Source organism: Coregonus clupeaformis, chromosome 27, assembly GCF_020615455.1.
Source record: "Coregonus clupeaformis isolate EN_2021a chromosome 27, ASM2061545v1, whole genome shotgun sequence".
Taxonomy (NCBI): Eukaryota; Metazoa; Chordata; class Actinopteri; order Salmoniformes; family Salmonidae; genus Coregonus; species Coregonus clupeaformis.
In genome coordinates this window covers 3,699,143-3,843,321 of record NC_059218.1, presented here as the reverse complement: position 1 = coordinate 3,843,321, position 144,179 = coordinate 3,699,143, and the positions used below count along the sequence as shown (strand labels likewise).

The 144,179-nt window shown below is 42.3% G+C and overlaps 1 protein-coding gene, 2 long non-coding RNA genes and 1 pseudogene across 4 annotated transcripts; 2 read left to right on the top strand and 2 right to left on the bottom strand.

The window, feature by feature from the left end:
* Positions 1-66,895: 66,895 nt before the first annotated feature.
* On the bottom strand, positions 66,896-73,516 carry LOC121541409. 2 transcript variants are annotated; one of them, XR_005995751.2, is made up of 3 exons: positions 73,207-73,516; positions 67,729-67,963; positions 66,896-67,423 (listed from the first exon to the last, which is right to left on the bottom strand). It is a non-coding gene; the product is annotated as an uncharacterized LOC121541409 (long non-coding RNA). The 2 variants fall into 2 exon arrangements; XR_005995752.2 differs by lacking the exon at positions 73,207-73,516 and adding an exon at positions 71,208-71,248.
* Positions 73,517-85,360: 11,844 nt separating this feature from the next.
* On the top strand, positions 85,361-86,596 carry LOC121541098 (immediate early response gene 5-like protein). Its single transcript, XM_041850081.1, has one exon. It carries the CDS (start codon positions 85,505-85,507, stop codon positions 86,429-86,431), a length of 927 nt encoding a protein of 308 aa, XP_041706015.1. The 5' UTR covers positions 85,361-85,504; the 3' UTR covers positions 86,432-86,596.
* Positions 86,597-96,804: 10,208 nt separating this feature from the next.
* Positions 96,805-121,108, bottom strand: LOC121541408. Its single transcript, XR_005995750.1, has 4 exons — positions 121,005-121,108; positions 118,437-118,561; positions 104,938-105,045; positions 96,805-97,677 (listed from the first exon to the last, which is right to left on the bottom strand). It is a non-coding gene; the product is annotated as an uncharacterized LOC121541408 (long non-coding RNA).
* Positions 121,109-121,247: 139 nt separating this feature from the next.
* On the top strand, positions 121,248-131,636 carry LOC121542169 (annotated as a pseudogene).
* The last annotated feature ends 12,543 nt before the right edge of the window (positions 131,637-144,179 follow it).

Below are 144,179 nucleotides of genomic sequence, written 5' to 3'. Positions count from 1 at the left end.
GAGATGGTTGTCCTTCAGGCAGGTTCTCCAATCTCCACAGAGGAACTCTGGAGCTCTTTCAGAGTGACCATCAGGTTCTTGGTCACCTCCCTGACCAAGGTCCTTCTCACCCGATTGCTCAGTTTGGCCTGGCGGCCAGCTCTAGGAAGAGTCTTGATGGTTCCAAACTTCTTCCATTTAAGATTGTTGGAGGCCACTGTGTTCTTGGGGACCTTCAATGCTGCATACATTTTTTGGTACCATTCCCCAGATCTGTGCCTCGACACAATCCTGCCTAGGATCTCTACGGACAATTCCTTCGACCTCATGGCTTGGTTTTTGCTCAGACATGCACTGTCAACTGTGGGACCTTAAATAGACAGGTGTGTGCCTTTCCAAATCATGTCCATTCAATTGAATTTAACACAGGTGGACTCAAATCAAGTTGTAGAAACATCTCAAGGATGATCAATGGAAACAGGATGCACCTGAGCTCAATTTCAAGTCTCATAGCAAAGAGTCTGAATACTTATATAAGGTATTTCTGTTTTTTTATTTTTAATAAATTTGCCAAAATGTATAAAAACCTGTTTTCGCTTTGTCATTATCGGTATTGTGTGTAGATTGAGAGGAAATAAATACATGTAATCCATTTAAAGAATAAGGCTGTAACGTGTTGGATTCTAGCTTGAAATACTTGCTATACTAGAAGTTAATGATTACATGTATAAGGAATGTATATGGTGGGGTCAATGGAGGGTGGATAAGAACTAGGGGTGTGGAAGTTACTGAGTGAGGATAAAGGCAATCACTTGGTTGCGGTCACTGATAAGGTTGGATAGCCGTGGATTAGGGAGGAGTGAGGAATTTGGGCCGAGGTCAGGTCTGATGGAGTGAGAAGGAACAGTTTTATCACACACATCCTTTAACTACCTGCCTAGCAACAGAGATGTATTGGCTGTCTAGATGTGCAAGGAGTTGACACCGCCTAATAGGAGGGTATAAATAATTGTGCTGGTGGAAACATGTCTTTGTCTTTTCAGCTGTTTGACACATTGGGTGAATAAACTTGGTTTGAGCTTTACTTGTTATCCTGAGTTTTACTCTGTTCTTTTAGAACCTAACAGTTGGCGTTGGCGGCAGGATTCACCACAATTTACAGTCAAACTAGAGAGTCCAAATCAGTGAAACAGGAGCCTGCACCAAAAACAAGGTAGGCACAGTTCCTATACCTGTTATCACTCATTCTGACATCTTGGGGAGATGAGAGTCATATGCTGAACCAATTATAGGATATGGACCTGGAAAGCCTGAGCTTATTCAGTAGTCCCATTGTATTGGGACCGGTTGTAGATTTATCGTATATGGTAAGGCCCGGAAGGTAAGCCTGAGCAGGGTAGTCCCTCCGGAGGGTAAGTCCTAGGGGTTAAATCCCGAGTTGGTTGGATCCTGCAAGTACCATAAAGTATAGGGTAAGTCCCTGAATGTAAGCCCGAGCAGGCTGGTACCTGCAGAGGGTAAGTCCTAGGGGGTAAATCCAGAGTGGGGTTGGTTCCCTACTAAACCGTAAAGTGGGGGTGAAAACCCAGCCACATTGGCCGTGAGGACGTAGAGTGTGTGTATGGATAAATTGTCATGCTTGTGTACTGTATGGTAGGTTGTAGAGAAGTAGTCCATGGAGAAGGACAAAAGGAGGTATTGTGGATGCTGATGGAAGTTTTCCTATAAGTTCTGGAGGTGAGCCACATTCATGGTTAGAAAAGCAAAAAGATATTTGAACGTTGTTTGAACATGATTCATGTGTATTAGCAGTTGCAATAAGGAGATAGATTTGTTTATGCCCTATTGGGGCGGGGAACCGTGACATATTATGTGGGAAATAGGAAGACAACTAATTTTGTAATGTGTGTTGTCAACAACAGTGATATTTGAGGCGTAACACTGGTATAAGACATTAGGTCTCCCGTATTCTCCAGTAGTAAATTGGTTCTAAGACAAGGTATCAGGTACCGTGTGTCACGTCTATTCCTGCTCCCCCTCTCTGGTGCTCGACATCGCCGGTCTACTAACCACCAGTCCTGGCAACCCACCTTTATGCATACCTGGCAACCATCAATACGCACACCTGCGTCTCATCAGTCACACCTGGACTTCATTACTCCCTTGATTACTTACCCTTTATATAGCACTCCTTTGTTATCAGTTATCAGGTAGTATTGTTTGTGGTTTCCATGTCAGATGCTTTTCTTGTTTTGTATCGTTCCATGTTCTTTGTTATTAAACTCACTAACTGCATCTGCTTCCTGACTCCCTGCGTCTACGTTTCACCGTGACCAAATAATAGGCACAAATACCATAACTACTCTCCGGGGAAGAGGCTATCACTACCTCGGAAAACTGATAATGGAGGACGTGTATTAGAGCCGTGAATGAGGAAATCTAAACACCCTAGACACCGTCGAGAGAGGCGAAGAAATAGCCACCATTGAGATGGCATCCATGGTTTCTGAAACTCCCGTAAAAGGGGGAATAGAAGAGGAAAACTATAGCAAAGCCATGGATGCGCTAAAAGAAGCGCACAAGCATTCTACCAATTCGGCTCGAATATGGGAAAGGTTTAGCAAACTGGATACAATTGGTCAGCATTTCCCTGCTGACGGAAAATTCCAATCTAATAAAGAATTCAGAGATGGTATTGTGAGTTGGCACAATGACATAAAATAAAAATAAAAAGCTCAATACATCAGCGTTTTGATGTCAGCGTTCTATCAACAGAAAAGCAAAACCGCTAAAACCAAAATGTGTAGATGTACTCAGCATCAAAAAGACTGGGTATGTGAGTATATTGATAGAATGTGTATGTCTGCTTGATGGCAGGTTTGAAACCTGTTACCAAAACGGCTATTGCGGGGGTACCTGACCAACATTTTCATTGGGATGAAATAGTGCAGGAGGCTTTGAGAGTGGAATCTAATTCCGCTCACTTTGCAGCAGTGCGTGTGGTTAATACGGTCACTAACAGTGGTTTTAACGGCCAAAGTAAGACGAAGAAACAGGGAGCAGAGCATATGAGCGGAGTGGAGCGGCGAGAATCTCAGCTCCTCGCTCACGGAGCTGTTCACCCCTCCGCTCCCCCCGCTCAAAGCCACATCAGGCCAGACCGCTCATTATCGCTCAGCGCTCAACGCAGTTTGCATCGCGCTCCACTCAAATCGCCCCCCGCTCACTCCAAAAAAGGAACAAAATCTGCATGTATTTCACTTTTAGCTTAAACCACAGCCTTACTTTATCTCCCCGGATTATCCATTCTGTCTTGAAACGGGGATCTAACACTGACGCTAAAATGAGATGTTAATCAGTATAGTATATTCCATAGCGAATTGACACGCTGTTTGCCAATGTTTGTGCAAAAGCAGCGATGCACATTGGAAGTGCAGCGTGAGTGTAATCGGTGAGCAGGGATTTGATTTCTGTGACAGCAGGGAGGATCATCCCCAGGTTCCCCAGCTCCTTCTGCATTTTGTCTGTGAGATCTGCTAGTGGTGTCAGCACACTGACAAGGTGCGTCAGCTGCCGTACTTGATTCAGGGTGATGTTAGCAACATTAGACTTGAGTTTGTTTTGCCATAACGGGTCTTTTTTGGAACAACCGGATGAACGACTGAATCATCCGCAGCTGGCTGCTCCATCGAATGGCGCAGGCATTTGTGGGGCGGACACCTAATTGGTCGGTTTCCTCTGTGCTCTTGCGTACACTTTTCACCAGGTGCCCGACTTTCACTAACAGCCTATTAATGTTGTCGTGCTCGTTAAAGGCGTTTTTGATCGCCAGCTGAAGCATGTGAATGGGGCATCTCAGATGTAAATTTGACAAAGTAAAGTACTGATTTATCATAGTTTCTTGGGGGGGTGTAGCCCGGTTGAGCTGCGCTGGCGAAGTGTTGCATCCCTTCGCGTTCTGCTTTACTCAGCGGTTCATAGTCCATGAAAATCATTTTAAAAAATGCTACATCCAGCTCTCTTTTTCTCTCCCTTGTTATGGTTGGGCCTTTGCGTGCAGTGAATAAACTTTTGAATTCCTCAACCCTTTTCTCTTGTTGCTGCTGCTGCTCTCTCGCTCTATAAAAATACAAATTCATGGACGACACAAATTAAATTAAACAGATGGATTCTGGGTCAGGCTTGAGCATGCTTCAGACTCGTGGTGTGAGCGAGCGAAATTGAGCGGGACATAGGGGCGACGCTCTGTCCTTTTTAAAAATGCCGCTCTGCGCTCTGTTCAAAATCCGTCCGCTCACGCTCCACGCTCGCTCCCGCTCCACTCCGCTCATATGCTCTGACAGGGAGGGAAAATAATTTTGGGTTGCACAAATGTAAGTTCTCCAGATACATTTTTTACTGAGAAACCCAAAGTAAACCGGTAAACAGAATGTTTGAAATGTTTGAAATGTCTTTAAATAAGTAGACTGAGGTACTAGGAAAGAAAAGGGAAAGAACATACTTACTTAATGGTGTTGAATGACCTCTGACCTCTGTTCTAACTTTCTGGTGAGGCCTGATCACCCTCGCTAGAAAGGCTAGAGACATTGGGTGAGATTTAAGCATAATATGTAAATGCTGGTAAATATGAAGAAGTGTATTGCTGTTGTTTTGGTTGTTTTGTTTTTGTCTTTGCTTCAATATAAATATCACCAGATTGGGTCTGCTGGATGGTTGGGATCTCTCCCTAAGGGTTAGCCCTCTAACTCCCTGACCCTGTAACTCTGCAGTGAGGTTGCCAGGGTGATAAGGGAGTATAAGCCAATTTGCTAAATGAGCAGTAGTAGTGGTGAAGGATAATATAGTAACAGCATGGAATTGGACTACAGCGCAAATGAAGGGTATTCTGAAGTATGCATCATGCGCAGTGTTAGTGGTAGCAGGGGATACCTTGTTAGCATTGCTGGGATATCACCTTCTGAGGGCATTGATGTTGAAACGTATATACATTGCTGATTTGCCTGAAGATGAGGTAAAGTTGATTAAAGCCACCGCATGTGTATATCGGGTGGCCATGGAGGAAGAAGGAAATGGGGTGCGAAGCGAAGATGATATGGCGTGGGAACACCTTTTGTAACCTGTGGCCTAACAGGGGAAGACTGGGTGAAAGCATGAGGAGGTTTTTTAGGGCCTTCATTTTTGTGGACCCCAGCAGAACAGTATCCTGAAGGTATAGAGTCAGGCTAAGAGTGGGAATCGTCATGTTATCGAACTTAGATCTTTCTTTCCATATATAATTATGCATAATTATCCATTATTAATACTTGTTATGTTTTGTGTTTTCTTTTGCTTTTCAAGTCGTGTGCTCTCTCTTAGGAACCCGAAGGAGGAAAAAAGAGAAAGTCAAAAGCTCCAGCTGAAATGTTATCATCAGTTCTACAGTAGGTAATAAGAGTGTGCATAGTGTGATTATAGATCAGAGGCCATAAGTCTCAGAGGTGTAAACATACAAATCAACTGAGAATGTTAATCATGTTTTATTTTCAGTTAATTTATAAGTAATTTAAAAGTTTATATAATGTTGAAAAGTATGAAGTTACTATTCAAAAAGGAGGGACTGTTGGATTCTAGTTTGAAATACTTGCTATACTAGAAGTAAATGATTAGCTGTGGGGCGGGAGGTAGCTTAATGGTTAAGAGCGTTGTACCAGTAACCGAAAGGTCGCTGGTTCTAATCCCCGAGCCAACTAGGTGAAAAATCTGTCGATGTGCCCTTGAGCAAGGCACTTAACCCTAATTGCTCCTGTAAGTCGCTCTGGATAAGATCGTCTGCTAAATGACATATTTATTTATTTAGATGTATAAGGAATGTACCATTGAAGTCGGAAGTTTACATACACTCATTTTTCAACCACTCCACAAATTTCTTGTTAACAAACTATAGTTTTGGCAAGTCGGTTAGGACATCTACTTTGTGCATGGCACAAGTAATTTTTCCAACAATTGTTTACCGACAGATTATTTCACTTATAATTCACTGTATTACAATACCAGTGGGTCAGAAGTTTACATACACTAAGTTGACTGTGCCATTAAACAGCTTGGATAATTCCAGAAAATGATGTCATGGCTCCACAAGTTCATCCTTGGGAGCAATTTCCAAACACCTGAAAGCACCACGTTCATCTGTACAAACAATAGTACGCAAGTATATAAACACCATGGGACCACTCAGCCGTCATACCACTCAGGAAGAGACGCGTTCTGTCTCCTAGAGATATTGGCCAGTCTGAGATATGGCTTTTTCTTTGCAACTCTGCCTAGAAGGTCAGCATCCCGGAGTCGCCTCTTCACTGTTGACGTTGAGACTGGTGTTTTGTGGGTACTATTTATTGAAGCTGCCAGTTGAGGACCTGTGAGGCACCTGTTTCTCAAACTAGACACTCTAATGTATTTGTCCTCTTGCTCAGTTGTGCACCGGGGCCTCCCACTCCTCTTTCTATTCGGGTTAGAGCCAGTTTGCGCTGTTCTGTGATGGGAGTAGTACACAGTGTTGTACGAGATCTTCAGTTTCTTGGCAATTTTCTCTGCTACCGCATGGCATGCGGTGCCGATGCACCAAGTCTGGAACCAACAGGACCCTGAACAGCTTTCACCCCCAAGCCACAAGACTGCTAAATAGTTAGTTAAATAGTTAGTCCTGGTAGCTATTTGCAAAGAAAACGTCATATCTCAGACTGGCCAATAAAAATAAAAGATTAAGATGGGCTGTCTGAGATATGGCTTTTTCTTTGCAACTCTGCCTAGAAGGTCAGCATCCCGGAGTCGCCTCTTCACTGTTGACATTGAGACTGGTGTTTTGCGGGTACTATTTAATGAAGCTGCCAGTTGAGGACCTGTGAGGCGTCTGTTTCTTTTTTTGCTGAGTTTATATGGGCAAGTCCCTTGACGGGTACCAGGAATCATGGGAGGACAACCTGAAGGTAATTCTCTTTGCACACAACAGCAGCGTCCAGGCCTCCAGAGTACTCACCCTTATCGCCTGCTGTACGGACGAGAGCTGCAGCTGTTTGCTGAGGTAAACAATGCAATTGTATATAAAATTATTGCATATACTGTAGTATTCAACATTTGCGATTGACTTTGTGTTACACAAACACAACAATATAATGAGCCATATCGTGCGGTGCTGGGCCCAGTCAGGTCTTTGACACATTCACCCACTCCCCCGCTGAAAGATCAGCCACAAAATGTTGGCATCATTGTAACAGGTAGTTTCATAAAGTCCAGCAATGCAATTAAATACATTGAACATTACACAGGACTGTGAATAGTGTAGTTTGTCCCTGAGCTGGCGGACAAATGGTTCTTGATCCCTGCCTGCTGGAGGTACTGCATGTTGGTTCCAACCTTAAAAGTAACAAAGAAAGTAAGCTGGTCTGTTAGGAAATGTCGTTGTCACACCATCTGGATAAGTTCATTTCTGTGCTGCGCCAGAAATACTCTAAATGGAGAGATGGGAAACTGCATTCGATTTGTTTTGTTATACTCCTCTTTCATTTACAAATATCATGACGTGAGTATGAGACTTGGCTGTATCTAGGGCGATTTTCATTTAGCTGAGCCTGTTAGGTAGCTAAATTTCGTTAGCTAGCTATGCAGCAATTGCTGTGAAGTCACCGAAATTATATGAAATAACGATTGACGTAGCTATGTAATCTAACTCAACACTTAACTACTAAAAATGAATTTAAATTACAATAAATAAAGGTTCATTTACTTGTTTTTCACTGTCCAGTGGCACCAGAAGTGGGCATTTGATCTGTGCGCTTACTGCAGTACAAAAACACTGCTAACCAAACAACGGTGAAGGGAATGCACATTGAATTAAAGGGCAACTACACTCAAAAATCAACGTTTCTTAAATTTTTCCCAGACCTCGAAAGTCGTCCCCTGATATGATATAAGCATTGTTGTCAACATAGAAAATCCAATTTTGTTGTTTTTCTATTAAAAATGTTTGAAATAACTGGAGAAAAACCACCAAAGAAAATGTTGCCAGCTTGGTGGCCCCAAAAACGCTAGAGGGTGGCCCCTGCTCTCCCCTTTAACTGCCACCCTTTATAAAGCACAGGTTTATGTTATATTTGACATAGTGGGTTATGTCACATTTGACATTGGTGGTTATGTCACACATTTATTAACCCTTTACAGAGCATGACATACGGTTATAGATGATTTGTGAAACATTTTTGCAGTGTTTCTGAAGGTTTTCTGAAGGCCTTATTAAGCCTTTATAAGCTGCACGTTATTTAAAACGGGACCGAATTATTTTACACAGTCATTATTGCTCATCTTTATCAAAGGTGTCAATAATTTCGAATCCCACTGTATATGTCAACCTCACACACATGCACACGCACACACATGTGCACGAACGCGCACACACACACACACACAACACACACACACGTAAATCACTCAAAGTATGATTTTCACCGTTTCAGATGATAGCTAGAGTACTCTCACACACGTGCTATCTGCTCTTGCGCACACACACACACACACACACACACACACACACACATACACGCACTCACACACACGTCTGTCTCTACCTCGGTCAGTGTATCTGCATGGGTAAATTTCAGCTCCAAAGCTGATGAAAAATTTACAAAATTACATATTGATTTCCATACAGTATATGGACAAGGTAAGACAGCAATCCATGCTCAGTTATTTTTTATTATTATTAATTTTTTTTTGGGGGGTTTGCTGTATTACCTTGTCCATAGACTGGAAATGGAAATCAATATGTAATTTAGTAATTTGGATTAACTATCCCTTTAAAATAACTATCCAGTGAAAATCTAACTTTTAAAAGTTCATATTCTGTTAAGTCATACCCAAACAAAATTGTTGACTCATCTTATACTCATATTTGTGGCCAAAGCGTAAATTGGAGAAAATACACTTACACCACCCCTTCAAACAGACTCTTTAAAAAATGCTTGCTATTTCCTCATAGAGGATGATGTCATCCTCCTGAGGAGGATGAGCTGGCCAATCAGTGGTCTACTCGCATTCATATTTTTTATGACCGGTATACGCCCCCACACCATTCTGTTGTTGGGGTACGCCCACACCATTCCAACACAGAAAGTATGATACTTAATTAAACAATTTTGGAAGGAAAACTATTTCACTAACATTGTAATTAATTCTAAGTCACATTTCATAGTAATCTGGAAACACTGGACAGTTACTTTAAGGGTCTGCTTGTGTATTCTGTTCCTTTAATGGCTCTGACTCCTCTAGATTTCCCACCAGAAGTAAAGAGCTTTAGAAACAAGCACCATTCCATCTGTGCTCACATCCTCCCCTCCATTCAGGCTTCTTTTTCCTAAGCCTCCTTTTTTATCGGGATGGTTCTGAGAGAGAGAGAGTGGGTGATGCTGAGGAGGAGGTGTTTGTGTGTGTGTATACTTGTATATTCCCCCCTACTCTCTGTGACTGTGTTTAATGGACAGTTAAACAAGAGTCATAAATCAGCCACTGGAGGCACTAAAGCTGCAGCTTCTTCAGTGGGAATACACAGCTGACACCTCACACACACTCACGCACACACACACAAACACATGCACGCCTGCTCGCACATACATACACACTCATCACACGTTGACACACACTCTCAAGGGATCAGTCTCCAACCACCGACAGACACACTTCCCAGTTAGCACATTTTTTTCCTTGGAAGTAGTGGGAACTAATGTTTTTGGTTTCACATTGGTTGTGGGAACGAAGCCATACATTTGCTGACCGGTAAGAAGGAACGTTTTTTAAACGTTCTGAGAACAGAAGTGAACATTTCACCTGTTCTGGGAACTTTTATTTTTAGGTTGCAGGGATGTTCTGATAACATTTTACTCTGGTTCCTTGAAAGTTTTCCTGGGAGGTTTAATTAACCTTTTCACGCGTGAGTTCCAAAAATCTCTAAAGGTCACCCCAGAGTCAGTTGTTTTATGCACGTGATGTCAGAATGCACTCACTGTTCCAAAATGTGATTGTTACGCAACAGGACAGTTAACACGCGCTACCTGCTAACTATCTATAGGCTATGTTTTAACTTGTCAATTTCAAATTATTTTCAAACAAATTGTATTTTCTAACAACAATTTGAATAAAGGTGTGTTCCGCCTCCTCATTAATTCACGTAGAAGTAGCCCATTTCACTGTTGCGGACAATGTATGTTTGAGGCTTTAATGAGCCAGACAAACTTCTCTCTTCGAGAAGAGCCCAAGCACTTCTCCAGTGTTTCCGTAGATCAAGTATGCAGACATTTGCGCAGTCTTGCACGAACTGGCACATTTTCTGGCTGGAGCTCGCATTGCCTTCATTGTTGTTTTCCTTACAAATAATAACTGAGGACATGTGTGCGTTCCTATCAAAGTAAGTGCCTTATTTTCAGTATATCGTGTTGTCGTTTCCACTGTAGCATAGAGTATGTATGTAGGAGCATAATGTATTTACAGTTTTATTTACATGTTTTCAAGTACTGGTGACAAATAATGCATTCCAATTATTGCATAGATTGTAATGGACACCTATGATGTGTGTAAAATACTTTTTTGAAAGTTGTACTGATTTTGATGAGCTAAAGCTAAGCTATTTACCAGCTATGTGTGGCGCCATGTTTGTTGACATTATACAATGCATTCTGGGTGCCACTTAAATGTCTGTCAGACCAAAGATGTTATAATGAGGTGAAGCAATGGTTCACTCATCTTTCGAGTAAACTTCCGGAAGTGGATGAAGGGAAGTGTATGATCGTAGACTACACACTCCCTTCAACATGCATCCTGCAAACAGACCAAACTCATCTTGTCTGCTCTTCTTATCTTTGGTTGACACGAAAAACAAACATGGTGGCGTGCACAAACTACCCATCGTCGGATTACTTCAGATTTTTAGAAAGTGTTTTACTCAATTATTTAGATCAATGGTGAGCTCACCAGTGATGTGATGAATTGTAAATAATAATTGCTATTAGCTAATTCATATTGTGGTTTCTGTCAGCCGAGAGTTAGCTAAATATGGCCGCTTGTGTTATGTCAATCTATAAACATTGTCCTATAGGGAACATGGTACAGTTGCTCTTTAGAACTGTAGTACAGCCACATTCAAATCTGGTAACAGTTTGGAAACAATCTACAATGAAAGGTTGTCAGAAGACAATCTGCACAGATAAAGAAAGAGCGAGAGACGCGAGATCAAGGTAAAGACAAAAAAAATCTGAAATAGAGTGAAAAATACAGGAAGAGAGACAGTGAGATGTGATTTGACAGAAACAGAGAGAGTGGGAAAAGGAAAGGGGGAGAGAGAGAAAGTTGGGATCACAGAAACAAATATAGATGGGGTGACAAAGAGAGAGTGAGAGAGAGGGAAAAAGACTGAGAGAGAGAAGTGGAGTGGGAGAGATTGACAGACAAAGTAAAAGGCAGAGAGAAGAAGAGAGGGAGAGAAAAAAGTGAGAGGGAGGGGAGCTGCCAGTGCAGAAGATAACAACAAAACGCACTTAGCACCACAAACCCATGTGAGTCTCCTCCATACCAGGTGTAACCCTGGAGCAAGAGTTCAAAGTTCAAACTAACACCCCTGGAATTGGCCAAAGGTAACTAGACCCTATCACTCTAAACTTCTGTAAGTAGGAAAGGACTCTTTTGTATTTTTTTTACTTGCAGAAGTACATAAGTAGGTAGCAGACCACCTAGGTAAACAGTTCGCCTTATGACTTCAGCGGTTTTGTTTTAATGGAGCTCAATACAAACTTTTCATGTATACAGTGGGGAGAACAAGTATTTGATACACTGCCGATTTTGCAGGTTTTCCTACTTACAAAGCATGTAGAGGTCTGTAATTTTTATCATAGGTACACTTCAACTGTGAGAGACGGAATCTAAAACAAAAATACAGAAAATCACATTGTATGATTTTTAAGTAATTAATTTGCATTTTATTGCATGACATAAGTATTTGATACATCAGAAAAGCAGAACTTAATATTTGGTACATAAACCTTTGTTTGCAATTACAGAGATCATACGTTTCCTGTAGGTCTTGACCAGGTTTGCACACACTGCAGCAGGGATTTTAGCCCACTCCTCCATACAGACCTTCTACAGATCCTTCAGGTTTCGGGGCTGTCGCTGGGCAATACGGACTTTCAGCTCCCTCCAAAGATTTTCTATTGGGTTCAGGTCTGGAGACTGGCTAGGCCACTCCAGGACCTTGAGATGCTTCTTACGGAGCCACTCCTTAGTTGCCCTGGCTGTGTGTTTCGGGTCGTTGTCATGCTGGAAGACCCAGCCATGACCCATCTTCAATGCTCTTACTGACGGAAGGAGGTTGTTGGCCAAGATCTCGCGATACATGGCCCCATCCATCCTCCCCTCAATACGGTGCAGTCGTCCTGTCCCATTTGCAGTAAAGCATTCCCAAAGAATGATGTTTCCACCTCCATACTTCATGGTTGGGATGGTGTTCTTGGGGTTGTACTCATCCTTCTTCTTCCTCCAAACACGGCGAGTGGAGTTTAGACCAAAAAGCTCTATTTTTGTCTCATCAGACCATATGACCTTCTCCAATTCCTCCTCTGGATCATCCAGATGGTCATTGGCAAACTTCAGATGGGCCTGGACATGCGCTGGCTTGAGCAGGGGGACCTTGCGTGCGCTGCAGGATTTTAATCCATGACGGCGTAGTGTGATACTAATGGTTTTCTTTGAGACTGTGGTCCCAGCTCTCTTCAGGTCATTGACCAGGTCCTGCCTTGTAGTTCTTGGCTGACCCCTCACCTTCCTCATTATCATTGATGCCCCACGAGGTGAGATCTTGCATGGAGCCCCAGACCGAGGGTGATTGACCGTCATCTTGAACTTCTTCCATTTTCTAATAATTGCGCCAACAGTTGTTGCCTTCTCACCAAGCTGCTTGCCTATTGTCCTGTAGCCCATCCCAGCCTTGTGCAGGTCTACAATTTTATCTCTGATGTCTTTACACAGCTCTCTGGTCTTGGCCATTGTGGAGAGGTTGGAGTCTGTTTGATTGAGTGTGTGGACAGGTGTCTTTTATACAGGTAAGGAGTTCAAACAGGTGCAGTTAATACATTACATTACATTACATTTTAGTCATTTAGCAGACGCTCTTATCCAGAGCGACTTACAGGAGCAATTAGGGTTAAGTGCCTTGCTCAAGGGCACATTTACGTCATTTAGCAGATGCTCTTATCCAGAGCGACTCACAAATTGGTGCATTCACCCTATAGCCAGTGGGATAACCACTTTACAAATTTTTTTTTGGGGGGTAGAAGGATTACTTTATCCTATCCCAGGTATTCCTTAAAGAGGTGGGGTTTCAAATGTCTCCGGAAGGTGGTGAGTGACTCCGCTGTCCTGGCGTCGTGAGGGAGCTTGTTCCACCATTGGGGTGCCAGAGCAGCGAACAGTTTTGACTGGGCTGAGCGGGAACTATGCTTCCGCAGAGGAAGGGAGCCAGCAGGCCAGAGGTGGATGAACGCAATGCCCTCGTTTGGGTGTAGGGACTGATCAGAGCCCGAAGGTACAGAGGTGCCGTTCCCCTCACTGCTCCATAGGCAAGCACCATGGTCTTGTAACGGATGCGAGCTTCAACTGGAAGCCAGTGGAGTGTGCGGAGGAGGGGGGTGACGTGAGAGAACTTGGGAAGGTTGAACACCAGACGGGCTACGGCATTCTGGATGAGTTGTAGGGGTTTAATGGCACAGGCAGGGAGGCCAGCCAACAGCGAGTTGCAGTAATCCAGACGGGAGATGACAAGTGCCTGGATTAGGACCTGTGCCGCTTCCTGTGTAAGGCTGGGTCGTACTCTCCGAATGTTGTAGAGCATGAACCTGCAGGAGCGGGTCACCGCCTTGATGTTAGCGGAGAACGACAGGGTGTTGTCCAGGGTCACGCCAAGGCTCTTCGCACTCTGGGAGGAGGACACATAGGGTAGGGCAGTGTGAGTAGGACCAGCAGTGTCATTAGACTTAAGAAACGAGGATCGGATGTCGTCAACCTTCTTTTCAAAGTGGTTAACGAAGTCATCCACAGAGAGAGAGGAGGGGGGGGAGGATTCAGGAGGGAGGAAAAAGTGGCAAAGAGCTTCCTAGGGTTAGAGGCAGATGCTTGGAATTTAGAGTGGTAGAAAGTGGCCTTAGCAGCAGAAACAGATGAAGAAAATGTAGAGAGGAGGGAGTGAAAAGATGCCAGGTCGGCAGGGAGTTTAGTTTTCTTCCATTTCCGCTCCGCTGCCCGGAGCTCTGTTCTGTGAGCTCAGGTAATGAGTGGAGAATAAGAGGGCTTCTTAAAGAAAAACTAACAGGTCTGTGAGAGCCGGAATTCTTACTGGTTGGTAGGTGATCAAATACTTATGTCATGCAATAAAATGCAAATTAATTACTTAAAAATCATACAATGTGATTTTCTGGATTTTTGTTTTAGATTCCGTCTCTCACAGTTAAAGTGTACCTATGATAAAAAATTGCAGACCTCTACATGCTCTGTAAGTAGGAAAAGCTGCAAAATCGGCAGTGTATCAAATACTTGTTCTCCCCACTGTATGTGCGCACACGCACACACAAATCTGCAACATATGTGGTTCTAAGTATTTAGTATTTATTAGGATCCCCAATTAGTTGCTGCCGAGACAGCGGCTACTCATCCTGGGGTCCAAACAGGAAACAACACAACAAATAAAATACATAATATACATAAATATACATACAGTGAGGGAAAAAAGTATTTGATCCCCTGCTGATTTTGTACGTTTGCCCACTGACAAATAAATGACCAGTCTATCATTTGAATGGTAGGTTTATTTGAACAGTGAGAGACAGCATAACAACAACAAAATCCAGAAAAACGCATGTCAAAAATATTATAAATGTATTTGCATTTTAAAGAGGGAAATAAGTATTTGATCTCCTCTCAATCAGAAAGATTTCTCCCAAGTGTCTTTTATACAGGTAACAAGCTGAGATTAGGAGCACACTCTTAAAGGGAGTGCTCCTAATCTCAGCTTGTTACCTGTATAAAATACACCTGTCCACAGAAGCAATCAATCAGATTCCAAACTCTCCACCATGGCCAAGACCAAAAAGCTCTAAAAGGATGTCAGGGACAAGATTGTAGACCTACATAAGGCTGAAATGGGCTACAAGACCATCGCCAAGCAGCTTGGTGAGAAGGTGACAACAGTTGGTGCGATTATTCACAAATGGAAGAAACACAAAATAACTGTCAATCTCCCTCGGCCTGGGGCTCCATGCAAGATCTCACCTCGTGGAGTTGCAATGATCATGAGAACGGTGAGGAATCAGCCCAGAACTACACGGGAGGATCTTGTCAATGATGTCAAGGCAGCTGGGACCATAGTCACCAAGAAAATAATTGGCAACACACTGTGCCGTGAAGGACTGAAATCCTGCAGCACCCGCAAGGTCCCCCTGCTCAAGAAAGCACATATACAGGGCCGTCTGAAATTTGCCAATGAACATCTGAATGATTCAGAGGAGAACTGGGTGAAAGTGTTGTGGTCAGATGAGACCAAAATCGAGCTCTTTGGCATCAACTCAACTCGCCCTGTTTGGAGGAGGAGGAATAATGCCTATGACCCCAAGAACACCATCCCCACCGTCAAACATGGATGTGGAAACATTATGCTTTGGGGGTGTTTTTCTGCTAAGGGGACAGGACAACTTCACCGCATCAAAGGGACGATGGACGGGGCCATGTACCGTCAAATCTTGGGTGAGAACCTCCTTCCCTCAGCCAGGGCATTGAAAATGGGTCGTGGATGGGTATTCCAGCATGACAATGACCCAAAACACACGGCCAAGGCAACAAAGGAGTGGCTCAAGAAGTAGCACATTAAGGTCCTGGAGTGGCCTAGCCAGTCTCCAGACCTTAATCCCATAGAAAATCTGTGGAGGGAGCTGAAGGTTTGAGTTGCCAAACATCAGCCTCGAAACCTTAATGACTTGGAGAAGATCTGCAAAGAGGAGTGGGACAAAATCCCTCCTGAGATGTGTGCAAACATGGTGGCCAACTACAAGAAACGTCTGACCTCTGTGATTGCCAACAAGGGTTTTGCCACCAAGTACTAAGTCATGTTTTTCAGAGCGGTCAAATACTTATTTCCCTCATTAAAATGCAAATCAATTTATAACATTTTTGACATGCGTTTTTCTGGATCTTTTGTTGTTGTTGTTCTGTCTCTCACTATTCAAATAAACCTACCATTAAAATTGTAGACTGATCATGTCTTTGTCAGTGGGCAAACATACAAAATCAGCAGGGGATCAAATACTTTTTTCCCTCATAGCACCACATTTACATTACAATTCAGACATTCAGCAGACTCTCCCATACAGAGCGACCCACAGCTAGTGCATTCATCTTAAGATAGCCAGGCGAGACAACCACATATCACAGTCATATCCCAACCACGTATCACACACATAATACAATACAAAATGCATAAAAATGTCTGTGTCTCTTCACAATCCCCGTCTGATGCAGTCAGTCTCTCCTCAACTTTGAGCCAGGAGGGATTGACATGCATGTCATTGACATTCGCCTTCTGTGTACATCTAAGTGCAATACGTGCTGCTCTGTTTTGGACCAACTGCAATTTGCCTATGTAGAATTGATCAGCAACGCACCAAATAACTAACCTTTTGTACTGAAGGGGAACCCAATTCAAACTGTCCACATGTAAGTAATTCCACCTGTGACTGGTATCTTGATTACCCCACTGCTAATTCTTTAGCGCAAACTTTCCAATCAATACACACTCTGCTGGTAATAACATTAACTGCTGAGGTAAATTTAGAGCCCCATACTAATTACTGCTGATCAGTATGTTTTTAGCTTAGCGGTGGCTAGCGTAGCCTAGCTTAGCCTGCACGCTAGGGTCATATTGGGTCAACATGGAAACACGCTAACACTCTAGCACTCAGAAAACAACATTGAGTTCTGATGGGAGTTTCTGGTTTCTCCCTGAATTAGAAAAATAACAAGGATACCACGAGGGAGAGCAGGGCGCTCAAACACGCAACACACCTTTAACACACTGAATAACTAACATTCCTTTTCAAGGGGGTCAGTGCAATTGTTCCAGAGGACAATGACACCAGAGTCCTTAGGTGAGAACGTGGAGAACTTTCTGTCTTTTGACGCACATGGAGCTAGGATGAGGAGAGGAGGGATTAGTGAGTGATTTCATCAATCACAGGAAGTACACCTGCCCTGGAAATAACCAAACTCCCAGTTACTTGAACTGAGTGACATTTGGGTCATTTAAAGCCAGTTTCTCGGACACAGGATAAGCCTAGTCCTGGTCTAAAAAGCATGTTCAATGGAGATTCAATGGAAATTCAATGGAAAGCCGTTAGTGTACTTCCTGGTCTCTGTAACGACGTTATCTCTGTATAATTTTTCTTTATGTCATGCTGGGTCGAGGAACTGAACAGTGTGTGTGACTATTCTATTCCCATGCGTCCTATATTCCCATTGGCTTGTCGCTCTTCGTCCTGCCTCTGCTTGCATTTGGACTGTGTTTCATCACCATTTTTAATTGCAGAAGTAAGCCACCTTACAAAATGTTTAGGGGTAAGTTTATAATCAGGCTAGAATCAGGCTTAATGTTAGGATGACCGTTAAGGTCAGGGATAGGCATTGCAATTGCATTCTGGGATATGTAGTTTGTTGGCCTGCTTTGCTGCTCATTAAAGGATGACACAGGGTCAGTGAACAAGATGATGTCGTTTAGTTACTGTATGTCAGAGACCCCTGTCAAGAGGGCGGCTGATCTGTCACCTTAACACTGTCCCTCTAGTAACCTGAGTATGGGAGAACCATTTCCCCTACAGGTGGTTACAAAGACAGACAGGTAAACCATTATAAGCAGACAGACAAACTGGAAAACAGGCAAGAATACTGACAGACAGACATACAGACAGACAGACAGACAAACAGACAAATAGGGCAAGCAGACAGACAGTTCTGAAGCAGACAGACGAACAGACAGGCAGTCAGGCAGTTTTTTGACTCAATGTTTTTTCCCAAAATAAATATTTCTTATCCTCTGTTTTCCGCTAAATCTTCTTCCACATTCGAGTTCTAGGGTGGGCTAGAGAGGAGGAGAAGCAGTCGTCTTTGCTGAAACAAAGCAGTTTAAAGTTGGCCCTTTTTTTCTCTGTTTTTTCCCCCGCCACTGTCCCCCCTGGTGGGAAGGGTAAACCCCCTGTGTCGAACTTCAAAGGGAGCCCTGAACTCCCCCTGCATTCATCTCAGGCTAACAGCTTAACCGCAGAGTTCAAACAGCTAGAGCACCCACGCCCAGCCCCAGCTAGAGGAGCTAACACACACACAGTTCATAGGCACGCGCAGGCAGAGTTTGTGTGGAGACATGCAGACACACACACACACACACAAACACACTGATACAGTACACACATATTATCATGCTCTCTCCCACACAAACTTAAACACCAACAGCAACAATGATAAGTCAGAACCTGAAACAAGCCTACAAAGCTGAATCAGACACACACACACACACACACACACATGCACACACACACGCTATCCTTAGTCAGCTGTGATATTTACAGTAACATTTCTCATAACATATTTGTTAGTAGACTAGCCCTAGGTGATAGCGCTCACTTCGAAAATACTGTAAACTGTATGCGACCTACTGAAAAAGAGAAAATTACACATCTCAAGTCGAGATTCTAATATCCTGTCCCTACTCTAAGCATGATACAATAGGCACACCTCCACAACATGTTGAATTTTTGCAAACTGCTAGAATAGCTGCTCTTCGTCTTCTTCTTCTTCTTCTTCTTCTTCTTCTCGTTCTTCTTCTTCTTCTTCTTCTTTGTTTTCAACCACTCTCCTTTTTACTCTCACTCAGTTACTCACTCACTCCAGAAGAGGAGGAGGCGGAGGAGGAAATGAATGTGTTCACCAGGACTGATGAATGGGGGAAGAAGGGTCTAGAAACAGATTAACACCGTGGTTGGATCAATAGACATGTGTTTGAACAAACAAGAGCGATGGCCCGACTGGACAAGGGCTCAGTTGTAAAAGGCATGCTAAGGTTCCATGTTGGGATTCCCTACTGTCCTGTGTGTGCATGCGCGTATGTGTGCCTGCGTGCGTGTGAACATAAGCATTATGCTGCATCCGCCATAACACCTGCTAAATTGTGTACGCGACCAATAATATTAGATTTGATTTGATCCGTCATTTCTGTCTGTCTGTAATGTAAGTAGGGGGCTGACTTAGGATATTGACGCGTTTCCTACGTACACCTTTCCTACGCGCTTCTCAGTAGTTGGTATTCAGACTTACCTTATGCAGGTGCGTAACGGGCTTTGCAGGCATGGTTCCCTTGCGTGCGCTGAATACATTTAATTCAGCGGTTCCCAAACTAGGCGTCAGGACCCCATGTGGGGTCGCCTGATATGAAAATGGGGTCGCGGGAGAATTTCTAAAATCCTGGTAAAAAATTATAATAATGAAATATAGATATATCGTCTTGGTCTCTCAAAATCATTATAATGTGGCTAACCTTAAAAATCAGAATGAAAATTATTCAAATCTAAAAGTAAAGATTCAACCATAGAGTGCCCTTAGATCGTGGGAAAAGGCTGTGCTTGACTGTTGCACTTGAATCATTCCCACAGGGAATGGCCAAGCCCGCTTTGCTATGAAACCACACACTCTTGCAGAGACTTTGATATTACCGGCCGCAATTGTTTTGGTGAAAACAATGTGTTGGGAGGCAGAGGCACAGAAACTCACATCAATAGCCTACCTTTGTCAGATAACTCTGTGAAACTAAGAATTGATGCTATAGCTAGTAATCAAGAGGAAACTCTGACTGAACGACTCAAAAACTCCCCACCTTATGCTCTCCAAATTGACGTGAGGGCCGGGATGCATTTACTTTTGTTTGCTACATGTCGGGGGATTCTATTCACAAGGACATAATGTTCCGTCTCACGATTCCCGAGCATGAAACGGCACAGGGGGTGTTCAGTGTGCTGCGTGGCTATATTAACGAAAAACTGATTCGATAGGATCGAATGGTGGGCTTTTGCACAGATGGGGCTCCATCTATCACAGGACGGCGGGCAGGCCTCTGCACTCTAGTTATGAATGAGTCTCCCTCTGCCATATGGACGCATTGTGTACACCTACTGAGCTATAATGGAAACACAGAGAGCAACTGGGTGGCAAAAGAGCTGAGCGCAGAACTCTGAGATATGCAGCAGGTAACTTTGATTGTAAACTATAACGCACATGCCTGTTGGCAAAACTATGTAGAGATATGGGATCAGAGAATTACAATATTCTATTTCACATCGAGGCTTTGTTGGTTATCGAGTGTTGGAAAGATTTTTCGAATTGAGACAGGAACTGTTGTCATTCACAATGGATGTAAAAAAAAAACATACTTTTTTGTTGACTTTCTGTGTAATGAAAATAAAATGTGTATCCTTGCCTATGTAACAGCCATATTTGGGAAACTGAACGAACTGACGCAAGTATGCAGGGGAAATACAAAATAAATCTACAGATGAGTGACCGAATCAGCTAAATCTGTTTCATTGTGATTCTGGCTCAGTTGACATGCAGGTAAGTGAAATTGAACAGCTGATCGAGCTGTCATGTGACTGAATGCTGCAGACAACGCATTCACGGGTCACTACGGAGGAGTTTTGGTTCCTGACTCAAAGGGAATACTGTGCCGTCTCCCTCTGAGCATTAAAACTCATGTTACACTGATTCAGTGCTCTCGTCTGCATTAAAAACAAAGAGATCCAGGTTGGATGTGGCAGGAGAGATGAGGTGCGCTCTTTCGACCACGCCACCTGACTTTGAGAAGCTCCGACGCGACATGCATCAAGCACACCCATCTCATTAGTGGTGATAAGAGAAATTATGTCAGACTAATTTGCAATTGACTCTCATAGCCCCACGTTAAAAGTATATGATGGTGAGTTGAGAATACAATCAGAAATACTGTTAGAATGTTTTGCAATTGACTGCAATAGCCCCAATTTCAAAAGTAACATGGTTGGGGTCGCGATAATTTTCAGATATCAAAATGGGGTCGTTGACCAAAAAAGTTTGGGAACCCCTGATTTAATCCAACTGCTGAAAGCCCTCCCACTTGCTGGCCAACATATTTTCTCGTTGGGTTTTCATTCAATAGGGTTTTCAGTACATTTGTGACGTGGTCTGTCATAATCAGTCGGAAGACGCTATGGCAAATTTGCATATAAATTGTGTTTTTGTCAAAATGTAGATTTTTCGCTGTTTGGGGGTTTCATCTGGTTTTAACAAAACTATGTCTTTGCTTTCATAATCTGTATGTCTTATTGTCAAATTCAGAGTATAAATATAGTTTTGAATCTTATACACGTAGGATAAAACATAGCAACGGAGCACTTTCACATCGGTTCAGTCTATGCTAGCTTGTAAGACATCAGGTTTTCGCTACACTATCAAAACCTTCCCCTATTCCGAAATCATGAATGAATAACAACCTAGCTAGCTATATACACTACAAAAGTATGTGGACACCCCTTCAAATGTGTGGATTCGGCTATTTCAGCCACACCCGTTTCTGACAGGTGCATAAAATCGAGCACACAGCCATGCAATCTCCATAGACAAATATTGGCAGTAGAATGGCCTTACTGAAGAGCTCAGTGACTTTCAACGTTGCACCGTCATAGGATGCCAACTTTCCAACAAGTCAGTTCGTAAAATTTCTGCCCTGCTAGAGCTGCCCCGGTCAACTGTATTGTTATTGTGAAGTGGAAATGTCTAGTTACAACAATGGCTCAGCCGTGAAGTGGTAGGCCACACAAGCTCACAGAACGGGACCGCCGAGTGCTGAAGCACATAGCGCGTAAAAAGAATCTGTCCTCGGTTGCAACACTCACTACTGAGTTCCAAACTGCCTCTGGAAGCAACATCAGCACAAGAACTGTTTGTCAGCAGCCGCACACAAGCCTAAGGTCACCATGCGCAATGCCAAGCGTCGGCTGGAGTGGTGTAAAGCTTGCGCAATTGGACTGGAGCAGTAGAAACGCGTTCTCTGGAGAACGCTACCTGCCCCAATGCATAGTGCCAATTGTAAAGTTTGGTGGAGGAGGAATAATGGTCTGGGGCTGTTTTTCGTGGGTCAGGCTCCTTAGTTCCAGTGAAGGGAATTCTTAACGCTACAGCATACAATGACATTCTAGATGATTCTGTGTTTCCAACTTTGTGGCAATAGTTTAGGGAAGGCCCTTTCCGCATGACAATGCCCCCGTGCACAAAGCAAGGTCCATACAGAAATATGGATTGTCAAGATCGGTGTGGAAGAACTTGACTCAACCTCATCGAACACCTTTGGGATGAATTGGAACGCCGACTGTGAGCCAGGCCTAATCGCCCAACATCAGTGCCCGACCTCACTAATACTCTTGTGGCTGAATGGAAGCAAGTCCCCGCAGCAATGTTCCAACATCTAGTGGAAAGCCTTCCCAGAAGAGTGGAGGCTGTTATAGCAGCAAAGGGAGGACCAACTCCATATTAATGCCCATGATTTTTGAATGAGATACTTTTGGTCTTGTAGTGTATTTTGAATTCCTGGGAGAGAGAAATCGCTCGATTGTTAAATAGTAATACTGTGCAGGGAGCTGGTTCAGCTGATCAGTGGTGTCAACTTATTGCCGACTACTTTTTGACACCTGAGCTGGAGAGCGTCTCCATCAGCGACTCCACAGACAGCACAGAAACTGACTCAGCGAGCTCAATGAAGTCGAGGCCAAGCCCCTTGAGGAGGCAACCGAGGAAGACCACCCGTTAATGGTGGACCCTAGCCACCGTGCTTCTACATCTGCATTGCTTGCTGTTTGGGGTTTTAGGCTGGGTTTCTGTAATAGCGCTTTGTTACATATGCTGATGTAAAAAGAGCATTATGAATATATTTGATTGATTGATTGATTGATCCGTCAATTATGGTGCTTTCGTTGGTCGAGGGGGAATATGTCAGTAATGCTGTGAAAGTAATTGAAAAGGCTCATGAGTTCAGGTGCACTTGCAAGTCCAATGAAGGGAAGCTCTGCTATATGCTTTTACCCCCGAGGAGATGGTCAAGAGACGTAATCAGATGAATGAACTCATTAAAGGTAAGTGCTTGCCATTCAACTATTAGTCAAGTTTAGTTGGCTTTGAGTGAGTAATGAGTATGTATGTGTGCGTGTGTCTGTCTCTCTATCAGTGTCTGTGTTTGTGTGTGTGTTATGAGGCACAAGTAGACTGACTAGCTAGCTAGAGTAATGTTATTAAAGCCAAGTGTGTGTGTGTTCACACATGCATTTCAATGAGTGCAGGTTATATGTAGATTGTGTGTTATTGAAAGTGTGTTGATATTACAGTGGCTTTCGAAAGTATTCACCCCCTTGGCATTTTTCCTATTTTGTTGCCTTACAACCTGGAATTAAAATGGATTTGTTCATTTGATTTACACAACATGCCTACCACTTTGAAGATACAAAATATTTTTTATTGTGAAACAATACTTTGTAAAGCCACCTTTTGCAGCAATTACAGATGCAAGTCTCTTGGGGTATGTCTCTATAAGCTTGGCACATCTAGCCACTGGGATTTTTGCCCATTCTTCAAGGCAAAACTGCTCCAGCTCCTTCAAGTTGGATGGGTTCCACTAGTGTACATCAATCTTTAAGTCATACCACAGATTCTCAATTAGATTGAGGTGTAGGTTTCGACTAGGCCATTCCAAGACATTTAAATGTTTCCCCTTAAACCACTCTAGTGTTTCTTTAGCATTATGCTCAGGGTCATTGTCCTCCTGAACCTCTGTCCCATTCTCAAATCTCTAGAAGACTGAAACTGGATTTCCTCAAGAATTTCCCTGTATTTAGCGCCATCCATCATTCCTTCAATTCTGACCAGTTTCCCAGTCCCTGCAGATGAAATACATCCCCACAGCATGATGCTGCCACCACCATGCTTCACTGTGGGTATGGTGTTCACGGGGTGATGAGAAGTGTTGGGTTTGCGCCAGACATACCGTTTTCCTTGATGGCCAAAAAGCTCAATTTTAGTCTCATCTGACCAGAGTACCTTCTTCCATATGTTTGGGGAGTCTCCCACATGCCTTTTGGCGAACACACGTGTTCTTTAAGCAATGGCTTTTTTCTGGCTCTTCAGTAAAGCCCAGCTCTGTGGAGTGTACGGCTTAAAGTGGTCCTATTGACAGATACTCCAATCTCCGCTGTGGAGCTTTGCAGCTCCTTCGGGGTTATCTTTGGTCTCTTTGTTGCCTCTCTGATTAATGCCCTCCTTGCCTGGTCCGTGAGTTTTGGTGGGCGGCCCTCTCTTGGCAGGTTTGTTGTGGTGCCATATTCTTTCCATTTTTTAATAATGGATTTAATGGTGCTCCATGGAATGTTCAAAGTTTCTGATATTTTTTATAACCCAACCCTGATCTGAACTTCTCCACAACTTTGTCCCTGACCTGTTTGGAGAGCTCCTTGGTCTTCATGGTGCCGCTTGCTTGGTGGTGCCCCTTGCTTAGTGGTGTTGCAGACTCTGGGGCCTTTCAGAACAGGTGTGTATATATACTGAGAACATTTGACAGATCATGTGACACTTAGATTGCACACAGGTGGACTTTATTTACCTAATTATGTGACTTCTGAAGGTAATTGGTTGCACCAGATCTTATTTAGGGGCTTCATAGCAAAGGGGGTGAATACATATGCACGCACTACTTTTCCGTTGTTTATTTGTTCGATTTTTTTTTAACAAGTATTTTTTTTTCATTTCGCTTCACCAATTTTGACTATTTTGTGTATGTCCATTACATGAAATCCAAATAAAAATCAATTTCAATTACAGGTTGTAATGCAACAAAATAGGAAAAACGCCAAGGGGGATGAATACTTTTGCAAGGCACTGTACTTGAAAATGTATTGGCAAAAATAGATTATGACGATAGCCGAATGTTAAAGAATTAAATATTTGTATTTGTCTTATTTATTTTATGGAAAACATTGGCAAGATCGCTGGTTCCATAAACCTGTCCAAGGAAATGGTCAGCTCCAAAAGGAGCAAACAAAAAGAAAGGAAACACCAGAAGACATCATATTTTCTTTGATAGCCAGCAAATCTGCAGAGAAAGGTTACTATACATGGGCGGATTGACAGAAGGGCCGGACCATCTTTTATTGTGGTGGGCTATATATATATTTACAGTATATATACATCAATATATATATATATATATATATATATATATATATATATATATATATATATATATATATATATATATATATATATATATATATATATACACACTGCCGGTCGAAAGTTTTAGAACACCTACTTATTCAAGGGTTTTTCTTTATTTTTACTATTTTCTACATTGTAGAATAATAGTGAAGACATCAAAACTATGAAATAACACATATGGAATCATGTAGTAACCAAAAAAGTGTTTAACAAATCAAAATATATTTTATATTTGAGATTCTTCACCCTTTGCCTTGATGACAGCTTTGCACACTCTTGGCATTCTCTCAACCAGCTTCACCTGGAATGCTTTTCCAACAGTCTTGAAGGAGTTCCCACATATGCTGAGCACTTGTTGGCTGCTTTTTCTTCACTCTGCGGTCCGACTCATCCCAAACCATCTCAATTTGGTTGAGGTCGGGGGATTGTGGAGGCCAGGTCATCTGATGCAACACTCCATCACTCTCCTTGGTCAAATAGCCCTTACACTGCCTGGAGGCAACTTATTTTGTACATAATGTTGCTGCTACCAACTCTTATGACCGAAAAGAGCTTCTGGACATCAGAACAGCAATTACTCACCTTGAACTGGACAAATCATTTTTCTTTAATGAGTCGGACGAGAGGGATTTGCTCCAGACACCCGACAGGGCCCTCATCCCCGTCATTCGCAGTAGAAAGAAAAGGAGATATCATGCAAGGAGATCGGGATGCCTGGTAAGGAGCCGGCGACGAGTGGTTAATCTGCCTATGCCATCGATACTATTGGCCAATTTACAATCGCTTGATAATAAAGTGGACGAACTACAGGCACGTATATCCTACCAACGGGACATAAAAAACTGTAATATCTTATGTTTCACTGAGTCGTGGCTGAACAAAGATATGAATAACATACAGCTGGCGGGTTATACACTGTATCGGCAGAATAGAACAGCAGCCTCTGGTAAGACAAGGGGTGGCGGTCTATGTATATTTCTAAACAACAGCTGGTGCACGATATCTAAAGAAATCTTGAGGTTTTGCTCGCCTGAGGTAGAGTATATCATGATAAGCTGTAGACCACAATATCTACAGTATTTCGACAGTTTTCATCTATATTCTTCGTAGCTGTCTACTTACCACCACAAACCGATGCTGGCACTAAGACCGCACTCAATGAACTGTATAAGCAAACAGGAAAACGTTCATCCAGAGGCAGCGCTCCTAGTTGCCGGGGACTTTAATGCAGGGAAACTTAAATCCGTTTTACCTAATTTCTACCAGCTTGTTAAATGTGCAACCAGAGGGGAAAAAAAACTCTAGACCACCTTTACTCCACACACAGACACATGTACAAAGCTCTCCCTCACCCTCCATTTGGCAAATCTGACCATAATTATATCCTCCTGATTCCTGCTTACAAGCAAAAACTAAAGCAGGAAGCACCAGTGACTCGGTCAATAAAAAAGTGGTCAGATGAAGCAGATGGCATTGAGGAGTACACCACATCAGTCACTGGCTTCATCAATAGTGCATTGATGACGTCGTCCCCACAGTGACTGTACGTACAGTACATACCCCAACCAGAAGCCATGGATTACATGCAACATCCGCACAGAGCTAAAGGGTAGAGCTGTCGCTTTAAAGGAGCGGGACTCTAACCCGGAAGCTTATAAGAAATCCCGCTATGCCCTCCAAAGAACCATCAAACAGGCAAAGCGTCAATACAGGACTAAGTTCGAATACAGGACTAAATCGAATCGTACTTCACAGGCTTCGACGCTCGTCGGATGTGGCAGGGCTTGCAAACTATTACAGACTACAACGGGAAGCACAGCCGCAAGCTGCCCAGTGACACGAGCCTACCAGACGAGCTAAATAACTTCTATGCTCGCTTCGAGGCAAGTAACACTGCAACATGCATGAGCGCATCAGCTGTTCCGGACGACTGTGTGATCACACTCTCTGTAGACGATGTGAGTAAGACCTTTAAACAGGTCAACATTCACAAGGCCGTAGACGTGTCCTCCGAGCATGCGCTGACCATCTGGCAAGTGTCTTTACTTTACCTCTACCTGTCTGAGTCTGTAATGCTAACATGTTTCAAGCAGACCACCATAGTCCCTGTGCCCAAGAACAAGGTAACCTGCCTAAATGACAACCGACCCGTAGCACTCACGTCTGTAGCCATGAAGTGCTTTGAAAGGCTGGTCATGGCTCACATCAACATCATTATCCCAGAAACCCTAGACCCACTCCAATTTGCATACCGCCCCAACAGATCCACAGATGATGCCATCTCAATTGCGCTCACACTGCCCTTTCACACCAGGACAAAAGGAACACCTATGTGAGAATGCTATTCATTGACTACAGCTCAGCGTTCAACACCATAGTGCCCTCCAAGTTCATCACTAAGCTATGGACCCTGGAACTAAACACCTCCCTCTGCAACTGTATCCTGGACTTCCTGACGGGCCGCCCCCAGGTGGTATGGGTAGGTAACAACACATTCGCCACGCTGATCCTCAACACAGGGGCCCCTCAGGGGTGCGTGCTCAGTCCCCACCTGTACTCCCTGTTCACTCATGAATGCATGGCCAGTTACGACTCCAACACCATCATTAAGTTTGCCGATGACACAACAGTGGTAGACCTGATCACCGACAACGACGAGACAGCCTATAGGGAGGAGGCCAGGACAACAACCTCTCCCTCAATGTGATCAAGACAAAGGAGAAGATTGTGGACTACAGGAAAAAGAAGAGGACCGAGCACGCCCTCATTCTCATCGACTTGGCTTTGAAATCTTTGAAATTGTTGCATGTTGCGTTTTTATTTTTGTTCAATATATATTCATGCAACAACTTGTTCAACTACAAATGTTAGCCTATTTATTGAGACTACCAGACCAATATGGACGTTGTAGAAGTCATAAGGGCATGAAATCAGCAGAAGGCAAGGCAGGTTGATGTGCTCAGTGTAGATTTATTGATGATCCAATGGTGATCCAATGGTGAAAGCGCCATATCATACAAAATGTACAAGTAGATTAACCAAATATAAACTGGCAAAGGCCAAAATAAATAGCCTCTGTATCAGGCATAACCTGTCCTATCTGAACAGACACAGGTAGAGGGCAAGACTACAAGCCTCCCCTTGAGAAACAACATCGAATCTGTCTAACACGAGCTCAAACAGGTAGCCTGCATATAAGCACTTGGTCCCTCCCAGAACCATACAATTACCCAGATGGTAATTACAACCAATAAACTGGTTCTACATTGGGCGGATTTGATTATGCTGAGCCACAGGACATTACGTCCTCCGGCGAAAGCGGGGAGGGAGGAGCGCCCTCCTTAAATTGAACAGTAATCTGGCCGGGATTTCCTTGTCCCATTGCGCTCTAGCGACTCCTTGTGGCGGGCCGGGCGCCTGCAAGCTGACTTCGGTCGCAAGTTGGACGGTGTTTCCTACGACATATTGGTGCGGCTGGCATCCGGATTAAACGAGCAGTGTGTCAAGAAGCAGTGCGGCTTGGCAGGGTCGTGTTTTGGAGGATACATGGCTCTCGACCTTCGCCTCTCCCGAGTCCGTAGGGGAATTTTTCTTTTTTGTTGTTGTTTTTTTATAGATTTTGATTGGGAAGGCAGATAAATCTCAAAAGCAATCACTTTTGCATGTGAAAAAAAAAACAGAATCCTACTCATTACTCCACATGCTCCTACATCACTTTGTTTTGAGCAGACTTCACCATGGGCTTTGAACTGGGTACCTGGCTCATGTCAGTGCAAAACACGCCTACACAGGCAAGATTAATCGAACCCCGTCACTGTAAAAGGCAATTTCCACATCCATTGTTACATTCGTCTTAATCATACTTAATGATTATTAATGATATTTCATCACCATTCTAATTCAACGTAGTGTGGCACGCAGGACACATAGCCTATTTCTATGTGCACTGAGTCGCTTGCACTCCTATTATGCACAACCAGAATGATAGAGACATAGCACATAGACACACGGAACTCCGACATAACCCAGGAAATATGAACAAAGGAAACCATACATTGAATTAAATAAACAGAACCTCTTGAGTATTGCGAACGTTTATGTGCACAATAAACATGCGCCCACTCAGAGGGTAAGAAATGGTAGGCTAAATGAAAATGCGCATTTAAACGTGTGAAAGCAACACCAAACATTTCAACAAGAGAAAGAAGGGCTCTCCACTGGTGGGAGTTTGGAGAGCGCAAGTGGAGAGACGCGCCTCTGTTTTTTTGTTTTTTTTTCGCCCACCAAGCAAGGAGTTTTGTATGGAGGTCAATGAGAGAGTGTCGAATTTGGTCAACAAAAACATTTATGACTGATTTGATACGTGAAGTTTATTTGATTGAATAGAACAGGGGTTCTTAAACTTTTTCAGCTCGAGACCCAAATGAGAAATTGACCATCCTCCTGTGACCCAAATCATCCTCCAACGACCCAAAATAAGAAGAAATAGTGGGTGATTATAGATGTATTCTCATAACTCACAACCCACCTCTCACATGCCCAGGCCCACTTTGGGTCCCGACCCATAGTTTAAGAAACCCTGGAATAGAAGTTTCGTAATGCTGAAGATGTTACGACGTTAAATGTAATGCTGAAGATGTAGGACACGTGACATCCCGGCAACGTTGAGAAAAAACACTTTATTTCGGAGTTGTCTCGAGATGGCTATGCATATTCATGGCATGCGGTAAATAGCATAGCATTACTCTCCATTGAATACAGGCGGTTGCCGTCAACATCCCCCATTGAATATTCAAAACAGGATTACAATAATGAGATGTACCAATCCAAAGAAAGGATAGGCGGGAGCTAGACAGCCCGCCATGCCGCTTTGTGGACAATTGTTAGGGTGGAGAGACATGTATCTTGTCAGTATATTCAGAATCTTTGCTCTCCGTCAGTCACTCAGTCAGAACAGAAGATCATAGATAATAAAAAAATGGAAAGGTGGTGCTGACAAAGTTAGCGACCAAAAAAGGGCTCTTGAGACCGACACTGCTAAATGTCTGAAATTAACCAACTTATTTACTAAAAGTTCTGGTTCTGCTGGTCCGAGTGCTGTGTCTGGGACTTCCTATGTGCTTGCACACATTTTTTTTAATGGGTGTAATAGTAAAGACAATAGGTGTGAGTTTCAAGTTTGGAAAAGCTTACAATTTATCCTACCAATTCTACCGACCGGTTATGATTTTCATATGCGCATTTTCGTGGAAGAGTTTAAATAATAACGTTTTAGTTTCAAAATCATTGTCACGTGGTTAATCATAAAAATCTGAATTAAAATCATAAAAATCTAATAGTTAAAATTCAACTAATGCGAGAGCACCAGCCTCTGCCATACGGACACATTGATACGCTGTGATCCATTGGCAACTAAAGAAATGAGCGCATGGAATTCAGCGATAGCCTATAGGCCAATGCAGCAGTAGGCTTATAACTTCCATCGTATCTAAGTAAAATACATAGGCCTAAAGCAGACAAATAAAAACAATAGAATATATCCTGATAAAAATTAAGGTTCTCTCAATCGCATTAATCTCACTACTCCGCCTGTCTGCCTCCCTTTCTATCTGTCTTGATTTGAGCTATCACTAGTGAAATCAAATCAAATCAAATGTTATTGGCCACATGCGCCGAATACAACAAGTGCAGACATTACAGTGAAATGCTTACTTACAGCCCTTAACCAACAGTGCATTTATTTTTAATAAAACAAGTAAAATAAAACAACAACAAAAAAGTGTTGAGAAAAAAAAGAGCAGAAGTAAAATAAAATAACAGTAGGGAGGCTATATATACAGGGGGGGTACCGGTGCAGAGTCAATGTGCGGGGGCACCGGCTAGTTGAGGTAGTTGAAGTAATATGTACATGTGGGTAGAGTTAAAGTGACTATGCATCAATAATTAACAGAGTAGCAGCAGCGTAAAAAGATGGGGTGGGGGGTGGGGGTGGGGGGGGCAGTGCAAATAGTCTGGGTAGCCATGATTAGCTGTTCAGGAGTCTTATGGCTTGGGGGTTGAAGCTGTTGAGAAGTCTTTTGGACCTAGACTTGGCACTCCGGTACCGCTTGCCATGCGGTAGCAGAGAGAACAGTCTATGACTAGGGTGGCTGGAGTCCTTGACAATTTTGAGGGCCTTCCTCTGACACCGCCTGGTATAGAGGTCCTGGATGGCAGGAAGCTTGGCCCCAGTGATGTACTGGGCCGTACACACTACCCTCTGTAGTGCCTTGCGGTCGGAGGCCAAGCAGTTACCATACCAGGCGGTGATGCAACCAGTCAGGATGCTCTCGATGGTGCAGCTGTAGAATTTTTTGAGGATCTGAGGACCCATGCCAAATCTTTTCAGTCTCCTGAGGGGGAATAGGCTTTGTCATGCCCTCTTCATGACTGACTTGGTGTGTTTGGACCATGATAGTTCGTTGGTGATGTGGACACCAAGGAACTTGAATCTCTCAACCTGTTCCACTACAGCCCCGTCGATGAGAATGGGGGCGTTCTCAGTCCCTTTTTTTTCCTGTAGTCCACAATCATCTCCTTTGTCTTGGTCACGTTGAGGGAGAGGTTGTTATCTCTGACCTCCTCCCTATAGGCTGTCTCATCGTTGTCGGTGATCAGGCCTACCACTGTTGTGTCGTCGGCAAACTTAATGATGGTGTTGGAGTCGTGCCTGGCCATGCAGTCATGGGTGAACAGGGAGTACAGGAGGGGACTGAGCACGCACCCCTGAGGGGCCCCTGTGTTGAGGATCAGTGTGGCAGATGTGTTGTTACCTACCCTTACCACCTGGGGGCGGCCCGTCAGGAAGTCCAGGATCCAGTTGCAGAGGGAGGTGTTTAGTCCCAGGATTCTTAGCTTAGTGATGAGCTTTGAGGGCACTATGGTGTTGAATGCTGAGCTGTAGTCAATGAATAGCATTCTCATGTAGGTGTTCCTCTTGTCCAGGTGGGAAAGGGCAGTGTGGAGCGCAATAGAGATTGCATCATCTGTGGATCTGTTGGGGGGGTATGCAAATTGGAGTGGGTCTAGGGTTTCTGGGATAATGATGTTGATGTGAGCCATGACCAGCCTTTCAAAGCACTTCATGGCTACAGACGTCAGTGCTACGGGTCGGTAGTCATTTAGGCAGGTTATCTTAGTGTCCTTGGGCACGGGGACTATGGTGGTCTGCTTGAAACATGTTGGTATTACAGACTCAGTCAGGGACATGTTGAAAATGTCAGGGAAGACACTTGCCAGTTGGTCAGTACATGCTCGGAGTACACGTCCTGGTAATCCGTCTGGCCCTGTGGCATTGTGAATGTTGACCTGCTTACATTTACATTTACATTTTAGTCATTTAGCAGACGCTCTTAACCAGAGCGACTTACAGGAGCAATTAGGGTTAAGTGCCTTGCTCAAGGGCACATTAACGTCATTTAGCAGACGCTCTTAGCCAGAGCGACTCACAAATTGGTGCGTTCACCCTATAGCCAGTGGGATAACCACTTTACAATTTGGGGGGGGTTAAATACTTTAGCCTATCCCAGGTATTCCTTAAAGAGGTGGGGTTTCAAATGTCTCCGGAAGGTGGTGAGTGACTCCGCTGTCCTGGCGTCGTGAGGGAGCTTGTTCCACCATTGGGGTGCCAGAGCAGCGAACAGTTTTGACTGGGCTGAGCGGGAGCTGTGCTTCCGCAGAGGAAGGGGAGCCAGCAGGCCAGAGGTGGATGAACGCAATGTCCTCGTTTGGGTGTAGGGACTGATCAGAGCCTGAAGGTACAGGGGTGCCGTTCCCCTCACTGCTCCAAAGGCAAGCACCATGGTCTTGTAGCGGATGCGAGCTTCAATTGGAAGCCAGTGGAGTGTGCGGAGGAGGGGGTGACGTGAGAGAACTTGGGAAGGTTGAACACCAGACGGGCTGCGGCATTCTGGATGAGTTGTAGGGGTTTAATGGCACAGGCAGGGAGCCCAGCCAACAGCGAGTTGCAGTAGTCCAGACGGGGAGATGACAAGTGCCTGGACCAGGACCTGCGCCGCTTCCTGTGTAAGGCAGGGTCGCACTCTCCGAATGTTGTAGAGCATGAACCTGCAGGAGGCGGGTCACCGCCTTGATGTTGGCGGAGAACGACAGGGTGTTGTCCAGGGTCACGCCTAGGCTCTTCGCACTCTGGGAGGAGGACACAGCGGAGTTGTCTACCGTGATGGCGAGATCATGGAACGGGCAGTCCTTCCCGGGAGGAAGAGCAGCTCCGTCTTGCCAGGGTTCAGCTTGAGGTGGTGATCCGTCATCCATACTGATATGTCTGCCAGACATGCAGAGATGCGATTCGCCACCTGGTTATCAGAAGGGGGAAAAGGAGAAGATTAGTTGTGTATCGTCAGCGTAGCAATGATAGGAAAGGCCATGTGAGGATATGACAGAGCCAAGTGACTTGGTGTATAGGGAGAAAAGGAGAGGGCCCAAAACCGATCCCTGGGGGACACCAGTGGTGAGAGCACGTGGTGCGGGAGACAGCTTCCCGCCACGCCACTTGGTAGGAGCGACCGGTCAGGTAGGACGCAATCCAGGAGTGAGCCGCGCCGGAGATGCCCATTTCGGAGAGGGTGGAGAGGAGGATCTGATGGTTCACAGTATCAAAGGCAGCAGACAGGTCTAGAAGGACAAGAGCAGAGGAGAGAGAGTTAGCTTTAGCAGTGCGGAGAGTCTCTGTGACACAGAGAAGAGCAGTCTCAGTTGAATGACCAGTCCTGAAACCTGATTGGTTTGGATCAAGAAGGTCATTCTGAGAGAGATAGCAAGAGAGTTGGCTAAAGACGGCACGCTCAATAGTTTTGGAAAGAAAAGAAAGAAGGGATACTGGTCTGTAGTTGTTGACATCAGTGGGGTCGAGTGTTGGTTTTTTGAGAAGGGGAGTAACTCTCGCTCTCTTGAAGACGGAAGGGACATGGCCAGCGGTCAAGGATGAGTTGATCAGCGAGGTGAGGTAGGGGAGAAGGTCACCGGAGATGGTCTGGAGAAGGGAGGAGGGGATGGGGTCAAGCGGGCAGGTTGTTGGGCGGCCTGCAGTCACAAGTCGCAGGATCTTATCTGGAGAGAGAGGGGAGAAAGAAGTCAAAGCATAGGGTAGGGCAGTGTGAGCAGGACCAGCAGTGTCATTAGACTTAACAAACAAGGATCGGATGTCGTCAACCTTCTTTTCAAAGTGGTTGACGAAGTCATCCACAGAGAGAGAGGAGGGGGGAGGGAGGGATTCAGGAGGGAGGAAAATGTGGCAAAGAGCTTCCTAGGGTTAGAGGCAGATGCTTGGAATTTAGAGTGGTAGAAGGTGGCCTTAGCAGCAGAAACAGATGAAGAAAATGTAGAGAGGAGGGAGTGAAAAGATGCCAGGTCGGCAGGGAATTTAGTTTTCTTCCATTTCGCTCCGCTGCCCGGAGCTCTGTTCTGTGAGCTCGCAATGAGTCATCAAGCCACGGAGCTGGAGGGGAGGACCGAGCCGGCCGGGAGGATAGGGGACACAGAGAGTCAAAGGATGCAGAAAGGGGAGGAGAGGAGGGTTGAGGAGGCAGAATCAGGAGATTGGAGGGAGAAGGATTGAGCAGAGGGAAGAGATGATAGGATGGAAGAGGAGAGAGTAGTGGGAGAGAGAGAGCGAAGGTTGCGGCGGGAGCGCATTACCATCTGTGTAGGGGCAGAGTGAGTAGTGTGGGAGGAGAGTGAGAGAGAAAAGGAAACAAAGTAGTGGTCGGAGACTTGGAGGGGGAGTTGCAGTGAGATTAGTAGAGGAGCAGCATCTAGTGAAGATGAGGTCAAGCGTGATTGCCTGCCTTGTGAGTAGGGGGGGACGGTGAGAGGGTGAGGTCAAAAGAGGAGAGGAGTGGAAAGAAGGAGGCAGAGAGAAATGAGTCAAATGTGGACATAGGGAGGTTGAAATCCCCCAAAACTGTGAGGGGTGAGCCATCCTCAGGGAAGGAACTTATCAAGGCGTCAAGCTCATTGATGAACTCTCCAAGGGAACCTGGAGGGCAATAGATGACAAGGATATTAAGCTTAAATGGGCTAGTGACTGTGACAGCATGGAATTCAAATGAGGAGATAGACAGATGGGTTAGGGGAAAAATTGAGAATGTCCACTTGGGAGAGATGAGGATTCCTGTACCACCACCCCTCTGACCAGATGCTCTCGGGGTATGCGAGAACACATGGTCAGACGAGGAGAGAGCAGTAGGAGTAGCGGTGTTTTCAGTGGTGATCCATGTTTCCGTCAGCGCCAGGAAGTCGAGGGACTGGAGGTTGGCATAGGCTGGGATGAAGTCAGCTTTGTTGGCAGCAGAACGGCAGTTCCAGAGGCTGCCTGCGACCTGGAACTCCACGTGGGTGGTGCGTGCAGGGACCACCAGATTGGAGAGGCAGCAGCCACGCGGTGTGGTGCGTTTGTGTAGCCTGTGCAGAGAGGAGAGAACAGGGATAGGCAGAGGCATAGTTGACAGGCTGTAGCAAATGGCTACAAAAATGCAGAGGAGATCGGAATGAAATGGGCTAAGCATCTGGGAGTGGAGAGAGCAGGGCCTCCCTCACCAAAACTTCTACCTCGGAAACTAAAATTGTTTCACTGAACCACCCGAAGAAAAAAACTCTCCCAACTTCCGCCTTTGGAAATCAGAATTGTTGTGAACCACAGCGGTTCAATGTTTAAAGGAGTAGACTCAACCCACTTTGTTCAGCTAGCCAACTATGACTCCATAGCCAACTAGCAGACTAGCATCCAATAACAATAACACACCGTAAGCTTAAAAGTCTTACTGACATCGACTACGGAGAGCGTGATCACATAGTCATCCAGAACAGCTGGTGCTCTCATGCATGCTTCAGTGTTGCTTGTCTCGAAGCGTGCATAGAAGTGGTTTAGCTCGTCTGGAAGTCTTGTGTCACTGGGCAGCTCGCGGCTGTGCTTCCCTTTGTAGCCTGTAATAGTTTTCAAGCCCTGCCACATCCCATGAGTGTCAGAGCCGGTGTAGTACGATTCAATCTTAGTCCTGTATTGACTCTTTGCCTGTTTGATGGTTCGTCGGAGGGCATAGCAGGATTTCTTATAAGCGTCCGGGTTAGAGTCCCGCTCCTTGAAAGCGGCAGCTCTACCCTTTAGCTCAGTGCGGATGTTTCCTGTGATCCATGGCTTCTGGTTGGGGTATGTACGTACATACGGTCACTGTGGGGACGACATCATCGATGCACTTATTGATGAAGCCAGTGACTGATGTGGTGTACTCCTCAATGCTATCTGATGAATCCCGGGAACATGTTCCAGTCTGTGCTAGCAAAACAGTCCTGTAGCTTAGCATCTGCGTCATCTGACCACTTTTTTATTAACCGAGTCACTGGTTCTTCCTGCTTTAGTTTTTGCTTATAAGCAGGAATCAGGAGGATAGAGTTATAGTCAGATTTGCCAAATGGAGGGCGAGGGAGAGCTTTGTATGCGTCTCTGTGTGTGGAGTAAAGGTGGTCTAGAGTTTTTTTTTCCTCTGGTTGCACATTTAACATGCTGGTAGAAATTAGGTAGAATGGATTTAACTTTCCCTGCATTAAAGTCCCCGACCACTAGGAGCGCTGCCTCTGGATGAGCGTTTTCCTGTTGACGTATGGCCTTATACAGCTCATTCAGTGCAATCTTAATGCCAGCATTGGTTTGTGGTGGTAAATAGACAGCTATGAAAAATATAGATGAAAACTCTCTTGGTAAATAGTGTGGTCTACAGCTTATCATAAGATACTCTACCTCAGACGAGCAAAACCTTGAGACATCCTTAGTATTTGATTTTGTGCACCAGCTGTTGTTTACAAATATACACAGACCGCCACCCCTTGTCTTACCGGAGTCAGCCGTTCTATCCTGCCGATGTAGCGTATAGCCCGCTAGCTGTATGTTGTCCATGTCGTCGTTCAGCCACGACTCGGTGAAACATAAGATATTACAGTTTTTAATGTCCCGTTGGTAGAATAACCGTAATCTTAGGTCATCCCATTTATTCTCAAATGATTGAAGATTGGCTAATAGGATTGATGGGAGGGGCAGTTTACTCGCTCGCCGTCGGATCCTTACAAGGCACCCCGACCTACGTCCACGATATCTCTGTCTTTTCCACATGCGAATGACGGGGATTTGGGCCTTGTCGGGTGTCTGTAGGATATCCTTCGCGGCCGCCTCGTTGAAGAAAAAATCTTCGTCCAATACGAGGTGAGTAATCGCTGTCCTGATATCCAGAAGCTCTTTTTGGTTATAAGAGACAATGGCAGAAACATTATGTACAAAATAAATTACAAATAACGCGGAAAAACACACCTAATAGTACAATTGGTTAGAGGGCTGTAAAACGGCAGCCATCTTCTCCGGCGCCACTATAAAACATGGCAGCCCATGCTCTTTCATGTGTGCGCCCTCAACATGATCAGGACAAAGAAAACAGACACATGCTCATTGCTCACATGGAGCACGCCAAACAAAAGACAATGAAAAAATTGTAGCAGGTTTTGAACTCTGCAAACAACGTTTTCACTCAGAGAATGAGAACGATAAATTACTGTAATTAATACATGCATTAACAAAATGTATGTAACCAAATGAATAATGGTACATTTACTAGGCCTAGGATATATGCACCCGCCTTTGCGCACCACTACTGATGACTGGTCATTGGTCAACAGTCAAGACATGCAACTTTTAGCTTCTGAAGCACAGATTAGATGTTTTTGAGACAAGAATTTGGTGCAATGCCGTAGGCCTATGTTAGTGACCAGATCAAATAGGCAAAGGTATAACTATAAAATACAAATGCTACACTATATATAGCCTATTATATATTATTATTTTCTCACCCATCTACACACAATACCTCATAATGACAAAGTGAAAACATGTTTTTAGACAATTTTCCAAATGTATTGAAAATGAAATACAGAAATATCTCATTTAAATAAGTATTTACCCCCCTTTGCTATGACACTCCAAATTGAGCTCAGGTGCATCCAATTTCCTTTGATCCTCCTTGAGATATCACTACAACTTGATTGGAGTCCACCTGTGGCCAATTCCAATTGTCTGGACGTGATTTAGAAAAAAACACACCTCTCTATATAAGGTCCCACAGATGACAGTGCATGTCAGAGCATAGACTATACCATGGAACTGTCCGTAGACCTCAGAGATAGAATTGTGATGAGACATATATCTGGGCAAGGTTATAAAACAAAGTTTCCAAGACCATAGTGGTCTCCATCATTGGGAAATTGAAAACATATGGAACTACCCAGACTCTGCCTAGAGCTGGTTGTCCGACAAAACTGAGCAACCGGGCAAGAAGGACCTTGGTCAAGGAGGTGACCAAGAACCAAATGACCACTAAGACAGAACTACAGAGTTTATTGGCTGAGATGGGAGAACCTGCCAGAAAGACAACAGTCTCAACAGCACTTCACCAATCTGGGCTTTATGGGAGAGTGGACAGACGGAAGCCACTCTTGAGAAAAAGTCACATCACAGCACACCTGGAGTTTGCAAAAAGGCACGTGAAAGACTGAGAGCATAAGGTATAAGATTATGTAGTCTGACAAGACAAAAATTTAACTCTTTGGCTTGAATGCACAGCTCATCACCCGTCTAACACCATCCCTACTGTGAAGCATGATGGTGGCAGCATCATACTATGGGGGCGCTTTGAATGGAGCCAAATACAGGCAAATCCTTGATGAGAACCTGCTCCAGAGAGCAAACGACCTTAGACTGGGGACGAAGATTTACATTCCAACAGGACAATGAACCCAAGCATACAGCCAAAGCAACGCTGGGATGGCTTCAGAACAAGAATGTGAAAGTACTTGAGTGGCCCAGCCAAAGCCTAGACTTACATCCTATTGAAAATCTGTGGAAATACTTAATTTCTTCAGTGATTTATGCTGTTCATTTATTCAGTAATTGTCTTTGTCTAATATGTGTTTAATCATTCACAACTAGGATGTTGCTGGGCCCAGTACAGGCAGTGTGGTCCCCTCATCTTCTGGTCCCAGTGATGCTAGGCGTAGCACAGACAGCTCAGCTGCTGCAACAGGGTCAAGTGGAGTGGAGGTAGGAAGACAACACAAAGAGAGAGACACACACTGACACACACACGGTCACTACTGCTGCTACTATTTACTTTATTGCACATCCCAGCATATTCTGTAGTATTCCTTGTATATTAATATTATATTCTGCATATTCCTATTGTGTATATATTCCTATTACCCTTCCTACTTATTTTTTAATATTTTTATATTACTGTAATTTTATACATATATATATATATGTGTATTGCACTGTTGAAAGCCTGTGAGTAAGCATTTCGCTGCAACGTTTGCACCCTGTATTCTGGGCATGTAACCAATAAACTTTGATTTGATGATAGCCAGATACTAATTTGCTAAATAAGTAGTTAGGCTTTTATAAGGTATTAAAAACCAATGGTAACCTATTAGGCATTAATTAAATATTTGTTCTTCTTTATCTAATAAATGTGTTTATTAATTTACAACTAGGACGTTGCTGGGTACAGTCCAGGCAGTGTGGTCCCCTGGTCTTCTGGTACCAGTGTTGTGAGAAAGGATGCTAGGCTTAGCAAAGAAACAGAGAGAGAGAGAGACACACAGATGTACTGCCAGTTTCTTAATATATAATAGTAATTAACACTAGGGTAGGGAGGAACACATGACATATGACACAATAATCCTAATTATGTCTACATAGAGACACACTTAAAAACTGCAAATTAGTTCATAATGTGTGTTCCTTATAATAATCTAATAAGTGTTTTATTCATTCACAACTAAGATGATGCTAGGCCTAGCACAAACAGTGAATCAGATAATGATGACGCCCATCATCAAGTTGAGAAAAGAGAGCAAGCAAGAGAGGCAAATGCCGCAGAAAAGTCAACAGAGGAGAACAAGGAGAATCTAAAGCGCAAACATCAACTCGACAGGTTCACCTTTACAGAAGCCTATAGCTTGGGTTTCCAAATTTCGTCCACACAAATTATGAGGGCACACAATAAAAAATCTGAATAAAAGCATCGCTATTTACAGCCTACTTCACTGTGGAAAAGGGGCCGCAATACATGTCACGCTGATATGATTTTCAGTTTGCTTCCATATGACTGGTTTCACATTCTTCTCCGGGGATCATAAGGAAAAATGATCTAAAACAATTGCTATGTGTATTTACAATCCCCTTCTCAAAAACGGATTACTCATTTACCTAGCTCTTATTAATAGCTCTTATCAATTTATAAACTACAGTGCATGGAGAATGCTGCTATTTATTTAGGAAAAAAAAGAAAGTAGATACTCAACCTTATTCATGGTTTCCTCACACGTAAATGTGGTGGAATTATGAGGGAATTAAGTCAAGTGTCACGATCGTCGAAAGAATTGGACCAATGCGCAGCGTGGAATGCGAACATACTTTATTAAATATTCACCACACGAACAAAACGATACGTGAAGTCCTTGGTAACAAAACACAAACCATACACGGAACAAGATCCCACAATACACTGTGCCAAACAGGCTGCCTAAGTATGGTTCCCAATCAGAGACAACAAGCAACAGCTGATTCTCGTTGCCTCTGATTGAGAACCACCCCGGCCAACATAGATACACATGAACTAGATCCTAACATAGAAACACAAACACATAGAATCTACACACCCTGGCTCATCATATAAGAGTCCCAGAGCCAGGGCGTGACATCAAGGTCAGAATACGGTGTATCTGTAGACACAACTTTGCCACACCTTAATTTCTTAGAACTCCACCCCGAACGAATAGCAGGTGAATAGCATGTATTCTCATGCTTAAGTTCAAGGTCAGAATACGCATAGAGAAGAAAGTGCATTCCATTTATGCGTGCTTAACTCGAGTCTGAATTGGCCCCAAAGTCTTTAAAGATGTGTAGTGCAGCACTCACTGAAACGTGTCATCACAACACTCTTAAAACATGTTCTTTGTTTTGGTCTTGGTATCCAAAATTAGACATGAAAGGATGTCTTCTACATGTGGCATACATACACGACACACACACTGGCACAGAAACCTAGATGATCCAACTCACCAGCGGGCATAGTCACACACTAACTACACTAATGCAACAAGCACACAACAGGCATGAACACATGTGCACACACATAAAACCTAGACAATACAACTCACCAGTTGCCACAGACAGACCCCCACCCACCACCCCAAAAAAATAATAGTAATGAAATTGTTTTATTACATTTAGGAACTCAGTTCGGATTTCAACATACTCTTGAAAGTTGTAATAGTAGAATGCACAAGGTGCAATTTCGAAATTGGGTAGTGCATCATCAGTTTTCCTCTTGTCATGTCAGTCATTTCATACCTTAGAGAGCTATTTATAACTTGTCAGAAATGTCCAGATCAACTAGTCTGTTACAGGAGGGGGTCGCAGTTCCAGAGCGACCCACTAGGTGTCATCCTCCGACAACTTTAGGCACCTCCTTACTCACAGTCTGGACTAATCATCATCCTATTGGTGTCACCTGTGTCTACCTGTTCACCTGTGTATTTATGCCCTCACGTCTCTGTGTTCCCTTGCTCAGCTTTCTCTGCTAATTTTTATAGGCGATTTATTCACAATTTTAGCTTCCTAGCCGCTCCCCTGACAGCCCTCACACAGACGAGCGTGCGCACCTTTGCCTGGACCCCGGATGTGGGGAACGCATTCGATGCGCTTAAGCGCCGCTTTACATCGGCCCCGGTCCTAGGGCATCCTGTTCCTTCCCTACCATTCTTTGTGGAGGTGGATGCTTCAGACGTTGCGGTGGGAGCAATCCTGTCCCAGCGGTTCCTCACGGACGGTAAGACTCACCCCTGCGTGTTTTTCTCCCGTCGGCTGTCCCCGGCGGAGCGGAATTACGACGTGGGGAACCATGAGCGCTAGTGGTCAAGCTCGCCCTGGAGGAGTGGAGGCATTGGCTAGAGGGACCGCACATCCATTCGTCGTATGGACTGACCATAAGAACTTAGCCTACATTTGGGGGCCAAGTGGCTGAACTCGCGCCAGGCCAGGTGGGCGTTGATCTTCACCAGGTTCGGGTTCACGATCTCATAGCGTCCGGGGTCGAAGAACACCAAGCCTGACGCGCTCTCCCGGCAGTTCGACCCCGTGGACCTGGTGGAGAGGGATGACCCCATTGTCCCCAACACCCTGATTGCTGCCCCAGTTTTGTGGGAAATCAATAGGCTGGTCAGAGCAGCGCTACGGCGGGTGCCCGATCCAGGCGGAGGTCCATCGGGAAGGATGTACGTACCCAAGGTGGCGCGCTCACGACTGCTTCAGTGGGCGCACGAGTCCGACCTCACCAGCCATCAGGGAGGCGCCAGGATGTTGGAGTTTCTGCATAGGAGGTTTTGGTGGCCATCAGCTGAGGGGGATACGCGCGCCTTCGTGGCCACTTGCCCGGTGTGAGAGCGCACGAAGAGCTCACGTCAGCCCGCGGCAGGGCTGCTCCGACCCCTGCCTATCCCCAAGCTCCCCCTGTCCCACATCTCGCTGGATTTCATTTTCCGCCCTACCCCACTCTGATGGATACACAGTCATCCTGGTCGTTGTGGACCGGTTTTCGAAGGCTGCCCACTTCATTCCCCTTCTCAAACTCCCGTCGGCTTGGGAGACAGCTAAGTTGGTGGTGCAGCACGTTTTCCGGGTCCACAGCCTTCCCCAAGATGTGGTGTCGGATTGGGGCCCTCTGTTCGTCTCCAGGTTCTGGAAAGCGTTCGCCACCTGCCTCGGCGCCTCTCTCAACTTGTCTACCAGCTTCCATCCCCAGTCGAACGGGCAGACGGAGCATGTCAACTAGGATCTGGAGGGAGTGCTGAGGTGCTACGCCTCCAGCAACCCAGCTACGTGGAGTCAGCAACTGGCGTGGGCGGAGTACGCCCACAACACCCTTCTCTGCTCGTCCACCGGCCTGTACCCCTTCCAGTTCCAATACGGGTACCAACCCTCCCTATTCCCCGAGCAAGAGGAGGAGGCGACGGACCCGTTGGTCCAGGCCCACATCAGTCGCTGTCGCCGCACCTTGAGGCAGGTACGGGCGGCGCTTAAGCGGGCCTCGGTCAGGTGGGTGGGCAGGATGTTCCCCAATGCTGGAAGTGGGGCCTGAGTGAAGATGTTTGGGAACCCCTGCTATAGACAATACAACTCACCAGCAGGCACAAACTGTACATGCACAGACTCAAACTAAAGACTATGGGCTGGTTTCCCTGACACAGATTAAGCCTACTTTCTCTCAGTGACTGCCTGGGTTTTCTGCCAACATCGGAGGGGCCACGTGTGTTCGATTAAGGCTGGCTCTAAGCATTTGTTTATGGATGACTATTTCGCTTGCGCTCTGTCTCAGGAATTCAGGGTGTCCCAGATTTCCCCAAACATGCTCTGGGAATTCTGTGACCTGGTTCTAAAAATGTGCAAGTTAGAAGATCTATCTTTCTTGTTAGTCGGGATAACCGCATTACTTGAGATTTGAGGTGAGGGATGAGAAAGAAAATGAAGAGGTGGAAGAGACTTTTCAACTTGCCTGCATCAAATGGATCCATGAGGCCAATGAAATCATGTGCTTGATGCGTTAAAATTCTTAAGAGAAAGAAATCTACCAAAACTACAAAACTATAGATGTAATGTGAGGCTAGATTATGTAATGAAAAATATCCCTGACTAGCGCTGAACAAAAGCCATAGAGAGGACCCCAGCTTGGTGAGAGAGCAGAAAGGCCCACAGGGTCAGGGCCCCCTGTTACAAATCCAATCCAGGATTCAGTTCTCCTCTGTGGGAGAGGTCGCTAGACGGGGTTGGGGTCTACTTGGTTTCTGTGGCCCTCCACAACCCTTTCAAGCTATGGGAAACACTGATCTGTCTCACTCCTCAAGCTACATCCAGCTCCTCTGGAACAAAGTTGTGAGTCACACCCATGTGCATAGACTGGTTCTACAGGATAGAGGCAACACAATGAGAACAGTCTCTCTATCCCTCGCTCTTCCTCTCTGTCTCTTTTTCACTCCCCCCTCCCACTGTCCCAACTCTCAGTCTTACAGTTCCTGTTTAATATAAAGGAGATATGGGGAAGCATTTGTTATTTTATTAGGATCCCCATTAGATGTTGCAAAAGCAGCAGCTACTCTTCCTAGGGTCCACACAGAACATAAAACAGGACATCATACAGAACAAAAATAGACAAGAACAGCTCAAGGACAGAACTACATACATTTAAAATAAGAGTATAGAAGTAAAAAAAAAAAAAAGTCCTGTACTGGCAAAACACTAAGAAAATAGAGACCTATACTATAGGCCTACATTCAGTCACATCTATCAATTTCATTGGAACTACAAGAACCTACGCTACACAGCAAGGGCTTTTGGGGTTCTCAAGCAGAAGGGTGATTTCTTAGGGAGGGTACAAGGAGAGGTGCTTGTTGAGAAAGAGTGTTCTCAATCTCCTGGGTCTCTCTTTCCCGCTTCTCTGCGTAGACTTCAGGGGCCACACAACTACAAGCAGACTCTTTCAATGCAGACTTGGTGACTATGAAGGGGTAGAGATTTGACACGCTGAGTGTATCTAGAGAATTGTGCAGTGTAGATCATCATACAGAAATGTGGCATATCTAGTCAAACAGACTTCTCAACATTAAAAGCGCTCGCATACTAGGTTCAGTTTGCTCCTAGCAGAACTCGGCTAAGGGAAGCGAACGTCTGTGCCTCGCATACTCCCTTAAAAGCGAGAAAATATTACTGTTTGTCACTCTTGAGACACTGTAGCAACAACATAGTCAGTATACAGCTCCTCAAAATAGTCCAAATTAATGTAAGATAAATCAAGAAATCTGTAATTAATTTAGACGTTTTTGCTGAGGAAGTCTTAATCGCACCATTTTACATCTAACTAAGATGTTTGGTGTAGGATTTCTCAAGTGGAAAAAGTTGCATGAAAACTAGTCATCTCTCATTGAATGATAACAAACACTTAATTGAAGAATCCCGTCCAAAATTCCCACTCCTACTAAGAGTAGTACTGTTGACCAATCACCGAAATAGGGGCTTAGACTTCGGCTACCAACTTCGACTTGCCTCAAGAAAAAAAATTGTGTGCACGAACAGCCCGCCAAAAAACCTGCCGAACACCAAAACAAACAATACGGTAAAAAAATTTCCCACCCCAAGAGGCTGAAATGCTGTAGCACCGTCTCACTCCATGTGTGAATTAATTGTCACGTGTGCATACCATGATCATCTAACGTAATTATCCAATTAGTCCAAAATAAAATCCCAACCATGTGGATTGACTTCAAATGAAATGTTTGCCGACAATTATTCTTATCAGCAGCCTATGCTTTAGCTTAATGCACCAAATTATTAGCCTAGTTAGTTCTTCATATTTTGTAGGAGATCTGGGTGAAGACGTTCAAGTTGTTCTGGCTGATACAGTGTATTTACAGGCAGTGAACTATTCAACAGTCAGAATATCAGGTAACATTTCCTTTTAAGTGGTCCTTGTTACAGTGTAATTACATGTGTAATTACACTGTAACAAATATTGTATTTAACTAACAACTCATAGTTACAGTGTAATAGCAACATGTAACTGGTACTAATTGCAGTCTGTAATTACAGAAGTGTAACAACAAATTATTGTTACCATGCTTGTTACAAATGGGCAGGTTTCCACTAAATTCACCAACTTATTGTTTCGCTTCTTCTCAGCTGCATCCAATTAATTAACAACTATGACGAACGTTGGGATCCCTTGTGGGTGCGCCGGGTGTCTGAGAGATTATAGCCTATGCTCAATAGGCTCTAATTACTTACCTATGAATGTGCATTGTTCAAAATATATCTCCAGGCAACAAAAATCGGAAGAATGTCAGCCAAGTTCCATCTCACTCCAATTATCTCCCACTATCGGCCACTAAGCTTCCAGTCCCCACCATATTTGGCGGGTAGAGGAAACTCCAATTGGATGCTTCACATTTATACTTCCGGTGAAACATCTAGGCCATTGTTCTATCTGTACTAACACTAATAAGTTAGCTAATGTTTAGCTACATTGAAAAAGGAACTAACGTTACGCATAGTGTGTGTTGACACACCTAGCTAGCTAGCTAGTTAGCTAGCTAACGTTAACATGCTGGGTGTGCTCCGTTTGCATTCTTTCAATGGGGGACTTTTATTATGAAGACGAACCGTAAATTCCACTGTTGTGGTTAATCGTTATTGTGGTAGCTTCACACATAGGTGAGCCCAGCTAGCTAGCTACTGTAGTTAGCTAGCAAATAGCGACCATAGCATAGCTATTTGCCAACTTTAGGTTAGGTAACTTTGTTTCTTTCGCGGCAATCTCTCATGTCTGGATTTTGCACACTGACCTTGTTCTCGACCCTGTTCTCTGCACTGTCACATGAAGTCAGGGTCAACACAAGGGGACACGTTGCAGGTCATCGTTATTTTGAGAATGTTGCGCAGATGAGAAGGCATTATGCCTTAATTCCTTGACATGATGCCTTTTAATTCCTGGGATAAATAAATAATTGCACCAATGCATCCCATCCAAAAGTGAAAATGTTCTTCAACAGTAAAACACTTGCAAGATTACATGATGAATAAGAGTTTGTCTTTTGACCATTTAAGTGCATCTATAAACCATTTTTCAACCAAACTTACAATTTGGCAAGCACCAATGACTATTTCACAATTTTAACCATAACTGTTTCTTAATATGTCTAAAACATTTAAATTGATGGTTAAAGCAATTTACCCATTGTCAAATACACCGTTAAATAATTAAACAATTTAAACAATTTTTATGTGAACCGTTAGTGAACCCGTTTTTGCCATTGCGCTCACAAGGTTCCGTTAATTTGAAGCCTCCAGAGCTCTTTTTTGCAGAGCTGTGTCAAAGGGGTGATCAGTTCTCAGTTGGCTAACACATATAATGTGGTTTGTGCAGGCTGAAAATGGTGTGTTGGGATGCTATTGGCAGTGGTGTAAACTGAAGTACCAGTACTTAAAGATACTTGAAGATGCACTCCAGGATCTTAATCACAACAAATTCGTAACATATATAGTATGAATTGGATTTCTAACATATCATACGAATTGCACAACAACAACAAAAATATTAGTGATTTTTTTTGCAGGACTTAACATATCAAATGAAATGGATGATGTAACACACAATTTGATGACCTAGTACACAAAAAATGGGGAGAACTTTTGGCTCATGATCAGCACTTTCAAAGCTACTGGCTGAAATTATACAAAAGTTTGAGAGTGATCTTTAAGTGCATCTTCAAATAAAACATTTTTGGGGTATCTGTACTTTACTTTCCTATTTATATTTGGGACAACATTTACTTTAACTCCACTACAGTTCTATAGAAAATAACGTACTTTTAACATTTTCCCTGACACCCAAAAGTACTCATTACATTTCAAATGCTTAGCAGGACAGGAAAATGGTCCAATACACACACTTATGAAGAGAACATCCCTGATCGTCCCTACTGCCTCTGATCTGGCGGACTCAATAAACACAAATGCTTTATTTGTAAATTATGTCTGAGTGTTATCCTGGCTATCCATACATTTAGACAATTGTGTACAGTATAAGGAATGTGAAATTATTTATTCTTTTACTTTTGATACTTAAGTAAATTTCAAACCAAATACTTTTAGACTTACTCAAGGAGTATTTTACTGGGTGACATTCACTTTTACTTCAGTCATTTTCTATTAAGGTATGTGTCACGCTCGTCGGGAACAGAGGACCAATGCGCAGCGTTATTTGCGAACATATTTATTAAATAATGATCACACGAACAAAACAACAAAACGATAACGTGACGTCCCTGGTTACATACACAAACCAACACGGAACAAGAAACCACACCAAATGAATGCCTAACGGCTACCTAAGTATGGCTCCCAATCAGAGACAACGAGCTACAGCCGTCTCTGATTGGGAGCCACCCTGGCCAACATAGATATACAAAACCTAGAAATTAACACCCTGGCTCAACATACGAGAGTCCCCAGAGCCAGGGCGTGACAGTATGTTTACTTTTACTCAAGTGTGACAATTGGGTACTTTTTCCACCACTGGCTATCGGTACACTATAATTACATTTACATTAAATTTACATCATACAAGTAAGTACGCTTCAAGATACACTTCATTTTAACTTGCTAAATCCTGTCTAACACCTAGTAATTACCTTGTACTTATGCATATATTACATGGACTCTGGTATACTAGTGTGTTTATTTTTCCACTTGGATCGCACTTACAGTGTAATTACACTGTAATAAGGACCACTTAAAAGGAAGTGTTATCGAATATCATTCCGAGTACCTGAACTTTTAAACACGCTTTGTGGAGACGGAGAAGCATATGTCTCCAAATACTGCGGTCTTAACAGAGTTGGAGGGTTGTTTGGGTTGGGTTGTTATTTCTATAGGGAATGAAAACAGGCTAGCCATTTATGTTCTGAAAATAGTCTACATTTTCTCATTTACATTTTCTGATATAAAAATGCTTATCATACCCATATGTTAAGAACAGACAACGAATACGTTGTGAAATATTTTTGTTAATTGATGTTGTCTTGTTGTGTAAGGATGAGACTGTTTGTTATATGCTCCACAACCTTCTAAGGTGGAAGAATTCCTCGGAGACAGGATAATGTGTTAATTTCTTTCAGATGGCTGTCTATCCTGTATTTCCGTTTATAATCGAATGCTAAATTGCAGGTTTTGCAGAATATACTGTTGTCTGCAAAGAGCATCCCAGCGGCGTATTGGTGTAGCACATGGGGATGTGTGAAACTCACTCCTCAGTGTCCCGCTTGCGTCGCCTCATTAGCTAGCTTTTGAGGTGGCGCATCGGCTAAGACGCTTGAGGAGGGCGGACATGTGTGTTTGTGAGGCAGAAGTCCCGAGTTTGCGCCAGGTATGGGCTGAATTGGGAGGAAGTGGTACTCGCTAAGCAAGCAGCGTGACGTCCTTTACATTGGCATGCTCTTTTTTGGTAAATTAGTCTAGCCAGTTACCAAAACTTGTAGTAATCATGGCCGAATACCAACCGGGAATGCAGGGCATGTGCCCAGGGGCACTGACCTCCAGGGGGCCCCCATTGATTTTGTTAGTCACTCTCACTCAGATCATTAACATCGCATAAGTCATGGCAAAATGCATAGAATTGCAGGAAATTAGCTTTAAAACTGTAAGAATGTCTCTCTGTTCCATGACAAAATGAGTAGAATTGCATGACATTTGTTGTAAAATTGCTAAATTGTCCCTCCGCTCCATGGCACAATGCATAGAACTGCAGAAAACTTGCTTTAAAAGTGCAACATTTTCTTTACGCCCCTTGACAAAATGTGTTGAATTGCAGGAAATGTACATTAAGCTAGAAACATGTTTTTTTGCATGGGCTGCGTCTCAATCAACCGCATCCACCTATGTCGGCATTCCGCATCTACGGTGGAAGATGGCTGATCGTTGTTTGTCAGACCATGAGACAACCCCAAAATCTGTCTTCTCACAAAGACGTCTGTAGAGTTCCGAACGGTTTGGACTACTAACTAATATGACCGCACTTGGGAAAAGGGGAGACTCTCACGAACACGATGGTATTCTCCGTTTTGCTTTTCGACCCCCAGAAGCGTCATTGGTCTCGTCTGAAAGATAACCCATGCAAATGAATGGAAGTATGTAGGTAGCTTTGTGCCAACAAAAATAAAGGCTTAAATATGTGTCCAAAAAAACGTAAATGTTTCCTGAGCTTTCTTATATCTCCTATTTATAGGACAGACACTTCAAAACCTTATTACATATGATTAATTTTTGTATTTTTTTGCCATTTATGAATGTGTTATTCAATGTGTTTCTATGGGCTAATGGGCTATAGTAGGAAAGGCCAAATTCAATATTCTATCACATTTTTTTTTTATATAATTAAAGGGGTCCTAAAATTCTAAATCAAATAGCTAAATGATCCATGGTATGACCATCTTAAAACAATTCCATATGTTAGCTTAGTAGATAATATATGTACAAACTATTTTGACTGGGAACTATGTGACAGGCTATATGTCACACCCTGTCACATCATGTCAGGTCTTACCAGCGTGCTTTCCCATCTTCCTGTTTTCTCAAGTTTCTGTTTCCTAGTTTCCCCGGTTCTGACCATTTTGCCTGCCCTGACCCCGAGCCTGCTTGCCGTTCTGTACCTTACTGACTGCCCTGGATTACGGACCTCTGCCTGCCCTTGGCCTGTCTTTTGCCTGCCCCCTCTTTGGTCAAATAACATCTGTGATTCTAGCTGTCTGCATCTGGGTCTTATTCTGTATGTCGCGTGTCACTACTTCACAGGAGCGCCATTTGAACATAACATTTTTTTTAAATCAAAATGCGTTTTTGGCCAGAAATGGCTTCTGGAACATGTGAACTTTCGTGTGCCTTAATAACAAACTTGTATCCCATCTGTAAATACTAATACAATTGTTAAATTACGAGCCTAGTTGGTTTAGCAATGGAAAAAGACAGCAACCTTCCCGCTAGCCATGATTGGCTTAGATAATGAGTTGGCTGGACATGCCGAGAGATGAGTTCGGATTGGTCTGCCATGTAGCATGCTTCTGTCTATAATATGAGCTGGTCAGTATTTGTAGGTAATCCTTTCTAACGCTGCTTTTTTGAAAGATTTCACGTAGTAGAAGTGTTGCTCTTCACTTTCTGGAGGACCGAGTTTTGAAATCAGTGGAATTAGAGTATGATAACTAAGGAGATGGAGAAAATTCTGCAACAACTGACGATAGACGTAGCTGGTAAATTCGCTCTGGCTATTTACTCCAATTTCAGAGCACTCTCGTCTGAGTGTGCCAGAGCGCAGAATAACTGACAAATTTACGAATGCTCAACACCCGTTGAATATGGCCGGTGTCAGTAAACGTTGCCAAAAAATGGTAATTCAATTGTTGCCTGCAGCACAGTTGCAGTCACCAACGCTCTGGATAATATAAAAACAGCCTATCCAGCTCTGCTAGGGAAAGTAAAATGGTCAGAGTGAGCTGTTCTCTCATTTGTGTCTGGAAGTAGCTAGTGAGCTAGCCAACGTTACCCAGTTAGCTTGGGTGCTTGACTGCTGTTGTTAGGTCAGAACGCTCAGATCAAGCCTACTCCTCGGCCAGAGCGTCCAGTGTGCGCTCTGAATGCTCCGAGAGCGAAACACTCTGAATTTACGAACGGACAATCTGACAAAGCTCTTAGTTTACGAATGCCCAAAGCACACTCTGGCACTCCAGATTAAATGTATGAACACACCCGTAGTATAAGCCAGCCTTTAGTCTTGACATTTTTGGTTGTTTAGTACATAGCCTCACATGTGAATCCTTAAAGAGATGGGTGGGGCTAAAACTTAAGAGGGTGTGAACGATGCTGAATGGGTGTAGACAAAGAAGAGCTCTCCAGTAGGTACCAAAACATTCAAGGGCCATTTTCTCAAAACTGAGGTTACAAGTTTATCAACTTTCAAAGCAGAATTACTTTCCCATTGTTCCTCAACTGTAGTGTATTATATACAATTTTCTCGCTCTGAGTCTCTACTTTTATCCAATGTAAAAAACACAATTTCAAATTTTGCTACATAAGACTGAATCGAGCCAGTCGGTCACATATAGTGACTTCAACACACACACACACACACACACACACACACACACACACACACACACACACACACACACACACACACACACACACACACACACACACACACACACACACAGGAGCTCTAAACCAACTGTAATGTCAGTCTCTGTTGGTTGAAAGCAGTACTATTTCCCGTTGTGTACTGTATGTGTGTTTATTTTATCTGGAATGGAGTGTTTCTTATTGGACAAGCCCAGTTAGTCCCTCCCTGTTTTGACTTGGTGCCTAAAGCATTAAACTGCCGATAGACTGCCGATAGGTACTTATCACAGTAGGAGGCCGTTCCTTCTCTTGCTAGAACAAAATACGTACCTGTTGTGTACCGACCTGGTACCGACGAACCTGCTGTTTTTACTTGTAGAATCGCAATGCTCGGCAGTGGCCGACAACTTGACTTTGAGCCAATCAGAGAGCACGAACAGAAGTGACAAGAAAAAGGAAAAGAAGATGGCCCTTTTCATCTGAATTGTTCTAACTAAAACAATAAAGCTAGCTAAGGAGTTTTGTGCTTGAAGATGATTTTTTTTTGGTTAGGTTTGATAATGCACACTAGCTAACGTTAGCTTGCTAACTGAGCAAGGCAGTTACACACACTTCATATGAAACAAATGGGTAAATGCAGCACAATGTACACAACACTAAATGGTTTACCTAGCTAGCTATCTGGCCACTGTAGCTAGTAACATTATAATCAAATATGATATGATGATATGATATGCCATTTTGCAGAAGCTTTTATCCAAAGCGACTTACAGTCATGCGTGCATACATTTTTTGTGTATGGGTGGTCCTGGGGATTGAACCCACTACCTTGGCGTTACAAGCGCCATGCTCTACCAGCTGAGCTACAGAGGACCGGATAAGTTTCCATGAAGCAGCTGTCTGTAGCTGGCTGCTGAGAATCAATGCATTGTCTTTACCTAGCTAGCACAACAGCTAGCTAGCTAGGTAGCTAATCATGCTAACCATTTAGCTAATGTTAGCCAGCTAACTAACAATGGGCTGTATGCGAATATGGAGAGTCATCTTGGCAGCTAGTTATCTAGCTGTGGCCATCTGGCTAGTATCAACATGGGCTTTCTACAACAATAGCAACATTAGCGCATTTAGCTAGCTAGCTAACATTGACAAGCTAACATTGACCATAAAGAAACACACACAGACACGCATTGCCAAACAATGCTACTGCCAACTTCTGGTTCAGAGTATTTTAACAAGGCTGAGTGGTTAACGACTTCAAGGTCTTTGCTGTGTGAAAGCAAATGAGATTTACTGCGGACACTGTTCAGAGGTGGCAAATGTTTAACAATCCTACCAGTGTGTCTGAGCTCTAATGAACATGATCCAGGTGTCTTTTCATTTTATATAAGAGCAAGTGTCACTTCAACAACTGTGAAATGACTGTGATATTAAGACAGATTAGTTTGTATGGAACAATGGAAATTCCTTTACATATTTTCAACAACAAATGCACTGGATGCCTGTGTCAGTAAGATGTCATAACTTAGTGTGTGTATGGACATTTATGAAATCATTGGTATGGACAAATATGCTGTCACTGTGTGGTCATAAAATGAGTGTTGCTTTCAGGAACTGTGGTTTCACATGTGTGAACACGTTCTGCTCTTTGAGTAGGGAGTGGGAGGAGGGAGTGAGGCACATGACTAGAGTCAACACACACTGTAACACCCTGATCACTCTCTTTTGACAAACATATCAAAAATATTTCCATCTTCATAACATTGCAAAAATCAGAAACTTGTTGTCCAAAAATTATGCAGAAAAGCTAATCTATGCTTTTGTCACTTCAAGATTAGACTACTGCAATGCACAACTCTCCAGCTACCTGGATATGGCACTAAATAAACTGGGATAAATAAATAATTGCACCAATGCATCCCATCCAAAAGTGAAAATGTTCTTCAACAGTAAAACCCTTGCAAGATTACATGATGAATAAGAGTTTGTCTTTTGACCATTTAAGTACATCTATAAACCATTATTCAACCAAGCTTACAATTTGGCAAGCACAAATGACTATTTCACCATTTTAACCATAACTGTTTATTAATATGTCTAAAACATTTAAATTGATGGTTAAAGCAATTTACCCATAGTCAAATACACCGTTAAATAATTTAACAATTTAAACAATTTTTATGTGAACCGTTAGTGAACCCGTTTTTGCCATTGCGCTCATAAGGTTCTGTTAATTTGAAGCCTCCAGAGCTCTTTTTTGCAGAGCTGTGTCAATGGGGTGATCAGTTCTCAGTTGGCTAACACATATACTGTAATGTGGTTTGTGCAGGCTGAAAATGGTGTGTTGGGATGCTATTGGCAGTGGTGTAAACTGAAGTACCAGTACTTAAAGATACTTGAAGATGCACTCCAGGATCTTAATCACAACAAATTCGTAACATATAGTATGAATTGGATTCCTAATATAAACAAAAATATTTCCATCTTCATAACATTGCAAAAATCAGAAACTTTTTGTCCAAATATTATGCAGAAAAGCTAATCTATGCTTTTGTCACTTCAAGATTAGACTACTGCAATGCACAACTCTCCAGCTACCCGGATAAGGCACTAAATAAACTTAATCTAGTGCTAAATACGGCTAGAATCTTGACTAGAACCAAAAAGATTACTCCAGTGCCAGCCTCTACACTGGCTTCCTGTTAAGGATAGGGCTGATTTGAGTGTTTTACAGACAACCTACAAAGCATTACATGGACTTGCTCATACCTATCTCTCCGATTTGGTCCTGCCCTACATACTGCCCTACATACTGACATTTGGCAGTACGCCCAGAACCTTGTTTTGAGAACGAAATTATATCTCAGTTTCAAGGTCTCAGCTAGGAGAGAAGAAGCCTCGTGAGGTATTGGTCTGTCACATGATGAATTAAATATGAATAATGAATAAGCTAAATCATGCCTATGTAACGTGTCTGTAAACAGTATTTAAGAGATCTAACGGGACTGCCCCAATAGAGCTCCTGGCAGCCGTGTACTATGGTGCATCAAGTTTGTTGGAACCTCTCCAGCAGGTTGATAATAAACAATGATTCATTTAAGATTGACTTTAAGAAGACTCATCTCTTCAGTAGGTCCTATGATTGAGTGTAGTCTGGCCAAGGGGTGCGAAAGTGAACGGCAAAGCACTGGAGTGACAAAACACACTTGCTGTCTCTGCCTGGCCGGCTCCCCTCTCTCCACTGGGCTGGGATTCTCTGTCACTGACCCTATTACGGGGGGCTGAGTCACTGGCTTGCTCGCGCTCTCCCATGCCCTAGGAGGGGTGCATCACATCGTGCCAGGCTTTTTTCGCTATACTCTACTTGAGTGGGTTGAGTCACTGATGTAATCTTGATGTCCAGTTTTGCACCCCCTCGGGCTCTTGCAGTGGGGGAGCTCTTCATGGGCTATACTCGGCCTTGTCTCAGGGTAGTAAGTTAGTGGTCTGTTAGTATCCCTTTGGTGGTGTGGGGTCTGTGCTTTGGCAAAGTGAGTGGGGTTATATTCTGCCTGATTGGTCCTGTCCGGGGGCAACTTTGGACAGGGCCACAGTGTCACCTGACCACCCCCCCCCCCGTCTCAGTCTCCTGTATCTATGCTGCAATAGTCTATGTGCCGGGGGGCTAGGGTCAGTCCTGTCTTATCTGGTGTCCTGTGTGGTCTTAGGTATGCACCCTCTAATTTTCCCATCTCTCTCTCTCTTCTCCCGGATGACGTGAGCCATAGGACCACGCCTCAGGACTACCTGGCCTGACGACTCCTGGCTGTCCCTGTCCCCAGTCCACCTGGTCGTGCTGCTGATTCAGTTTCTGATGTTCTGCCTGCGGCTATGGAACCCTGACCTGTTCACTGGACATGCTACCTTGTCCCGGACCTGCTGTTTCGTCTCGCTCTCTCTCACGCTCTCTCTCTCACCTGCTGTCTCGATTTCTGAGTGCTCGCCTATGAAAAGCCAACTGAAATTTACTCCTGAGGTGCTCACCTGTTGCACCCTCTATAACCACTGTGTTTATTATATGACCCTGCTGGTCATCTACGAACATTTGAACATCTTGAAGAACGATCTGGCCTTAATGGCCATGAACTCTTATAATCTCCACCCGGCACAGCCATAAGAGGACTGGCCACCCCTCAGAGCCTGGTTCCTCTCTAGGTTTCTTCCTAGGTTCCTGCTTTTCTAGGGAGTTTTTCCTATTTTTTATACATCTGTATTGCTTGCTCTTTGGGGTTTTAGGCTGTTTTCTGTATATGCACTTTGTGACAACTGCTGATGTAAAAAGGGCTTTATAAATACATTTGATTGATTTGCTTGATTAACTTCTTAGATGAAGTTTCCCAATGAACACACACTCTTAGAACATCTATGTAACAATCTTGTACAGAAACATGGATCACACTTTACATTAGTGCCCATAATACTGTGTTATTATTCATGCAAGTACAGTGTATTGTAATAACACAATGTTAATATACTTATAGGCCTACTTTAGGTTATTGCTAGACCAGGGATAGTGTTACTGGTGTTAGTACATTGTAACAATGGGTTCTTACAATAGTTATTACAATGTACTTACAGGAATAATTACACAGTACAAGAAGAACACTCATGTAAAGTGTAACCAATGTGTAACTGATGTGATGATAGACAGTGTTCCCCCTCAATCGCTACAGTGATGTAGATAGATTATTTGTGGTAAATATAGCAGTGTATTTGGACTGTCTGTACTCCACTCTGGTATAAGAAAAGTATTTTCTTTCTGGTATGAGATAAGTTGTTTTACAATGAGTATGGTTCTGACTTTAGACCCAGTAGCAGGAAGGATGACATCATCTTGGTTGGTTGGTAAGTCCCTGAATGTTGCTGAACTGGATTTAGCCTTGTTCACCCTGCTGTTGACTGTGTGGGTTTTATAAAGTGTGCCAGACAATGCCTTACTTTCAGAATGTATTTGATATATTATTGGCAGTGTGATCCCTGCAATTCTAATCAGGATATTCATATTCTCAATGTATGTTTTACAACTGTACATTATTGCACTTATACCAGTGTAATAAAGCAGTAGTAGCAACACAGTTAACATACTAAACACAGTAAGTAATTTGAAATTACAAATCATTACACTTCAATCATTGTTCTATGCAGGGGCACAACTCACTGGGGACGAGGGGGACATGTCCCCACATTCTGAAATTGCATTTTTGTCCCCACCAGTTTTATCATTGGAATGTGATACAAAACGAGGCAACTGTGTGCTTTAGGACCATGCAAACGTCTCCGAGAGGTCGGGTAGGCTGTCTGGAGTGTTTATCCGACCGGATAAAAAAAATACAAAATAATATTTTTTTCTTCGTTGCTTTCATTTGGCGTACCAATGCTACAACGTCAGAGGGATAAAAATGCACCAACCCACTAATCAAGCTGAAAGGGCTAGGCTGTCTCTCGCTTGTCATCAGCCTGCACTGACAGATCGGAATAAGTCTTCGTTTCCACAGGAAATCCCTGGCCTAAGCATGATGTCAGACCGTGAGACATTGGCTCAATCTCAATTAGTTTTTCCGCGATTCCTTGCATCTAATCTCCTTGCCTCCTTCTGAGCTGCATTGGAGGAGACGGTCCAAGGTCCCTCCTCTTGGACCTTCTTCTTCAATGCTTTTTGAGAAGGAGACAAGGAGAGAGGACGCAAGGAATCAAGGAAAGAAAGACAAATTGAGGAAGAGACACTACCTACCAAATGTATCGAATTAGGGGTATGTTAGCGTTAGCCATTCGTCACTTTAGGCGAAGGTCAGAACCTTCTGCGGCTAGGTGCCATCGTTCTTGCACTGTAGAGTGGTCTTATAGATGTTCTTAATTAGACAAAGTGATAGGTCTATGGACCTCACATCTGGGGATTTGGACATAGGTGTAACGTAGTATTTGTCAAAAATCTGATGCAAACCAAGATCACATGACATACAATAAACTACAGAAATGTGGCTATATAAAACCCAAATCTACAGAATTACCCATTCATTTTAGGGGATAGATCAAGTACAGAAGCATGAGACATGCAGTTGGATTTAAGTTTTAGGAATTCATACTCACAGTATATTTGAAAATATACATTTATTCACAAAACCTTCAGTCAAATACAGTTTTTTTTTATCACACATACCTCATATGAGTGGAAGAAATAGTAGTTATTAAATAGTAAAATAGTAAAAATAGTCTTACATTGTAAATATGGGCAACAATACATTTGGCGTTTGGAGAAGTATATTGACATCAGCACAGCACGTCTACTGAGACTAAAGACAAAAGAGACTTTGGGCTTTTAAGGATAGCTCAGAGGTTCCAGCTCTTTTCTGTCCTTCTTCTCTTCTTGTGTGCCAGAGGCTGAGGAGGTTAGGCCAAAGAAGTGTCTACTCTGGACGTGTCTAGACTTGACAGTTCATGCAGCTTTAGTATTCTGATCATAGAGTTCTGATCATGGAATTCCGAAAGCGTCATGCATCTACACCTACATTTAAATGTGTCTACCGTGTCCGGATTCTCTTTTCCCACGCTATATTCAAATGCCAGTATGCATTCTACAAACGGTGGAATAGGCAAAATATGATAACACAACAACAACTGATGGCAGTAGTTAGCCAGAAAGCTAGCAAGCAACGCTAAAGGGATTGCAAATGGGCTAGCATAACTGTAGCCAAACAAAAAATAGTTTTTCTAAATATTAGCTGGCTGGCTAGCATTTATGAGGCCAGCAAACACGTTCCTCACACGCTAGGAACATATTTCCGCCAACTTTATAATGAAAAGGTGCCTCTTGGACCCAAAACACAAGTTTTCTGGAGACTTGTGGGAGGAGTGCTGATGATGTCGCCCACTGTATGCGCTTTCGGTAGCCTGATTGCGTCCAGACTGAGGAGAAACCCGCACACACACACAATGCATCCCTGACCACCTCCTGAAGTGGTCAGACAGATCTGAACACAATTAGACCACTAAGTGACTTTTGTGCGTCTAGACCTGTCTTTTCAATGCAATCTTCATATTCTGATAGCAGAAGTCGCATGTACAGTGCATTCGGAAAGTATTCAGACCCCTTGACTTTTTCAACATTTTGTTACGTTACAGCCTTATTCTACAATGGATTAATGAAAAATGTTCCTGATCAATCTACACACAATACCCCATAACGACAAAGCAAAAACAAGTTTTTAAACATTTCTGCAAATGTATATAAAAAAAAGAAAACTTAAATATTTACATTTTAGTCATTTAGCAGACGCTCTTATCCAGAGCGACTTACAGTTAGTGAGTGCATAATTATTATTCTTTTTTTTCATACTGGCCCCGTGGGAATCGAACCCACAACCCTGGCGTTGCAAGCGCCATGCTCTACCAACTGAGCTACACGGGCCCATATGTATCACATATACATAAGTATTCAGACCCTTTACTCAGTACTTTTTTGAAGCACCTTTGGCAGCGATTACAACCTTGAGCCTTATTGGGTATGACGCTACAAGCTTGACACACCTGTATTTGGGGAGTTTCTCCCATTCTTCTCTGCAGATCCTCTCAAGCTCTGTCAGGTCTCTCCAGAGTTGTTAAGGTCTCTCCAGAGATGTTCGATCGGGTTCAAGTCTGGGCTCTGGGTGGGCCACTCAAGGACATTCAGAGACTTGTTCCGAAGCCACTCCTGAGTAGTCTTGGCTGTGTGCTTAGGGTCGATGTGCTGTTGGAAGGTGAACCTTCGTGAACCTTTGCCCCAGTCTGAGGTCCTGAGCGCTCTGGAGCAGGTTTTTATCAAGGATCTCTCTGTACTTTAGTCCGTTCATTTTTCCCTCAATCCTGACTAGTCTCCCAGTCCCTGCCGCTATAAAATATCCCCACAGCATGATGCTGCCACCACCATGCTTCACCATAGGGATGGTGCCAGGTTTTCTCCAGACGTGATGCTTTGCATTCAAAGAGTTCAATATTGGTTTCATCAGACCAGAGAATCTTGTTTCTCATGGTCTGAGAGTCCTTTGGGTGCCTTTTGGCAAACTCCAAGCTGGCTGTCATGTGCCTTTTATTTAGGAGTGGCTTCCGTCTGGCCACTCTACCATAAAGGCCTGATTGGTGGAGTGCTGCAGAGATGGTTTTCCTTCTGGAAGGTTCTCCCATCTCCACAGAGGAACTCTGGAGTTTTGTCAGAGTGACCATCGAGTCTTGGTGGTTCCAAACTTCTTCCATTTAAGAATGATGGAGGCCACTGTGTTCTTGGGGACCTTCAATGCTGCAGAAATGTTTTGGTACCCTTCCCCAGATCTGTGCCTCGACACAATCCTGTCTCGGAGCTCTACGGACAATTCATTCAACCTCATGGCTTGGTTTTTGCTCTGACATGCACTGTCAACTGTGGGACCTTATATAGACAGGTGTGTGCCTTTCCAAACCATGTCCAATCAATTGAATTTACCACAGGTGGAATCCAATTAAGTTGTAGAAACATCTCAAGGATGATCAATGGAAACAGGATGCACCTGAGCTCAATTTCGAGTCTCATAGCAAAGGGTCTGAATACTTACGTAAATAAGGTATTTCTGTTTTTATTTTTAGTAAATTAGTAAACATTTCTAAAAACCTGTTCTCACTTTGTCATTATGGGGTATTGTGTGTAGATTTATGACATGAAAAAAAATCCATTTTAGAATAAGGCTGTAACGTAATAAAATGTGGAAAAAGTAATGGGGTTTGAATACTTTCCGAATGCACCTACAGTGGGGAAAAAAGTATTTAGTCAGCCACCAATTGTGCAAGTTCTCCCACTTAAAAAGATGAGAGAGGCCTGTAATTTTCATCATAGGTACACGTCAACTATGACAGACAAATTGAGGAAAAAAATCCAGAAAATCACATTGTAGGATTTTTTATGAATTTATTTGCAAATTATGGTGGAAAATAAGTATTTGGTCACCTACAAACAAGCAAGATTTCTGGTCTCACAGACATGTAACTTCTTCTTTAAGAGGCTCCTCTGTCCTCCACTCGTTACCTGTATTAATGGCACCTGTTTGAACTTGTTATCAGTATAAAAGACACCTGTCCACAACCTCAAACAGTCACACTCCAAACTCCACTATGGCCAAGACCAAAGAGCTGTCAAAGGACACCAGAAACAAAATTGTAGACCTGCACCAGGCTGGGAAGACTGAATCTGCAATAGGTAAGCAGCTTGGTTTGAAGAAATCAACTGTGGGAGCAATTATTAGGAAATGGAAGACATACAAGACCACTGATAATCTCCCTCGATCTGAGGCTCCACGCAAGATCTCACCCCGTGGGATCAAAATGATCACAAGAACGGTGAGCAAAAATCCCAGAACCACACGGGGGGGACCTAGTGAATGACCTGCAGAGAGCTGGGACCAAAGTAACAAAGCCTACCATCAGTAACACACTACGCCGCCAGGGACTCAAATCCTGCAGTGCCAGACGTGTCCCCCTGCTTAAGCCAGTACATGTCCAGGCCCGTCTGAAGTTTGCTAGAGTGCATTTGGATGATCCAGAAGAGGATTGGGAGAATGTCATATGGTCAGATGAAACCAAAATATAACTTTTTGGTAAAAACTCAACTCGTCGTGTTTGGAGGACAAAGAATGCTGAGTTGCATCCAAAGAACACCATACCTACTGTGAAGCATGGGGGTGGAAACATCATGCTTTGGGGCTGTTTTTCTGCAAAGGGACCAGGACGACTGATCCGTGTAAAGGAAAGAATGAATGGGGCCATGTATCGTGAGATTTTGAGTGAAAACCTCCTTCCATCAGCAAGGGCATTGAAGATGAAACGTGGCTGGGTCTTTCAGCATGACAATGATCCCAAACACACCGCCCGGGCAACGAAGGAGTGGCTTCGTAAGAAGCATTTCAAGGTCCTGGAGTGGCCTAGCCAGTCTCCAGATCTCAACCCCATAGAAAATCTTTGGAGGGAGTTGAAAGTCCGTGTTGCCCAGCGACAGCCCCAAAACATCACTGCTCTAGAGGAGATCTGCATGGAGGAATGGGCCAAAATACCAGCAACAGTGTGTGAAAACCTTGTGAAGACTTACAGAAAACGTTTGACCTGTGTCATTGCCAACAAAGGGTATATAACAAAGTATTGAGAAACTTTTGTTATTGACCAAATACTTATTTTCCACCATAATTTGCAAATAAATTCATTAAAAATCCTACAATGTGATTTCCTGGATTTTTTTCCTCATTTTGTCTGTCATAGTTGATGTGTACCTATGATGAAAATTACAGGCCTCTCTCATCTTTTTAAATGGGAGAACTTGCACAATTGGTGGCTGACTAAATACTTTTTTTTCCCACTGTAACTAGTTTGAGCCAATCAGAAAGCAGCATATGAGCCACTGTTGACACAACACCAGTAAGAAAACGCAGGAAGAAGGAAAAAAAAAAATACAGCAAATTTGTTTTAAAAAATAACATCTGATTTCAGATGGTTATAGCTTGTAAGTACAGTACTAATTATCACAGTTACATATAGTTTTGGGGAGTAACTGTTTATATGTAATCAGTTACATGTAATCTGACTACAAAAACTATATGTAAACTGTAACTGTATTCAATTACGTTACCACCAAAAATATTGTAATCAGATTACATATACTTTAAAAAAACTAGAGGACTACTTCTTGGATTACTTTTACATTCAGAAAGGATGCTTGCAAAAAAAACAAAAAACGTTATGACACCTTTCTGTTTTCTCAATAACACTCAATTTAGCATTGAAAAAAGGCACACGTTTAAGTTTGTTCCACCTGAGCGAGTCTGTCCACAATGCTTGTGGAAACAACGCTTGTTTGGCGACCGCAACCCGTGTTCTCTGCAGTCATTGAGTGTAGTGTTCATGTGGGTGGCCGGCGCACGCTTATAAAGACACTTAAGATGAAGAGATCAACTAACTCCACTTTGAGTTAGTTTCCAAGCACTTTCTTTATATTGGGCTACACTAGTGCTATTTTGGAAACAGGACAAAGGTTGTCATGTTTATAAAGGTGTTGGAACATTTTTCACAATGAAGAGGCTGACATTACACTCTACAGTACATATAGCCTACTTACCACTATCTTTTAATCTGTTATATAAAAAACAAATTAATAAAGACTGTTCAAGTACTCCATTACTGCACTTACTGACCTGTTACTCGTTAATTTTATAGGTTATTTAATTGTTTATATTTACATTCTAGTCGTTGTTATCCAGAGACATATAATAATTTCATCTGAAATAGGTGAACCTAACACATGATCATGATCATTGCAGGTAAAAAAAAAAAAAAAAAAAAGGTTTGCACTGCCCTGCAAAAAGTATATTGTTATAGAAAATCAGAATATACCAAATACGTACAACTTTTAATTGTCATAAGTAATTTTTCATTAGTAAGGCTAACAAAAATGCAGGTTGAGTGCTCACAACAGCCATGTAGGCCTGGGTGCACCCACTTGTCAGTGTTACAAATGGGAAATTATTTGTCTTTTTACCTAAACATGCCATCACCATCAGCTAGAAATAATAGCAAGCAGTGCACTGGAGTGACATTCAGATGAACTGGAATGACATTCACTCTCATAAGATGGGTGGCCAAAAAGAACAAACTGAAAGCCACACCCCCAATTAGCCAAAAATATGACCGCATTGAGGCATGTCACTGTGCTTCTATGGCTATATGCACCATGCCACTGCCTACTTCATTTGTTCATTTAGCAGCTCATAATCCAGTGCCTTTATCACAGTCAACACACCTATATTTTCGCTTTAATTAGCTTTAAAAACACAATATTTCATCTCAGCCTCATGACAAAATGTGTAGAATACCATGAGGTTAGCTTTAAAACAACAGTTTTAGAATTTTGGGGGCGTACACAGACATGTCTGCAGGACCACCCACCGACAAATTTGTTATAACAATAAAACAATTCTGTTACACTGGTATAGGGCAGAATAGCATAGCATGTGCCATCATTTCCACTCTCCTTCATTCCTTAAATTACAAAACATTACAGGTTCATGTTTTTCTTCCAATTCATATGAGCTGTCATGCAGTGCGCACATTGTGTGTGTGCGTGTGTGTGTGTGAGAAAAGAATGCAAACAAGCAGCCAATTCACATTCTTAAAGGGAGTGCTCCTAATCTCAGTTTGTTACCTGTATAAAAGACACCTGTCCACAGAAGCAATCAATCAATCAGATTCCAAACTCTCCACCATGGCCAAGACCAAAGAGCTCTCCAAGGATGTCAGGGACAAGATTGTAGACCTACACAAGGCTGGAATGGGCTACAAGACCATCGCCAAGCAGCTTGGTGAGAAGGTGACAACAGTTGGTGCGATTATTCGCAAATGGAAGAAACACAAAAGAACTGTCAATCTCCCTCGGCCTGGGGCTCCATGCAAGATCACACCTTGTGGAGTTGCAATGATCATGAGAATGGTGAGGAATCAGCCCAGAACTACACGGGAGGATCTTGTCAATGATCTCAAGGCAGCTGGGACCATAGTCACCAAAAAAACAATTGGTAACACACTATGCCGTGAAGGACTGAAATCCTGCAGCGCCCGCAAGGTCCCCCTGCTCAAGAAAGCACATATACAGGGCCGTCTGACTTTTTCCAATGAACATCTGAATGATTCAGAGGAGAACTGGGTGAAAGTGTTGTGGTCAGATGAGACCAAAATCGAGGTCTTTGGCATCAACTCATCTCGCCGTGTTTGGAGGAGGAGGAATGCTGCCTATGACCCCAAGAACACCATCTCCACCGTCAAACATGGAGGTGGAAACATTATGCTTTGGGGGTGTTTTTCTGCTAAGGGGACAGGACAACTTCACCGCATCAAAGGGACGATGGACGGGGCCATGTACCATCAAATCCAGGTGTTCTTTGGATGCAACTCAGCATTCTTTGTCCTCCAAACACGATGAGTTGAGTTTTTACCAAAAAGTTATATTTTGGTTTCATCTGACCATATGACATTCTCCCAATCCTCTTCTGGATCATCCAAATGCACTCTAGCAAACTTCAGACGGGCCTGGACATGTACTGGCTTAAGCAGGGGGACACGTCTGGCAATGCAGGATTTGAGTCCCTAGCGGAGTAGTGTGTTACTGATAGTAGGCTTTGTTACTTTGGTCCCAGCTCTCTGCAGGTCATTCACTAGGTCCCCCCGTGTGGTTCTGGGATTTTTGCTCACCGTTCTTGTGATCATTTTGACCCCACGGGGTGAGATCTTGCGTGGAGCCCCAGATCGAGGGAGATTATCAGTGGTCTTGTATGTCTTCCATTTCCTAATAATTGCTCCCACAGTTGATTTCTTCAAACCAAGCTGCTTACCTATTGCAGATTCAGTCTTCCCAGCCTGGTGCAGGTCTACAATTTTGTTTCTGGTGTCCTTTGACAGCTCTTTGGTCTTGACCATAGTGGAGTTTGGAGTGTGACTGTTTGAGGTTGTGGACAGGTGTATTTTATACTGATAACAAGTTCAAACAGGTGCCATTAATACAGGTAACGAGTGGAGGACACAGGAGCATCTTAAAGAAGAAGTTACAGGTCTGTGAGAGCCAGAAATCTTGCTTGTTTGTAGGTGACCAAATACTTATTTTCCACCATAATTTGCAAATAGATTCATTAAAAATCCTACAATGTGATTTTCTGGATTTTTTTTTCTCAATTTGTCTGTCATAGTTGACGTGTACCTATGATGAAACTGACAGGCCTCTCTCATCTTTTTAAGTGGGAGAACTTGCACAATTGGTGGCTGACTAAATACTTTTTTCCCCCACTGTATATATACATATATACACACACACACACACACACACACACACACACACACACACACACATACAGTACCAGTCAAAAGTTTGGACACACCTACTCATTCAATGGTTTTTCTTTATTTTGACTATTTTCTACATTGTAGAATAATAGTGAAGACATCAAAACTATGAAATAACACATATGGAATCATGTAGTAACCAACAAAGTGTTAATCCAATCAAAACATATTTTATATTTGAGATTCTTCACAGTAGCCACCCTTTGCCTTGATGACAGCTTTCCACACTCTTGGCATTCTCTCAACCAGCTTCATGAGGTAGTCAACTGGAATGCATTTCAATTAACAGCTGTGCCTTGTTTAAAGTGAATTTGTGGATTTTTTTTTCTTCTTAATGCGTTTGAGCCAATCAGTTGTGTTGTGACAAGGTAGGGGTGGTATACAGAAGATAGCCCTATTTGGTAAAAGACCAAGTCCATATTATGGCAAGAACAGCTCAAATAAGCAAAGAGAAACAACAGTCCATCATTACTTTAAGACATGAAGGTCAGTCAATCCGGAAGATTTCAAGAACTGAACATTTCTTCAAGTGCAGTCGCAAAATCCATCAAGCGCTATGATGAAACTGGCTCTCATGAGGACCGCCACAGGAGAGGACGACCCAGAGTTACCTCTGCTGCAGAGGATAAGTTCATTAAAGTTACCAGCCTCAGATTGCAGCCCAAATAAATGCTTCACAGAGTTCAAGTAACAGACACATCTCAACATCAACTGTTCAGAGGAGACTGTGTGAATCAGGCCTTCATGGTCGTATTGCTGCAAAGAAACCACTACTAAAGGACACCAATAAGAAGAAGAGACTTGCTTGGGCCAATAAACACAAGCAATGGATATTAGACCGGTGGAAATCTGTCCTTTGGTCTGATGAGTCTAAATGAGAGGCATGCACAATTAACCATAAAAACATTTTATTAAGGATATACCTTTCTGTATCCTTGGTGACCTGTGATAGAGACATTGTCCTACAGGTAACAGTTATTCTTGTTCTTAGAATCACTTGTGTTCAAGAAACAGGTTACTATCTACACAAAGTGTTCAACTACTGTAGGTTTCCTTTATAATGGTTTCCAACATCTGATTGTCAGAACCTCATTGAAGAGCAAGAACATCTCAGTATTGTTATTATTTTTTGCAGAACATCTTATTGAACACGTGGTAACAAAGTGGCACTATCATTTTGACTGAACACTTCAAGCAGTTCAAGGACAATGGATCAGCCTGCCCTCCTATTCCTCATCAGTACAGTTACTAATATTAGCAGTATCATTGGGGATGATATTCCTTCTCGGTTTCTATCAGCTATGGAGACAGGTCATCAGCCAGAACCTCCTGTGAAAAAGGAGCACAAATTATGCAAAAACGATAGCATGGATGGAAACCTAAAACACAGATTATCAATGTACAACTCATGATAAGTGGACTAGTCACAATTCAATTCACATCTGTTTTTCATTGTTCACAATAACTGTATGCTCCGGTTTAGTGCATGTTGTCATAACCAATCACTCATTCACTCAATTTACCCAAGTGTGGTCTATTGAGTAGTTAAATTAGGTGTTGTAGCACAAGTAGGGATGACAATGTTCACACTGTTGCCCATTAGGCAAGAAAGAGGAACACTGAACTAGACTAACCAAATGTGCAAATCCATTGCTCTTTAATCCATTCCATGAAGGGGAGTAGCCAGTGCAGACCATTGGAAGAAAGGGGGGGGTCAGTGTATCAAGACATCTTGCTTCCTATTGGAGAGCATCCTTATCTGTCTGATGGTGGGCAACTTGGTCAGCAGCATCTGGAAGACAGGAGGAAGCAGTGTCTGCTTGCGGAGCTGCTGGGGTTGCCCATACACAGCAATGACGTCATAGTTTCCTGATGGTTGGAACACAAAATAGATTAGTTAAAAGGCACACTGTCAGGTCTAGGGCAAATTAGCTAATATAGAAAAGGCTTTTCTTCCAAAAATAACTTTTGTAGCCTTCAAATCAGACAACAGGAACTCATTATCAATTCATATCATAGATGATCTGCCCCCTAACAGAGTCTCTGGTACTGTCCCCTGCGGGATATAATAATTAAATACTGTAACGTTGACATTTACTGGCATGCAAACGAAAGCTTGACTTACAATAAACAAAATGTCACATACAAGAACTCAGTGGGCGAGGATCATGGGACTACAATATTAATAGAATTTGCTATAGAGTAGTTATATTGAGGGAGTTTAATTAAACTGGACCGGAGTGCACCAGGCTATGGCCCGTGACGTGCATGGGCAAAAGCGGTGAGGGAGGAGCGCCCTGCTCAACTCGAACAGTAATCTGCGCCGCCAAATTATATTGTCAACAAGACATCATGGTTCATTGTTCAGAAACATACAACATGTATTTTCCATAAAGTATATGTTAGAATTGTATTAATTTTACTTGGGAAGGCAGATAAAGTACATATTCGTTTTTTTCCAAGAGCAAACAACACTCTGAATCCTAAATAATTACTCCACGTTCTTGACATATGTCACTTTGTTTTGAGCCGACTTCGCCGTGGGCTTTGAACAAGGCACCCTCAGCTACAGGGCAGCTACAGGGCAGCCCAATTTTCAAAAACAATCACTTTTCACCCGGTGCAATCTCCGCCCACCCAGGCCAGCTTAATCGAATCCCCTCATTGTAATATCACTATAACCCTCAGCTACAGGAATAGGCGTATAGGTGGTTGAGAGAGCACACAAGGGCTACATCCCAATTCTCCACCCTTCTCTTATGCTGTGCACTTGCAAACTCCTCATCATGGATGTTTGAAAGTGCACACTTCGGTAAAAGGGAGGACCATCAGGACACAAATAAGCAACATGACAGTAACTCTGCAACAAGTCCAATTCATTTGAGTAATGCCTATGAGGAGAAAGGGAGCTCCACACACGGTCTGTTCACAGTGTGACATAATGTGTCTTTGGGTTGCACAATCACTGCCAAGTAATGGCATGTAATGACTTGCAAACATACAGTAAATGGTATCTACCTCTATGCTTGCAACCTCTGCCTCCTATCTATCCAAGTAGTAGTACCTAATATGGGATACTTACTTCCACAATGTCTTGTTGTGAAGGTAGCTAGCTAGCTAGGCTAGCCAGTGCCAGTGGGCTAGCTAGCGACTGTAATGTTTGCCAGTAACATTAGCCAGTAGTGCCTCTTCATAGCTAATTAGGTACTAGCAAGCTAGCCTTTGATCATGACTCTCAGTTCCATTACATTACACATCAGTCATTGGACAAAGGTGTCTACTGTAGGGGAAATTTTGTTAAGATCACCAACGCTTGGTCTGAACATTACAGGCATCGCTTGCGGTACAGTTTTGGAAGCATAAGGACCTTATCTTTCATATCAGGCCTAAAATTATACAAAATAAAAAAAGGTTAAATTGATACACACCTTGATAGGGTTAGGGTTAGTGTTCCCACGTGGCCATATCTCCATGTTACAGCGCAAGAGGTGACCACCTGTGCTAATTAGCTATCTAGAATGCTTCGAACACCAGTGTGTAAGCGTAACTCGGGAAGCGTAGCGTAAGTGTAGTTTCGTTGGATGGAGGCACCCATAGCTGTTGATTTGGGCAAAACTGCTACAGTAAGTGTATCTTTTATATTTGAAGGATTCTTTCTCGCTGATGAAAGATAAGGGCTATATGTTTCGAATGCTCTATCACAAGAGATGATTTATTGAAGTTTCTAAACATTAAAACACAGCGTCGGGATTGTAGTTCACATGAGGCAGTCGTGGGCGATTCTAATGGCTGAGAACTGTAGGGAGAAGGCAGAATGCCACCTAAAGTTTTCGAAAGCTACTAGCTAGCTATCTAACCTACCGGTAGCTAGCTACATATAATTGCCAATTAGCCATATTAGCTAGCTACTAGTAGCTCCCAGTATCCCCTCCGCTGAGCTTTATAGTCCCCTCCCACACACTGGATGTTCTTCTTCTTCTTTTGTGGGGTTTCTCACTGGCTTTTGTTGCCGGGATAGCCTAAAAACATGCCACATCAATACAGCTATGACCGAAAGTGACTGTTGACAGCAAGCACAGGCAACGTCTTCTACCTCACGTTACCGGAACCCCGCCCACAGTGTTTGATTGACAATCAACACAAGTCGAAAACAATAACGCAACTAAGGAAACAAAACAGTAAAATGAAGCATCGCGATTGATTTATCGAATTTGATTGATTATTCAAATTTTGACAGTCTAAACCACACAGAGTATGGAAAGAAATGGTCAATTGCAAATTCATGCTATCACAACAAGGAAATGAAATGGAAAACATGATAAATGATTTGTCATTTAAGCATTTACAGTTGATTTTTAAATGTGTCAGTGTTGTACTGGATAGCACCATGGAAATGAAATATCAAACACAATTTGCTATTTATTTTTCAAATTGGCAGATATTATGCATACTCAATCATGAACATGATAATGCAATATCTTTTTTGGCATTTCAATTAGAGTTTTGTCACAAAAAATGCATACCCGTTTAGGAAAAGGAATTGCAAACATGATATTGATTTATAATTTGCACATTTGCCTTTCCAATTGAGTTTTGGCAGCTAAATGTTTCCATTCCCAGCTAGAGACATCTCCATGGAAACGAATCCATTGGCTGAGGTTGGATGGGATGTGGAGGGATATGAAGAGGTCAAGACATGCGGTTTCCTTGGAAACTGTGCACATGGCTCTAGCCTTGCTCCCGCCCTTTCTCCGACTGGCGCTCGCAAGGGGGGTCAGGGTTTTTTAATTGGCTGAAATTCTGCCTCTATGCTTGACACCTCCTCCGTGACAGAGTCTCGAGCTATTAAAGGCGAAATGAAAGGCAATTCTATACCCATTCATTAAATTCGGGTGAAGTTAATCGATCAATAATATAATAATACTTTTAGCAAAAAAATGTATCTTTAAATTTACAATCTGTAGAAACTATGAGAATAGAAAGGTTCAGAACTTTTGTGAAACATCACAGCACAGTGTTGTTGTCCATTAGTTTGCTCCAATTAGGGGAGGGGTGGTAGGGTTAGGGGAAAATAATAAAGGAAAATATATTTAACAAAAAAAAACAGCTTCACCTGGAATGCTTTGAATGCATATGTTCCCACATATGCTGAGCACTTGTTGGCTGCTTTTCCTTCCCTCTGCGGTCCAACTCATCCCAAACCATCTCAATTGGGTTGAGGGCGGGTGATTGTGGGGGCCAGGTCATTTGATGCAGTACTCCATCACTCTCCATCTTGGTCAAATAGCCCTTACACTGCCTGGAGGTGTGTTGGGTCACTGTCCTGTTGAAAAACAAATGATAGTCCCAATAAGTGCAGACCAGATTGGATGGCGTATCGCTGCAGAATGCTGTGGTAGCCATGCTGGTTAAGTGTGCCTTGAATTCTAAATAAATCACAGGCAATGTCACCAGCAAAGCACCCCCACACCATCACACCTCCTCCTCCATGCTTCACGGTGGGAACCACACATGTAGAGATCATCCGTTCACCTACTCTGCGTCTCACAAGGACACAGCGGTTGGAACCAAAAATCTTAAATTTGGACTCATCAGACCAAAAGACAGATTTCCACTGGTCTAATGTCCATCGCTCGTGTTTCTTGGTCCAAGCAAGTGTCTTCTCCTTATTGGTGTCCTTTAGTAGTGATTTATTTGCAGCAATTAGACCATGAAGGCCTGATTCACGCAGTCTCCTCTGAACAGTTGATATTGAGATGCGTCTGTTACTTGAACTCTGTGAATAATTTATTTTGGGCTGCCATTTCTGAGGCTGGTAACTAATGAACTTATCCTCTGCAGCAGAGGTAACTCTGGGTATTCCTTTCCTGTGGCGGTCCTCATGAGAGCCAGTTTCATCATAGCGCTTGATGGTTTTTGCGACTGCACTTGAAGAAATGTTCAAAGTTCTATATCAAATTATACTAGCTGTATAACTGATTATAGAGCTATATGTGTGCAATTGTTTTGCATGGAATAATCTGACATTTGTAGTTCTGAATATGCTCTTCAAGAGGTTATGATATTACAACCAAAGAGTTATAACATTTATTTAAAAATCTCTTGAAAATGGCATGCAGTTGTCAATGGTTTTAGCAGAGATTGGGATCTCCTTGACCCCCAGCAGGCAAATTGAACGTTCTGCACCTTATTGTGACGTTTTATTGATAACGACCTATTAGACAGGTTTGGATTTCTCCCTGACCAATATGGCTGCCATTTTCACCCCATTCTGGAACTTTGAGGGTTTATGACATAGCCCATCTACTAATTTAATAGGATCTGTATGTGTGCACCACCGCACATATTCCCAATAGTTCATTATAAAGGACAATAGTTTTATTTTTTATTGGTCATGTTGTCGGTATTTATTTAATCATCCACAGTAGCATATAAACAGCATAACAGGTCATATATAGGGAATATTGCTGCGTTCGTAACCAAGTGGGAATTTACCACATTAAGGCTGGGAAAAATCCACTTGAATGGCCCTCCAACTGGTAATTACTAGTGGGAAACTAATCTATCATCCTGAACTCCCACATGCTGACCCCTGACATCACCTACTAAGGAAATTACCTCATAACAGCATTTTCGGCAGTTAAATGCAACAACAAAATATTTATAGAAAGCAATCTATTAATATGTTTTTGGAACACAATCATTTGTTTACAAGCATGATAGCTGTATGTTTTGTTTATGCAGCATGTTGGCCATTAGCCAATCAGCGTTTCTCAGCAGAGTTAAAAGCACCTGAATGCATCCAAATGGTATTTACAACTCCACAACCGGTAAATTCCCACCACCAACTTAATTACAAACACAGCATTAGTCACAGCTGGGATGGTGCAGGGCAAACCCTTATTTTACATTTTCCATTTTTAGTCATTTAGCATCAAAGCATTATCTATCAACTAGCACAACGCATTATATATTTATAGGCCAAACGAGCTTGTTGGAAGCTTTTTAAATTCAGAAATCACAAGAGGAGGATATGCATTGCGCAATATATAATTATTTATCTAAAAGGCGCTTTCAATAAAACATGAATTGATCAATATAGAGGATCTTACCGTACGGTTACAACACATCATCGTCATAAGATACAATGCATCCGCTAAAGGCTATACTTCTAGCAAAAAACAACCAAAGAACTGTGATATTTTGGTCAATAACGTGACTTTTGTCTGATCTCTCAAAAATCAGTCACATAGATATCAGATACGAAGCAGGTCGAGGGCAAATAAGCTTCTTCTCAGCAAATGCTGTGCGCCCCGTGGAGCGTTTTCTGTAAAAAATTACCAGAAATAACGGAGGCGAGCGGCTCTCTGAAGCAGCAACTGGCGAATTATGTTTAAGTTGATTACTTTGCCTTTAAGTTCAGAAGGCATCTATCTACCAAGCACCAAAAGCTCCGCCCCTGATATTTTACCTTCAAGTCCCTCCTGCCACTGGAGTGCCTGCGAGTGTCTCTGGTAACGCAAATCACAACTTCAATTCCCACAATGCATTCATGTGAGGTCTTGTAGCCTAGTTATCTGACTTCATTTTAGGGACTTTTGATGGATGAGTATGTTATATCAAAACAATATTCCATGTTGCATCACTTGCAAGAGAATTGACAGGCGTTATGTTATTTCTGCGCATTTATGTCTGGAGTTGTTGTTAAAAATCAAGAATGCATATGATGCAGGAATTCTATGAGTTAGCCTAATCAATGTAAAAGTTTGGAATAATATTTCAGTATAAAAGCAATGGACATTATTTAGCTTCATGTTACCCCCAAACAGTTTTAACAACTTGATGTTATATATTCAAATGTAATGTTATTGCAATGTCCTTATAGGGTATTTAATAACCATTTTACTTTTGTGCATAAAAAACACATTTGCGCATGAAAACGTTACATTGTTATATTGGAGTAATATTATGTATTCATACAAAATGTTTAAGATTACATTTGTTGCATGACACACGTGAAAAAAAAAACATGTCTGTCATTGTTGTCAATAAACTGTCGACGGATGTGATGTGTAAAGAAGCATGTCAAAAGACAAGAGTGCTGTTACCAAAAGTCCCCCATTGCCGTGTGATACGCTTTACCGCTGACATATCCTTTATTTTTACCCATCTACAATAAGGTGCCCTTCTTTGATAGGCACTGGAAAACCTTTGTGAAATAAATGTATGTTTGAGTTTGTATTTTCTATGATTGGTTAAATCAAGCCGTCTGAAACACAGACACACACACTACAAAGACAAGTGCACTGCAAATACATGCACTAAATGCACAACACACATAAACACACACACAGACTGACACACACAGGTCGAGCTCTAGCCTTTTGGGGGCCCGGAGTGAGATTTGTTTGGGGGGGGGGGGCTCTCTTGAGGTTTGTTTCCTGAAATTCGACTCATTTTGCTATGGGGCGTAGAGAAAATGTTGCAGTTTGAAAGGAAGTTTTCTGCAATTCTATATATTTTGCCATGGGGCAGAGAGAAAACGTTGCAATTTTATAACACATTTCATGCAATTCTACCCATTTCGCTATGGGGTGGAGAGACATTTTTGCAGTTTTAAAGCTAATTTCCTGCCATTCTACACACTTTAATTATATATATATATTTTTTTCCTTTAATATTTTCTGCAAACCCTACCACCCCTCCCCTAATTGGAGTAAACTAATGAACAACAACACTTAGGCTTCTACTTCCAGCTTATACATAGTATATACATTTTACGGACACAATCTATTTTACAATAGTTACATTTTGTTTGTTTTTAGTCCTGTCCTTCCTCTACCCTCAACCTGTCATATCTATTTCTGATGTCCATCCAGTTTGATTTCTATTTGCCATATTTTTAACTGTGCTGTTTCACAAAAGTTCTGAACCTATATACATTTTACAGACACAGTATATTTTACATTTGTTATCTTGTTGTTATTAGTCCCACCCTTCACCTCCATTCAACCCCTCCCATCTATCTCTTAACACCATCCATATTGGATTTCTATTTGCATATATTTTTCAACTGTGCTGTGATGCTTCACAAACGTTCTGAACCTTTCTGTTCTCATAGTTTCTACAGATTGTAAATTAAAGATTAACATTTTTGCTAAAAGTATTATTATATTATTGATCGATTGACTATGACTTTTCAAATCACCCAGTATTGCCATCTGCAGCGTTAGCTCCAGGTAAATGTTGCAATTCTTCAGCCATTCCTGGACCTGTTACCAAAAACAAGCTACATATGGACAGTACCAAAATAAATTATCTAATGACTCTGTCTCTTCGCATAAAAATCTGCAGAGCTGGGAAGGTTGTATCCCCCATATATATAACATTCTATTGGTTGCAAGAATTTTGTATAATCATTTAAATTGAAAAATTCTAAATTTTGAATCTGGCGTCATTTTGCGTATCATTTCATAAACCATGTGCCATGGAATCGGTACATTGAAAATCTCTTCCCAACTATTTTACAATCTATATGGCACAGCTGTACATTTTTTGGTCCTTAAATGAAACTGGTATATTTTTTTATTTGTCACAATTTTCTTTAACCAATTTTGGTCTTTAATGCAGGGCCGACAAACAAGTTCCTTACTTTCCCCCCTTCCACTTGCCTCTTCCATTTCTGTGGTAATGCTGCAAAAGAGCAGAAATGTCCATATATTTTAGTTAGCTGCATGTGTGACATAACTCCACCAGTCCTATTTATGATATAATTTACAAAGATTATATATTTTCTTTTAATTGTATCAGAAAATAATGTTTTTTTTAATCAATTAGTATATTTGAATTTAACCACAATATTTGTTGTATTATTTGTTCTGTCTTTTCTGGTGGATTAAACTTAAATTGCAACCAACTTTCTATGGCTTGTTTTTAAAATAGCAATATTTTGGAGATTATTTCATTTTCAAATAACCGAAAGTGAGAGGTTTTAATCTGAATAAAGGGGAAAAGGCCATTCTTGAACATGGGGTGAGACATTCTTACTAATTTGCTAGAGAACCAGATCGGATTTAAGTATAACGTTTGTATGACTGACGCCTTTAGTTAGAGGTATAATGCTTTAATATTCAATCATTTCTGCCCTCCGAATTCATATTCATTATATAAATAGGCCCTTTTAATTTTGTCTGGCTTGCCATTCCAAATAAAATGGAATCTTTTTTGCTCATATAATTTAAAAAGCAGGTCGCTAGGTGTAGGCAAGACGATAAGCAAATAGGTCAACTGGGATATGACTAAAGAGTTAATCAGGGTGATTTTTCCACAAATAGACAGGTATTTTCCTTTCCATGGTAGCAAGATCTTATCTATTTTTGCTACCTTTCTTTTAAGATAATTTGAGTGAGATAATTTATTTATTTCGGAATATGTCTACCGAGTATGTCCACATCCCTGTCAGACCATTTTATTGGTAAACTACACGGTAATGAAAAAATTATATTTTTTTGTTATCCAATACATAATATAGTACATTTATCATAATTTGGTTTTAATCCAGAGAGGTTAGAAAAAGTATCTAGATCCTCTCTGAGGCTGTGGAGGGATCCAAATTGTGGATTTTAAAACAATAGGAATCATCAATGTACAATGACACCTTTGTTTTTAAGCCCTGGATTTGTAGCCCCTTGATATTATTGTTGGATCTGATTTTAATAACCAACATTATGATGGCAATAAGAAATAGATATGCCGATAGTGGACAACCTTGTTTTACTCCTCTTGACAGTTTAAAACTTTCTGAGAAGTAGCCATTATTTACTATTTTACACATAGGGTTACTATATATAACTGTAACCCATTTTATAAGAGATTCTCCAAAATTGAAATATTCCAGGCATTTATATATAAAGTCCTGTCGTACTTTATCAAAGGCCTTTTCAATGTCAGCTATGAATACCAGGCCTGGTTTCCCAGATTTTTCAGTGTTCTATTGTTTCCAGTACTTGCCTTATATTATCTCCAATGTATCGTCCATGTAAAAAACCTGTCTGATTAGGATGAATAATATATATATTCTATGCGCTAAGCATTTTGCTAGAATTCATTGCATCACAACCCTGAAATGTAAGAGGCCTCCATTATTTTATGGACTGGATCTTTATATTTACCACTTGGATCCTGTTTCAGTAATAATAAAATCAGACTTTCTTGTTGAGTGTCTGATAATCTACCATTTATATAGGAGTGGTTAAAACATGCTAATAACGGTCCTCTGAGTATATCAAAAAAGGTTTGGTATCCCTCCACTGTTATGCCATCCAGCTCTGGAGTTTCCCCGGACTTAAAGGCTTTAATTGTATCAAGACGTTCCTCCTCTGTAATTTGGCCTTCACATGAGTCTTTCTGTACAGCTGTTAATTTTACATTATTAATGTAAAAAATACTTTGGTTAGTGGAGATGGAGTAGACTGAAACGAAAACATATGCTTAAAGTACTTTACTTCCTCTTTCAAAATATAGTTTGGTGAATCATGTGTGACTCTGTCATTTGTAACAAGTTTCAGTACATTATTTTTGGTAGCATTTCTATGTTGAAGATAAAAAAAGTAATTTGGTGCATTTCTCCCCATATTCCATCCCGTTCGCTTTATTTTATAATATATTACACTTGATCTTTCTTGAACAAGTTCCTCAATTTATTTTTGTTTTTCCTCTAACTTATTCTGAGCCTCTATGGTACAGTATTTATTGCTATCTATATGTACTGTTAGTCCTACCATTTCCTTTGTTAATATGGACTCTTTTGACCTAAATTGCTTTTGTTTTAGAGATGAGTACTGCATTGTCTCTAAAGGCACATTTAAAAGTGTCCCATAAAATAAGGGGATCTGCTGTACCTATGTTATGTCGGAAAAAGTAAGTTATAAATTATTCTGTCCAAGTAAAAACAGGGACATTACAGCCTTATTCTAAAATTTATTAATGTGTTTTTTTTGTCATCAATACCATCATAATGACAAAGCAAAAACAGGTTTTAATCAATTTTTGCTAATTTATATAAATAAAATAAAACGGAAATAAAACATTTACATAAGTATTCAGACCATTTACTCAGTACTTTGTTGAACCACCTTTGGCAGCGTAGGGATGGTGCCAGATTTCCTCCAGAAGTGACGCTTGGCATTCAGGCAAAATAGTTCAATCTTGGTTTCATCAGACCAGATAATCTGGTTTCTCATGGTCTGAGAGTCTAAAGGTGCCTTTTGGCAAACTCAAAGTGGACTGTCATGTGCCTTTTACTGAGGAGTGGCTTCCGTCTGGCCACTCTACCATAAAGGCCTGATTGGTGGAGTGCTGAAGAGATGGTTGTCCTTCTGGAAGGTTCTCCCATCTCCACAGAGGAACTCTAGAGCTCTGTCAGAGTGACCATCGGGTTCCTGGTCACATCCCTGACCAAGGCCCTTCTCCCCCGATTGCTCAGTTTGGCTGGGCGGCCAGCTCTAGGAAGAGTCTTGGTGGTTCCAAACTTCTTCCATTTAAGAATGATGGAGGCCACTGTGTTCTTGGGGACCTTCAATGCTGCAGAAATGTTTTGGTACCCTTCCCCAGATCTGTGCCTCGACACAATCCTGTCTCGGAGCTCTACGGACTCTGGTTTTTGCACTGACATGCGTTGTCAACAGTGGGACCTTATATAGACAGGTGTGTGCCTTTCCAAATCATGTCCAATCAATTGAAATTAATAATAATAATAATATGCCATTTAGCAGACGCTTTTATCCAAAGCGACTTACAGTCATGCGTGCATATATTTTTTGTGTATGGGTGGTCCCGGGGATCGAACCCACTACCTTGGCGTTACAAGCGTCGTGCTCTACCAGCTGAGCTACAGAGGACCACAGGTGGACTCCAATCAAGTTGTAGAAACATCTCAAGGATGATCAATGGAAACAGGATGCACCTGAGCTCAATTTCGAGTCTCATAGCAAAGGGTCTGAATACTTATGTAAATAAGATATTTCTGTTTTTTATTTCCAAAAATGTCTGAAAACCTGTTTTCGCTTTGTCATTATGGGGTATTGTGTGTAGACTGATGAGGAAAACATTGAATTTAATCAATTTTAGAAGAAGGCTGTAACGTAACAAAATGTGGAAAATGGGAAGGGGTCTGAATACTTTCCGAATGTACTGTATATTTCGCCCCCCTCAGCTCTGCATGCCCGGTCGGTATTCTGACATGTTTACTACAAGTTTAGATAGCTGGCTAGACTAACTGCCAATAGAGAAATTGTTAGCTGACACGGCTAATTGAGTTACTGTCAGTGACTGACATAACAAAAGAAAAACTGTTGATGCACAACCAAATTTCAAAATGACAGCTGGTGTATTCTACTATTCTTACCGTCAGTAGTAAGTTGAGACCCCGACTAAGTTCCCCCCCCCCAAAAAAAAGTGCTTAAGTCGCCAATGCCTGGAACTGGCCCTGCACACATTCTTGTTATGTCACACACTTTCTATCCCCACATAAACACACACTCTTTCTCTCTCTCTTTCCCCCAAAAACACACACTCTCGCACACACCATCTCAATGTGGTTGGTAGGCTTATCACCATTCCAGTTTGGTAGTCTTAGTTACACATGTGGTTATTGATTTCTTCCCTCCCTCCCCTCTCTCTCAATGCATAGCGAATAGAAGATAAAATAAGCTTCCCAGGCATTGTTAAGATGCAGTGGCGCTACACTCTCTGTCTGAGGAGAGCCGAGCAGGCAGCACATTTGAGGCAGCGCTGCAATAGCCGTGCTGCTGAAGATCTGCAATATCTGCATGATTCTCACATCACTCCCTTCCACACCACTTCCAAGCTGAGGTGGGGAGGGAGGGAGGGAGGGAGGGAGAGACTGCTTGCAGAATTCTGCTAGAGGTAGCTTGGTGAGGTGTGTGTGGGGGGAGGGGAGTGTGGGGGGGGTAGTGTGTGTGTGAGAGCGCGAGAGAGAGACAGAGCGCGAGAGAGAGACTGCATGCAGAATTCTGCTAAAATATCCTCTGTGTACAATATAAAACACCAAATAATGCATGCAGAGCAGAATTAGGCCAATACCCTCTAATTATCAAAATCCAGAAAAGAGCCGTTAAATTCTACAACCACCTAAAAGGAAGTGATTCCCAAACCTTCCATAACAAAGCCATAATCTACAGAGAGATTAACCTGGAGAAGAGTCACCTAAGCAAGCTGGTGCTAGGGCTCTGTTCACAAACATAAACAGAGCCCCAGGACAGCAACACAATTAGACCCAACCAAATCATGAGAAAACAAAAAGATAATTACTTGACACATTGGAAAGAATTAACAACAAAACAGAGCAAACTACAATGCTATTTGGCCCAAAACAGAGCGTACACAGTGGCAGAATACCTGACCACTGTGACTGACCCAAAATTAAAGAACGGTTTGACTATGTACAGACTCAGTGAACATAGCCTTGCTATTGAGAAAGGCCGCCATAGGCATACCTGGCTCTCAAGAGAAGACAGGCTATGTGCACACTGCCCACAAAATGAGGTGGAAACTGAGCTGCACTTCATAACCTCCTGCCAAATGTACGACCATATTAGAGACACATATTTCCCTCAGATTACACAGACCCACAAAGAATTGGGTGAAATACCACAGTGTGCAATCACAGCAGCAAGATGTGTGACCTGATGCCATAAGAAAAGGAAAACCAGTGAAGAACAAACACCATTGTAAATACAACCCATATTTATGTTTATTTATTTTCCCTTTTGTACTTTAACTATTTGCACATTGTTACAAAACTGTATATAGACATGATATGACATTTCAAATGTCTTTATTGTTTTGGAACTTTTGTGAGTGTTTACTTTTATTATTGTTTATTTCACTTTTTATTATCTATTTCACAAACATATGTTTCCCTTGCCAATAAAGCCCCTTAAATTGAACATTGAATTGAGAGAGCAAGAGTAGGGGTCTGACGTGTGAATCAGGTGGATAATTCTGAATTGATTTACAATATTGGGTAACACTATGTTACAGGTGTCACTGTTTTACATTGTAAGGTATGAAAGCCTTTAGACAGAAAAGTATCTCAGATTCCATTTGTAAACAAAACCATGGTAAGAGGGCACAATATACAGTTTAAGTCAAAAGTTTACATAGACTTAGGTTGGAGTCATTAAAACTCGTTTTTCAACCACTCCAGAATTTTCTTGTTAACAAACTATAGTTTTGGCAAGTCGGATAGGGCATCTACTTTGTGCATGACACAAGTAATTTTTCCAACAATTGTTTACAGACAGATTATTTCACTTATAATTCACTGTATAACAAATCCAGTGGGTCAGAAGTTTACATACACTAAGTTGACTGTGCCTTTAAACAGCTTGGAAAATTCCAGAAAATGATGTCATGACTTTAGAAGCTTTTGATAGGCTAATTGACATCATTTGAGTCAATTGGAGGTGTACCTGTGGATGTATTTCAAGGCCTACCTTCAAACTCAGTGCCTCTTTGCTTGACATCATGGGAAAATCAAAAGGAATCTGCCAAGACCTCAGAAAGAAAAGTGTAGACCTCCACAAGTCTCGTTCATTCTTGGGAGCAATTTCCAAACGCCTGAAGGTACCATGTTCATCTGTACAAACAATAGTACGCAAGTACAAACACCATGGGACCACGCAGCCGTCATACCGCTCAGGAAGGAGACGCGTTCTGTCTCCTAGAGATGAACGTACTTTGGTGCAAAAAGTGCAAATCAATCCCAGAACAACAGCAAATGACCTTGTGAAGATGCTGGAGGAAACAGGTACAAAAGTATCTATATCCACAGTAAAACAAGTCCTATATCGACATAACCTGAATGGCCGCTCAGCAAGGAAGAAGCCACTGCTCTAAAACCGCCATAAAAAAGAAAGATTACGGTTTGCAACTGCACATGGGGACAAAGATCGTACTTTTTGGAGAAATGTCCTCTGGTCTGATGAAACAAAAATAGAACTGTTTGGCCATAATGACCATCGTTATGTTTGGAGGAAAAAGGGGGTTGCTTGCAAGCTGAAGAATAACATCCCAACCGTGAAGCACAGGGGTGGGAGCATCATGCTGTGGGGGTGCTTTGCTGCAGGAGGGACTTAGATGGCATCATGAGGAAGGAAAAGTATGTGGATATGTGAAGCAACATCTCAAGATATCAATCAGGAAGTTAAAGCTTGGTCGCAAATGGGTCTTCCAAATGGACAATGACCCCAAGCATACTTCCAAAGTTGTGGCAAAATGGCTTAAGGACAACAAAGTCAAGGTATTGGAGTGGCCATCACAAAGCCCTGACCTCAATCCTATAGACATTTTGTGGGCAGAACTGAAAAAGCATGTGCGAGCAAGGAGGCCTACAAACCTGACTCAGTTACACCAGCTCTGTCAGGAGGAATGGGCCAAAATTCACCCAACTTATTGTGGGAAGCTTGTGAAAGGCTACCCGAAACGTTTGACCGAAGTTAAACAATTTAAAGTTAATGCTACCCAATACTAATTGAGTGTATGTAAACTTCTGACCCACCGAGAATGTGATGAAAGAAATAAAAGCTGAAATGTATCATTCTCTCTACTATTATTCTGACATTTCACATTCTTTAAATAAAGTGGTGATCCTAACTGACCTAAAACAGGGAATTTTTACTAGGATTAAATGTCAGGAATTGTGAAAAACTTAGATTAAATGTAGTTGGCTAAGGTGTATGTAAACTTCCGTCTTCAACTGTAGATTAATGACCGTTTTCATTGTCCAGGTGGGGAGATGTAGCCTACTGTAGCCCTTTTTAAATGCCCACTGTTCAAAATGAAAAATCATATTATTTTAAACATAACTATGTTTGCTATGAATGGGATGCAATAGATACAGTTGAAGTCAGAAGTTTACATACACCTTAGCCAAATACAATTTAACTCAGTTTTTCACAATTCCTGACATTTAATCCTAGTAAGAATTCCCTGTCTTAGGTCAGTTAGGATCACCACTTTATTTAAAGAATGTGAAATGTCAGAATAATAGTAGAGATAATTATTTATTTCAGCTTGATGCTGCCACCCCTGTGCTTCACGGTTGGGATGGTGTTCTTCAGCTTGCAAGCGACCCCCTTTTTCCTCCAAACATAACGATGGCCATTATGGCCAAACAGTTCTATTTATGTTTCATCAGACCAGAGGACATTTCTCCAAAAAGTATGATCTTTGTCCTCATGTGCAGTTCCAAACCATAGTCTGGCTTTTTTATGGCAGTTTTGGAGCAGTGGCTTCTTCCTTGCTGAGCGGCCATTCAGGTTATGTCGATATAGGACTCGTTTTACTGTGGATATAGATACTTTTGTACCTGTTTTCTCCAGCATCTTCACAAGGTCATTTGCTGTTGTTCTGGGATTGATTTGCACTTTTCGCACCAAAGTAGGTTCATCTCTAGGACACAGAACGCGTCACCTTCCTGAGCGGTATGACGACTGCGTGGTCTCATGGTATTTATACTTGCGTACTATTGTTTGTACAGATGAACGTGGTACGTTCAGGCATTTGGAAATTGCTCCCAAGGATGAACCAGACTTGTGGAGGTCTAAAAAAATTTTTCTTTCAGATTTCTTTCAGATTTTTCTGGATTTTGTTGTTGTTATTCTGTCTCTCACTGTTCAAATAAACCTACCATTACAATTATAGACTGATCATGTCTTTGTCAGTGGGCAAACGTACAAAATCAGCAGGGGATCAAATACTTTTTTCCCTCACTGTAGGTGAAAATGAGACTAGAGTGCTGCTTTAAATGTATGTAGTTCTGTCCTTGATCTGTTTTTGTCTATTATTGTTTTGTATTATGTTTTGTTTTGTATGGACCCCAGGAAGAGTAGTTGCTTTTTTTTACATTGCCCAGACATGCATATGTTGAGAAATGTGGATAATTAAGGTCACACCACATCCAAGGCTAATGTAAGGATAGTGTAAACCGAAAAGTTGCATATTTGATGTTGAAGAAAGGCGGAACATCACATATTTTGAAAATGTAAAGACAGCCAAAGACTCTGGGAAAAGATTATCACTCTATAGAATAGAACAGTATAGAATATTATAGTATAGAATAGAATACTTTATACTTGCCTCTAGAAATGTAACATTGCCAATTAAAGGCTGCAGTCTCTGGGCAGATTGAATAATTCTCACATTGACCACTGGAAATTGATTTCTACTCAACATATTGGAAGCTATTATGAGACCAATGTGTGATTAACATAACTTAATGGGTAGAATACAATAAGTAAATAATGACATGGCACAATGACAAAATTATATGTTATTTGTTTGTCTACTTATATTTTTACATTTTAGTCATTTAGCAGATGCTCTTATCCAGAGCGACTTACAGGAGCAATTAGGGTTAAGTGCCTTGCACAAGGGCACATCAACAGATTGTTCACCTAGTCGGCTCGTGGATTAGAGCCTGCGATCTTTCGGTTACTGGCACAACGCTCTTAACCACTAAGCTACCTGCCACCCCATTGGCAATGTAATTTCTTGTAAGTATAGCAAAATAGTTAAATAGCAGAATAGTTCATATTTTCCACTGTTTTCTGACTGTGGTGTACAGCCCTTATATTTCTTATGGGGCAGTTGGCTTTTAAAATGTATCCACATTTTATGCACAACTGATAAGTCTATGTATCAAAATGTAATCAGAATAGTTCAGAGATTGTTCAAGAATAATAATTAATCAATCACTCAAATGAGAAATTAATATCATAATGTGCATGGACAAATATTCAATATGTTCTTATTCTAAACACTAAAACTAATTTTTAAGTGCCCTAGACTTTATTTTTTGTTTGGTACAGAATTAAGATCAGAAACGAATTTGATGAAGATTAATATCCTCAATATTACAGACATTTTAAAGTCAGAAATAGTTTTTCCCATGTTGTAGGCTTGTCACAAAGACACGCATGTACTATTTGACCGGGCGCTTTAGCCCAGTGAGTCTCATGAGAGCATTCCAGTTTGGTAAAGTCAGTTTGGAATTTGAATAGCACGGAAGAACCGCCTCTGTCTGATTGGGCCTGATCATCTCATATGGGTGGAGTTTCCATGTCAATCAAAGGCAAACGCGGGTCCCTATTGGCGCAGGCCAAGGTGGGCAGACTCCTCGTCTCCTTCTCCAAATATATATACTCTATCAACGTGTGCCTAGCAAATGATTGCTTGCTCGCGTACAGAGGGAAGCGGACAGCCGTGTTCAATGTTTCACCACAGAGCTGATTTAGCCTTCGCCCCCAAACGAAATATCGTGACTTCCACTGAGAGAAAGTCGCTTTTCTGCGTCGGAGAGGAGCGGGAAACGACTATATCACCACCATGATCAACACGATGGAGTGTGCAGAGGATGCACAAAGTCTAATCTCCATTTCCTTACGGAAGATCCACAACTCCAGGACGCAGAGAGGAGGCATCAAGCTGCACAAAAATCTCCTGGTGTCCTATGTGTTGCGGAACGCCAGGCAGGTCTACATGAACGAGAAGTACGCGGAGATTTACAGGATGCAGCAGTACGAAGAGGTGATGACCGTCTGCAACGAGATCCAGGAGTTAAACCCACTGGATTTGGCCGAGGACTGTGAGGAGCAGAGTGGGGACTGCTGCGGCAACGGCGGGGTGAGCGAGCCGGCGAGTCTGTGCTGCGCGCTGCTGCCAGTGAGCCACCTAGCAGCAGTGCATTCAGCGCATATGCAAACCCCCTCCGCCTGCTCCGCGCCTCTCTCTCGCCAAAGCGACGAGGTCTGCAAGGAGACAGAGCCCTCGTTCTACCAGAGCTGTTGTGCCGAGGATTACCCTGTATCGAATTGCGACTTTTCCCCGGTGAACAACAATTTACACTGCAACAAAACGACGGTGCTCGATTTGGACACGCACGTAGTGACTACTGTGGAGAATGGGTACCTTCACCAGGACTGCTGCGCGTCTCTCCAACAGTGCTGCCAGGGCGCACCGTACCCAGCCAAGAAACGCAAGGTTGACTTTGAATATTATATATCTGATATTGAGGAGGTACCGGATTTTACGCCTTGTAAAATAGCGAAATTCGAGGACTGTTCCTACGCAAATTCGGAACACTTGGACACTTCGAACATTTCCAATCTGATCTCGATCTTCGGTTCGGGGTTTTCGGGGCTGGTGAGCAGACAGGCGGACTTTGAGCAAGCCTTAGCCTTGAACGGACAGTTCTGTAGCAAACAAGCCCAAGCGAGTCTCGGGGCATGGACTAGAGCTATAGTTGCTTTTTGACTCCATGGTAAACTAGAATAAAACACTTTATGAAATTGTACAAAGTCTAAATCAAATCGGCTTTATTTTTTTGCAAGAAAGGGTATTTCGTCCCCTGTAGCTCAGTTGGTAGAGCATGGCGCTTGCAACGCCAGTGTTGTGGGTTCGTTTCCCACGGGGGGCCAGTATGAAAATGTATGCACTCACTAACTGTAAGTCGCTCTGGATAAGAGCGTCTGCTAAATGACTAAAATGTAAACATTGAACCGTTTGTTTGACGACTTTCGTTTTCACAGGGAGGGAGGGAGAGAAAGGTTGTTGCCCATGCGATGTGCAAGCTTTAATTTTAATCTGAAAATGTCTACATAACGAATTTTACATAATAGTTGTGAATTGTATCTAACGAAGTTGATTTCGTTGCCTTAAACCCAACGCATACTACTGGTAGCTATTGTTGCAAACATTGAAAGTGGTTGAATGTCTCGCTCTCGGATTATGTTGATGATCTCTCCAGAACAGTTTTGAACACAATGTTTCGTTTTAAGACCCTACACAAGGAGTGTGACTGAATAGCAACCATATAATGTAGCCTCAGCTCTAACCTAACTGGAAAAGTGTGCCCAACATGCTTTGCAACATGCTTTTGTTGTGCGTCGTGGTTTCATACGGTAAATAACTAACAGAAAGCTGTAACAGGCTACTACACAAGCATTGTTTTGTTGTACTTGGTTATCATGTATCTCTCGGTTGATATTCAAACCTTGGGTTATTCTAAGCACATCAGTAGTACATCAGTAGTAGGCTATGTTACGTGGGAACTAGATGGTACATTCTGAACACATATAAATTGACAGGTGAAGGCGCAATGGTTCAGACTTAAATTTCCCTCTCAAACTCGTGGGTGCATTAACTCTGAACCAGCTTGCGGTGTCTCCATTGATGTGCTAGTTGTACCCAACTTCCCACCTCACCTCTGATCAAAACCATTCATTAGGCTACTCCAACTCCCAGAGTGCATGTGTAATGTAATAAATCCAGGTATTTTTTTAGTTTGGTCTGTTGAGCGCCCCCCCCTCCCTCCCACTGAACATATAACAAAAAGTTATTGATCAAGCCTTCATAGTAAATCATGATGCCAACATGGCTTGGTTTTGTGAGTTTTTTAAATGTATTTTCTAAAATCTTATGACCTTTTGTTCTAAAAAGGCAATTTCATGATTTAGCCATACATCCACACATTATAAGCACTATGTGTACTGAAATAAAGATGTGTTTCCAGACGTCCTCTTCATATTTTGTTGGTATTCTTGTATTTTTGTGCATATTAAATTGTATATCACCGGGTAAAACTGTTTAAGAAAATATTTGTTAAATTTATAAACTTAATAAAAAATTGAAAACAAATCAATACTCCTTGATTTATTGTTTGAATGGCACATGCTGGTCAAATGTTCTTTCCCTGAAACTAGAGTCAAGTCATAATCGCATGAAGTTTGAGGGATTCTGTGTCATTCTGTCAGCTACTGCAATGAGGTAGGCATATTTGGGAACCAGTGTTACAAAAGAAGAATGGGTCCTTCATTCACTGATATGTTGCATAGGCCTACACCACATTATCCCCTCACATCATTGTAGGTAACTTAGTTGTGTAGCTGTATCAATGGTCATTTTAAGACTTCCTCTAGACCAGGAATACCTGGTTATCAACACAAAGATATCCATGAATTATATGTATTTTGGGATACTACATTTCATTCCAAGAACCTCATAGCATAGCCAATCTGAAGACACTTCTGGTTCACTAGACATTTTTGGACTATTATTTACAGCATTATTGTTATTGATAAATGGGGCATCCATGTTTAAATGTAAGAAAAAAGTAGCCTGATGTGAGTTGTTACAACTTGGTTGTTACAACCATGTGGAGTGCAACGCTGTAAGAACAATGGAGGATATTTGATATATAATAGTGTTTTTAAAACTGGTCTAGTTGAGAAAAGCCAGTGGCTAATTTTTTGTCCAAACTCACATAGGACTGTCTGTGCTTGGTTAGTTAGTGCACGCTCTGGCCGACTGAGACTCTGCTGTGCGCGTGCGCCTTTTTTGTCCGGCATTTTCCCCCAAACTTGCAGTCGTGTTATCTCTGCTATATGCCACTTGGTGGTGTTCTTCGAAATCAATGAATGACGGTATTAGAAAGCCTTTGTAGCGGCACCTCGGGCTGATCTGGGCTTCGCTGCCGCTGCTCCCCCTCCCCCGGTCATCCACTCCGCTTCCCATCCCTCCTGTCTCCCTCGTTTTTATTCCAACCCGAAACCTCTCGACTCCTCTCAATTTGAGATACCGCAGTACGTCCAACACGTCAAAGCAGCTATAGGTTTAGTCTAACGTACTCTTTCAAGTCTCGATTGCCGGAACTCTTTTCCATTAGCCTTTGTGCATATTAATTTGGTATAGGTAGGTCGTAAATAGAAAGTTTAACTAACTATGCGGGGTCGGTTTTCTTAGATTATACTATTTTTTAGCATGATTTGACGATACTACGACAAATAATGGAACATCTACTATGCGTTGTATAACCTATAGATTACAGTTAATTTAGACATTTTAGACGAACGGTTAATGGACATCTGATTGTGCTTTGTTATTCTCTCGAATTCGATTATTATTTGGAGCATTAGGTCGCAATACACCGCTTTCATCTCAAGAAAGCGATCTGTAAAATAATTTTATATAATAAACCTTTAAAATGAAAGCGTTCTTCTCCCACAGATACAAATATTGTGGATTAGGGTTCGTTTAGTGGTGTAGAGCGAGCTCCTCCGCGTGGATTCCAAAGGAATAGCATCTATCTCAGCAATAATTTTACAGATTGGTGCAGTCAGAAAATGTTGTTTCACGTTACAATGACACAACTGGCCCTATTACAATGTATTTGTTTATTTGGATCCTCATTAGTCCAGCTGATAGGTGAAATATATATTTTAAAATTTTATAATACAAGTATCAAACTTGGTACACTAATACTAGATACCTTAAGGAACATTTTAAAGATTGGAGGCAGTCTGTGCAGCCTGTCAGTCAACCAGGGCGGCCATTTAAATAAAATGGCTGCCATCCGGATTCCCTTCTAGAAGAAAATAGGGTAAAATCATTCCAAACAATATCAAAATGACTTTGTAATGTTATCTACCCACTGAATAAACCCCACAGATAATATAGACAATAATTCTAATCATAAAGTACTCTTAAGACCTTAATAGGGGTCATGTTGAGGTCATTTTGACCATATTCCAGGAGCTATGTGACCACATTGTGGAATTTGTGATAGAGCCACCAAATTTCACACACAGCTAGAGCATGTCTAAATAAGTATTTTTGGCTATAGTGCCATCACAAATTTAGTCCATTACCCCACTGGCTGTAATTTGTATGCAGAGGTAGTGGCTCACGAACAGGTAACTGAAGGTTCGTCTAGTTAACTTTGTAAAACATTTTTTTATGAACATACATTTGTGCCAGGTGAACAATGAGACACAACAATAAGATAAGGCAGCTAGCTGGTAGATACACAAATGAAACATTTACGATTTATGTTACAATGACTAGATAGAGTGAACAGCTGTGCTGGGATGAAGTCAGGGTAAACAAATACAGTGGGGAAAAAAAGTATTTAGTCAGCCACCAATTGTGCAAGTTCTCCCACTTAAAAAGATGAGAGAGGCCTGTAATTTTCATCATAGGTACACGTCAACTATGACAGACAAATTGAGGAAAAAAAATCCAGAAAATCACATTGTAGGATTTTTTATGAATTTATTTACAAATTATGGTGGAAAATAAGTATTTGGTCACCTACAAACAAGCAAGATTTCTGGCTCTCACAGACCTGTAACTTCTTCTTTAAGAGGCTCCTCTGTCCTCCACTCGTTACCTGTATTAATGGCACCTGTTTGAACTTGTTATCAGTATAAAAGACACCTGTCCACAACCTCAAACAGTCACACTCCAAACTCCACTATGGCCAAGACCAAAGAGCTGTCAAAGGACACCAGAAACAAAATTGGAGACCTGCACCAGGCTGGGAAGACTGAATCTGCAATAGGTAAGCAGCTTGGTTTGAAGAAATCAACTGTGGGAGCAATTATTAGGAAATGGAAGACATACAAGACCACTGATAATCTCCCTCGATCTGGGGCTCCAAGCAAGATCTCACCCCGTGTGGTCAAAATGATCACAAGAACTGTGAGCAAAAATCCCAGAACCACACGGGGGGACCTAGTGAATGACCTGCAGAGAGCTGGGACCAAAGTAACAAAGCCTACCATCAGTAACACACTACGCCGCCAGGGACTCAAATCCTGCAGTGCCAGATGTGTCCCCCTGCTTAAGCCAGTATATGTCCAGGCCCGTCTGAAGTTTGCTAGAGTGCATTTGGATGATCCAGAAGAGGATTGGGAGAATGCCATATGGTCAGATGAAACCAAAATAGAACTTTTTTTGGTAAAAACTCAACTCGTCGTGTTTGGAGGACAAAGAATGCTGAGTTGCATCCAAAGAACACCATACCTACTGTGAAGCATGGGGGTGGAAACATCATGCTTTGGGGCTGTTTTTCTGCAGAGGGGCCAGGACGACTGATCTGTGTAAAGGAAAGAATGAATGGGGCCATGTATCGTGAGATTTTGAGTGAAAACCTCCTTCCATCAGCAAGGGCATTGAAGATGAAACGTGGCTGGGTCTTTCAGCATGACAATGATCCCAAACACACCGCCCGGGCAACGAAGGAGTGGCTTCGTAAGAAGCATTTCAAGGTCCTGGAGTGGCCTAGCCAGTCTCCAGATCTCAACCCCATAGGAAATCTTTGGAGGGAGTTGAAAGTCCGTGTTCCCCAGCGACAGCCCCAAAACATCACTGCTCTAGAGGAGATCTGCATGGAGGAATGGGCCAAAATACCAGCAACAGTGTTTGAAAACCTTGTGAAGACTTACAGAAAACGTTTGACCTGTGTCATTGCCAACAAAGGGTATATAACAAAGTATTGATAAACTTTTGTTATTGACCAAATACTTATTTTCCACCATAATTTGCATATAAATTCATTAAAAATCCTACAATGTGAATTTCTGGATATTTTTTTCTCATTTTGTCTGTCATAGTTGACGTGTACCTATGATGAAAATTACAGGCCTCTCTCATCTTTTTAAGTGGGAGAACTTGCACAATTGGTGGCTGACTAAATACTTTTTTTCCCCCACTGTATTTGGCTCTTGGCAGGTCACGTGATCAGACCAGCAGATCCCATGGTCATGCCAGCTGTGTGAACTTAACGCTACCCTGACAGAAGGCAGCTTTACCCGAGCTCATGGTCTAAAACCACTCCACCCTCCCCATCCTTATTGGTGTCGCCGGCGTTGATGATCACAGCACAGCAGTTGCTCCATGCATTTGAATAGGTAGGGGCTGGGGTGAATATAGGGTGATGCCGACCGCTCTCCTCAGCCTCCTTGCTTAATAAGTCAGCAGCAAACCGCACAGATTTCAGGGGCCATTTTTCTGAGTGTGCACAACCGGACAGTGACGAGGCAGAAATTGAGAACGGAAATGCGTGGAGAATTCAGATCAACTGCAGAGGGAGAGAGAGAGAGAGAGTGAATGAATGTTTACATTTAACTATGAAATTAGGAACGCCTGGCTGGATCTATCTGTAGGCCTATATATCCTTGGTGTAGCCTGGCTTTCCACAGTATCAAAATCAAATCAAATCAAATTGTATTTGTCACATGTGCCGAATACAACAGGGGTAGACCTTACCGTGAAATGCTTACTTACAAGCCCTTAACCATCAATGCAGTTCAAGAAATAGAGTTAAGAAAATATTTACTAAATAAACTAAAGTAAAAAATAAAACAAAAAGAAACACAATAAAAGAACATAACAATAACAAGGCTATATACAGGGGGTACCGGTACCGAGTCAATGTGCGGGGTACAGGTTAGTCGAGGTAATTTCTATATGTAGGTAGGGGGTAAAGTGACTATGCATAGATAATAAACAGTGAGTAGCAGCAGTGTAAAAACTAAGGGGTGGGGGGGAGTTTCAATGTAAATAGTCCGGGTGGCCATTTGATTAATTGTTCAGCAGTCTTATGGCTTGGGGATAGAAGCTGTTAAGGAGCCTTTTGGAACTAGACTTGGTGCACTGGTACCGCTTGCCGTGCGGTAGCAGAGAGAACAGTGTATGACTTGGGTGACTGGAGTCTTTGACCATTTTTTGGGCCTTCCTCTGACACTGCCTAGTATATAGGTCCTGGATGGCAGGAAGCTTGGCCCTAGTGATGTACTGGGCTGTACGCACTACTCTCTGTAGCACCTTACGGTCGAATGCCGAGCAGTTGCCATACCAAGCGGTGATGCAACCGGTCAGGATGCTCTCGATGGTGCAGCTGTATAACTTTTTGAGGATCTGGGGACCCATGCCAAATCTTTTCAGTCTCCTGAGGGGGAAAAGGCATTGTCGTGCCCTCTTCATGACTTTCTTGGTGTGTTTGGACCATTATAGTTTATTGGTGATGTGGACACCAAGATGCTTGAAACTCTCGACCCGCTTCGCTACAGCCCAGTCGATGAGAATGGGGGTGTGTTCGGCCCTCCTTTTCCTGTAGTCCACGATAATCTCCTTTGTCTTGCTCACATTGAGGGAGAGGTTGTTCTCCTGGCACCACACTGCCAGGTTACTGACCTCCTCCCTATAGGCTGTCTCATCGTTGTCGGTGATCAGGCCTACCACCGTTGTGTCGTCAGCAAACTTAATGATGGTGTTGGAGTCGTGCTTGGCCACGCAGTCGTGGGTGAACAGGGAGTACAGGAAGGGACTAAGCACGCACCCCTGAGGGACCCCCGTGTTGAGGATCAGCGTGGCAGATGTGTTGTTGCCTACCTTTACCACCTGGGGGCGGCACTTCAGGAAGTCCAGGATACAGTTGCAGAGGGAGGTGTTTAGTCCCAGGGTCCTTAGTGATGAGCTTTGAGAGCACAATGGTGTTGAACGCTGAGCTGTAGTCAATGAACAGCATTCTCACATACAGTGGGGGAAAAAAGTATTTAGTCAGCCACCAATTGTGCAAGTTCTCCCACTTAAAAAGATGAGAGAGGCCTGTAATTTTCATCATAGGTACACGTCAACTATGACAGACAAATTGAGAAAAACAATTCCAGAAAATCACATTGTAGGATTTTTAATGAATTTATTTGCAAATTATGGTGGAAAATAAGTATTTGGTCACCTACAAACAAGCAAGATTTCTGGCTCTCACAGACCTGTAACTTCTTCTTTAAGAGGCTCCTCTGTCCTCCACTCGTTACCTGTATTAATGACACCTGTTTGAACTTGTTATCAGTATAAAAGACACCTGTCCACAACCTCAAACAGTCACACTCCAAACTCCACTATGGCCAAGACCAAAGAGCTGTCAATGGACACCAGAAACAAAATTGGAGACCTTCACCAGGCTGGGAAGACTGAATCTGCAATAGGTAAGCAGCTTGGTTTGAAGAAATCAACTGTGGGAGCAATTATTAGGAAATGGAAGACATACAAGACCACTGATAATCTCCCTCGATCTGGGGCTCCACGCAAGATCTCACCCCGTGGGGTCAAAATGATCACAAGAACGGTGAGCAAAAATCCCAGAACCACACGGGGGGACCTAGTGAATGACCCGCAGAGAGCTGGGACCAAAGTAACAAAGCCTACCATCAGTAACACACTACGCCGCCAGGGACTCAAATCCTGCAGTGCAAGACGTGTCCCCCTGCTTAAGCCAGTACATGTCCAGGCCCGTCTGAAGTTTGCTAGAGTGCATTTGGATGATCCAGAAGAGGATTGGGAGAATGTCATATGGTCAGATGAAACCAAAATATAACTTTTTGGTAAAAACTCAACTCGTCGTGTTTGGAGGACAAAGAATGCTGAGTTGCATCCAAAGAACACCATACCTACTGTGAAGCATGGGGGTGGAAACATCATGCTTTGGGGCTGTTTTTCTGCAAAGGGACCAGGACGACTGATCCGTGTAAAGGAAAGAATGAATGGGGCCATGTATCGTGAGATTTTGAGTGAAAACCTCCTTCCATCAGCAAGGGCATTGAAGATGAAACGTGGCTTGGTCTTTCAGCATGACAATGATCCCAAACACACCACCCGGGCAACGAAGGAGTGGCTTCGTAAGAAGCATTTCAAGGTCCTGGAGTGGCCTAGCCAGTCTCCAGATCTCAACCCCATAGAAAATCTTTGGAGGGAGTTGAAAGTCTGTGTTGCCCAGCGACAGCACCAAAACATCACCGCTCTAGAGGAGATCTGCATGGAGGAATGGGCCAAAATACCAGCAACAGTGTGTGAAAACCATGTGAAGACTTACAGAAAACGTTTGACCTGTGTCATTGCCAACAAAGGGTATATAACAAAGTATTGAGAAACTTTTGTTATTGACCAAATACTTATTTTCCACCATAATTTGCAAATAAATTCATAAAAAATCCTACAATGTGATTTTCTGGATTTTCTTTTCTCATTTTGTCTGTCATAGTTGACGTGTACCTATGATGAAAATTACAGGCCTCTCTCATCTTTTTAAGTGGGAGAACTTGCACAATTGGTGGCTGACTACATACTTTTTTCCCCCACTGTAGGTGTTCCTTTTGTCCTGGTGGGAAAGGGCAGTGTGGGGTGCGTTTGAGATTGCATCATCTGTGGATCTGTTGGGGAGGTATGCGAATTGGAGTGGGTCTAGGGTTTCCGGGATTATGGTGTTGATGTGAGCCATGACCAGCCTTTCAAAGCACTTCATGGCTACCGACGTGAGTGCTACGGGGCGGTAGTCATTTAGGCAGGTTACCTTCGCTTCCTTGGGCATAGGCACTATGGTGGTCTGCTTGAAACATGTAGGTATTACAGACTCTCAGGGAGAGGTTGAAAATGTCAGTGAAGACACTTGCCAGTTGGTCCGCGCATGCTCTGAGTACATGTCCTGGTAATCCGTCTGGCCCCGCGGCCTTGTGAATGTTTACCTGTTTAAAGGTCTTGCTCACATCGGCTATGGAGAGCGTGATCACACAGTTGTCCGGAACAGCTGGTGCTGTCATGCATGCTTCAGTATTGCTTGCCTCGAAGCGAGCATAAAAGGCATTTAGCCCGTCTGGTAGGCTTGTGTCACTGGGCAGCTCGCGGCTGGGTTTCCCTTTGTAGTCCGTAATAGTTTGCAAGCCCTGCCACATCCGACAAGTGTCAGAGCCGGTGTAGTAGGATTCAATCTTAGTCCTGTATTGACGCTTTGCCTGTTTGATGGTTTGTCTGAGGGCAGAGCGGGATTTCTTATAAGCGTCCGGATTAGTGTACCGCTCCTTGAAAGCGGCAGCTCTAGCCTTTAGCTCGGTGAGGATGTTGCCTGTAATCCATGGCTTCTGGTTGGGATATGTACGTACGGTCACTGTGGGGATGACGTCGATGCACTTATTGATGAAGCCAGTGACTGAGGTGGTATACTTCTCAATGCCAATGGATGTATCCCGGAACATAGTAAGGGCAAAATGTTGGGTTTATAAACCAAGCTCACATGCTATGGGGACAGGATTACGCCTTATGTAAAATGTGCTATCTTCTCAAAGCATGAGGGGTCCACAACCGTACAACTCCACTTTAAGCAGCAGTACATACATTTCTATATCAGGCTCTAGTCTCACCACGAAGTCCACAGCACTTCAATCTTATTCTCCAATCAGGAACTGAGCTGGATTTCTGGCTAATCACTTATAGAAATCAATCAATGTACTACCAGGAAGAAGAAAAAAACAGTTCTCCGGATCTCCATGTTCGGATTTAAATAGCCTACCATATAGCTTCCATTGAGTAAGCCACACATTTTTTGTAACTTATCATTCATGTGTGTTGTTACTGGTGAACTACTACTGAGCCCCAATATACCAAAGTATGGTTGATAATTGTGTATCATCAGTGGAGCAACCAAAGGTATATTATTAAATTGCTAATACTGCTGAGTCGAGCCGAGCTCTTTTAAAGGCAATGTTTCTGCGTTAGTGGAGACCACATTCACGGTACACGTTGCATATGTCGGCTTAATCAGAAATGACCTTTAAATGTAAATCACGCTGTAACGCATATCTTCCGAGGTCCAGCCTGAATCTAGGCCTAAGAAAGGAATAATAACCAAGCCAGCACTGTATGGTTCGGGTTGGCGCAATAGTGTGCTAAGGGTATATTCATTTCCTTTTTCATTTGTAACCCTATTTCGGTTGAATAAGTTAGTCGAGAACCATGTTGACATTTTGAAAACCACCCACCAGCTTCCAGTTCCTTGAAATAACCGAACACCAACATGATTAACTAATTATTTAATGACTTGGACGATCGTACAAGCAATAATGACATTGACACATTATGTGACAAAACTGAAAACAATTGGCCAAAACATCAGTGGACACTCAAACCAAAAACAAAACAATCTTAGAATCGCTGAAGAAATTAGTGTCTCAAATCATCCAATGCAGAGAAACACACACAAATCACATTTATATTATACCCCCTTCCTCTCTGTATCAAAAGACTCAAGGTACCAGTGTCGGGTAAGAGCTATACATCAGGCCACTCACAGCAAAGCGCAAGTGCTTGTCCATGCAATGTTTATCTAAAACAAGGCTCACCTATCCCTGTAGACCAGGGTGGTGTTCATTAGGGCATGCAATGGAAAACGTTTCAAAATATTACACAATGGAAAATGAGCGTTTCTTATTGGACAAGTCCAGGTAGTTCCTCCCTCTTTCAGTCTGTTTCGTCCACTTAGAGCCTAATGAACATGACCCAGATCAGCATTTGTACATTTACAGAAATAAATAGACACACTGGTAAAGGTGCACATGCTTTCAGTATTGCATTGAGAATTACTGACATCTTTCCGCAACGCACGCACGTGCACACACACAAAAATAATTTCTGGACGCTTCAAACTTCAGGGGAGAAGTCACTGATTATCGTGGTGGCAGCATTAGCAATTTGGGCAGGGTATTTCTTGTCGAAAGGCAGCTTTGGGGTTGGTGTGTGTGCTAATATTGGGGTGGAACATTCATCCACAAGGATTGTTGGGAGTTTTGTCTCTCCATCATACACAGGGTTTCCTTCCATGGCCGTCAGGGCTTCACGGGCTGGATTGAGAGGAGACTGCCAAACTTAAAGTGCTGAATGACAGGGAACTTCTAGAATGAGATGAGGAGAAAGAAAGGAGGGGGAGGGGGTTACAAGGATTAATAGAAATAAAAAGATTATGGTCAAAGAGAGAGAAAGACATAAGAAAAAGAAACATGGGGGGATTAAAAAGAAAGGGAGATGCGGCATCAAGAGGGATGAGGAGAGGGAGAAAGAGATTGGTTTAAACTGTGGGAAATACATAACAAGAACAGAGAGCAAGTGGTACAGTCTGCTTTATTCTAGCCCGATTTTGGTTGTCCATACCAGTGTTTGCCAACCCTGGTTCTCGAGTACCCCCAACAGTACACATTTCTGTTGTAGCCCTGGATAAACACATCTCATTCAGCTCATTGAGGGCTTGATGATTAGTTGACAAATTGAATCAGGTGTGCTTGTACAGGATAACAATAAAAATGTGTACTGTTGGGGCTACTCGAGGACCAGGGTTGGGAAACACTGCTCCATACCAGCCAAAGCAATAGCTATGGACTGGGCAAGTGACCTTGGCCATTCAGAACCATTAACCCTTCTATGGTTTGGTCTAGGTAAGATAACACAAGGGGAGAGTAGCGTTAGCATTAGCAACTGGAGATACCACAGTGTTGCTAGCGTTAGCCCTTATCAGCTCACCTTTCATCTCCTCCACAGCTGCCCATCCACAGGTCAATTACCTCTGACTGTTACAATTTGGTCGCATTTACATTTGTCTAAACATTGAGCATTGTATCTGCCTATCTTTTAGATAGCTAGCCACTTTTACACCCAATGAGACATTTCTATTTATACTCTCAATGGATTGGATGTCTCAAGGGCATTGAAGTGGGATGTTTTTCAGACTACATTTGTAGTGCGTAGGATCAATTGTTGTTTTAATTTAGATTGTTTGCGAGACATGAGTTTCTCTTTTTACTTGCAGATTGAGCATTGCTTCGCCGATACTTCAGTCGATAGATGTGCAAGCGCACACATCAATCTCATTAGATTAGCAATTCTGCCTCCCGAGTGGCGCAGCGGTCTAAGGCACTGCAGTGCTTGAGGCGTCACTACAGATCTGGGTTTGATCCCGGGTTGCGTTGCAGCCGGCCGCGACCGGGAGACCCATTAGGTGTCTGGGTTAGGGGAGGGTTTGGCCGGCCGGGATGTCCTTGTCCCATCGCGCTCTAGCGACTCCTGTGGTGGGCCGGGCGCATGCACGCTGACACGGTCACCAGTTGTGCGCCGTTTCCTCCGACACATTGGTGCGGCTGGCTTCCGGTTTAAGCGAGCAGTGTGTCAACAAGCAGTGCGGCTTGGCAGGGTCGTGTTTTGGAGGACGCATGGCTCTCGACCTTCGCCTCTCCCGAGTCCGTACGGGAGTTGCAGTGATGGGACAAGACTGTAACTACCAATTGGATATCACGAAATTGGGGAGAAAAAGCGCAAAAAAATAAAAAATAGCAATTTTGTGTTACGTAAAGCGCTATTTTTACTTGCAGGTCTATTGCCACAAAGTTGAGCGATGCATGACCAAAAGACATTCCAATAATCTGCAAATTACCCTCCATCTTATTTGCACTAGCTAAGGTTGCTCTCTTTAGCAGTAAATAATAACCAAGTTGGTATACTGTACTTGTGCGGTTGGCTAACCAGGTGGTAGGCAAAAACAATTAATATTTCTCCTGTCAACGCTCTACTCCAGGGGTGTCAAACTCATTTTAGCTCAGGGGCCACATGGAGGAAAATCTATTCCCAAGTGGGCCGGACCGGAAAAATCATGGTATATATAACTTAAAAACAACAACTTCAGATTGTTTTCTTTGTTTTAATACGATCAACATACAACATAAAGCTGGAGCCTGAGGACAGTGTGTCCAAAATAGTACAAGCACAACATCACTATTAATCATAAAACACGTCAAGTTTATTTGAAAATTCTAAAGAAAAAGAACACACAAACACACAATGCCTCAGTGATTAACAGAACTGTTTCACAGATCACAGAACTATATCAGGGTGTCATTTCTCAGGCAGAAATGTAGATAAAAATAATGAAATCCTGTTCCCCAAACAAGTGCAAGAACCACAGAGTCAAGAATAGGTTAAATATACAAATAAAATAAAATCAATTAAAAACAATAGCACATCAACATAAAAACATATACACATAAAGCTGGAGCCTGAGGACAGTGTCCAAAAGCACAACATCACTATTAATCATAAAACACCTCAAGTTATTTGAAAGTTCTGAGGACAAAGAACACACAAACACACAATGCCTCAGTGATTCACAGAACTGTTTCACAGATCACAGAACTATATCAGGGTGTCATTTCTCAGGCAGAAATGTAGATAAAAATAATGAAATCCTGTTCCCCAAACAAGTGCAAGAACCACAGAGTCAAGAATAGGTTAAATATACAAATAAAATCAATTAAAAACAATAGCACATCAACATAAAAACATAAACATAAATCTGAAAGCGTTGCTCAAACTCCCGTAACAGTCCCGATATTTTATCTTTGAACCGCTTCATGTCTGCCACATGTTGGGTCGCGCACACATTTTTCAGACAGGGGAAGTGAGCTGCATCACCACCGGCAAGTTGCGTCTCCCACAATGACAGCTTCAACTTGAAAGAACGTATGCTGTCATAATACTGCGTGACAACTTTGTTGCGCCCTTGCAGCTGTTTGTTCAAGTTATTCAGGTGCTCTGTAACATCCACCATAAATGCAAGGTCCTGCATCCATTCTGCGGAATGAAATTCTAACACTGGTTTGCCCTTTTCTTCCATGAACTGTTCAATTTCTTCTCGTAAATCAAAGAAACGCCTCAGCACAGCACCTCGGCTTAACCATCTTACCTCAGTGTGGTATGGCAGGCCATAGATGTGGTCTTTCTCTCTGAGAAGGCTGTCAAACTGACGGTGATTCAGGCTTCTGGATCGGATGAAATTAACAGTTTGGATGACCACCTTCATGACGTTATCCATCTTTAATGACTTGCAACACAAAGCCTCCTGGTGAAAAATACAGTGAAAAGTCAAAAAAATCACATCCTCCATTTGCAGATTGCACTTTCTCTCTGAACTTTGTCACAACGCCTGCTTTTTTCCCGATCATTGAGGGCGCACCATCTGTAGCCAGGCTGACAGCGCGGGACCAGTCCACTCCGACCCTGTCCAGCACGCCGACGAGTGCGGTAAAAATATCAGCTGCTGTCGTTGTATCTGTCATCGGCACCAACTCCACGAACTCCTCGGTGACGGTCAATGTGTCATCAACTCAGCGGATGAAAATGGCCAGTTGTGCAACATCTGTAATGTCCGTGCTTTCATCAATTGCAACCGAAAACGCAATAAATGACTTTACTTTTTGCTTCAACTGGCTGTCCAAATCCACTGAAAGATCGGAAATCCTGTCTGCAACTGTGTTTCTTGTCAGGCTGATATTTGCAAAAGCCTGCCGCTTTTCAGGGCACACAATCTCCGCTGCCTTCATCATGCATGTTTTTACAAATTCACCCTCACTAAATGGTTTTGAAGCCACTGCGATTTCATTAGCAATGAGGTAGCTAGCTTTCACTGCAGCGTCACTGATGTCTCGGCTGTGAGTAAACACAGACTGCTGTTTCTTCAGACCCGCCAACAGTTCATTCACCTTCTCTCATCTCCGCTGTCCTTGAAAGTTGTCATATTTGTCGGCATGAAGACTCACATAGTGGCGACGAAGGTTATATTCTTTCAGCACTGCAACATGCTCTGAACACACCAAACATACAGCTTTCCCATTCAATTCCGTGAATAAATAGGATGACCATTTTTCTTGGAACACTCTGCACTCTGCGTCCACTTTTCTCTTTTTTGACAGAGACATATTGGGGCAATGAGGGTGCCAAAGCACATAATGTTAAAAGTAGAAGCCGTAATAAATATCGCGGGCAAAACAAAGTAGCTCATTGGCTGCAGGTGCTTGACCTACTTGCTCTGCCCCGGTATAAACAGTTTGCTTGCTTAACACAATTGCTATTGCGCCATCCAGTGGACGCAATTGGAACAGCAGTTTATTTTATTGAAAAATTGCAGCGCATTTTTATACTTTACAAAAACAAAAACAATTTAAAAAAAAAAATATTTTTATCATCTCGCGGGCCGGATTAAACCCGTTTGCGGGCCTGATCCGGCCCGCGGGCCGTACGTTTGACACCCCTGCTCTACTCTTTAAATGTTGGTGTGAAATTGTGCTCTTTCATTTGAAGTCTTGTGCAGATTTATAAACCAGCCAACTTCCCGCTCAGATCGTTGGAATATATACAACTTTGATAAATAAAATGTGAGTTTGAGTACAGTGATTTTTATACTGCAATCGTGTGATCGCTATTGAAAACAAGAAAATGGAGATGGCTTTCACCTGGCCAGTCGTTCACACTCCTAGAGGTGATAGACTGTTGGAGTGATTGCATTGCCCAGTTCCAAATTGACCACTAGCCCCTAGTTATTGTTGATCTGAAACAGTTGGGTGAGTATCAGCAATATGGTAACTACACCCTGCCCTCTAACGGATTATTAACATTGCTTCTGCTTACTACATTTTACATTTTAGTCATTTAGCAGACGCTCTTATCCAGAGCGACTTACAGTTAGTGAGTGCATACATTTTCATACTGGCCCCCGTGGGAATTGAACCCACAACCCTGGCGTTGCAAGCGCCATGCTCTACCAACTGAGCTACTACTTTGTAGTAAGACAATGCCAACATCTCCCCTCATGGGCGTTTCTTCCGAACAGCCTGTAAAATAGCAAGTTGGTTGCTAGCTCGCTAGTGAGAGCTTTCGTCAGCTGATTGCTAGCACAAAGTCGTAGCGCAAAGTCACGTCACTGATAATTAGTATGACGTTTTTCAAAATAATTTGCAAATGCTAAGAGTCAAAATATTTAGTGCGCAACCTTGGGTAGCACTTTATTTTACAGTATTTACCCGGTATTTACTTCAATATTACAAGGTATTACATGGTAATAAGATAACAATACCCAATAAAAACTATTTTGGTTTCTTTGTGGTTCATACAACAGGCACCGTGAGATAATACACTGGTACCCAGTATCAGAGGTATCTAATGTAAGTACTTGTTCAATCAGCATTTGTTCAGTCTTTGTCAATTGACTTTATAAAGTCTGTAAATTAACACACCAAAAAAACACCCACGCCAGTGTCAGGATAAACATTTGAACAGAACATATTTTCTGGGAGTTGCATGTTTTGTTGTTGAGCCCTGGCGAAAGTGGAGAGATTGCGAAAGGCCTGACGAGGGAAGCAAGCAGCTATAGGCAGGGTAGGGGTAGAGAGGAACTGAGAAAAAAAGAGGGAGAGAGACTGAGAGCATGGAGCCGATCCCTATGTGGGGCCGGGGGAGGGAGAGTGGAATGCAAGCCGTTGATGGCTGCTCCAGCCTGGGACAGATAGAGAGAGGGAGAAGGGGAGGAGGTGGGAGAGAGTTAGCAGACAGCTTGGTCCCTCAGCTCTGGGAAGACTTGCAGGCACACTCTCAAAACCACAGGATGTGGGCTCAGGCAGGAGAAGGGGGTGGGACCAGCGCTGCACACACACACAGTTCTGCTCTCTCAGTTCCTCTCTCGTTTAACCCTTGCCTGCCTCTCTCTGACTTGTCAATAGAATCATTAGACATCTCTCTTCATATCAAATGTGAACTTATAATAGCACCACAAGATAGGACATGACTCAAATGTATACTGACATATGCTAAGTCGTATTTGAGAGAGTATTAATGAACAACATTTTATTGATATTTTCTCATTTCTTTCTTCCTTTCCACTTGGGAGGACTATACTTCTGTTTGAATGACCTTGTCTAAACTAGGGCTGAGACGATAACACGAAGCAGACCAAACTTTTTGGTCCTTTAAAAACCTGCTGTATGTACAGTGCATTCAGAATGTATTCAAACCCCTTCCCGTTTGAATGTGTGTAGGTTGCAAATGGGTCTTCCAAATGGACAATGACCCCAAGCATACTTCCAAAGTTGTGGCAAAATGGCTTAAGGACAACAAAGTCACGGTATTGGAGTGGCCATCACAAAGCCCTGACCTCAATCCTATAGAAAATCTGTGGGCAGAACTGAAAAAGCTTGTGCGAGCAAGGAGGCCTACAAACCTGACTCAGTTACACCAGCTCTGTCAGGAGGAATGGGCCAAAATTCACCCAACTTATTGTGGGAAGCTTGTGGAAGGCTACCCGAAACGTTTGACCCAAGTTAAACAATTTAAAGGCAATGCTACCAAATACTAATTGAGTGTATGTAAACTTCTGACCCACTGGGAATGTGATGAAAGAAATAAAAGCTGAAATAAATAATTCTCTCTACTATTATTCTGACATTTTACATTCTTAAAATAAAGTGGTGATCCTAACTGACCTAAAACAGGGAATTTTTACTAGGATTAAATGTCAGGAATTGTGAAAAACTGAGTTTAAATGTATTTGGCTAAGGTGTATGTAAACTTCCGACTTCAACTGTATATGGTTAAAGACACTCTTGAACAGAACCAAGGCCACCTATAGACCACCAAAGCCCAAATTGGCTCGGCAAAATAGTTTTTAGTTTCAGGGCAGTGAAGTCCTGGAACTCTTTGCCAGAAAGTTACAAAAACTTGGCAAATAGTTATTTTAAGAGATTAATTCACAAAATGTCTTGAACGACTAGAGTGGGTCTAAGAGGTTATTGTAATATGTTATGTTGTATTTAAATTCATTTGTGCATATGAGGTATGTGGGTAACTCGTAATATGTATAGGTAATAGGAATGTGGATCTTTGTGCTTTTACTTAGCTTTTGTTGTTTTTGTAATTTCTGTACGTTTTTTTTTTTACATTTCTTAAGGGCTCTTGGAAGACTAGCCCTTGGGCTAAAAGAGATCCTAATAAAATCTTAAATCTAATCAAAATCATGTTTTGGGAAAGTAATGTTGCTCTCATGGAATGATACTATTTGACACTACAGCTATATCCTAGAAATCAATTGCTGTTTCCATGTTAAAATGTGATCCTCTGTAGCTCAGCTGGTAGAGCACGGCGCTTGTAATGCCAAGGTAGTGGGTTCGATCCCCGGGACCACCCATACACAAAAAATGTATGCACGCATGACTGTAAGTCGCTTTGGATAAAAGCGTCTGCTAAATGGCATATTATTATTATTATATTAAAATGTCATCATCATCTTACAAAGTGCACCTTAAAGTGTAGCTTTAGAGTGTTTTCATTCTGTGTCCTCTTACCTCTGCCTTGTACATTCGGATCAGGCCCTGGTTGACTTTGGACCAGTTGGGGACAGCACTGATGTTCCACAGCTGATTGGAGTGCTCAGCAAATGGACCCGTTTTCATCTGGGGAGGGAGACGGAGAGAAACAAAATAATAAGAGAGAGAAAGGAGGAGAGAATGAAAGAGAGCAAAAAGGTACCAGTTTAATGGAAGACATAGGCCTTAGACATTAGAAGACATTATGGTAGGCAGGTCAACAGTTGTCCCACTGTCCATCTCATACTTTCTGGGGTGCCAGTGAGGAGAGTGAATTACCTTGTGTGTATGTGCGTGTGCATGTCCTTATATTTGCCCTAAGAAAAGAAAGAGAGATGGACAGAGAGAGAGGCCCATGAATGGATGAAGAAATAAATCAATGAATGGATGGACACTCCCTCCACAGCTCCCCCATTCCTTTTCCAGCACCTTCCCTCCACCAGATGGGGCAGAATGTGGAATAAGTCAAGGGGTTTGAATACTTTCTGAAGGCACAGTATATAATGGTGTGAATAGACAGAATGACAGTATTTGAATAGAAAAGGTGTGTACAGCAGTATAGGATGAGCCTTGACTAGAATACAGTATATACATATAAAGTGGGTAAAATAGTATGTAAACATTATTAAAGTGACCAGTGTGTGAGCATGGGAGAGTGCAGTGTGCGAGAGAGCATGTTAGTAAGAGACAAAATACGCAAGCACACAAACGGTAAGTGTGTGAAACAGTGGTTGAGTTAGAGAGAAAGGAAAAACAGGGGCACAGAAATGAGGGAGAAAGAAAAGAGCGGAATGTGCTGAATGCACAAATCCATAAAAAAGACGGTAGAGCCGGAGAACTAAAAAGACGGAAAAGAGACCTGCATATACACAACACATACGCGCCGATAAACTAACTCTTCTGCCTCTTCACATAAGGAAAGTAAGAGAGACATAGAGAGATATGGAAGGATAGAGAGAAAGATTGAGAGTAAAGGATTCAGTCTGAGGCAGGGCCTTCCACTTCTTCTCCTTCTCGCTCCCCCTCTCCATGCAGCCCTCTTCCCCCTCCCTTTCCTTTCCTTTCTCCTCCCCTTGACTCTGGGAAAGAAAGATGGAGAGAAAAAGAATCAGAAAGAGAGTACCGACAGAGAGCGAGAGAGAGAGAGAGAGAGAGAGGTAGGGAGGCCCCCTCAGCACAGCTGCAGCATCCTTTCTTGGCCCAGCCTGTCGTTCGGGGGGAGGAACAGGACATAGCTGCACCTCCTCCCCTACTTTCCTCCCCTCCTTTTCTGCCACAGTCTCAAAATCAAACTCCCCTCTCTCCGCCACTCCACCCCACACACCCTTGCCTCTTTTGGTCAGGTTTCCTGGCACACTGATGTGAAGCTGGATAGAAGGTATTGTGTGTGTGTGTGTGTGTGTGTATATCTTGTGAAAAACAGACATCAGTCCTATATAAAATCAGTCCTTACCTTCCTTGCACTAACATTTGCCTTTTCATACAAGCATTGACTTTTGCTGGTTGCTGCTTTATTTAAGAAAGTTTTACTCACTATGACTGTGAGATGTGGTTGTTATACCTAGCTATTTTAAAGCCCCCGTGCAGTCTTTGTAATACATTGTTTAAATCATCACTGTATGTTTAATAAATCACTGTGTATTTATTGAATGAAAATAACTCGAAAATATATTTTTCATCATGTATTTGCTCAGTCTGATCATGTGGGTGTTAGTAAACAAATGTGAATACATTTACATACACAGCCCTGATTGGCTGATAGGATGGTCTAGAGCAGGGATGGGCAACTTTGATGAGGGTTGTGGCTCGTGGGTCTGAATACCCACTTCCATAACCCCCACCTTGCGAGCAAAACATTTTAGCGGCCCCCTCGTGACAGTGAACAGAAAAAAACGTTTTAAAGTTCAATTCGACCATGCTTACTACAAGTTTAGATAGCTGGCCGCTAGAATAACTTAACAATAAATACATTTTTAAAAAAAGCTGACATGGGCTAATTGAGTGACTGCTGATGCACAACCAAATTTCGAAACTGCACCTTGGGTATTCTATTATTCTAACTCCCAACAGTAAGTTGGGTACCCTTTTTATTTTTTTTAATCGGTGCGCAGGCCTACAAAAGGTGGGCGCAGGCCGCCAGTTACCTATCCCTGATCTAAAGCCCAGATGAACAGTCATTGGTCTATTATAATCAGATCACATTGTGACGTCATGAAGTGGGCCAAAAGTTCCATCCCACCTGAACAGGCTGAATTCCAGGCATTCTTTTCAAACACACAAAGGGCATTATCCTTTTCACAATTTCAGAATGTTATTTCAACCTCAGTGTGGAAAATCATAAAGAAAAGAAGAAAATCACGTTTTTAACTGCACTGCCCCTTTAAGATGAATAAACTGTCAGTATCTCTAGATAAGTGTGTCTGCTAATTACTAAAATGTAAAAACAGATCTAAATGTAATTATAAACTGGGTGGTTTGAGCCCTGAATGCTGATTGTGATAATGTTAGCACTGTGTACATCCAAGGGCCAGCTGTGCTGCCCTGTTCTGAGCCAATTGCAATTTTCCTAAGTCCCTCTTTGTGGCACCTGACCCCACAACTGAACAGTAGTCCAGGTGCGACAAAACTAGGGCCTGTAGAACCTGCCTTGTTGCTAGTGCTGTTAAGAAAGCAGAGCAGCGCTATATTATAGACAGACTTCTCCCCATCCTAGCTACTGTTGTATCAATATGTTTTGACCATGACAGTTTACAATCCAGGGTTACTCCAAGCAGTCTAGTCTTCTCAACTTGCTCAATTTCCACATTATTCATTACAATAAGATTTAGTTGAGGTTTAGGGTGTAGTGAATGATTTGTCCCAAATACAATGCTTTTAGTTTTTGAAATATTTAGGACTAACCTAATCCTTGCCACCCATTCTGAAACTAACTACAGCTCTTTGTTAAGTGTTGCTGTCATTTCAGTTGCTGTGGTAGCTGACGTGTATAGTGTTGAGTCATCCGCATACATAGACACACTGGCTTTACTCAAAGCCAGTGGCATGTCGTTAGTGAAGATTGAAAAAAGTAAGGGGCCTAGACAGCTGCCCTGGGGAATTCCTGATTCTACCTGGATTTTGTTGGAGAGTCTTCCATTAAAGAACACCCTCTGTGTTCTGTTAGACAGGTAACTCTTTATCCACAATATAGCAGGGGGTGTAAAGCCATAACACATACGTTTTTCCAGCAGCAGACTGATCGATAATGTCAAAAGCCACACTGAATTCTAACAAAACAGCCCCCACAATCTTTTCATCATCAATTTCTCTCAGCCAATCATCAGTAATTTGTGTAAGTGTTGTGCTTGTTGAATGTCCATCCCTATAAGCGTGCTGAAAGTCTGTTGTCAATTCGTTTACTGTAAAATAGCATTGTATCTGGTGAAACACAAACGTTTCAAAAGTTTACTAAGGGTTGGTAACAGGCTGATTGGTCGGCTATTTGAGCCAGTTAAGGGGGCTTTACTATTCGTAGGTAGGGGACTAACTTTTGCTTCCCTCCAGGCCTGAGGGCACATACTTTCTAGTAAGCTTACATTGAAGATATGGCAAATAGGAGTGGCAATATTGTCCGCTATTATCCTCAGTAATTTTCCATCCAATTTGTCTGACCCCGGTAGCTTGTCATTGTTGATAGACAACAATAATCTTTTCACCTTTTCCACACTTACTTTACGGAATTCAAAATTACAATGCTTGTCTTTCATAATTTGGTCAGATATACTTGGATGTGTAGTGTCAGCATTTGTTGCTGGCCTGTCATGCTTAAGTTTGCTAATCTTGCCAATGAAAAAGGGAAGCATTGGAGTCAACATGGGCCAACATCCCTGTGGAATGCTTTCGACATCTTGTAGAGTCCAAGCCCCGACGAATTGAGGCTGTTCAGAGGGCAAAAGGGTGTACCCAGTGTACATAGCAAGTCCAATTCCTCTAACTCCCAAAGTTTGGCTCAGTTTCACTTGAATTCAGTCAACTCAATTCAATGATTTAATTAACACATAAAAAACATCAGCAGTAGGGGGAAAATATCAATTCACGACACGCATCACACACAATTCATTTTGTGTATGAACTGAACTGAGATGACATTAACACTGAACCCTATGGAACACCCATTTTCTGTTTTTCTTTATTGAACAACACCTCATTAATGAATTTGATGCACTCCAAAAACATGTAGTCGTGGTGATTTTCATTTACCACTTTCTCATCTACAAAGTGCCTGGGCTCCAGCATGGGGTGGTCTGGGACAAAGGGAGGAGGAAGAAGAGGAGGAGAAGAATGAAGCAGAGGATAAGAAAGAGGACAGGGAGGGAGAACTTTTATTAGACACGTCGACCACTGGGTATCACACTCTCCCTTACCACACTGCAGTATACCCTTCATAACTGGATCAAATATCCATGACAAATATTTTCAAATACTTGAGCTGTGCTTGAGTGAAGTAGGCTTTGCCGGGGCTAGGGGAGTATGCATCTTACCTAAAAACTGGGAGCTGCCCCATATGAAAAGGTAGAAACTGGAAACCATTGAGCCCCATATGCCCTGGCTGCCTCCAGGCTCCATTCTATGGTAAGGCTACCAGCCACGCACGCATTGAGAGTGGGGAACTGTCGCTTATTGGTGTGGCGCTAAAATGTTCTAATTTGTCCACGGACTGAGCTCTCCCCACATGAGAATACGACACGTTGCCAAGTTTACTTTCCCTGGATAGCCTAGCTCACGCGAAAATAACTGGAGAAATATAAAGAAAGGTTATGATAAGGGAATAGGCTACAACACCATTGTGGAAACAGGTGCTGCGCGAGTGAAATCCCCACTTTGGAAGGACAACAGCGCGGTAGATGGATACACAGCCTGCACAAAGTGCAAGCACGTAGGCCCATTTGTTTGAGATAATTCAGTTAATTATTACATTAATTCAGGCTTTTGTTCATTAGACCATACACAGGCCATATAAAGTGTAAACCGGTGCGTCTGGTAAACGTTTGAGTAGCCTACTAAATACAGTGAGACATTCTATTTTTATTTACAATAAAAGTGACTCCAAAATGACACAATACATTATTTACCATTCATTTCTATTGGGCATAAAGTAATCTGAAATGCAACCAAAACAAACAGCAAATGCATCCAACAAATTTGTAGAGTCACAAGCTTAATGTAGTCATTGTGTGCTATGAATATGGGACTAAATACTTAACTTTTGACTTCTTTAATACACATAAGTGAATTTGTCCCAATACTTTTGGTCCCATAAAATGGAGGGGACTATGTACAAAACGTGCTGTCATTTTTAAATCGGTTCACAAGATATGGATAAAAATACCCTCAAATTAAAGCTGACAGTGCACTTCAACATCATAGTCATTGTATAATTTCAAATCCAAGTACAGAGCCAAAACAACAAAACATTTGTCACTGTCCCAATACCTTTGGCGCTCACTGTAAATGTAGCCTATTGTTGCAGCCGACAGTGCATATTCGATTCTGGGAATGATTTATTTAATATAAATAAAATAATAATTGTATGCGGGTGGGTCGGGTTCCGGAGAAAAATCTGCCCTGATGCCGGGTATCGGGTGGGGCTCAGCATTGATGTGGGCGGTATTGGGGTGGGTGCGGCTCAAAAAAACGTAGCCGTGCAGGACTAACACACACGAAACAGTGCCTACATTTTAAAAAGACTAATAAATCCATGTAATATAGCCTACACCTTCACAATAAATACATTATTTATTTTAGACAGGTCTAAAGAAGCATGATATGAAGAAAATGTAGTCTATTTCAGAAGAAACTAATAACACACTGAGTTGTCCTTATGTTAGGTCCTGATGTGGCTATGCCAAATGGCTGAAGGCTACATAGTTCATTTAGCAGACAAGATTTGCTTAGAATTCCGTGGCATTATTTTATAGTATGAAGAATACAATTGAACAAAACTGAATAAAATACAAATATTTTCTCCAAACAATTTGAGGGAGTGCACACATGCGGCTATACTGTGTTGAGCGGTTAACAAAGAAATAGGTAGTCATACAGTGGGGAAAAAAGTATTTAGTCAGCCACCAATTGTGCAAGTTCTCCCACTTAAAAAGATGAGAGAGGCCTGTAATTTTCATCATAGGTACACGTCAACTATGACAGACAAATTGAGAAAAAAAATCCAGAAAATCACATTGTAGGATTTTTTATGAATTTATTTGCAAATTATGGTGGAAAATAAGTATTTGGTCACCTACAAACAAGCAAGATTTCTGGCTCTCACAGACCTGTAACTTCTTCTTTAAGAGGCTCCTCTGTCCTCCACTGCGTTACCTGTATTAATGGCACCTGTTTGAACTTGTTATCAGTATAAAAGACACCTGTCCACAACCTCAAACAGTCACACTCCAAACTCCACTATGGCCAAGACCAAAGAGCTGTCAAAGGACACCAGAAACAAAATTGTAGACCTGCACCAGGCTGGGAAGACTGAATCTGCAATAGGTAAGCAGCTTGGTTTGAAGAAATCAACTGTGGGAGCAATTATTAGGAAATGGAAGACATACAAGACCACTGATAATCTCCCTCAATCTGGGGCTCCACGCAAGATCTCACCCCGTGGGGTCAAAATGATCACAAGAACGGTGAGCAAAAATCCCAGAACCACACGGGGGGACCTAGTGAATGACCTGCAGAGAGCTGGGACCAAAGTAATAAAGCCTACCATCAGTAACACACTACGCCGCCAGGGACTCAAATCCTGCAGTGGCAGACGTGTCCCCCTGCTTAAGCCAGTACATGTCCAGGCCTGTCTGAAGTTTGCTAGAGTGCATTTGGATGATCCAGAAGAGGATTGGGAGAATGTCATATGGTCAGATGAAACCAAAATAGAACTTTTTGGTAAAAACTCAACTTGTCTTGTTTGGAGGACAAAGAATGCTGAGTTGCATCCAAAGAACACCATACCTACTGTGAAGCATGGGGGTGGAAACATCATGCTTTGGGGCTGTTTTTCTGCAAAGGGACCAGGACGACTGATCCGTGTAAAGGAAAGAATGAATGGGGCCATGTATCGTGAGATTTTGAGTGAAAACCTCCTTCCATCAGCAAGGGCATTGAAGATGAAACGTGGCTGGGTCTTTCAGCATGACAATGATCCCAAACACACCGCCCGGGCAACGAAGGAGTGGCTTCGTAAGAAGCATTTCAAGGTCCTGGAGTGGCCTAGCCAGTCTCCAGATCTCAACCCCATAGAAAATCTTTGGAGGGAGTTGAAAGTCTGTGTTGCCCAGCGACAGCCCCAAAACATCACTGCTCTAGAGGAGATCTGCATGGAGGAATGGGCCAAAATACCAGCAACAGTGTGTGAAAACCTTGTGAAGACTTACAGAAAACGTTTGACCTGTGTCATTGCCAACAAAGGGTATATAACAAAGTATGGAAAAACTTTTGTTATTGACCAAATACTTATTTTCCACCATAATTTGCATATAAATTCATTAAAAATCCTACAATGTGATTTTCTGGATTTTTTTTTTTTCATTTTGTCTGTCATAGTTGACGTGTACCTATGATGAAAATTACAGGCCTCTCATCTTTTTAAGTGGGAGAACTTGCACAATTGGTGGCTGACTAAATACTTTTTCCCCCCACTGTATATGCTTAATTTAGAGTTATTAATGTAACTTTAGTTGTTCTACAAACATTGGGCTACATGTTTTAATGTTTAATACATTGTAAGGCTGCATGATGAGACTAATGATGATTTGAAAAAAGTCGCTTGAAAGGCATGAGCTCTGCTTTGTTTTTTGCGCAGGCTGTACACACTTCATCAGTCTCTCATTCACAATTTGACAAGCACTTGATAATGCCTCGAATTTCACTGCAGCATCCCCTTTGTGGCCGTAATGCACCCTAAAAAAATCCCTGCCTTTTGCGGCCCTGGGTGCTGCGCAATCCGAAGCGCCTCTCACTCACATGGCTCTCCATCACGTGATCGGGTCTTTCTCACAGGCTACAAGTGAAGACAGACACATCGGGGATGCAACTGCGCGCGTCCTTATCCAATTCCGAGGTGCATATTGAAGATATTGGAAGAACTGTCCACATTTACTTTTCGTCAGCCAATAAGATGAGTAGGCCTAACAAAGAGCAAAAGCACTAGCCTATGTCAATCTACTATCCCCCATAGTACAAAAGTCTACCTATTCTATTCTGTGCGAGAAATAAATATTCCAAACATAGTCTGGGACAGTTGTGGGGTGCAATAGATTCCAAATTAATGCAACCACTAGCATCAAAAAAACATGTTTTACGGAATGTGGCTGATGCAACAGATCAGAACGTTTAGCTTAAAATGTTGATAAACTATTAGGCTATTTCTTCACACTATAAGCGCAGCAATGCGCACATGGCAGTAGGCTATAAGCGTGAATGTTCCATTAGCGGGAAAACACCATTATCAAAAGTGACGTAAATGTGATTACGCATGTCATGTTTTTATTATAAAGGTGCATTATTATGGTGAAAATTATCTTCCCCAAACGCGCTGCTTATGTATGCCAGTTAGCCTCTAAACCCCTTGTAAAGCGGATTAATGTACTAATTTTTTACACGTTTTTTATTTACTTTTACCCCTTTTTCTCCCCAATTGAGTGATATCCAGTTGGTAGTTACAGTCTTGTCCCCTCGCTGCAACTCCCGTACAGATTCAGGAGAGGCGAAGGTCGAGAGCCAAGCGTCCTCCGAAACACAACCCTGCCAAGCCGCACTACTTCTTGACACACTGCTCGCTTAACCCGGAAGTCAGCCCCACCAATGTGTCAGAGGAAACACCGTACAACTGGCGACCGAAGTCAACTTGTAGGCGCCCGGCCCGCCACAAGGAGTCGCTAGAGCGCGATGGGATAAGGACATCCCGGCCGCCCAAACCCTTCCCTAACCCGTGGCGGGCCAATTGTGCGCCGCCTCATGGGTCTCCCGGTCACGGCCGGCGGTGACACAGCCTGGGATCGAACCCGGTCTGTAGTGACGCCTCAAGCACTGCAATGCAGTGTCTTAGACCGCTGCACCACTCGGGAGGCCAAAGTGCTTAATTTTAAGAAGTTATTTGGCCACTTTAGTTGTGATACAAACCTTATCAAAACATATATGGCTTATGGGCTAGGCTACACATCTCAACATAAACTGTTCAGACTGTGTGAATCAGGCCTTCATGGTCGGATTGCTGCAAAGAAACCACTAATAAAGGACACCAATAAGAAGAAGAGACCTTCTTGGGCCAAGAAACACGAGCAATGGACATTAGACTGGTGGAAATGTGTCCTTTGGTCTGGAGTCCAAATTTGAGATTTTTGGTTCAAACCGGTGTCTTTGTGAGACGCGGAGTGAGTGAACGGATGATCTCCACATGTGTAGTTCCCACCGTAAAGCATGGAGGAGGAGGTTTTATGATGTGGGGTTGCTTTGCTGGTGACACGGTCTGTGATTTATTTAGAATTCAAGGCACACTTAACCAGCATGGCTACCACAGCATTCTGCAGCGATACGCCATATCATCTGGTTTGGGCTTAGTGGGACTATCATGTGTTTTTCAACAGGACAATGACCCAACACACCTCCAGGGTCTATAAGGGCTATTTTACCAAGAAGAAGAGTGATGGAGTGCTGCATCAGATGACCTGGCCTTCACAATCCCCTGACCTCAACCCAATTGAGATGGTTTGGGATGAGTCGGACGGCAGAGTGAAGGAAAAGCAGCCAACAAGTGGGAACTCCTTCAAGACTGTTGGAAAAGCATTCCAGGTGAAGCTGGTTGAGAGAATGCCAAGAGTGCGCAAAGCTGTCATCAAGGCAAAGTGTGTCTATTTGAAGAATCTCAAATATATTTTTGATTTGTTTAACACTTTTTTGGTTACCACATTATTCCATGTGTTATTTCATAGTTTTGATGTCTTCACTATTATTCTACAATGTAAAAAAAATAGTCAAAATAAAGAAAAACCCTTGAATGAGTAGGTGTGTCTAAACTTTTGACTGGTACCGTATGTGTGAAATTTGTTTTTGATTTAGAATGGACCATTATCATGCAACAGGGGCAGCGGGAAAAAGTTGGAAGTTCACGTACACCTTAGCCAAATACATTTAAACTCAGTTTTCCACAATTCCTGACATTTAATCCTAGTAAAAATTCCTTGTCTTAGGTCAGTTAGGATCACCACTTTATTTTAAGAATGTGAAATGTCAGAATAATAGTAGAGAGAATTATTTCTTTCAGCTTTTATTTCTTTCATCAAATGATGTCAATTAGCCTAGCTGTTTAAAGGCACAGTCAACTCAGTGTATGTAAACTTCTGACCCACTGGAATTGTGATACAGTGAATTATAAGTGAAATTATCTCTGTAAACAATTGTTGGAAAAATTACTTGTGTCATGCACAAAGTAGATGTCCTAACCGACTTGCCAAAACTATAGTTTGTTAAAAATAAATTTGTGGAGTGGTTAAAAAACAAGTTTTAATGACTCCAACCTAACTTTCGACTTCAACTGTTCATCTATGCACTTAAATACCGAATGGAGGACGCTTTTCCTGTGGTTCATTTTCATGCCAGCCAGGTAGGCTATACTCCTGTTGTAAAGATAAACAATGTGCTTAATATTTGGACAGTTGAGAAATAAATATATTAGGCCTAGCCTACAGAAAGCTGATGGGATCCTACTCTTTTTAATAGAGGCCCTCACGCTGTTCTCATGCAATTGCATAGCAACATGAGCTCATGGGCTCTCATGAAGTGTTTGATTAGATTTTTGATTACATTTGCATTGATGTCAGAGTGATTAGAGGGACAATAGAGTGCTGAGTACCAGGCAGTTAGCAAGTTTGGTAGGCTACAAATGACCATCAGCAGCATCAGAGCTTGGAGAAGCCTAATTACCATGACTAAACCGTCATGTGGAATTTGACTGCCTTCATGACTGTGCTGTTGTAGCTTATCGTAGACCTATTTACTTACACAAAGTCAGCAAAATATCTAAGCGCTGCATGCGACGGGTTCCCGTTCCATTGCAAACAGCAAGTAGGCCTAGATCAGAGCAAAAAAAGATGGCCATAGCCTACCCTCCCCAAGAATCCCTCGAACATACAGTGGGGGAAAAAAGTATTTAGTCAGCCACCAATTGTGCAAGTTCTCCCACTTAAAAAGATGAGAGAGGCCTGTAATTTTCATCATAGGTACACGTCAACTATGACAGACAAAATGAGATTTTTTTTCCTGAAAATCACATTGTAGGATTTTTAATGACTTTATTTGCAAATTATGGTGGAAAATAAGTATTTGGTCAATAACAAAAGTTTCTCAATACTTTGTTATATACCCTTTGTTGGCAATGACACAGGTCAAACGTTTTCTGTAAGTCTTCACAAGGTTTTCACACACTGTTGCTGGTATTTTGGCCCATTCCTCCATGCAGATCTCCTCTAGAGCAGTGATGTTTTGGGGCTGTCGCTGGGCAACACAGACTTTCAACTCCCTCCAAAGATTTTCTATGGGGTTGAGATCTGGAGACTGGCTAGGCCACTCCAGGACCTTGAAATGCTTCTTACGAAGCCACTCCTTCATTGCCCGGGCGGTGTGTTTGGGATCATTGTCATGCTGAAAGACCCAGCCACGTTTCATCTTCAATGCCCTTGCTGATGGAAGGAGGTTTTCACTCAAAATCTCACGATACATGGCCCCATTCATTCTTTCCTTTACAAGGATCAGTCGTCCTGGTCCCTTTGCAGAAAAACAGCCCCAAAGCATGATAATTCCACCCCCATGCTTCACAGTAGGTATGGTGTTCTTTGGATGCAACTCAGCATTCTTTGTCCTCCAAACACGACGAGTTGAGTTTTTACCAAAAAGTTCTATTTTGGTTTCATCTGACCATATGACATTCTCCCAATCCTCTTCTGGATCATCCAAATGCACTCTAGCAAACTTCAGACGGGCCTGGACATGTACTGGCTTAAGCAGGGGGGACACGTCTGGCACTGCAGGATTTGAGTCCCTGGCGGCGTAGTGTGTTACTGATGGTAGGCTTTGTTACTTTGGTCCCAGCTCTCTGCAGGTCATTCACTAGGTCCCCCCGTGTGGTTCTGGGATTTTTGCTCACCGTTCTTGTGATTATTTTGACCCCACGGGGTGAGATCTTGCGTGGAGCCCCAGATCGAGGGAGATTATCAGTGGTCTTGTATGTCTTCCATTTGCTCCCACAGTTGATTTCTTCAAACCAAGCTGCTTACCTTACCTGCAGATTCAGTCTTCCCAGCCTGGTGCAGGTCTACAATTTTGTTTCTGGTGTCCTTTGACAGCTCTTTGGTCTTGGCCATAGTGGAGTTTGGAGTGTGACTGTTTGAGGTTGTGGACAGGTGTCTTTTATACTGATAACAAGTTCAAACAGGTGCCATTAATACAGGTAACGAGTGGAGGACAGAGGAGCCTCTTAAAGAAGAAGTTACAGGTCTGTGAGAGCCAGAAATCTTGCTTGTTTGTAGGTGACCAAATACTTATTTTCCACCATAATTTGCAAATAAATTCATTAAAAATCCTACAATGTGATTTTCTGGAGAAAAAAAATCTCAATTTGTCTGTCATAATTGACGTGTACCTATGATGAAAATTACAGGCCTCTCTCATCTTTTTAAGTGGGAGAACTTGCACAATTGGTGGCTGACTAAATACTTTTTTTCCCCACTGTATCACAACTGGTGAGAGGATATGCAGAGAAAGAGAAGTGTAAATTAGCTGAGATGCAAAAATACAAACTATGCACATGCGACATATCAACTCTCTGGCTTCATTCATACATTACACCAGTCATCACTATTTACTCAACATGAAGTCCCCAAAAGAAAGCATCCCTTAGGCCAGGATTCCCCAACTTCCCATACATATAATGTGGTAACAATGAGTCGAAATCCACTTAGCCTATTGTTTTCTGGCACATTCATTTATTTTCTTTAGCGCGCAGGGTCCGACAATAACGATGGCCCGGGGTCTGTAAAAACATGTGGCAGTCGGGCCAGCGATTTTTGCATTCCAGTTCAACATTTACCTGCTCTGTCGCAGTCTACCACTGAAAACCACTAAAGACAATCACCACATATCACAACAAAACCTTCAACACACACAAAAACAATTTCAATTCTATCTATTTTATTAAAACACTTGTGGATAGGATACACCGTGTGTGTTTTTTTTTTTATGACTGTGTATATTCTTTCTATGCTGAAGAACTAGATACAGAGGAAACTCCTTGTCTAAAAGTACGTTATCCATGAAACCTGTGTGCCTCCCACTTACGCAAAAAACGCTGAAGACGGAGGTAGTCTTTATTTTCTTTTTCTTTCTGTGTGTGTGCATGGGTGTGGGTGTCTGTCTGTGTCCGTGTGTGTGTGTGTGTGTGCGCTTACCTGGTCAGCTTGGCGTAACAAGTCCTGTAGACCTTGTTGCCAAAGCGAGAGGGCTGGTCTGCAGGAGGGGTCTCATCTATCCAGCGGTCCAGAATCCCCAACAGAGCCAGAACCTTTTCTATGGTCTGAAATGAGAACAAACACATAAAACCCCAAAACAAACCCTCCTAACATTGAACTGTTTTTCTTTGGGTATGTTTGATTTTTATTAGCGACTTACAGTTAGTGAGTGCATACATTTTTCATACTGGCCCCACCATGAATTGACTTGTCAAGTTTTTATTAATTGTTACTTCCCAAGACATCAGTCTTGGCCAATAAATGTGAAAAGAACACAAAGGGGGTGAATACTTTTCCAACACACTGTAGCGAATGGTTGTTTGCGCACCAACAACAGCCCAAGGCATTGTGACATGATCCCATTCTCCCCATTTCTCCCTCTGTCTGCCTGACGATGGAAAGAACACAATTATGGGACCCATTATAGAGGGGTGCGTTGCCCATATTTCACACTGACTGATAGACAGTGTCGCTATGGCTGCAGATGCCCCTCCCAAACAACTCAATAATTCATGAGCAGGCGGGTGCTTTGCTGGTGACACTGTCAGTGATTTATTTAGAATTCAAGGCACACTTAACCAGCATGGCTACCACAGCATTCTGCAGAGATACGCCATCCCATCTGGTTTGGGCCTAGTGGGACTATCATTTGTTTTTCAACAAGACAATGACCCAACACACCTCCAGGCTGTGTAAGGGCTATTTGTGGTCCTCTGTAGCTCAGCTGGTAGAGCACGGCGCTTGTAACGCCAAGGTAGTGGGTTCGATCCCCGGGACCACCCATACACAAAAAAAATGTATGCACGCATGACTGTAAGTCGCTTTGGATAAAAGCGTCTGCTAAATGGCATATTATTATTATTATTATTTGACCAAGAAGGAGAGTGATGGAGTGCTGCATCAGATGACCTGGCCTCCACAATCACCCGATCTCAACCCAATTGAGATGGTTTGGGATGAGTTGAAATGCAGAGTGAAGGAAAAGCAGCCAACAAGTGCTCAGCATATGCGGGAACTCCTTCAAGACTGTTGGAAAAGCATTCCAGGTGAAGCTGGTTGAGAGAATGGTTTTGATTTGTAAAAAACTTTTTTGGTTACTACATGATTCCATATGTGTTATTTCATAGTTTTGATTTCTTCCCTATTATTCTACAATGTTGAAAATTGTAAAAAATTAAGAAAAACCCTGGAATGAGTAGGTGTGTCCAAACTTTTGACTGGTACTGTACATTAATAAAAAGGTTCAGAATAACCACACACAAAAATACACAAAATCATACATGACACACAATACACACACTTTCACTTCTTTCAAGTTCTGTTTTTCTAACCGAAAAGGCATAACAAGCTTATATTTCCACTCTGTCTTTAGTCAGCAAAATTAAAGTGCAAAATAAAGAATGTAATATTGTAGAGTGCAGGGCTTTCCAGTTGCATGCACAGATTACAATACTCAGCCTAAATGGAGGCAGCCAAATACATTAAAAGTATTATTTAGAGGACTTAAGGCTTACAGCTTCGTGTGACTGTTCGGGAAAGAAAATCACACTATATGGCATACTAATCAATCATTGGCACGTCATCCATACAGATGTTTTCAAACAGATGCAGGCATTATATTATGACAATTGACAATTATGACAAACATTTATTAAAGTTGAGCAGCATATGAAAACATTAATATAGCCTAGCTAATGTCAGTTTGCCTGTAAAGTAATGGCTATGGCACTATGTATGACCAAGCCTGCCACATATAAGAAAAAGCTGGGACAATATTGCCTTTTCCATCAATTGGCTTCATGCCCAAATAGCTCTCTCATTGCAGTGCATTAGCACAAGCTTATCAATAAAGCTAACTAGCTAACTGATTGGCTGGGCCTGGCTCCCCAGTGGGTGTGCCTGGCTCCCAAATGGGTGAGTCTATGTCCTCCCAGGCCCACCCATGGCTGCGCCCCTGCCCAGTCATGTGAAATCCATAGATTATTTTTGTTCATTATAGTTACCAAGTGTAACATTAACCATAGCCATCACTTGGCTCATGGTGATCATACAAAATCTATACCATGCATGAATAGAAGATACAAGGTTGTTGCATAATTGTATGAAAAATGTATGCACTCACTGGATAAGAGCGTCTGCTAAATGACTAAAATGTAAATGTAAAATAATTTGCTCGTCACTAGCTAGTGCCTCGATTTTTTTTCCCTTCCATTTAACAAACGGAAGCAAACAGAGCAAAACGACAGTTTCTATTGGACAAACTCAGTGTAGGAGCCTCTCGTTTCATTCCGTTTGCGAAACGTTTTGATGAATGAATACACCCAAGGACCCTAGCTAAGAATTTGGATTTGAGAATTCTCAGCAAACCAGGACCTATTGATTGGCTTGCAAAAAGTAACGCTAGCAGCATTAATCCACGTGGGGAATCTCCTGCTACTCCTTTCTTATCAGCAACTATTGCATGCCATTAAATATTCCAGAAAACTCAGTATTAAACGATGAAGTTACCTGAATGGTGTTCGGTCTCCGCCATGTTTACAAGATGTCAGGTCAAAGACAGTACTGTATGAAGATAGGCAGAAACTGCTTCTCCAATAGAAATCCCCGATCACGCTTGTAGGCGATGTCAAGACGATGTTGGCTAGCTGAGCTCATGCGCAAAAAGACCTCATTGGATCTAATTGTCGTCTCGCGACGAACTGCGCATGTGCAGGCCGTCAAAGGCACTCCGATAAGATGTTTTTGACGAAAATGAAAACGTGTCAGTTTGTCACTTTCACGAGGTTGGAGTAATAACATGTTCAACTACTTAAGACACTGTCTCAAATCTAGGTTGTGCCCTTAGATTTCGAGAAAATTAACAGCTAATGGAGATTTCTTCTCTCATAGATTTTTCAAACCCCAGCCTGGGCTACTTTGCAAGCGTTCCCGGAAGTCTTGCGATGTTGTGTCTCTGGGTTTAGAAACTCTGTGGTAAGGTTTTGATAACGTCACCTTTCAAGTTTCTTCTTCTTCGGCCGACTGGACGCTGTGTTGCCTATTGCTGCCTTTCCCAGGTAAAAGTGAGAATTGCACATTTATATATCTACTATAATGTCAAAAAGGACGAGGCGAAGGGTTTACTCCGCCCAAAATCTGTCCATTAAGCAGATCATAAATTATTTAACTAAATAATATGCCATAATATGCCATTTCGTAGACGCTTTTATCCAAAGCGACTTACAGTCATGTGTGCATACATTTTTACATATGGGTGGTCCCGGGGATAGAACCCACTACCCTGGCGTTACAAACGCCATGCTCTACCAATTGAGGTCAGAGCAATTGTATTAGTATAAAACATATATAATTTTCCACTTTTTTTGAGCATACAATATAGCTCAGTATTTTAATTATTTATTTTATACAGTCCTTTTTTCTCATCTTTATCAAGGGTGTCAATAATTTCGGACCACTCTGTATATTAGCATTTCCGTGCTTCATGTCCAAATAATCTTAAAGTATCAAAAATGTATTGTGTAGCTCAATTAAGTTACTTATAGATGATGTGGACATTATTTATAGATGATTTGAAGCATGAAAATGCTATTATAGGAACCATTGACTTGCATTGAATTTGTGCCACAAATGTTAAAAAGTGAGCATTTGAACTTTAGAATTGATAGTGCCTATATCCACTCTGAGTTTATATATGAAACAGTGCGGCATAATTAGACATTTTTCTGATTAATTTGTATAGTCTTTAAGTATATTTGGTTACACTATAGTTGAAACCTCTGTCATGGGGCCTACATATACAGTATATGAACAAAAAGGTGTGTTTGTGTGCTGTCTGGTTGGGAGCAGACATCTTCATGTAGCTTTACTTAGAGATAACCATTTCATCATTGTGTTAAGTTTATTGCCACAAGTTGACATCCGCTGTCATTACTGTGTGAATATCTCCTGAGTTTTATGTCATAATTATGGAATCACCATGTAGGACTTATGACTGAATGTTCAAGTAAATTGTAACTGCATATTCCTCTTTTAAACTGTTGAAGTACTTCAATGAGTCAATACATCAATATTTGAATGTTTGATCCACACTGAGACGTTACCAGTGGAGTACCTGGGGCAGAAACAGCTGTGTATGAACCAGTACTACCAGGTCCTGTCCTCGTGTCGCGTCCCCGGCCTGAAGAGAGACACGGTGGTCAACCACTCCCACAGCTCCAGGCCTCCCACTCACATCACTGTGGTGCACAATTTCCAGGTAAGGTAGTGCGGCTGAGAATTTGTTGTCCTGCAGCTATATCGGTCCACTAATACAAGAAAGGCCCAGTGCCCTACTTTTGTGAGAAAAATCAAATTAAAAATAAACAAAATATGTTTTCATATTTTGGGGGAATTCTGATTTTTCTCTGGGTGCTGCAGCACCCTCAGCACACCTACATCCTGCGGCTATGCTCCCGTCTCTCTTCCTCCATCAGTTCTTTGTGCTGGACCTGTATAACAGCGACAGCACCCCAATGACGGTAGACCAGCTGTACATGCAGCTGGAGAAGATCTGGAACTCCTCGCTGCAGACCAACAAGGAGCCCATTGGAATCCTCACCTCCAACCAATGCAACACCTGGGGCAAGGCCTACAACAACCTCATCAAGGGTGAGGAAACCTGGAGAGTGGAGATGAGACACATAGGCAGGGAATGAGGGGGGAGGGGACGCTCCTAAAGTCGCTCCTCATCTTGTGTGCTTTTACTTTGCTTGTGTTGATGTGAAAGAACTGGGCCAGGACTAGGTTAGAGCTTGGTTAGAACTTGGTTAAACTGGGTCTGAAGCTGGTTTGAACTAGTCTGAGACCATGAGCGCTGATCTAGAATCAGATCCCCCTTTTATTCATTATGATTTAAAAAGCAAAACTGATCCTAGATCAGCATTACTACTTTAAGATGCTTTGTGAATAAGGGCCCAGAACTGGGTCAGAAGTGGATAAGAAATTATTCAGAAGAACTAGGTCAGAACTGGGTTAAGGTTGGTGTGAATACAAAGGAGATAGGCATCCACCAATACATATCTACATTCCCTCCCCCCTTTCCTCCACCTAGATAAGACTAATAAGGACTTGGTGCGGGCCATCCAGAAGAGCATCTTCACAGTGCATCTTCTGGGCGCTCCCATGCCCTGCGTCTCTGACGAGTTGTACTGCAGCCGGGCCGCTGTCCAGATACTCTACGGAGGGAGCAGTCGCTGGAACACCGGCACCGCTGGTTCAAAAAACCCTGCAGGTGACACTACACACACACTTGTATACGTACACACACACACACATACACATACAGTAGTATATAAACTACCGGTCAAAAGTTTTAGAACACCTACTCATTCAAGGGTTTTTCTTTATTTTTACTATTTTCTACATTGTAGAATAATAGTGAAGACATCAAAACTATGAAATAACACAAATGGAATCATGTAGTAACGAAAAAAGTGTTAAACAAATCAAAATAAATGTGAGATTCTTCAAATAGCCACCCTTTGTCTTGATGACAGCTTTGCACACTCTTGGCATTCTCTCAACCAGCTTCACGAGATGGCTTGCATAATCAATGCTTGGAGTTTGTCAGAATTTGTGGGTTTTTGTTTGTCCACCCGTCTCTTGAGGATCAACCACAAATTCTCAATGGGATTAAGGTCTGGGGAGTTTCCTGTCCATGGACCCAAAATTTCGATGTTTTGTTCCTCGAGCCACTTAGTTATCACTTTTGCCTTATGGCAAGGTGCTCCATCATGCTGGAAAAGGCATTGGTCGTCACCAAACTGTTCTTGGATGGTTGGGAGAAGTTGCTCTCAGAGGATGTGTTGGTACCATTCTTTATTCATGGCTGTGTTCTTAGGCAAAAATGTGAGTGAGCCCACTCCCTTGGCTGAGAAGCAACCCCACATATGAATGGTCTCAGGATACTTTACTGTTGGCATGACACAGGACTGATGGTAGCACTCACCTTGTCTTCTCCGGACAAGGTGTTTTCCGGATGACCCAAACAATCGGAAAGGGGATTCATCAGAGAAAATGACTTTACCCCAGTCCTCAGCAGTCCAATCCCTGTACCTTTTGCAGAATATCAGTCTGTCCCTGATGTTTTTCCTGGAGAGAAGTGGCTTCTTTGCTGCCCTTCTTGACACCAGGCCATCCTCCAAAAGTCTTCTCCTCACTGTACGTGCAGATGCACTCACACCTGCCTGCTGCCTTTCCTGAGCAAGCTCTGCACTGGTGGTGCCCCGATCCCGCAGCTGAATCAACTTTAGGAGACGGTCCTGGCACTTGTTGGACTTTCTTGGGCGCCCTGACGCCTTCTTCACAACAATTGAACCTCTCTCCTTGAAGTTCTTGATGATCTGATAAATGGTTGATTTAGGTGCAATCTTACTAGCAGCAATATCCTTGCCTGTGAAGCCCTTTTTGTGCAAAGCAATGATGACGGCACGTGTTACCATGGTTAACAGAGGAAGAACAATGATTTCAAGCAGCACCCTCCTTTTAAAGCTTCCAGTCTGAGTTAGAATAACAATCAGCATGACAGAGTGATCTCCAGCCTTGTCCTCGTCAACACTCTCACCTGTGTTAACGAGAGAATCACTGACATGATTGCAGCTGGTCCTTTTGTGGCAGGGCTGAAATGCAGTGGAAATGTTTTTTGGGGATTAAGTTCATTTTCATGGCAAAGAGGGACTTTGCAATTAATTGCAATTCATTTTATCACTCTTCATGACATTCTGGAGTATATGCAAATTGCCATAATCAAAACTGAGGCAGCAGACTTTGTGAAAATTAGTATTTGTGCCATTCTCAAAACTTTTGACCACGACTGTATATATATAGATATATCACACACATACACACAATGTATATTAAACACACAACACACAGACCCTGTATGTATTTTGCCCTTCTTGAAGTAGTATGTCAAGTGTTTCTGACTTTTCCCGTTTCCCATGTTTCCAGTTTATCATTGGAGATGACGGGTCATGTGGTCTTATGTATGAGCACGCCCCCCGCCGAAGGCCCGCCCATGTCCTTGATTGACCATGTAGTCAAGTACACGTAAGGACACCACTGTTGGGTCATATCATTAATTTACACAACACTGTCTCTTCAATCACTCACTCATCCCTGTCGTGCCGGCTGTGCATAGGGCAGCAACAAATGTAACTTGTAAAATCATTTAGTGACGTCAATGGAAGATTTTTGGAAAATGTTGATCTACTCCGGCGTGTCTGCAGGTAGAATTCACCCCTTAATGAGTACAATGGCGTTTGAAACCCATGCCCTGATGGTTTCCTGCCATGTTCCTAACAGGAAGAAGTCTGAGATGGTGGGTACCCAAATGGTCCCCCTGCCCATACCCCAGAAACTACGTTTCAACATCACGCCCGAGATCAAGAAGGACATAGAGAAGGCTAAGGCTAAGCAGAACGTCAACATGTTAGAGCGTAGATATACAGATTCACTATCTTAATTAGAAAAGAATCCTGCAAAAACAGGAAATGTAAATTATTATATGGATTATATTTAATTGACATTTTTGTAGGGGTTGATACATTTTTCGTTAGGGAAAATCAAGTAAATTTTTAAAGTGGAAATTACAAACTTCAGAAGCTTTTTCATACCTTGAATACACTACAATTTGTATTATTTGTACAGAGTGATCAAATTTGGATAGCGGATCTGTACTGTACATATGTGTATGTTCTAGTTCTGTTTCTATGTTAGAGGTACATGCTACATACTGTACATTATATGTAGGATCTTAATTTGAACTAGTTTGCTACAGCAGGAAAATAATCCTGCAGCAACTGGAAATGTAAATTATGTGGATTATAATAAAAACTTTTTTTTATAGTGGTTTATACATTTTTCATAAGGTAAAATCCAATTAGAAACTTCAAAGTGGGAAATTATAAACTTCAGAAGCTGTTTTGAACCTCAAATACACTACAAGTTTTACATATCCTGCAACAGGTTGATCAAATTAAGATCCTACATCTGTAGCAGTGGTGGTCACCTGCCTTGGTCCTGGAGAGCTGTAGGGGGTTCCAGGCTTTTGTTCCAGCCCAGCGCTAACACACCTGAATCAACTAATCTTATTTTCAAGACCTTGATTACATATTATACAGGCCTATGTATATATTTATGAAAAACAGTTTTGATGTATTCAATTATGAATGTATATATTTGTGTAGGCCTACCCTCTAATATTCTACATATTGTCATCTACCCTCCAGAATGGTGCATGACCTGGATGTCAAAGTCATTGTCTTCTCACACTATGGCAAGAACGTCCCCAAGACTCACAAGATGAGCCCCGATGCCTTCATCCAGATGGGACTACAGCTGGCCTACTACAGGTGAGTATACACACCATGCTAATTACATTTGAGTGCTTATTTCAGTGACTGCAAAGAGCTATGTCATGCCTGCATTGCTTTACAATGACCAGTTGAGGGCACCAGATAGCAAAATATTCCCCAACCGTAGACTGTACCAGGCCTGGAATTTCGTGATTTTTAGGGGTAAGGCCTTCAAGAGGTGCCCAATCTGCCAGGGCACCAAGGCCATAAACCAAAATAGCCAATTAAATTCATTAGAAAAACAAAAAACACTAGCTATTCTGTTAAGAAAAACATAAGTGTATGCAAATGTCTTAAAAGTATTAGCCTACATGTCAAAGTGTAGGTGATAGACTATGTATATTGGCTACAGCCTCTCATGCCAAACGTTAATATATTTGTTGACATGTTTGACAAATATAATATAGGATAATTAACATTAACGTCTAAAGACTTGATTCTGTTGACATACAGTCGCGACCAAATATATTGGCACTCTTTAACTTTTCTTAAATAATTCCCTATTTCTTCTAAAATAAGTTGAAGTTGAAAAAACGTAGTCTCCACACCTTGTTTTGGGGATTTTCAACATTGTAGAACCTATTTTATTTTTGTAAACTTATGTTTATGATTTTAATTGCCCCCCCGGAGCTTGTACTTGGTTGCACAGCCTTTGGCCAAGATACTGCCGAAAAATGCTTCTTGTAGCCATCAATAAGCTTGCTGCACCTGTAGCTTGCTTAATTCGGCGTTGTGTCTGAAATAAGGTCACTCTGAGAACTGGATTGATTTGTGGGGATTTACTTGCCACCTGCAGAGAGTTGACAAAAACAGGTTGCAGAGTCAGCTCTTGCACACATGCTCTCGCGCACCTTCTCCCAAAGATAGGCAGACGAGAGGTCACAAAAATGTATTGTGGCGCACAAATGCAGTGCACCTAGCACACCACAACACATTCACCACAGTACAAAATAAAACACACAAATGACAATTTGCAATTCTCATTATATATTATTCTACATCATACCTGCAGAGTTGACAAAAACCGGTTACAGTGTCAGCACTTGCGCACATGCTCTCACGCACCTGTCAGGGCACAGCAAACCACTAACTACATGAAAACAATACACCATCATACACCATATGCTGCGCTGCTAACCGAGCTAAATACATTTTTTAAAACACAAAATAAAAGTCCTCTGTACAATTCCTTCAAAATAAAATGCCTGTGCATAATAAAGGGTAACAACATCACTCTGCTGCACACATTTCCACTGGCAATTTGTCCCACTCTTCAGCAGCAAACTATGGAAGTCCAGAGAGGACATAGAATAAAAATAAAATGACCCTTGTTATTTCGAGATCACAACTGATTTTTCTCACTACATAACAAAAGTTGTTTTGTCAAGATCACAAGATAATGTTCTCGTGATCATGACATAACAAAAGTTGTTTTTTTCGAGATCACAAGATAATCAAAAGTACCGCTGTTCAGATTCACGATAACCACATCATGAAGGAGCCTTGTGGCTGCGTTGATCGCAATGCGCTCGTGGGGCATTTTAAGCCCTGAACAATGCCTGACAGGCAGCTCTGTCTCCAAGGCTGCGTGCCGCCCCCAAGATCACAGCCAATCGCATGTAAGGAACAACGCAGCTAACTTGGCTGGTCTGTGAGCTAGCTAGTTATATAGGTAGTGTTGTTAGCTAGCTAGCTTGTTATATATGCTGGTTGTTAGCTTGCATAACTGATATGTGTAAAAGTATAAGAGACACTAAATGTTTTGTGGATAATATAACAATTTACAGTGGGTGAGCTAAATTCCTGACAGGCTGATCAGATTCAATTTCAGCCTCAGAGGTTGATAAGTCAGAATGCTTCCTTGTAGGCTGTTTCATAGGTAAGGCTCCTTGCAGGCAAATTAGCTGTCAAAGTGCTTTATAAGCAGATGCATGTCTGATCCAGAGGGTGAGCTCTACTCCTGGCAGGCTGATCACCTATGAAAAAGCCTACAAGGCAGAAACCTGACTTATCAGCCTCTGAGGCTGCTATTGAATCTATTCAACCTGTCAGGAATGGATGTAACCCACTCTGTAAATGTAAATATTATCCATAAAACATAAAGTGTCTGTTAGAATTACACTGCTCTTTCCATGACATAGACTGACCAGGTGAATCCAGGTGAAAACGATGGTCCCTTATTGATGTCACCTTTTAAATCCACTTCAATCAGTGTAGATGAAGGGAAGGAGACAGATTAAATAAGGATTTTTAAGCCTTGAGACAATTGAGACATGGATTGTGTATGTGTACCATTCAGAGGGTGAATGGGCAAGACAAAATATTTAAGTGCCTTTGAACGGCGTATGGTAGTAGGTGCCAGGTGCACCAGTTTGAGTGTGTCAAGAACTGCAACGATGCTGGGTTTTTCACACTCAAAAATGTCCCATGTGTATCAAGAATGGTCCACCATCCAAAGGACATCCAGCCAACTTGACACAACTGTGGGAGGCATTGGCGTCAACATGGGCCAGCATCCCTGTGGAACGCTTTCGACACCTTGTAGCGTCCATGCCCCGACGAATTGAGGCTGCTCTGAGGGCAAAAAGGGGTGCATCTCAATATTATGCACTCAGTGTATACACATCAGTTATGCAGGATAACAACCACATAGATAACAAGCTAGCTAGCAAAAAGCCACTTAAACATGCCTTAATCCTGGGAAAATAGTCTTTGGACAAATTAAACAAAATTAGAGCTCTTTGACAGTACAGATCAGCGCTGTGTTTACTGACAACAAAATGAAGCATTCAATGAAAAGAACACCCTCCCTACAATCACACATGGGGAGGTTTGATAATGCTGTGGGGTTGGTTTGCTGCATCTGGTACTGGGGGCCTTGAAAGTGCGCAAGGCATCATGAAATCAGCAGATTATCAGGTATCCAATGTTCAACCCATTGTCCAAAAACTGGGTCTCCATTGAAGGTTGTGGGTCTCCAGCATGACAATGACCCAAAACATACATCAAAAAGCACCCAGGAATGGTTCAAGAAGAAACACTGGACTGTTCTGGATTGGTCGGCGAAGAGTCCAGATCTGAAGCACATCCAAAACCAATGGCGAGATCTGAAAAGCAGTTGGTCGAGGGCACCCCTCAAACATTGAAGAATTAGAGCAGTTCGCTGTTGAGTGGGCAAAATCTTTCAATTTCCATTTATTTTAGAATACATTTTTGTGAATTATTTAAGAAATTTGCAAGGGTGCCTATACATTTGGCCGCAACTGTACTTGAGGCACGGTTCGTTCAGATAGGAGAGAAAGGCCAGTGCCTGTTGCGCATCGCAACATCACCCACCTTGCAATCTGAATAGAGAGTCAGCATTTTTAAACTATTTAACCATACAGTTTATAGTTTAGTCATTTAGCAGACGCTCTTATCCAACATTTTTCATACTGGCCCCCGTGGGAAACGAACCCACAACCCTGGCGTTGCAAGCGCCATGCTCTACCAACTGAGCTACAGGAGGGCCATAAACTTCATTATTTAAAACCTCATTTTATGAGGCATGTCTTACATTGTTTCAAAGTAGCCTAGAAAAATCCGACCATAGAAATGTTGAGGGAATTATTTTATAAACACTTCCTCATATGCAATTGAAACCAGCATTTCTCTCATGTTCTATTGGGTTTCAAAATAACTTTCTTTCATAACCCATGATAGTTGTTGCATCTTTAGATCACACCTCTTTCTAAATTTCTAACTGATATTTTAATCTCTGTCACATGAAACAGCTCGCATGTGCGGTGCGATTTTGAGAATGGTGTTTTCCTGCTAATTGCATTTTGGAACATTCGCGCGTATAGCCTACTGCCGTGTGCGCATTGCTGCACTTATATTTTGAAGAAATAATAGTTGATCAACATTTAATCTAAACGTTCTGATCTGTTGCATCAGCCTCACTGCTTTTTAAAATTGTTTTAATGTACAGTGGTATGAATTTGGGCTTTATCATCCCACAACTGTCCCAGAGTCTGTTTGGAAAATGTCTTACTCGCACAGAACAAAAAACTAACCAATAGAATAGGTAACGTTTTCTACTATGGGGTATAGTAGATTGACATAGGCTAGTGATTTTGCTAAGAAGGACGCACGCTGTTGCATCCCCGATGTGTCTGTCTTCACTTGTACTTCGGAGCTGCCAGGCCTGTGAGAAGGACCCGATCACGTGACAGGCATTAGCTAATAAACATTTTGATATCTGAGAGAGCCATGTAAGTGAGAGGTGCTTCAGAGCACTGATGATTGTCAGCCGGGCAAAGGGAATTATAATTATTATATTCAGCCCAAGGGCACAACGGCCACTCAAGGGGGAATTCGAGGCCTGGACTGTACCAATGCAATACCACTGGGATGACCTTTCCACTTCAGATGTGTGTCTTTTCCTTAGCATAAACTCTCTCTTTCTCTCTCTCTCTCTCTCTCTCTCTCTCTCTCTCTCTCTCTCTCTCTGTCTCTGTCTGTGTCTCTGTCAGGATGTATCAGTGGTGCTGTGCCACCTATGTCCGCGCTGGTTCACACTGACACCATCCGTTCCTGCTCCATCCCTGCTCCGTCGACTTGGCTAACTTTGTCAAGGCCATGGACAACCCAGCCAAACAGAACATAGAACAAGTGACGTTATTGGAGAAAGCTGTGAAAGCCCACAGTGCTGCGGTCTAATGGAAAGGATAGATACCCGCACACTGTCGAAAACATGGAAATTATTTAAAACAGAGGCTCAGATGCAAAAATATGTTGTATATTATTATGTTATTTATTAGAAAATGATGCCCCAAAATGTACATAGTGCAATAAGGTGCATAAATAAAATTGATAAGACAAACATTTTGGTTTACTCAACCATCATCAGTGACAGAGTACTGCAGACACGCATGCTAAAATACATCACGAAAGGTTTGAAGTTCACCAGTCAAGTGTTTTTTTCCTGTATGTTTGGATTAATGATGTAGCCTATATAAACACAATCAATATGTATGACTATGGTTTGGATACCTTCTGAGGCTGAAGCTGCAGGCCATCGAGGACCTGACCTCCATGCCTGAGATCTTCATGGACACCTCGTACGCTGTGATCAACCACTAAAACCTCTCCACTAGCCAGGAAACTAGCTAGGTATCTGGACATTGGCCTTTTCCGTGTCGCTCATTGCTGTTATCCGACCTGACAACCCAATATGGTGGCTGAATACCATATGGCAATGCAGTGGCAGTGTTTATACAACCGTTTTGGTTGAATTCCTGCTATTTGACTTTTTGGTTGATAAAAACTGTGCCCTGAGGTAGTACTGAAATACAGCTTGCTTGATTTTCTGTCTTCCCCGCACGATTGGGACAGCTGTAGCCAAACTTAGCAATTAGCTATCGAGCTAATGTTGTCAGTAGCCAACACTATTACCGTCAGCAAAGTGTCAGCTTGGTTAGCCCATTTTATACCTACACTACCATGCTGAGTCATTAGTAGTTAGCTAATGAGGCTACTTGGGGGTCTAGCTAATGCACATAGTGTAATGCACTCTGTCTCTCCCCCTTCCCCTCTTTCTCCTCCTCCAAAGGTACCAGCCAAGATGGACTGTGTGATGTGCTTCGGGCCCTTAGCGCCTGACGGCTATGGCGTGTGCTACAACCCCATGGCAGAACATCAACTTTGCTGTGTCGGCGTTCAACAGCTGCGACGAGACCAACGCGGCTGGACACGAGGAGGCTACTGGAGCGCACGCCAAGCTGTGAGAGGCAAGACTGGGTCAAGCTAGACATAGTTTAGACCTGGTACAGGATCAGACTAGACTAGGCTACGCTAGGCTGAACACTTCTTCAGGCTTAGACCACCACAGACCGCTCACCTCAGACCTGGTTCAGGGTCAGGTTAACACAGACTGATAGAAGACTGCTTAAGACCGATTAAGACTGGGTTCAGGCCTAGGCCACCACAGACTGCTAGCTTCAGACCAGATTCAGGCCTAGACCATCACACACTGCTCACCTCAGACCTGGTTCAACTCTTAGATCAGAACAGCTGCTGTTTTCTATATGTGGATATGATCCAGCCCTTATGACAATACTGTGATTTGCTTAAAGGCCTAGTGCAGCTGTTTTTATATCAATGTCAAATACTTTCTGGGTAACAATTAAGTAACTTCATGTAATAGTTTTCCGTTTAAAAAGGTCAAAAATAAACAAAAATAGGTTTTTTGATTAAAAAGAGGGACGGATATGGGACGGATATGTAACCATAAAACTAGCTGTTGTTGGCAGAGAGGTTTGGAACTGTCTTTGTTATTGGTTTATTAACATAGACTAATTATAAATAATAATATACAGTGGGGAGAACAAGTATTTGATACACTGCCGATTTTGCAGGTTTTCCTACTTACAAAGCATGTAGAGGTCTGTCATTTTATCATAGGTACACTTCAACTGTGAGAGATGGAATCTAAAACAAAAATCCAGAAAATCACATTGTATGATTTTTAAGTAATTAATTAGCATTTTATTGCATGACATAAGTATTTGATCACCTACCAACCAGTAAGAATTCCGGCTCTCACAGACCTGTTAGTTTTTCTTTAAGAAGCCCTCCTGTTCTCCACTCATTACCTGTATTAACTGCACCTGTTTGAACTCGTTACCTGTATAAAAGACACCTGTCCACACACTCAATCAAACAGACTCCAACCTCTCCACAATGGTCAAGACCAGAGAGCTGTGTAAGGACATCAGGGATAAAATTGTAGACCTGCACAAGGCTGGGATGGGCTACAGGACAATAGGCAAGCAGCTTGGTGAGAAGGCAACAACTGTTGGCGCAATTATTAGAAAATGGAAGAAGTTCAAGATGACGGTCAATCACCCTCGGTCTGGGGCTCCATGCAAGATCTCACCTCGTGGGGCATCAATGATCATGAGGAAGGTGAGGATCAGCCCAGAACTACACGGCAGGACCTGGTCAATGACCTGAAGAGAGCTGGGACCACAGTCTCAAAGAAAACCATTAGTAACACACTACGCCGTCATGGATTAAAATCCTGCAGCGCACGCAAGGTCCCCCTGCTCAAGCCAGCGAATGTCCAGGCCCGTCTGAAGTTTGCCAATGACCATCTGGATGATCCAGAGGAGGAATGGGAGAAGGTCATGTGGTCTGATGAGACAAAAATATAGCTTTTTGGTCTAAACTCCACTTGCCGTATTTGGAGGAAGACGAAGGATGAGTACAACCCCAAGAACACCATCCCAACCATGAAGCATGGAGGTGGAAACATCATTCTTTGGGGATGCTTTTCTGCAAAGGGGACAGGACGACTGCACCATATTGAGGGGATGATGGATGGGGCCATGTATCATGAGATCTTGGCCAACAACCTCCTTCCCTCAGTAAGAGCATTGAAGATGGGTCGTGGCTGGGTCTTCCAGCATGACAACGACCCGAAACACACAGCCAGGGCAACTAAGGAGTGGCTCTGTAAGAAGCATCTCAAGGTCCTGGAGTGGCCTAGCCAGTCTCCAGACCTGAACCCAATATCTTTGGAGGGAGCTGAAAGTCCGTATTGCCCAGCGACAGCCCCGAAACCTGAAGGACCTGGAGAAGGTCTGTATGGAGGAGTGGGCCAAAATCCCTGCTGCAGTGCGTGCAAACCTGGTCAAGTCCTACAGGAAACGTATATTCTCTGTAATTGCAAACAAAGGTTTCTGTACCAAATATTAAGTTCTGCTTTTCTGATGTATCAAATACTTATGTCATGCAATAAAATGCAAATTAATTACTTAAATATCATACAATGTGATTTTCTGGATTTTTGTTTTAGATTCCGTCTCTCACAGTTGAAGTGTACCTATGATAAAAATGACAGACCTCTACATGCTTTGTAAGTAGGAAAACTTGCAAAATCGGCAGTGTATCAAATACTTGTTCTCCCCACTGTATGTATTTTTTATAGCACCTTTCACACAGAATATCAGAGTCGCTTTAGACAAAAAAAAAACTATATCAGGGAGCTGGCAGTTCATGTCTTCCACAGCTGGATGATGATGCAGTTCAGTACATGAGTAGCTTGAGGGGAGGTGGCGTCCAGCCAGGGAGTGAGAAACATTGGTCAAACAGGCAGGCCCGGAGCTCTTCATCAGGCACGTCTCTGTCTAACCCACCGAAAAGTGTAGCACCCACCTGGGTGATGGTTCGGCAGCTATAAGTGGTTGAGAGACCACCACACCTCAGCAGTAATCACCACAGTCCACATCCTTCCAGAAACCGGGGCAGGTGGAACAAACAGCTGGTGCATCATTCAAATGTAGATTAGTCAGCTAGCTATAGCTAGCCAAGCCAAGTAATTAGACTTGCCATTGTAATTCCTGCAAATCCATGGGTTACCACCAGATATTGTAGCTCAACCCGCAATAGGTTATCAAAATCAAAATCCCCCCAAAATATTTAAAAAATGCAACATCACTTAAAAATAACAAAAATATGTACAATATTTACAGAGCTCTCTGCCTAGGCTTCCTCACGATGCTATGGAAACCAAGGATATTTCTTATATTGTATTTTCAACCAGTTACTATCAGAAAAATAACAGAATATTATTCTTTACACGTTTTACAGTGTTAGTTTCATCAGCAGTTGTACAAATATGATACAAAATACAGGGAAAACAGATTTATTTACTGCACTGGGCCATTTATTCTGTCTGCCTCTTGAAGATTTGTGAGAGTCTGACAATATAGTCCCTGCTTGGTACATCTTACCTTGTGTAAGAGTAAGGGTGTTAACACTGGTGTCCTGGATAAATTCCCAATACCATCATTGACACCTAATCATCTCCAGCTTCCAGTTGGCTCATTCATCCCCCCTCTCCCCTGTAACTATTCCCCAGGTCGTTGCTGTAAATGATAATGTGTTCTTAGTCAACTTACCTGGTAAAATAAGGGTGTGATTGTGTTTAATATACACTGAGTGTACAAAACATTATGAACACCTGACATAGACTGACCAGGTGAATCCAGGTGAAAGCTATGATCCCGTATTGATGTCAACAGTTAAATCCACATCAATCAGTGTAGATGAAGGGGAGGAGACAGGTTAAAAAATGATTCATCAGCCTTGAGACAATTAAGACATGGATTGTGTATGTGTGCTATTCAGAGGGTGAATGGGAAAGACAAAAGATGTAAGATTGAACGGGGTATGGTAGTAGGCGTCAAGAACTGCAACGCTGCTGGGTTTGTCACGCTCAACAGCTTCCTGTGTGTATCAAGAATGGTCCACCACCCAAAGGACATCCAGCCAACTTGACACAACTGTGGGAAGCATTGGAGTCAACATGGGCCAGCATCCCTGTGGAAAGCTTTTGACACCTTGTGGAGTCATTGCCCCAATGTATTGAGGCTATTCTGAGGGCAAAAGGGAGGGTGCAACTCAATATTAGGAAGGTGTGTTCTTAATGTTTTGTACACTTAGTGTATATGCCATTTAGAAAATAATTTTATCCAAACTGTGTAAAGATTGAGAAGAGTATGTTGGAAGAGATTGTAACAAATACAATGCATGCTATTTGGGAGAGCAAGTGTGGGAGTGGGATGCTGGAATATTAATTTTGACAACTTTGTACCTGCTTTCTCTGATTTCCTGATTTTAACATCCTAATTGTGTAAATACAGACATTTTAATGTTGAAAGCACTTGTGTGTCTGTCTGGGTTTGTAGCACGATGTTGTGTTTTTTAAATACAAGAATGTACTGAATGCTGTAAGTAACACTGGTGATGTGCTGAATACTGTAACACTGGTGACTTTCACTGCAACTTCCACTGCAAGTTTTCATGCCTCAAAAAGTATATTTTAAAAGTAGCATGAAAGCAGGCCTGAATAGAAAGTGAGAGTTACCCCAACCACCTTCACTGAGCTATGCTGATAGTTTAGATTAGAACCATTGTCCTCTCTATTCTCTGTCAGAACCATGGACAGCACCCCACCACTTGATAAGATTCAAGGCACCATGGACAGCACCCCACCACTTGTTAAGGTGCCTGGTTCCATGGACAGAACCACACCACTTGATAAGGGTCAAGTTCCCCCGTGTCTAGGGTTTTGTTCCCCTGCTCAGATGTTGCTGACGCATGCCAGATCTTACAAAACCTGGATAGGTATTTTAGCTAACTACATATGTTCAGTGGCGATTTTAGCTGTTGAGACAGAAAGCCGTCCCAACAGCAGTCCAGACATCTTATCACTGCTACAACTGGCTATCAGCGGAGCCTTGTCTGGCAGCGAAACAGTTCATTCAGCCTCATTTACTGCCTTTTAAAAAAACATAGCTGATATGGCTGACTTGCTTTAACAAATGTGGTTTCTACTGACAATTGAGATGTACAAACTATGGCATAAGGGATCGACGAGCGGATAAAAGGCAATTTTTGGAGTCACTTTTTTGTACTTTTTTTGCTAAACAGGTGGGGCTCAAAAACCTGAATGATGCGTCGCCACTGCATATGCAATCTGGTGCCCGACAGCACAGCCAATGACGTGGCACGCAACGAGGGAGAGCTCGGTTTGTTGTTTTGAAAAGTTTGTTGTTTTGAAAGTGTATTGGAAGGTTTCTTAGTAGCTAGCTAACTTTTTAGTTTGGATCCCGCGGCGACGCAGTTGGCATCAGTTGCTGGGACAAATACTCTCTGTCCAGTGATCCTGCCGACCAAGGCTGTCTAGCTGCTAGCTGGCTGCCTATCAAGCTAGGTGGGCTTTCTTGAGGGCTTGAACGCAGCCCACGACACGGTTAGCCATTGTGGCTGGGACCGTGGGTTGTCCCGGGTTTGTGGCTGTCTAGATCCCTGCTGATTGTTGTTTTCAATCTTCCCTGTGACCTGCCCTGTCTGAAACTGTGAGGAGTAACAGCGTAACCTACGTTGCTAGCTATCATGACAAAGACCAAAGCTGGCGGGAGTACCGTTGAGGACAGTGGTGTCTCTCTATCACAGGTGAAGGATCTTTTAAACGAACAAAAAATAGTTCTATAAGCAGTTGTTACAAGTGTTTTGTCCAAATACTGGTGGATTCAACTAATAAAAGAATGGACGACCTGATCAGAGAGGTCCAGGACCTGAAGAACAGTTTGCAGTTCTCCCAGGGTCAGCTGGATGATTTGAAACAGGAGAACGGCAAGATGACAGCAATCTGTAAGTCATTGAGAGAGGACATTAGTTCTGTGTGTGAATCCATGATAACAATGACGGATAGATCTCGAGGGACAATCAAGGCGGTACAACATGGTTGTGGACGGAAATGCAGAATCTCCACATGAGACCTGGACGGAGTCTGAGGACAAAGTGAGGGAAATGATCTCTAAGAAATTGAAGATGGACCACAGGAAGATTGAGGTGGAGCGTGCCCACAGGATTGGAAAACCCACCACCTGCCCAGGTGACAGGCCCAGGGCGATAGTGGTCAAGTTCCTGAGGTTCAAGGACAAGGTAGCTGTTCTGGAAAGAGTCAAGAACTTGAGAGGAACGTATATCTTCCCCAACGAGGACTATGCTGAAGCTGTGTGCCAGAAGAGGAAATAACTTATCCCAGCCATGAAATCTGATAGAGCGCATGGGGACATTGCTTACATCCGCTATGACAGGCTCATTGTCCACCCTCCCTCCCAGAAGCCTGGAAGGGATGAGAGAGCCAAGCCTATGGGTTCATAGCTTCAACCCCGCAGCACACACACACACACCAATTGATTAATGGACTGCTGAATATATATGTTTTGCTCTTGCTTTGTTTGCTCTTTTCCATATTATGTCTATCTCTGATAAGCTACCCAGGAAAGGGCTGAAAATAGCCCATATTAATATATGTAGCCTTAGAAATAAGGTTAATGAAATCAATAACTTGCTAACATCAGATAACATTCAATATATTAGCCATTTCTGAGACTCACTTAGATAATTAATTTGATGATACAGCAGTAGCAATACAAGGATATAACATCTATAGAAGAGACAGGAATGCTTATGGGGGAGGTGTTGCTGTATATATTCAGAGCTATATCCCTGTAATGCTTAGAGAAGATCAAGTGTTATTGAAGTGTTGTGGTTGCAGGTTCACTTGGCATATCTAATGCCTTTTCATTAGGGGTGTTGCTATAGGCCACCAAGTGCTAACAGTCAGTACCTAAATAATATGTGTGACATTTTTGATAGTGTATGTGATGTAACTCTGTATTCCGGAATAAACTCTGTATTCTGTGATTTACCTTCCTGCGCCTGACTCCTTCAAATCACCCATCACAGGTTGTAATTGCACATTGAGACAACCCCTCGTTCTCTTAACAGCAGTTTTGTGGTGAATTTGTAATGATATTATTTCATGCTGTCAGTGGACATATATGAGGTTTTGGTGTAAAGCGCATTACCTCTCATCCTGTTAAACAGTTGTGCTTTTGTTCCCATCTATGTCATTGAAATTAATCTGTGAAACGTATGTTATGTCTATAGACAGAGACACTTGATGTTCATAGGTCATTTTTGTACTAGTGTCTGTAGAGTTGGTTCGATCCGCCACGGAGGATGTTCTTATAGAGTTGGTTCAATCCACAGGCAGGGGTGTTCTTGTAGAACAAACTCTACAAGAATACCCTGCTGGCGAAGCGAACCAACTCTACAGATACATACAGTAGGCTGGAAAAGACAGGTAGTGATGGGAGAACAGACTCACTCACTGAGTGGTTTGGTGCTTTGCTTTCCCACTAACACAGCTGTTTGTGTGTGTGTGTGTGTGTGTGTGTGTGTGTGGACAGCTAATTGGTTTGTCACTGTGCAGTTTGACTACAATAATAATATATGTTAATGAATTTGTAGTGCTGAGCGATTAACCAAAATATCGGTTATTTTTCATTATTTTAAACAACTAATTGATCGACATCAGTTCAATTATTTTAATTCCATTTCCTTCTGTTTTTTTCTGGCAGCTCAATGCGCACATTGTGTAGTTTCTCTAGAGATACATCAGATCAAGCCCGAACTGTGCAATGTAGTAGGGAGTTGTAGTTTCCAACAGGACAAAATTTGACAGTTTAGTGGTAATTAACTACAGTGACCATTATCCATTGCGTGCCGGTGTTTCTTTTACACCTACTACACTAGGTTAGTGTGCGGCAGACACGGAGAGAACAGAAAAAAAGAGTATGTGATGAAGAGGGATAGAAATAAGTTTCTTCGCAAGTTATCTGTACCTGAAAATACATGATCTAAGTAATTGTAGTTGGTATTCAACAGTCATAAATGTATGCATTATTTACTTTGAAGAACTACAAAATAGTGATTTTGTCAGACAGCAGCTCTATAGAGATGGGGACTTGGAATTAAATAATAGTCATCAAATAAAACAAATGTAATATACACAACAACTTAAATATTTAATTAAAGTTAAGAAATTTGAATAAATGTGACTAGTTTCAGGAAACTAGGCGTATGTCGCAAGTCACGACTTCACAGGAGAGGCATTTTTTTTTTTTTTTTTTTATCAAAATGCATTTTTTGGCAGAAATGCCTTCTGGAACATTTGAACTTTCATGTGCCTTAATAACAAAGTTGTATGTCATCTATAAACACGAATAAAGTTGTTATATTACGAGCCTAGTTGGTTTAGCCACAGAAAAAAACAGGAACCTTCCCGCTAGCCATGATTGGCTGAGATAATGAATGGGCTGGACATGCCGAGAGATGAGTTTCGGATTGGTCTGCCATGTAGCATCTTCTGTCTATAAAATGAGCTGCTCATTATGTGTAATCCTTTCTACTGCAGTTTTTCTAAAGATATAACGTTAGCCATGGAGAACTGCAAATGTGCGCTCAATAACATTGCTACCCTGAATTTATCAGGCGCTATCGACAAAGGTCAGTGGGAAAAAGTTGTGATGGACTACTTTCAGGAGGACGATTCTTATTGCATTGCACCCGGTCAGTGTGAACGAGAGTGACTTGACACAATGGGTCAAGCAAGCTGTACAACACAAAATGGAAACGACACAGGACGTCTTATTTAATTAAAGGAGTTGCAGTCTGCCATGAAGCGTTCATCCATGTATACAGGTAAGAGTCTAGCTACAGTTTCAGATATTATACGTTTCTAATTTTGTCAGAAAGTTGTTTTCATTGCAAGTTAAAGCTTACTGTTAGCTAGCTAGTTAACTTTAGGTGGCTGGCTCTCTAGCTAACATTTTGTGTATGATCTGTGTAGTAATATTATCTCAGAAATCCATTTGCATTGCTAGTTATAGCCTAATGTTAGCTAGCTAACCAGCTAACATTGAACCAATTTGGTTAACTTAGCTAGCTATGACAATCGGTTTGTATTGCTAGTACTCCATGGATTGGGATTATGGTTCATTCTTTAGCTAGCTAGCTAGCTACATGTCTAAATAAAAGACAACACTTCGCCAGATGATTACATGACCCATCAAGTTAGCCAGGTGTGTCTGACAGTGATTACGGCCATCTATTGTATAATAATGCTAAAATATTTGTATCTGGAATTTGTCTTTCATCATCAGTAGAACACGGCTGACTCTCCTCCACCAGTCATACAAGGAGAATGGTCTAATGCCTCTCATCAGAAAGAGAGCTGGCCCAAGCAAGCACAGGTTACACCTGAAGTTGTGAACTTCATCAACAACTATGCAGAGGATAATGCAATAGTATTACCAGGACGCCACCCAGAACACAAACACTTTGGTGGAAAGCAGCTGCCATCTCATGTGACAAAAGCAGCAGTGTGGCATCTCTACAAGGAATCGATGAGAACACTTGGTATGTAAAGCATAAACAACACGTTTTTATTATTTAATTTACCTCCAACATGGTTGGCACTACTTTCATTGATCTCATATTATTTGTGTATTTTCCAGAGGAGCGTGTAGTCGGGCTGTCTTCCATCAGGAATCTGTGGAGAAAATTGCTGCCCCACATCTCAAGCACTAAATCCAGGACAGACCTGGGATTGCAGATTGCAGTTGCTGGTGTTGTGAAGGACAGCACTGTGACAGGGGTCAACATCCCACAGCTGGTTGGACTGGAGGATGGTACAGTGCTGGTGGAAAGCTATGGCTGGCAACAACACCTGACTCTGTACTTCAGGCCGCTGCCACAGATCAAGCAGTACCAGCACTTCAGGTGAATATCATTTTCATTGCATTGTATGAGATTATTATTCTTATCTAAACTTGGGAGGTGAATTTATGTTATGCAAGGTTGTAATGTCTTCTCAATTTGTTTAGTTATTTCCTGTTTTACAGCTTCGATGCTCTGGAGCCTGGTGTTGTTGTAACCAAGGAGCATTCAGACTCAATCGGGACCAGGTTTCAGCTGCTGCGCAACGCTGACATCCTTCCTCCCAAAGATGGTCTGCTTGTACAAGCACCACCTTGACTGGACACAGCTAGACAAACATATATTTTTTTAGAAGATCAGGGAGGTTTGCGATGAAGAGGCTATGGACATCACATGCCCTGCACCAAAGTCAAGGGCAGGACAGAAACAGGCTCTCCGAAAATAAATTCCCTTGTTCATGCATAGTTTGGACGGACCAGTTCATCACTGGGGGCGAGTTCTCAGTCATCAGCACTATCTGCAGTGCCTCTATTCACATGACTCTCTCCTAACACACACGTCATACGTTGCTGCTACTATTAATTTTTTGTATCCTGCTGCTCAGCCACTTTACCCCTGATTGTATGCATATAACTACCTCATCAATCACCAGTATCACTGATATCGTTATTGATATTGTTCTTGTACATACTGTATATTATTTTGTTCTTTCTCTACTGGCATTGACGCTTGTTATTTTTTTCTTTATATTGACACTATCTATTTTTTATGTTGCAAGTAACCATTTCGCTGTACCGTTTCCACCTTCTGTAGAGATCCATCCACTTAGCAAGATGTGGCTGGGTGTTATAGCATTTCTTTCACATGACCCATCAATTTAGACAAGTAAAATAAAATCTTTTTTTCTGTTTACCTGGAATTTTTTCTTATTGTATGCTACTACTTTTACAACCTTTAGTCTTAATCTTTACTACACTACTCACTGTTTAGCACATGACCTCACATGTGAATCCTTAAAGAGATGGGTGGGGCTTGCTTAAGCAGGTGTGAACAATGCTGAATGGGTGTAGACAAGAAGAGCTCTCCAGTAGGTGTACCAAAACATTCAAGGGCCATTTCCTCAAAAGAGGGGTTACAAGTTTATCAACTTTCAAAGCAGAATTACTTTCCCATTGTTCCACAAATGCAGTGTATGATATACCATTTTGTAGCTCTGCATCTCTGCTTTTATCAAAAGTAAAAAACACAATTTAAAATTTTGCTACATAAGACAGAATCAAGGTGGTTGGTCACAAATGATTAATACGTGATAAGCAGTAATGGACAGTCACCACCATCATGGGACTTTTATTAATTGTTTTATTCTGTTACAATATTTAGCTAACATAATGCAAAGTGTGTTTAATGTGAAAAGCATGATTCTTTTTTAAATAATCAAACCGAAACCGATCACAAAAAGCACTAATCGCTCAGCACTATGAATTTGAAAATACTTTTGTTAACTTGCTCTCGCTTTCGCAATAAAGAAAACATCAGTGTGTACTTTTTGTCATGGATTTATTAAGGTTCACACATTGCTATTGTACTTTAATTGTTTATAATATTTAATTTATTTGTTGTATTGAGGAATGTATAGTTAGTTATTTTGCAAAAAAAATGAAATAAAAACTCGTTTTATTTTACTTATTCTGAATGGTAATTGACAAATTTCTTTAAAATAATAGCTTCTGTTAATTTACGTAGCCTACATTTGCAATTTTTCAAAATATTCCATAGATTTACAAAGATTATTATTTATTTTTTAAAGGAACTTTGTATTCGGAAAGTAGTCAGACCCCTTCCCTTTTTCCACATTTTGTTATGTTACAGCCTTATTCTAAAATTGATTCAATAAAATGTTTTCCTCATCAATCTACACACAATACCCATTAATGACAAAGCAAAAACTGGTTTTTAGAAATTGTTGCACATTTATTAAAAATAAAATTAAAATATACCTTATTTACATAAGTATTCAGACCCTTTGCTATGAGACTCGAAATTGAGCTCAGGTGCATCCTGTTTCCATTGATCATCCTTGAGATGTTTCTACAACTTGATTGGAGTCCACCTGTGGTAAATTCAATTGATTGGACATGATTCGGAAAGACACACACCTGTCTATATA

Coding starts and splice junctions, on each gene's coding strand:
- LOC121541098 (XM_041850081.1), top strand. CDS start 85,505: ATGATCAACACGATGGAGTGTGCAGAGGATGCACAAAGTCTAATCTCC.